The sequence below is a fragment of the Podarcis tiliguerta genome (assembly GCF_965153285.1).
Source record: "Podarcis tiliguerta genome assembly, chromosome: 1".
NCBI classification, from domain to species: domain Eukaryota; kingdom Metazoa; phylum Chordata; class Lepidosauria; order Squamata; family Lacertidae; genus Podarcis; species Podarcis tiliguerta.
The window spans coordinates 54838403-54980436 of record NC_139534.1 but is presented as its reverse complement, the minus strand read 5'-3'; the positions used below and the strand labels follow the sequence as shown (position 1 = coordinate 54980436).

At 45.1% G+C, this 142034-nt stretch overlaps 4 protein-coding genes across 42 annotated transcripts; 3 read left to right on the top strand and 1 right to left on the bottom strand.

Moving 5' to 3' along the window:
• Positions 1–6146: 6146 nt before the first annotated feature.
• On the top strand, positions 6147–49587 carry SLC43A3 (solute carrier family 43 member 3). Of its 18 annotated transcripts, none has more exons than XR_014511978.1 (15): positions 7174–7240; positions 8682–8749; positions 29756–29980; positions 31356–31485; positions 34632–34678; positions 36522–36598; positions 36803–36895; positions 40458–40597; positions 42092–42246; positions 43354–43536; positions 45182–45301; positions 45422–45608; positions 47218–47341; positions 48018–48802; positions 48845–49587. XR_014511978.1 is itself a non-coding variant. In XM_083443164.1 (14 exons), exons 3-14 carry the CDS (start codon positions 29797–29799, stop codon positions 48168–48170), a joined length of 1593 nt encoding a protein of 530 aa, XP_083299290.1. In that variant the 5' UTR covers positions 7174–7240; positions 8682–8749; positions 29756–29796; the 3' UTR covers positions 48171–49587. The 18 variants fall into 18 exon arrangements, 12 of the variants coding, with proteins under 12 accessions (XP_083299294.1, XP_083299300.1, XP_083299290.1 ...); XR_014511979.1 differs by lacking the exon at positions 7174–7240 and adding an exon at positions 7413–7636; XR_014511982.1 differs by lacking the exons at positions 7174–7240; positions 8682–8749 and adding exons at positions 22634–22836; positions 24791–24935.
• A 2634-nt stretch (positions 49588–52221) lies between these two features.
• Positions 52222–80941, bottom strand: P2RX3 (purinergic receptor P2X 3). Of its 8 annotated transcripts, none has more exons than XM_083443427.1 (12): positions 80629–80941; positions 69022–69157; positions 61843–61914; positions 61160–61223; positions 60304–60397; positions 59356–59433; positions 58024–58165; positions 56444–56580; positions 55152–55245; positions 53925–53990; positions 53327–53404; positions 52222–52654 (listed from the first exon to the last, which is right to left on the bottom strand). In XM_083443427.1, the coding sequence occupies exons 1-12, from the start codon at positions 80745–80747 to the stop codon at positions 52529–52531; spliced, it is 1206 nt and encodes a 401-aa protein (XP_083299553.1). In that variant the 5' UTR covers positions 80748–80941; the 3' UTR covers positions 52222–52528. The 8 variants fall into 8 exon arrangements, with proteins under 8 accessions (XP_083299553.1, XP_083299556.1, XP_083299554.1 ...); XM_083443430.1 differs by lacking the exon at positions 80629–80941 and adding an exon at positions 70592–70675; XM_083443428.1 differs by lacking the exon at positions 80629–80941 and adding an exon at positions 69409–69529.
• Positions 80942–83669: 2728 nt separating this feature from the next.
• SSRP1 (structure specific recognition protein 1) lies at positions 83670–99824 on the top strand. 5 transcript variants are annotated; one of them, XM_083443081.1, is made up of 17 exons: positions 83670–85293; positions 85742–86025; positions 87443–87628; positions 88129–88234; positions 88413–88603; positions 88688–88918; positions 90617–90720; positions 91405–91533; positions 91661–91882; positions 92389–92461; positions 93047–93188; positions 94566–94611; positions 96145–96265; positions 97110–97280; positions 97932–98023; positions 98153–98333; positions 99307–99824. In XM_083443081.1, the coding sequence occupies exons 2-17, from the start codon at positions 85972–85974 to the stop codon at positions 99373–99375; spliced, it is 2118 nt and encodes a 705-aa protein (XP_083299207.1). In that variant the 5' UTR covers positions 83670–85293; positions 85742–85971; the 3' UTR covers positions 99376–99824. The 5 variants fall into 5 exon arrangements, with proteins under 5 accessions (XP_083299207.1, XP_083299209.1, XP_083299208.1 ...); XM_083443083.1 differs by having other exon boundaries at positions 85177–85349; XM_083443082.1 differs by having other exon boundaries at positions 85177–85358.
• Positions 99825–110957: 11133 nt separating this feature from the next.
• On the top strand, positions 110958–139023 carry TNKS1BP1 (tankyrase 1 binding protein 1). 11 transcript variants are annotated; one of them, XM_083429408.1, is made up of 12 exons: positions 110958–111175; positions 117651–117792; positions 118657–119422; positions 120228–120300; positions 121525–122973; positions 124707–126496; positions 131040–131445; positions 132840–132981; positions 133551–133684; positions 134619–134770; positions 136746–136821; positions 138531–139023. In XM_083429408.1, exons 1-11 carry the CDS (start codon positions 111149–111151, stop codon positions 136804–136806), a joined length of 5142 nt encoding a protein of 1713 aa, XP_083285534.1. In that variant the 5' UTR covers positions 110958–111148; the 3' UTR covers positions 136807–136821; positions 138531–139023. The 11 variants fall into 11 exon arrangements, with proteins under 11 accessions (XP_083285534.1, XP_083285536.1, XP_083285535.1 ...); XM_083429410.1 differs by having other exon boundaries at positions 111065–111175; positions 120231–120300; XM_083429409.1 differs by having other exon boundaries at positions 111065–111175; positions 120231–120300; positions 131037–131445.
• The last annotated feature ends 3011 nt before the right edge of the window (positions 139024–142034 follow it).

Sequence of the window (142034 nt, the reverse complement as noted above, 5' to 3'; positions counted from 1 at the left end):
TCTTCTGGGGTTCAGATGGGAGATACCCCAAAACCCTACCTGAAGATGCCTCAGATGGAACCTGGAACCTTCTGCATTTGAAGCAGATGCTCTAGCACTCAGCTATGGCCCTTCTACTGCTAATCAATGATGCAGAGAGCCAGTGTGGTGTAGTGGTTAAGAGCGGTGGACTCATAATCTGGTGAACCGGGTTCGCGTCCCCACTCCTCCACATGCAGCTGCTGGGTGACCTTGGGCTAGTCACACTTCTTTGAAGTCTCTCAGCCTCACTCACCTCACAGAGTGTTTGTTGTGGGGGAGGAAGGGAAAGGAGAATGTTAGCCGCTTTGAGACTCCTTCGGGTAGTGATAAAGCAGGATATCAAATCCAAACTCCTCCTAGAATCATAGAATCATAGAGTTGGAAGAGACCACAAGGGCCATCGAGTCCAACCCCCTCCTCCTCCTCCTCCTCCTCCTCCTCCTCTTCTTCTTCTTCAGAAAATGTACTCTTTATATGTTTCCAGGATTTCTCTTCTCATACCTCACATTTGATCATTAAAACCTGACAGTGAAGACATCAGGGGTCCATCTGAAACTACATCTTTCCTCTGTCCACAGAATCCAGCATAGTCCTTCAATTTGCCTCTGAATTGCTGCACTTTCCCATTTTTAAAAATTCTGATTCGTGTGCAACAAGTGCAATACAATAACTCTAAGCATGTTTACTCAAAGAAAGGCCAACTCATTTCAAAGGGACTTCTATCCATGTAATGGATTATCTGCATATTCTATTTAAATAATTTTATTAATTGTCCACCATCTGAAAACAACTGTGGTGGTGTACAATATTACAATACAGCATAAAAAGAAATAAAAGCTACAGACAAATGAATAACAAATAGGCTTTCTGATATTGCAGATATTTCTTTTTACATACAGCGCACAGAGTACTTTGCACCAACAGGTGGTTCTTTTTTTGGGCACCCACTATGCGTCCAATGAACCATCGATCCATCCCCAGCATTTTCCCCACAATCATTGTTGGATCTGCAAAGAGTTCCTCTGCTGCGCACCAGATCTCAGCTGAAGAACTATGATGTAAATCTTGCTAGTAACACCTCTCAAACTTACCTGTTTTTAGACCTTTCAAGCCCCAAATACATGCTTGCACCCTTCTGCACTTTGCCTGATTATGCATAATGCAGAAGACAGACTAGGTAAAGGGCATGTCAAATTGCAGTGATACATATACATGGGCCTAAGGCCCCCTCTGCTGGCTGCTGGTAAAATTTCAAAACTTGGCAACAACTTCCAGAGGGGTTAGCCAAGTCTATTGGAGAAAAGTCAACATAGTATCTTGTTTCATGTTAAAGGCAAACAGATTTATGATGACATAACATTTATTTGGTCCCTAAATACTTTTTCCATAATAAATCTTTCAGTCTTTAAGGTATCATAAGACTCTTCTTGTTTTCAATACTTGGTGTTTATTCTGGGGCTGCTTCATGCATAACTTCTTTTTCAATATGAAAAAACACCCATGCATCATGGAAAATATGTGCACATAGACATACCCTCTTGAATGAGCTCAGTAGCAGTTTTGCTTCAGTTACAGGATTTTGCAAGCTGTAAGGATGCTTCACACATTGAATCAATGATTTTCATGTAGGAAATAGGATGTGCCAGCAGTACTTCTCTACTATCATGTAGGGAGGAACACATATATGCCTTTTCATTTCAACCACAGTCCTGCTATGTGCTGATGAAGTGAAATAAACATGCATGAACTCTTCACATTTAACAGTGGATATATGTATCTCCTATATAAAAGGGAGATGTGTGAAGCAGCTACAGTCACTCCCAAAGATATGTTATGATTGCAAAACAGGCACATGTGCAATTTTCACCCATGATGGTGTAGGGGACTGCAGAGCATATGCTATTGTTGTATGTCTGGCTCACAGTAGCAAGATCAATGCACTTTGCTACCTTAAGGTGAAGCACAGGGCTGCCCCCACATAAACCCATGGCATGTACAGAAGCCTATTGGTTCAGGACTGGTAGCTGAATCTTATTTCTGCACTAGCAACAGGACAGTGTCCTCTACCACCCATGAGAGAATCAGGCTACCTAAGGGGGTGCAGAGTATTCTTGGCGACAAAGTTCTGCCCTCCAAGTCTTCACTGCCACTTGCTCACTGCTCCAGCACATGCCCCAATGCAACCATAGAGGCCAGCATGCATCATAGGAGCATAGCAATGTAGGCACATGCAGAGTGGCTGCCAGAGTGCATGGGCTGGCCCGGCTCCCTGTCTGCCTGCTTCTGGGTTCAGTGGCTTTTCTGCAGTGATGTATTGGGAGAATGCGACTTGGTGAGACAGATAGCCCAGCTCAGCAGTGGAAGCAGCTGTGGCTTTCAGTCAGAATCTGTCAGGTTTTCAGCACCAGAGCCAGTAAGGAGAGGTTTTTTGCCCATCCATGTTGCTACTGATAACTTAGTGAGTTCCTCTGAGAACCAAAGTGGATATGATGAGGGCATCTGTTTATAGATGTGTCTGTTCTGACCACACACACATATAAAGGGAGAGTGAATTCTGATTTTAACTTCAAGAAGCATGTGGGCGAGGGAAACTGGATCCTCCCAGGCAGTCCCTCTCCTATTGCTACAGACACTTTTCTCTTAGGCTGTGTTGTACACATTATGGTGTACTCTGACTGCACCGCGCTCCCACTGCTGGTGCTTGAAGTTGAGCACACATGATGTTAGCCACAATGCATCTGAATCCTGCAGCTTCTTAAGGAATACTCCTCTTTGATGCACTTCCCTTTAAACCAGCTTCCATTTGATGAGAAAAAAAAGAAAGCTGAGGTTAAACAGAGGGGTATGCATTGCATATATGCAGCAATGCAGTGAGGGGAACGAAACCAGTCATTGTTATCCGGGATAAAGAAACCTCTCCAGTGTACACAGCAATGTAAGAAAGTCAGTTGCAGTGAGGAGGGAAGCTACCTCACTGCTTTTCAAGGTACCAATGTGTACATAGCCATGAGTTGGGCTTCCTTCTGGTATTGGAACTGGAGAGGGGGAGTGCTTAAGGATGGATCACAGCTCTCAACTATATAAAAAAATTAAAATAAGAAAAAATGAATCCTGCAGCAGTGATCACCTGTCCAAGTGAGCCCCAGCATGCTGGCTTAGCTGCTAACATGGGGCAGGTTTGCCCCTGCCACCATAACCTGCCATGCCCTGAGTAGCAATTCCCCCTGCTCCCGGGTCCCTGGATTATGGCCCTGAAATCTAACCCTCACTGCAACACTAGGTCTGGAAACATGGATTGTAAACATGGCTGCCCCTGTCACATTGCATTCAGTCCTCAAACTGGAGTAGTAAAATCCAAACCATGCTGACATCAGTATACATTCTAGATCAGCTGGATTTGTTGTTGTTGTTTAGTCGTTCAGTCGTGTCCGACTCTTCGTGACCCCATGGACCAGAGCACGCCAGGCACTCCTGTCTTCCACTGCCTCCCTCAGTTTGGTCAGACTCATGTTTGTAGCTTTGAGAACACTGTCTAACCATCTCGTCCTCTGTCATCCCCTTCTCCTTGTGCCTCCATCTTTCCCAACATCAGGGTCTTTTCCAGGGAGTCTTCTCTTCTCATGAGGTGGCCAAAGTATTGGAGTCTCAGCTTCACAATCTGTCCTTCCAGTGAGCACTCAGGGCTGATTTCCTTCAGAATGGATAGGCTTGATCTTCTTGCAGTCCATGGGACTCTCAAGAGTCTCCTCCAGCACCATAATTCAAAAGCGTCAATTCTTCGGCGATCAGCCTTCTTTATGGTCCAGCTCTCACTTCCATACATCACTACTGGGAAAACCATAGCTTTTACTCTGCTGGATTAATGCCTTTTATAAGCCTTGCCACATAACACCAACTGCTCTTTGTGTTAAAGGGAGTAGGACAATCCTACTTCTGGATCAGCTGAGAATTCATCCTTTTGTTACCTGCCCCCTCCGCCGGTATTCAAATAGTTCTGGAGGTTATTTACTTATTGATTGATTGCAGGTTTTTTGCTTTTGTTTTAAAACCCACTGGATTCATTTATGCATTATGGACACTACTACTTCAACAGATGTAAAATTGTATATTTCTTTCAGGTTTCCTAACTATAAAAAACCTTGCAGCCTCCACAACCGACTAGTCAAATGGTTTGGCCTTCTCTCCCATCTGCAATAAAGTGTGGTCCTCTTTTTGGTGAATTATTTAAAGGACACAGGTCTCATATTATATACAATAACAAGGCCATTAGCTGCACTGAGGTAGGTAGAAATACAGATGTAACCCACTCTCCAACACACTATCACAGTTTAGTGTGAAACTGAACACAGGATGGGGTTACACAGGTTAAGAATCAGGAATGTGAATATGAAAGGTGGAGATGTGGATATAAGAGCAGGCATAAGGTTTAGCCCCCACTTGATGGAATCCCCTTTTATACACACAGAGCCAGACCTACCATTAGGCAGAATGAGACATCTGCCTCAGGTGGAAGATGTCAGGAGGTAGGTGCACTCCCACCTCCATTCCTGAGTTTCCTAAGCAAGTTAGTCCTGTACCTCCTAAGCTGTGTATGGTGGAAGATGTTGTCCCACCACCAATGTTGAAAGAAGATTCAGCTGGCAGTCCTGTCAGGTTTTTGTATGTGGAATGGGTGCATTACCATTTTGTTCTTTGCCTTAGGCAGCAAAATATTTTTGCCTAGCCCCACTTATATAAGCGAATGCTTGCTAGGCAAAGTGCTGTATTTGATACTATTGTGGTGAGAGCAAAACATACCCTTCACCTTGACATTGGGTGACCTGGCTCTCACTGAAAAGGGTTCCATTAAGGGTTGCAGTGCACTTTCCCAGAGGTCTCCAAATTATACTATCTACAATAGGGATAATGCTTTTGTGTTCATGTCTGGATGTGGTTTTCCAATAGGCTTCTGCTTGTCCAATATGGTAACAGGATACTGGACTTGACAGCCTTTGGTCTGATGCAGCTTGTCTCATGCGATCTATCATCTATCTATCTATCTATCTATCTATCATTCATTCATTCATTCATTCATTCACATATATTTATAGCCACCAATAACAATAGTTCTCTGGCCGGTTAACTCTTAGATTACCTGCCACACACTCTGCCCATCATAACCACGAGCATTTTCTTAGCAATTCAAAACATACTCAGCTTTTCTGCTCAACAAAAACTGCAAGCTCAAGAGGCTGGCTACACATTACACACACCATGCCAATGTGTATACTGGGCTCTGATCATTGCACATTCTGGAGCCTGCCCAAAGAAAGATAGAGAAAATGTGGGCATGTTACAGGCAAACCTACAACAAATCAGGGCCCACTGGTCACTTTTATCTGGCTCTCTTTGGTTTGTCTCTCCTTATCTGCTTTCCTGTGTATTTTCCTGTATAGTTACTTCTAACCTGGGAGAATTCCAACCTGTGTTCTCAGCAGTAACCAGTTTATGTAAAAGCAGATGAATCACAAGGATAGTTCAGTTGGTAGAACATGAGGCTCTTAATCTGAGCGCCATGGGTTCAAGCCCCAAACTGGGCAAAAGAATCCTAGATTGCAGGGGGTTGGACTAGATGACCCTCATGATCCCTTCTAATTGTACAGTTCCATGAGTCTATGAATCGTGGTCCAAGTTTTTCCAGACTGTTCATGAAAAAGATTCAATTAACATGAAAAATGCAGAGTGCCAGGTTAGCAAGTAGTAACAGTATTTCAATACCATATTGACAATCCTGATTTGAGAGCACCCCTGAGGATAAACTGGATCTGAAACATGTTGGGCTCAGTAAAAATTGTGCTCCTATCTCCCTTTGCATAGCTGGATGCTCTTTCCCCTCCTTTCCCAGCAGTTGGTGGCCTGCCAGATGGCCTTTCAAGTGAATTAAAGGGAGGCCTTTTTGTAACAGTTATATGTACTGCAGTTATTGTATCATTGTTTTTTGTGTTGTGAGTCACTTTGGCACATGCGTGTAGGAAATTGGCACACACAGTTATCAAAATAGCAAATTCCCACTTGCTTTTCCTGGGTGGGGTGACAGAAGTATGATCTCTAGATAGTACTGGGTTCTCAGCACATGCAGCAGAACTATATAGTAGGACATTAAACGTGGAGGTGGTAGAATGCTCTGTACGACTTCTGGCAACAGGTATGGGACTCCACTTTTGAATACTTCTCCCTGCCCTCCAGTTTGAGCAAAATCCCTGAAAACAAGAAACTAGCACACCAGAAAAGCAGGACTACAGGCGGAGTGAGGCAGCTGACTCAGGTGGCGGATTTGGCAGGGAAGCAAAGTGTTATTTATTATTGTATTTTTACTAAGGAGGGGGAAATGGCCTCCTTTCTTTTTTGCCTGATGTGTCCAAAATTACTTAGGGGAGAGTTAGAGCGTTTGCCTTTTGACCTGAAGGCTTCAGGCTCAATCTCCACCATCTCCTGGTAGGGCTGAGAGAGATCCTGGTCTGAAATCCTGGAAAGCAGCTACCAGTCAGTGTAGACAATACTGAGCTAGATGGACCCGATGGTATGGCGCAGTAAAAAGCAGCTTCTTATGTCTGCCTCAGAGAGCAAAATGTATTGGATCAAGGTTTCCCAAATTTGGGTCTCCAGCTGGTTGGTTTTTTTGGGGACTACAATTCCCATCATTCCTGACCACTGGTTCTGCTAGCTAGGGATGATGTAGTCCAAAAACAGCTGGAGACCCAAGTTTGAGAAACCCTGTATTGGATCGAGGGCGTCACGAACAGTGGTTCAAAACCAGCACTGTTGTGTTGCTGCTCCGGTCTGTTGTTGTTGTTGATCATCTGAAGTGACCCAATTCATGTTGTCACTCCGGCACGCCGCCACTCCATTTCTGACACGTGTCTGCCCCCTGAGCTAAATCCCCGATAGGGCTGCCGCAGCCTATATACAGGGTTCCAGGAGGGCTAAGGGCGAAAAGCGCGGCCGTTTTGGCGCGCCGAAGGTGGCGAGGAGAACAATCCCTTTCATCTGGCGCGGCCCAGGGGGGGGCGGGGGCTGTCCAATACGCGGCTCCTGAAGAGGCGGCGAGCGGGAGAGGCGTGTCTCCGCGCTGACGTCAGAGCACCCCGCGCTGCCTATGGAGGACACCCGTGGCGCGCGGCCAGGGCTGCACGACCCACCGCTATGACAACAGTCGGCCGGCCGGATTGACGCGGGCAGGGTGAGTCTCTCCGCAGGAGCAAATGCGCGCGGCTTCCTTTCATGTGGGGCTGGGGCGGGCCTGTAGCCGGGAGCCTCGTGCGAGCAGGGGAGGGAGTAGGCAGGGAGAGGCGGCCACCCAATCGGCGAGGGGCCCCAGGGGGGGCAGGGCGGGGGCGGGGCCGGTGACTGACACCTCCGGGCGCGTGGGAAGGGAAGGGGAAAGTACCTGCAGCTGAGGGAGGTTGCCAGCGCGCATATGTGCAGGTGGGAGGAATAGTGGTCTCTTCCAAGGGGGGGGGGGCACGGATAGTGGTCTCTTCCAGAGCAGCCTGTCCTTTGGCCACACGGGGCTAGTCGACGTCCCCCTCTTCGCATTGGACTGAGTGGAAGAGGGGCCCTGAGCCTTAGGAAGGAGGTATGTCTGGAGCGCCAGGTGCCCCCTAAAAGCGCCTATTTGTTGGAGAGATCTTGGAAGTTGGTTGCTCTCGAGCTTGCCTACCTTGAATGCATCCCCGGCGACTTCTGAATAAATGAGCCACGTGTCGGGCCGCTACTGCTGCCGTGAAAATGTGGGGAGGGAAGCAGCCTCGGCGCCTAACTTCATAGGAAGACATCAGAAAGTTTGACTTGTACAGGTGTGTGTGAGCAGCTGGGAGTAGGTTGCTCTCAAAGGTGGTCAAAGAATAGAAGGGAGGTGTTTCTTGCTTTTTGTATCAGAATCGTAGACTTGGGTCATCTAGTCCAAACCCCCTGCAATGCAGGAATCTTTTGCCCAAAGTGGGGCTCGAACCCATGGCCCTGAGGTTGCCTGAGGTTATATGGATACAGGTAGTGACTATTCAGAGATGAGAGGTGGGCTACCCAAATAAATTCTGAGCAGATAACCGGTAGTTGTGAGGAAGTGTTTGTATCCCACGTGCTGTACATTTATTTAGGTTTCTTAATTGTCCTGTCTCCAGGGTAGGTGTCATTACTGAAAACAGATGAATAGGCCAATATAAAATTCTACAGAAAATTAAAATAGCCCCCATATCTGTCTCTGCTCTGAAAAGAAAGCCAAACATGCTCTACTTACAGCACACCTGGAAATTGTTCCGTGTTGTGGTTTTGGGATGCTGAAAGTTAACAGCCTTGACTAGCATAAGTAGATGTGGAATTCATGGCAGGTCTGGCTCTCTAGAGAAAAGCTGGCAGTACTAGCATGTATCCTTTGGAGCAGGTGAGTACCTGGTGGTGCTCTAGATCCTTGGGACAAGGAGGAAGAGTTTTTGTTGTGAAATATTGAGGTAGGAGGATTCTGGGTAAAGACAGGCCTTGCTCAGAAGTGGTCTCTGGAATCCCAAGAGAAGCTCTTTAGTGGGAGACAAGTGATTTGTTTTGCTTGCGTTTCAGAGTTGAAGCTAGAGTATGCCATGGAGTAGGGCATATGCACTCATCCCATTGTTATGTCTGACAAACAGGTTTTGCAGCATTTCGTATTGTTTCAACAACTGTTTGACCAGAGGCAACAGTGGGACAAGAGCAATATGTGAGTACAGTGGGACTTACTCCCTTGTAAGTGTGTGCAGCATTGCAGCCTTATTCCTCTTTTCAAAACCAAAAAAAACACTGCCTCCAGCATTTATCCGAGGTCCTGTCCACTGTTTGTGGTCCTGAAATGGCAGGCAAGGAGATAATGAAAAGAATCAGTCTTTGTCTGATATCTGCAGACTTCTCTCTTGCCTCTTTTTCTTGCTCATAAGCAAGGACACATGATTTTGTGCCCTACTGAGGTCTGCTGAATCATATATTTCGCAAAGTCCTCATTTTATCTTCCACTTGCTCAATTATTACCTAAAAGTTTATACAGGCCCTGCAGTTTGTGCTGCTCAGGAAATGGACAGTGTCGTCTGTGTCTATGCCTCAGGTGGTCAGAAACTGCACAGAACCTTGTCTTTTTATCAATTTAACCAAATATCCAAGCATCTCCCTTTTGTATTGGCAGGAGAACAATTTGCGTCAATTACTACTTTCTCATCTGTTTGCTGGGATGAAAATGGAATGAAATGGGAGTATGGTCTAGGAGTATTAGAGCAGTTGTCAATTCCCCTAGACTTGTGTTTCCTTTAGGTCCTGTCCACTGCTTGTGGACATTTCTGAAGGGACCTTATGCTTCTGAGCATGAGCTAACTTCCCTCTTTGAAAAGGAGAAAGCTCTCTCATGGGATGACCAAGACCTTGAGGAAACCACAGGTATAATTAGGCAGTGTTTGTTTTTCCTTAGATCATATTTTTAAAAACATGTTTCACAGCTACTTGTACATTTATTTGCTTTAGAAAGCCAGAATGCTGTGAAATGTGCCTGGGCCTTCCCTTCACTCCCTCCTTTGCAGAAACAAGGTGCACTTGGATGTGCAGGCATGCATACACAAGAGTGTGGTGCATATTATTTAGGTGTGTGGCTGGCTGTGTAAATGTGTTGGACTGCTGGTGGTACTAAGTGTAGACAAAGACAGTTGTGCATGGAAAAACTCTTCTCCCAAATGAGTGGTCAGCAAGTGGAACCTGCAACAAAATGTTGCAATGTGGTGTGCTGGATGCCAGCAGCTAACCTTTTCCAGGATACTCTGTTCTATTCTCTCTCTCTTTAACAGTAAGTCAGCATCTTGTGCATACTGGCCATGCTCAGTCCTCACTGAACACCGCCCCCCCCCCCCGTCCCCTGTGTGTGTGTTTACTCCTCATCCCTGTAGGCCTTTCCCTCTAAATATTTTTCTTGTACTGCTATAAACCTCGGGTTTTCCCCAAACCTGTTTGTGTGTGAATGTTGCCATTTTGACTATAAAATCAGTTTGCTATTAGTTTATAGGTTACACTGTAAAGACCCGGGAGTACAAAACAGTCACATTGACACTACTGAATTGCAACATATTTTCCCCCATTCTATAAACAGAATGCAAGTGTGGTGAGACAGGGTTGCCATATTTCAAAAAGTAAAAACCAGGATACCCCAAAAGCATTTTTAAAGGAAATCTGCAAAATTGTTCTCCCCCGCCCACCCCCTCTTTTAGGTGAGATGTAAAAGAGGAGAAGGTTTCTGTTGAAAAAGGGGATTTCAGCAAGGGGTGAGAAAAGCTCTTCTGTGAGATAATTAAAGCTGTAGGCCTTCTTCTCTTTTCGATCTGATAGCCATGACAATATGTTGTGAAATCAGAGTTCCTGTGGAAAGTTTTATTCTTGTTGACCCAGGAGATGGGGGGAGTCTGAAGCTTGGAAAATGTCCTTATCCCCACTCCACTGTTTGGAAAGTCAACATAGCAGCTGAAATTAGCAACAAGGATAAAATAAATGAGGCCTGGAGCTAGTCAAGAAGCAAATCCCTAGTGGATTTGACCTTGGCTATCACTGAAGATAAGAGCCATAATAAACTTTTAAGGAGGGTTAGTTAGTTTGTTTTACTGTGTAGGTCTGATCCCACATTTCAGAATCGCTGATTGGGAGGCAGTAAGGCTATTGCCACCTCTTATTAATTTTGGGTGGATAAGATATCTCAATATTGTCACAGAAAAGGGACTTCATAGAGTATCACACAACTACTAAAATGTAATTGGAATGAACAGTGCAATCCTATATATGTCTCCCTGGAAGTGAGTGCCACTGAGTTCAGTGCAGTTTGCTTCCATGTAAGTGGGTGTAGAATTGCTGCCTTTATTAGATACTTTATAGTTTGAATTGACCTTAAGTCAATATAGCCCTGTCTTTAGACTCCAATCCTAAGTGCATTTACTAGGAATTTAGGTTAGGAATTTAGGTATGTAATATACTCACATACCTGGAAGTAGGGCTCATTAAAATCAAGGGTTTACTTCTAGAGGTAGGCATGCATAGGATTTTACTGCAAGTCTCACTGAGCTCAACAGAATACACTTCCAAGTAGGCCTGCATAGGATCCCTCTCTGCAGATAATTTTGATTGTATTGCTGCCTCTATGAGGAGAATTGATATTCTGCAGAGGAAAAGGGTAAGGCTACTTGCTCAGCTGGTTTAAGACAAGATTCTCCCTAACCATAATTATGTCTCCTTAAGGAATTGCTATGTAAATAGAGGTTAGAGAATTCTAACTTTATTTGCAGCACTCTTGCCAAGCTGCAATTCCCAGGGCTATTTTTCAGCAGCCAGACTCACATCCCCATGCCAGTTAAAAGGGTATCAAACATACAAGGAGCTGCCATCCCTGTTTGCTCTGTTTGCCGATATTGTCTACTACCCTTCCCCAACACCTCTTTTTACACCTCAGCCACCTGTCTCCCCACAGCCCACTTCAAGCTCCACACCTGCTTTTTAAAGGAGAGGCACTTCACAGTGTGGCTTGCTAAGTTTGCTGGATTTGAGTTAAATGCTTTGCTGAATCAGAGCCTTTGGTTGTTGCTTAGCAGCATACCTACTGACCAGCAAGGGCATTTTGTTCAATGCATTTCTACTCATGACCTTCGTGTCTCTCTATTCTGTTTTATGTAGTTAATTATTCACAAATTGAAAGTGAATTCTTCCCAAACTCAAATCAATTAATGATCTCTTTTTATGTTACTCTGCATACATATTAATGGTTCTGTTCCTTATATTAGAATGCTTCAAGGCACCAATTTTTAAATTTTATTTTAGTCTTAACATGATCAGCAACTATTTTTGACAATCATGTTCTTCTCGAACACCTGGCAAGCAGAAAGTCTGCCGGTGATTTTTTAAAAACAAACAAGGAGATACAAGTGATGAGAAAAATCTTTATCTACTTATTTGCAACATACCTTTTTAGTGTACTGTACTGTACAAATATAGGGTCAGTAAAAAAAGAAAATGGAGACCTGGAAAGCCAGTGATATGGGCAGATGCATAAGAGGGCTTGTACTTCATGAGGAGGAGGAGCAAGACTGATTTTGGACAGAGAGTCCGTCTCTGTAGCACAGAAGGGAGCTCTGTATGGAATGAGAAGACTATGAAGTGTTTCTGGGAGGGGGAGGTGTGCATTGTAGCACCATGAATAGGCTGTTTATAATCCAAGGAAACCAGTCCCTGGGGTCATATGCTGGACAGCTTTGGTCTGTTCCAGCAGTGTCATGCTTGGCATTTAATGAGCTAGTCTTTTATATCCAAAAGAGATGTGAATTTGGACTGAGGCTGATGGTAGAGAGTTTGCCTTCAGCCCTGGTATGCACCAGGCTGTACCTCATTTCCCCTAAAGAGACCATAAACTGTACTCTCCCAGGGTTGGTTTGTTCTGCTTACAGGTCCAAGATTCTTTTTTGGGGTAAATCTGGGTTGTCTTTTCTCTCTAAATGCAACTTACTATTGTTCTTGTATAAATGATTATCCCCTCATAAACAAACAAGCAAGAGCTTTGTTACGCATAGTATAGGAACATCTGAAGATTTCTGTTAGGGTTGCCAACATTCATACCAGCCCTGTTCCTGACCATTTAACTGCAGTTTAATGAGCAGAAATTTAACAACTTTTCCTGGCAAGGAGGCAAAAGTAATGAGGAAAACTCCACTTGGTAACATAGCCTCCCCCACACACACACCAGGCTGCCCCTACCAAGAAGGGAACAGGGCCCTTAAAAGTTGGCAACCCAGCATTTCAACATGTCTTACTTGCAATGTAAGTTATGAAATGAAATGTATGTCCCTACTACTATTTGATTTGCACAATACAGTACTAACAAAACAGAGAAGTGGAAGAAAATGCTGAAATTATGGTTTGTGGGACACAGCCCAAAAGAAGCATCCCCTCCCCCAAAGATGACCGAGGAACTGATTCGGCTTCCGTTGGGATTGCTGAAATGCAATGCACCTGAGTCGGCATTCCTGGATGACTGTCTCAGGTGCATAAGTAGTGGCCTCAGGGCTTTGTGTGTGCGTGCCTGCGAACGTTTAAAATAGAAACAATCAATCTGTATAATGAGGAGCCTCTACTGTAGCTTTCCCAGATAATTCCAGATAATTTACCGCAAAAGTGTTCTTGTTTTACAGCCCCACTGACTGTTCATAGTTTAAATGACAGAGTACTGTCATCAGCATGTTGCTCTTTATGTCAGACTTCTCTGCTGCTGCTCCTATACCTTGCACACAGATTCTGTTTTACTTTGTGATTAGATTCCTTTCAGTCTTCCTTCCCAGCCGTGCAGCCTTATTACCTCTTCTCTCTTAGGCTTTTTCTGCAAGCAAAACAATCTGGGTGATTATGATGAATGCATTTCAAACACCTTCCTTGTCTCCCTTCCTCCGCCACCTCTCAAAACTAATGGGTGGATCTGGTTAGTTTTTCTTCACTGCTTTATAGCTACAGCCTTTTTGCAACTCAAGACAAAACAGACACCTGCCACATGTATTGGTTAAAATGGTTTGTACACTAGGATGTTTTCCTGTTCCTTTAGCCCAATTAAAAGGGACGTGAGCAGTGATAAAACGTGATTGTGCTGCTATACAACTCCCATGCATTTTAAAGGGCCTTGCACAACAGAGCCTCTCTATCCATTGTGACATAATATGTTGGGAGACGGGGGATCTGTGTATCTCCAGATTTTGTTGGACTCCAGTTGCGTGGTGCGTGCTGTAGTCCAGGAACATCTGGATGGCCTCAGGTTTCCCACCCCTGCTCTAGAGATAGTCTCATGAGAAATTAGTGCTAGAAATTACTTGGTTAACAGCAGGCAGATCCATCAGGTTCCAAACATCTTAGGAAAAGTCATCATTAATGATTCTGTGATATGACATTGGACCTCTCCAAGAGACCATTTTCTTAAGAATTTCTTTTCTGTGCACATTACCTGTTGATAATCCACACATATTGTTTAGCTATCTGTTAACCTGAAAATATATGCACCACAACTGAGATGTTACCCATTCTACAATTTGAACACAGAGTATACACACTACGTGAAAGTTTAGTTAGGGTTGTCATATGTCCAAATTTTCCTGGACATACCCAGAATACTGAAGTTGAAAGCAGTGTCTGTGCAGAAATTGGTGAAATGTCCTGGAAAATCCATATGGCAACCCATGGCGGCAGTGTCATTTTGCTGATTTTTCTTTAAAATAGTTTAAAAACGCAAAAAACACACAACAACTTTTGTGTTTGGATTTTCACCTTTTGAAATGTGGCAACCCTGATTTAGACATCTGCACAGTACAGGAAGGGTGTGCAGCGGAATAAAGAGCTCTCCTCTGAAAAATCAGTAAAAGAGACAGTACATTTCTAAAATACTGGGGCTCCATTATGCTTGGAAGTTACGTTTCCCGTCTGGAGACATTGCCCTCTAAACACGGAAATGTGGTGGTTAGGGTTGCCAACTTCTTTTTGGACCTGGGCTCCTCTGGACATATTTCTAAAGGGCATATGTGCTGCTGCCCAAAAGGGTCTGTTTCTTGTAGCTACCAGCTCTGCCTCTGAGAGTTGTGGCCAGGTTGCACCCGCCCATGAGGTGATAGTATCCCTGGGTGCAGCAGATCCCGATGTCAATCTTTCTTACCCCCTTGTTCCTCATGTATATCTTCACTCACTCCATCTTCCCTGGCAGGGAGGGAGGAGACACAGGTTAGCCTCAGGCTGTCTCTGGTTGTGGCAGGCCAGAAAAGGGGTTTGGGAGACAAATCAAGCACACAAGGCAGTTTATGTTGGAAAAAGTTCTACCAGAGGTATCCTTGTCCAGGACATTGAGGACTGTAAAATAACTAGCACCTTGGATTGTGCCTGGAAACTAACCTGTGGTCCAGACCAGTGCAGTTTTTCTAGCACTGCACAAACTCTGCAGTCCATTCTTGACCACTAACCAAGAAGCTGTGATTCTGGACCAGCTACTGTTTCCCATTTTCAAGGGAGGAACCAAACAGTCTTGCTGTAAGGGTGACCATGGATTTCATACATCCAACTGTTACAGACTTGCACAGTTACTTGTGACCCACTGAGCATTGTTGTTGTTTAGTCGTTTAATCGTGTCCGACTCTTTGTGACCACATGGACCAGAGCACGCCAGGCACTTATATGCCTGTTGTCTTTGTCCATGGAGTTTTCTTAGCAGGGATACTGGAGTGGCTTGCTGGTTCCTGCTCCAGGTGGATCACGCTTGGTCAAAACTCTCCACTATGACCTGTCCATCTTGGGTGGCCCTGCACGGCATAGTCCATAGCTTCTCTGAGTTATTCAAGTCCCTTCGCCACGGCAAGGCAGTGATCCATGAAGGGGAAATGTAGCATACCACTTATTTTTTGTGACTACTAGGTGTTTGACAAGTTCTCTGTATTGTATTTCTGCCCCCCCACCACTCCCAGTGAGTTTCTTACTCCCTCCAGTACTTAGATAACAATAAGTTATCAGCTAACATGGCAATATAAGGTCACCTATGAAGGAAGTACATCTTTTTTGTCCTTCACAGTGGGTTCTGGCAGGATTTACACTACCAAATTATATAAAGACAATAAACTTGAGAAAAAGGTATTTAATAAAAAAAAACTAATTTACTTCAAAACTTCAAATAATATCTGCATATGGCCAGTGCTATTTTTCTAGAAAAAGAGGTTCCAGAACTCACCATGAACACGTCCCTTGTTCTCTTAGAATGACAATGGTGCCCACCTGAGAGGTGTCAGAACTGAGTTCCAGCTGAAAAAAGCCCTGCATATGGTATAAGTGCATAGAATAAAGACCAAAAATACAAAATTGTCATCATTGTAATTAACAAACACATTTTAAAAACTTTTTAAAAAGCCATAATTGAGCATTTCCCCTCTATAAGGAGTCTTGCTCAAAATGATTTTATGTAATTATGAAATCTACATAAATGTGTATGTAAAGAAATTGCATTACATCTTTTAGGACACGCTGCCCTTCTGAGGTGATAAACACTTGAAAATAACAGCAACTGCAGTTTAATCATTAATATTAACATAGTAACTGAAAACTATCAACAGCTAAAAACCTTCAGGCACAGACCATTAATTAATCAAGTGCAGACTGGAATAAAAACATCTTCAGAGATTTCTTTTAAAACATAAATAATGATGCAATAGTACGTGTTTTCATGGAGAGGAAGTTCCCAAGGTGTGGGGCCAAAAGGTCTTATATCTGTTCCCCAGCAATCTAACAGCTCCTAGTGACAGGCTGGAGATCAGGGTGGTCCTTGGATAACCTGATCCCAAACTGTTTAGGGTTTAAAAAGCCAAAGCCAGCACACTGAAATGACTTGGAATCAGTGCAGAATAGGCAGGGCTGGTCCACCCATGAGGCAAGGGGAGGCAACTGCCTCAGGCTGCAGGATCCCACAGGGGCAGCAGATCTGGCTTTCAATGCATAGTCTGCTGCTGCCGCCGCCATCTCAATGACAGCAAAAACTGTGGTGCACTCCTTGGAGGCTGAATCTGTCACCTCCTCAACAGCTCCTCCTATGCTGGCTCTAGAGTGGCCTCTTGGCGAATAGAAGGTGCTGCTGGTCTCCTTCCCCCATTGTTCCCAATGTAAATCTCTCTCTCTCCCCCCCCCCCCCACCTTCCTGGATGTAGAGCTTCACTCGCCCCTTCTTTCCTAGCAGAGTCCCCCCACCATTTTGTGGTTTGCCTTGGGCCTGGTCCTCAGAATAGGTTGAATATGATCTGAATGCCTAGATTAATTTGATGCATAGCAATAGAAAAGAGAAACTCCTGAGTGCAATATTAAAATTGACTGGAAAATGTACTTGCACTATAGCAGTAGACATTATTCCACCCATGCCACCACATTTTTATGCTTCACCTTGATCACTGAGGTCTTCTGATGGGGCGTAGGAGGCCAACCCCAGTTCAGCTGGCCTTCACCACGAACTGAGAATATAGTGTGGCAGACCCTGACCTGCAGAACTCCTTGCCAGTAGAGGTTCAGCAGGAGTCATCTGCTCGCTTTTAGACATCTTCTGAAAAACAGGCTTTTCGAACCTGAGATATTATTTTTTTTGCCAAACAGCTGGTATGCCTGGTGTTTTTCTTGTTTTTATTATAGTATTGTATTTTTAGTTTGTTTGCTGCCTTGCAATATTTTATATGAAAGTGTGCTTATACATATTTAAACAAAATAAATAAAAAGTGTATTCTTTGGTCGGTGTATTTTAATATTGTGCAAGGAGGCACTGTGTTCAGTGGATGAAGTGACTCAGACCAGTCCTTACCTCTCAGCTTAACCTACCTCAGAGGATTAAATTAGAGTGAGGGATGGGGAAGATCTTGTATGCTGCTTTGAATTCTCTGGAGGAAAAGTGGGATATTATTTAATTTATAATGCTCTATTTTCTCTGGTCAAGCAGGTCTTGTCAGGTCTTGAAGCACTGTAAATAAGCACTGTGTTTGTCTGGAGATGCTAATAGGATGTGGGGGGGGGGTAGGATTGTGTATCCCATGCATAGACAGTTTATTATGCCACAGGGGGAGTGTGTGTCCCATTGACACTTTAATCTCAGATATATGTGTCCCTAAATTGTGGTAAATTAAACCACCCTGGACTAAAGTGCAGGCATCACTCTGCCATGCCAGCTACACAGTTGTAAAAAATCCTGATGTGACGGAAAGGTTAACTGAAAAATTACTGAGGGAATCATAATGATTTTAGAAAGTGTGACCTACAAATGCTGGCAAAGTCGGTGTCAATAATGACACACAATCAATGCAGTGGGAAAGGGAAATCCAGGCATATGGAAAGAGTGATAGTTCTGGGCCAAAGTTAATCTTTAGTGCTGGAAAGCAACTCCTTTGGCATAATTAAGTGGACTTTTCACAAGCCCTTGCAATAATGTACCTCCATTAAGGGTCCATTAAGGAAGTTAAATAAACAAGTGTAAGGTGCAAAGTCTCGTTAGGAATTAAAAGGTCTTTCTAACTGTAAGCGGTAGCAGAAGGTGCTTGTCCCTGCTTCTTGCAGCTTGGAGTGGGAGCAGCGCTAATGGCTTGGAAGACACACACATGCCCCCCCCCCCATGAGATTTGCTTAATGGCACACATGTGGGAGTTCAGCTAAGATGGGGAGGGCAAACTTTTTTCAAAGAGGGCCAGATTTGATGAAGTGAACATGTGTGAGGGCCAACCAAAGTAGTTGAGCTTTTTTAAGGATTTTACCCCAGGAAATACACTGCCACAGGGGCTGGGGCTGGATTAAACCGACTGGCGGCCCAGATTAAGCCCCCAAATGGACTTTGGACATGCTGAGCTAAGACATCCAGATGGTGGAATGTGCAGCGCAATGGAAGACACAAAGCAACGTAGGTACATCTCCAGCTTTGAAGAGAGGCTAATGGTCTTCTGAGGTGCATGTAAGTTTTCCCCAGGTTTAGGTCAATTGGCATGTTACAACTGTAATTCTTACTGTGTACTAGGAGAGTGATGTGGTTTTGTACAGAAAAGCTCGAAGTGCAGCCAAAGTGGGCTGTCTTCTGTCCCTCATTTCCATGACAAAACTGTTAAGTCTAAACATACTGTTGGTTGGTAAACTGATGCACGTGTACTGTTTTCTGTAGGGGTCTTAAGGCAGAAGGGATTGCACCACCTGTGTAGTAATCAGGAAAATGCAAATATCCTGGAATTGTTGGTGTGGAGATATGGGTGGAGAAGTAGAGTGGGCATCTTGCTGCATATTTATTTAGTGGAAGATATATGCATTAAGTTCTAAGTTGCAGATATGAAGCAGCCTAACCCCCTTGACTTTTTGTTATCTAGTTTGTGATGCTTGCAGTCTGGGTTATATTGCGAGCCCACGTACTAAACCCTGTCCCTGGAGCCTACCTGACATGACAACAATGTAGGGGCTTAAATTAGGCCACAACTTTATCGAATTTCAGGTGTAGGAACCTTGGCTTAGGCCTTGGAAGGTATCCCTCTCATAGGCTTAGGATGTGCAGGGCAGTCAGGTGTTGTGGGTGAGGACTGTAAAGCGTGAACTTACACAGTGTGCCCTCCCACTTTGCCGAAGCTGGGAGTTTGACTGTATGCTGCCACTCCAGCGCCAGTGACTCCTGCAAGCAACCCTTTCATGGATCCTGCTGCCGCATGGGGATGCATGCAGATGCTACCCCCATCTCAAAGATAGACTATAGAATACCGACCAAGGCCTAAAACCGCCAAAGTTGTGACAAATTGCTATGGGGAAGGCAAAACCTGCCAATGCAGGGAAATTCCTTCCCGGTTCTGAACACAGCAACCATCTTACAACTATAGCAGCGCCTGCTGACCTAGGAAGCAAGAGGTTAGCCTGCAAAAGAAGACCGTGTTATATTTTAGGGAGGGTTGGGTGGGTGAACTTGGAAAGAAAACAAAGTGAGCCTGGGCCTAAGAGCATCGGCCTTTTTCCGACCCTCGCCCCACCCCCAGCCTGCAGCCCATTGACCCGCTGAGATGGGGACGGGGAGGTGGCAACCCTGTAGCCAAGGTGGGTGGCACCCTGGTCCCAGGAACTGCTGCATGGTGTCGCAAACCCTGCCCCCCTCTTGGAGGGGGGTGAACAGTAATTGTGTTCTGTGAGGGCAAAAGAGAATATATGGAGAATTTTCATGACTGGGTTGCAACAAAGTGGCCTTGATGGTAGCTGTCACTCCTTTTAAGTAGGTCTGTGTGACAACGAAGAGCAGATCATGGAAAATAAATGGTGAGCTGGATCTCACAGGCACAAAAGATTATTAACTTCACTATATAGCGTAGACGTGGTGAACCTTTGGTCTGCTAGGAGTTGCTGAAGTACAACTCCCATTATCCCTGTCCATTGGCCATGCTTGGGAGTTGTAGCTTAGCAATGTCTAGAGGGCCAAAGATTACTCACACTTGCCTTACAGAGTGAAGGGTTGCATTGTTCCCTCCTCCACACATCCACACTATATAGTCTCCGTTACAATAGTTCACAGTAAAGCACTAAAGATTGTGTACACAAATTCAGTGTTTTTTAATTCATTACCTTTGTAGATAGACTTAAAACTATATTTGGTCATCATTATGTCTCCTTTGGAAACTCCTCTGTAAGAGAGTTAGGATGCCATACAGTCCTACTTCTTGAAGTCCCAGTGCTGTGAACAGTCAATATAGCATGTAGTTTCTGTGGAAAAGGCAGAGTTTGCAGATCTTCATCTCTGAGATACCTGGACCACTTTGGAATCCAAAATAGCTTGGATCCAAAGCAGTCTAGGGTGTAGCTGCCTAGCTCCGAAGCTCTGGAACAGTGTTAGAATCTTGGGAAGTCTCCTAAGGTGTTCTTAAAATATATATTTTGTAACCTTGTCCTTTGTTGTTGTTGTTTAGTTGTTTAGTCGTGTCCGACTCTTCGTGACCCCATGGACCAGAGCACGCCAGGCACTTCTGTCTTCCACTGCCTCCCGCAGTTTGGTCAGACTCATGTTTGTAGCTTCGAAGACACTATCCAACCATCTCGTCCTCTGTCGTCCCCTTCTCCTTGTGCCCTCCATCTTTCCCAACATCAGGGTCTTTTCCAGGGAGTCTTCTCTTCTCATGAGGTGGCCAAAGTATTGGAGCCTCAGCTTCACGATCTGTCCTTCCAGTGAGCACTCAGGGCTGATTTCCTTAAGAATGGATAGGTTTGATCTTCTTGCAGTCCATGGGACTCTCAAGAGTCTCCTCCAGCACCATAATTCAAAAGCATCAATTCTTCAGCGATCAGCCTTCTTTATGGTCCAGCTCTCACTTCCATACATCACTACTGGGAAAACCATAGCTTTTACTATGTGGACCTTTGTTGGCAAGGTGATGTCTCTGCTTTTAAAGATGCTGTCTAGGTTTGTCATTGCTTTCCTCCCAAGAAGCAGGCGTCTCTTAATTTCATGGCTGCTGTCACCATCTGCAGTGATCATGGAGCCCAAGAAGGTAAAATCTCTCACTGCCTCCATTTCCTCCCCTTCTATTTGCCAGGAGGTGATGGGACCAGTGGCCATGATCTTCGGTTTTTTTGATGTTGAGCTTCAGACCATATTTTGCACCTGTCCTCTTTCACCCTCAATAAAAGGTTTTTTAATTCCTCCTCACTTTCTGCCATCGAGGTTGTGTCATCTGCATATCTGAGGTTGTTATTTCTTCCAGCAATCTTAATTCCAGCTAGGGATTCATCCAGCCCAGCCTTTCGCATGATGAATTCTGCATATAAGTTAAATAGGCAGAGAGACAAAATACAGCCTTGTCGTACTCCTTTCCCAATTTTGAACCAATCAGTTGTTCCATATCCAGTTCTAACTGTAGCTTCTTGTCCCACATAGAGATTTCTCAGGAGACAGATGAGGTGAGGTGATCAGGCACTCCCATTTCTTTAAGAACCTTGTCCTACTTCTTTATTAACTGAAAATATCAGACAGAAAAGAGTCAGGAAGTAGGGGAGGGATTCTGTGACTTGCAGTTCTAGCTGCCAGTCAAGGTATGAATTTTACCAGGTCTCTCCTTTCACTTCCAATTGCACTGCTTTTGGGAGGAACTCATCCACCTAAATCCTAACCAATTTTTTGCTTTGTGACTTTAGGGCAAATTGAACAGTAAAGAATCTAGGACTTTGTAAAGCCTCAAAGACTTGTTTTGTTCATTCCTTCAGTTTTGATTTTACATTATATTTGAAAATCAATTAAAAATGCAAAAAATATACTGGTTTTATTCAAAATTCACTAACCTCTGTATCTATCCTTCTGCAAATGTTTCAGGGAATGTACCTTAAGGGCACATTGTGTGACATGTTTCTACAAAGTACCCACAAAACCATAGGGTAGGGCATCAAACCTTTTTAAATTATTTCAAACTTGTCATCTAATGGAGGTGAATTCATGTAGTACTGACTAGCAGATGTACAAGGGCACAGCTATAATTCTTTTGTCTATGGGAAAATATATGTAGCTGTGCCCTTGTGCATCTGCTACGCGGAGAGCTGAGCCCTCCAACCCATTTGAGCTTGACATCTCATTTTAATTTAAACAATCCCAAGAGAAATAGCAGGAAGCTAAAGGGGTGCATCCAGCAGTAATTCATTGGTGACCTCTAAGGCAAATGCTATTAAGATCATAGCCTTGTAAATGAAACTGGAGGAATTTCTGCAAGAAGTTCTCTTCTGCCTGTGGGATCTTTTGTGGGCCACAGTGTCAGGCCAAGGCATTTTGCTGCCTGAGGCAGAGTGGCAAAACAGCACCCCTCTCCCAAGTCCAGATGCCTAGTATTCAAGGTTGGTTGAGTTATTTTGGCACCTGCAGCAGAAAATCCCACAAGTACTTCTCCCTGCCCCACTCCCTGGCACTAAAAAAATTACCATAATAAATTAAGTAACTAATTTGTTGCCCATTTATGATTCTCTGTCAAGTGCTGGGGCTGGCCCAGCCCATCATTACATAACGGGTTGCTAGCCTAGTCAAGTGGCTGAGATAAGGAGCAGAGGGATTGCAGACTTCTGGGTCTGGGTAGATAGGAACGGAGAATTTGTCTACTCCACATATTGTAGTCCTAAGGGAAGGGTGTGGAGAAGCAGCAAAGCCAGGGGAAAGTTTTGGCAGTTGTTAGATTTGCGGGGCGTTAGCTCTGTTGAGCATAAGGCATTCTGAGCCTGCTCAGAGCACCTCTGCATACATGCCAACTGCCCCTCCTTCTGTTCTAGCCCCTGGTAAGTGCCTATTTTTGTTTTGTTGGGGAAATGCCTTATTTGAACTTTGTTAGGGGGAGTTCCTAGCTATGCCATCCTTTTGAGTTTCAGCTGCCTACTCCAGGTCTGCAGAAATGGGGGAGGAGGGGGGACGCATCTTGCCACTAGCATGCATTCATGTAAATTAGGGTGGTGAATCCTTTTATAAAAAATCTGTTGAGGGTCCACATTCAGTGGGGGGAGGCTCTGCAAACCAATGGTGGGTGGGTTAGTATTTAAATCTGTGTGAAGCTGGAGCTGCCCCTTTTCTTTCTTTCTGCCACTCCTTTCTCTTTCCCTCCTTTCCCCTCATTTTCCTCCTCCTTGCCACCTGCATGGTGCTTATGCCAAGAGCCACAAGTTGCCCTCCGCTGATGTCAAAGCATACATGTGTGCACCAAGGTCTTGTGCTATTTTACGTACACACACTGCAGCTGCTTAAGGTACATTTTTGAACTGTTGATACCATATTGCAGGACATTTTTAACCAAACAATCCAACACCCTGCTTATTTTTGGTAGAGTTGGTGTAATTTCATCTGTAAAATGTTGCCCCTAGCAACTCTAGAGTTCTACAGTTGTGCCATATAATCGCCAACCATTGCAGAATCAAGCTCCTGTTCAAATTAAGCCCAGGGTTCAGGGTTTTTCAATTTTCTGAGAAAAAGGTCAGCATTTGGGGGAACAAGATATTGAGCCATAAGCTTTAAGGAAGGTGTTACATTTGTAAGCTAGAGGTTTTGGCACCCCTTTCACACAGTTTGAGCACCAAATGCTGGGTCACACTTAAGAAGACCTGCACTACAGGAAGGTCTTCTGGGGCCGTTTTATGTGGTGAAATATTCTTTTGCAGAGATAAATTCCAGCGTAGATCAAAATGTGCATTTCATCACTTGTGAAGTGCACCACATGTATTTAATTTATTTTATGGGTGAGGACGTTGCTGTGTACCTCAGCTTCCCATGAAGTGTCCTGGTATCTCACAGGAAAAAGCCAATGCTGTGTGAAATATCTGGGTAGAAACTGAGTAAGGGAGAGATCTGGGGCAGCAGCCTATGCATGAATGTGACAGTACTGGTGAATATGTGTCAGTGTACCCATCACAAGTGCCATCGTTTGTCTGACTGAGACTTCTTCCACCAGAGGATCTCCTCTTTCAACATTTGTTTCCTTCCTCTAGGGAAGGAGGGAGGAGACATAAGGGAGGAGAGAGACTCTGGGCATTCTCTTAAGTTGCATGTGGTCCCAGTCCAGTGTCTGCTTCCTGTTGTTCATTATTCTGCTGACTGGACCTGCCTTCATTGGCAAAGGTCTCACTCTCTGGAGGCAGCTGTGTGTCTTTCGGGTCTTGTCTGAGAGTGGCTTGTGGAAAACCATGTCACTTCTGAGACATGAGGCGCATACGCAGGTCAGCAGCATCTCTTGCCCCTCTTCACTCTCTGGCAGGTGTCCAGCCCATGAGAGCTTAGCCAAGGGTAAGATGTTTATGGGGAAAATATGAGGAAGTTTTGAAAATAGCTGAATGATTCTAAGGGGAACCAGATGCTGCTGTGAGGCATGAAGGAACAGAGATACGTGTTTGGGAGATTGAGAATGACTCAGGAAAGTGAGGGGAGGTGATCAGAGAGTAAAAAGAGTCCTTGCTGGATAGACTTGAGTGGGTAATAAATATAACTGAGGGGATGCAAAGAGATATCGAGGTGTGTGGTGTCATGGTAGTGGAAGAAATGAGATTAAGCAAGAATCTGGAGTGGGAGGAGGAGGAGGAGGAGGAGGAGGAGCAAGGAGTGGGAGAAAGGCAGCAAGTCCAAATAAAAACATTTCTTCCTATCCCCATCCTCAAAGAGTCTGTAGTGTGTCCACTCTTTAAAAAGCCAACCTTGGACCCAATGGAATGCAACAGCCATTGGCCAGTTGCTAGCCCTGCATTTTTCTAGATGGTGGCGAGGGCAGTGGTGGAGCCGCTACAGCTGCTTCTGGAGGAGACAAATGATCTAGATTCATTTCAGTCTGGTTTCACATCTGAGTTTGGGACTGAACCAGCCTTTGTTGCTTTGATGGATGACCTTTATCAGGAAAAAGGTAGGGGACTGCAACCCCACTTCTTTTGCTGCATCTCTCAGCAAGTGATTCTCCTGGCCTGGTTCTGCGCGCTGGTTATTGGGGGCACTGTTCTACAGTGGTTCTGTTCTTACTTGCAGGGTCATGTCCAGAAAGCAGCATGATGGGGAGACTGCTTCTCAGCCCCATGGCAGTATACAGTCCTGGAGGGCACTCTGTTCTCCCCTGTGCTGTCCAACATCTATATGAAGCCATTGGGAATGGTAGTTTTGGGAGCAAGGTCTCATCAGTATGCTGCGGATGCCAAGCTCTGTTTCTCCATTACATCTGACTCAGGAGAGGCTGTGAAAGAGTGGTGGACTTGAATGAGGCCAATAAGATGAGTCTGAACCTTGTGAAGACAGAGACCTTGTGGGAGAACAGTTCTCACATCCAGGCAAAAGGCTAGCTTCCTGTCATGGGTGGGGTTGCACCCCCTCTAAACAAACAGGTCCATACTTTGGGGGTACTTTTTGAGTCAGTATTGTCACTTGAGGTTCAGGTTGCTTCTGTAGCTAGGAGAGCCTTTTATCAACTTTGCCTGGTACGTCAGTTATGGTCATGCCTGGATAGGGATAACCTGATTTCTCTGGCTTATGCACTGGTAGCCTCAATACTTGATTATTGTAACATGCTGTATGTGGGGCTGCCTTAGTGTCTGGTCTGGAAGCTTCAGCTGGTGCAGAATGCTGCAGTCAACAGTAGTTTGGTGGCAGGAACAGACTACTGCCAACACATGACGCTGGTGTTAAAAAGACCCACCCTGGCTTCCTGTCTGCAACTGGGTCAAATTAAACAGGGTTCTTGTACTAGTCTACAAATAGCTGAATAACTTCGGTCCAAGGTACCTTAAGGCCCACCTTACCCTGCATACCCAAGTTGGTCACTGAGGTCATTGTGTGTGGGGAGCACTATTAGTGGTTCCCTATGGGCCAGAAGCATGACATGCCAATGAAGAGCCATGCCTTCAGTGTTGTGGGCCCAACTCTATGGCACTCCCTCCCACATCTGGGGCACTGCCCCTGCTGAGTTTGGACTCCTGGTCAAAACTCTCTAATTTTTGTTTATCGGAGGTTTAATTATGTTTTTAATGTTGTACATTGTATATTTTATTATAAGCCACTTTGAGACCCATGTGGTGAAAAGTGGCACATAGTTTTAACAATAAATAAATGAATAAATATTGCCCTACTTTGGCTTTTCGAGTCCAACTGCTGAGTGGTGTGAGAAGAAAACAAGACAAATACAGGGCAGGCATGTGTAAGATGTTTTGATTTGGGTTGATGAACTGACAAGTGAAAGGAAGTGATGCTTACTAGCTTTCTACTAGTCTGTTTACTATATGTTTCCAGTAGAATAATTCATCCTTGGGTTTTTATTTAGCTTTTGACAATATCCTCCTGACTTGAGACACCCTATAGTGAGATCAGTATCCCAAAGGGAGTCTGTTGCTCTGGTACTCCTCCCTCACATCCTACTCAGCATGGTCCCAATGTTTATAGTAGAAGAAGCCTGAGTCTCTATTTGAGCAGAGAGTACCTGGATCAAACTAGGTCTAGCCCTGTGGAGCTGGGTCCCAGTTCTCTTCTAAGTGATTGAGATGTGATGTAGTTTATTTACCAGCCATTAAAGCTCAGCTTGGGTAGTTAATTTAGGTGGAACATGTTGATAGGGCTTGGATTGAACGGGCCCCAGAAATGTGGAACATTATTTTTAACATTTACCACCACCCACAGCTGAGAGGGAACAGGCTTTTATTAAAAGAATGTGTGATTAATGATTCACAGACAAAGCTGCAGCTATGAAGGTTATACAATGCAACATGCCCCACATCCACACACACACAAACACACACACTTTCTCTCTCCATATGCAACCCACCACAATAACCAAAGACCAAACCTATCTCTCTGCTTATTATACAGCACTGAAGAAATACCATGGTGATGAGCTTGCCAGCAAAAGCTAGGAGGATGGTAGAAATATAGATAAGTGAGGGGATAACTGGTGGCATAGGCACATGTCAAGCAGGAGGATAGGTGATTGACAGAAAGTTGGGTGTCTTAAGTTAAACAGATGGCAGGATGTGAATCTGTGAATGTTGGAGGGAGTTTGAGAGGGTGCATTCCTGTTTAGCAATGATCATATGTGCAATCAATCATCACGTGTAACTGCACAAGCTCATCTTTCATGCCTTCTTACCCTTGTCACACTTTTCCATCTCTCTGTAATCTCTCCTGCTGCCAGTAGTCTAAATGTAAACTGTGAGCTTCTCAGGGCAGGGGTCTCTCTCTGTTAAGTGAAGAATACCCTGATGGCACTATAAAAATGCATTATTATTATTTTGTTAACAATGACTTGTCTTTGCTTACTTGAACTGTACAGGGTGCGGATTCAAAACTCAAAAGCGTATTCCATATCAGATACCATTAGAAAAGTGTGGCTGTGTTGTCCAATGTTGAATTCATTGTTTTGTATTAAGGACTTGTGTGTGTAGGAGAAAGTGTGACGCTTGGATGTACATCGTTGCAGACAGTGATTGTATACATGTTTATTTTGCTTCATGTATAAGTACTGTGAAGCTGTGTGTGGACAGGCAGTGAAATGTGTCTGTGCAATAGTCACATGTGATGTCAACACATAGATTTCATGCTTTTTCCGACATGCAGGTTCTTACAGTGTAAGGGTAATGCACGAAGCGGCTTTTAGGGTGCGTGCCTGCTGCTGTTCTATCATGAAATTTAGCAAGGATATAATGCAACGTTTATTTATAATTGGAACCATGGTGTGGAGGGAGACTTGAAGCTTACCCCCCACACTGTGACCCTGATCTGATCAGAGCAGGGCCAGATTTAGGGTGCTGCAGGTGGTTTTCTCTACATGGGGTGCCAAGCCAGGGTGTGTGTGCAAACATTATGGGTACAGTAACCAAAAGAAATTATTGTGAAAATAAGGCATATTTGGGTGGGGTGGGGTGGGATCTTGTCCTTGCCCAGGGTCCCATATTACCAATGTCTGCCCTTGATCAGAGGCCCTTGGTGCTAACTTCTTCCCACTGTAAATATTCAAGGAGGAAGATTGTGATTACGGTGAGGCAAAGGATCAAACCCCTACCCCCTTGATACCTTGGTGCCAATTTCACTCAGCCCCCATGTGCTGGCCATTTTTCTTTTTAAAAAATACTTCCATGGCAGGGCCTATCTTGTTTGACTCTGAAAAACAACGGGGTTGCCTAAGGCAAAGAAGTACCATATTTTTCGCTCTATAAGACACACCAGACCACAAGACGCACCTAGTTTTTGGAGGAGGAATACAAGAAGAAAAATATTCTGAATCTCAGAAGCCAGAACAGCAAGAGGGATCGCTGCGCAGCGAAAGCAGCGATCCCTCTTGCTGTTCTGGCTTCTGGGATAGCTGCGCAGCCTGCATTCGCTCCATAAGACGCACACACATTTCCCCTTACTTTTTAGGAGGGAAAAAGTGAGTCTTATAGAGCAAAAAATACGGTACTTTCTTGGCCACGGAGAGATTTGATCAAGGACTTCCCACCTCACCCTGTTAATCACTCACCAGCTTTCCTTTCTGCAGAAAAGTGTGTGAGAGACACATTTTGGTGGAATCTGTAGTAAAAGAAAAAAAACAAGCAGATTCCACCCCACCCCTCCCAGATACAGCTTTGTTGACCTTTTCTATGAAAGCCAAGCTATCATATTTTTTTTTGTTTAAATGAAATGTAACATTTATTAAAACATTGTTGTTAACTAGTGTACTTCAAGCCAATGTAGCAGCAGCAGCTCAGTCTTGTTGCAATAGCACAGAGGGCTTTCCCTACCACCACAAACCAGAGACCTGGAGAAATCCTGCAGCAAAGTCATTGCCGCAAGAGGGCTTGTATGGCATGGTGTGGTGTAGGGTTGCTTGAGTGTTTGATGTGGGAAGTAGGGTATAAACCCTACCCCCTTGAAGGTCACTGGGTAGGCCACTGTCGGAGTGAATTGTCCCACTGCAAGGTAAAGGAGAACAAAGTTACATAAAGGAGAACCCTATAATGACATGGAGTACGCTCCAGAGATTTTACCCAACTCCACTGCAATATAGTTACACTGAAGAGAGGCAATGAGTTCAAAGGAACTGGGTGCACTCAGCAACATGCACCAGTCCCAAGTCACCAGATTCTTCCAATATTAGCGCATGAAATCCTGTAAGTTTAGCTATCTTTATCCTCTGACTTGCTAGGCGAGTTTGGTCTCGTTTCTGTGCTCCTGAGGTGCAGCTAGGGCTTTCTCACAACAGATCAATAGAGAAGGGCAGTGCCAAGTTGTTCTGCATCTGCCCATAAGCTAGTTGTCCTTGGAAGCTTCATAACTGAACTCCCCAACTGTTTTTTGTAAGCAGCCTGAGCTTTAAATTCTCTTTATTATTGCAAGCACTCCATTTAAAAATAGAGTGCTTTGCCAAAACCCAAGGATCACTGTAGCTATTCACAAACCTATTCTGTGTCCATTTTACACATTCTTATATTGTCTCTCTTTCTCTTCTTATGATTGTTTCCTTGTGTTGTAGATGTAGAGAGCTTGCTTGGTCCTTGCTCATGGTCTTATGATATTACCACTAATCTGCTTCCTCATTTCCCCCTTTGCCTCTCTACTAGGTCCAGCATCTTCAGCCAGCCTCCCCTTATAAACTCATGCATGCTGTTACACATTTCACTGCAGAAGCAGCTGCTTGCTACTGAGCAACTTGGATACTCCCTGCTTAGTTTTCCACATATTTCACTGACTACATTTTCTCTTTGGTTGCAGGATCAGAAAAGGAATTTCCTCAGGATCAACAGGGACGCGCCATGGAGCTTCGGGGCTCAAGCACGGCCAAACGTCTGGCCACGCTACTCTCAGGTCTAGTGGAATGCATGTGCTTTGCGGGTGTCATTTTTGGATGGGCATCCCTGGTGTACGTCCTCAAGGATATGCGCTACTTTGAGGATCTGTGTATGTCTGCAGCTGCCAATCAAACAAGCAATGTCACAGGTAAGATCAGATGGTGGGGGTCTGCTTCTAAGGGGAAGCTGAGTTTATACACATACTGGGCTAGTTGGGAGTCACAAACAGCTGTATGGGCAGGACTGCACAACTTGTAATCCTACCAAGCCAAATGCAGACGGTTGTTCATGTATTGTGAACTGCCAGATGCTTGATAACCCTGCTTTTGCAGGCAGCAGAAATCAATGAGTTTTACCAAGCCTGCGGCAGATAACCATGCATAGCTGGTGGTCTGCATTCAGCTTGGTGGGTCACATGTTGAGCAGGTCTGACATAGGGAGTTAGTTTGGAACTGCACAGAGAGTGGGTGTGAGAGTGTATGAATTATGGCAGAGGTGAGGTGCTCCAGAAGTTGTTGGACTCCTCACTCCCATCAGTCCCAGACACCATGGCCAATGGAGAGGGATGATGGGAGCTGGAGTCCACAAAATGTCACAGGTTCCCTGCCCCTGGACTCATGAATGTGTTGAGACATTCATGCTGGTTCAGAAGTACCATTGGAGACTGGCTGGTGTGGTCCATACATCATCCCGAGTGATGCCCCTGTGAGTACAGCACTCATTTTATAGGTTTTCTCACTGTGATGTGAGCACCTCATTGCAAGGATACAAACTTTCCTACCGTGCTCCTCTCATGCAGGCTTTGTGGCTTGGAATGGCAGGTTTGGTTCATCTGAAAAAAGGAATTCAATCTAACATACTGAGTGGCAGCTGGAGCCCATTCTGCCTTAACAGATGTGCTCCTTAGCAAGCACTCCACCCCGCAGGCTGGTACACTTGCTTGTAAATAATTCTTGCGTTACATTTTGTGAATGGGTAGACTGCAAAAAGTTCAAGGAACAGAACAAGGAGCATTTCGGGATGTGGAGGGAAAGTTGCTGTTTCCATGTCCTGAACTGAAGGCTGGAAGGGGAGCACTGATGTAGGTTCAGTCTAATGCAACACCAAATGCTCCCCAGGACATGCCAGGCTTTCAGTGCCAGGGCTCAACCATAGTAATAAAGTGAGTATTTTTAAGTACCCGCAGGGTGCCCTTTCAAAACATTTAAGTAACTGCAACCATTGCCAGCACTTAAGGAATCTGAGGTTAAGGGCTGTCAAATGAGAAGCTGTGAAACTTTCATCAGGAGGGTTTGATCCTGGCTCCTCTCCTTTTGGAAACTGGGTACTGGCTATGAACAATATGGTGCTAGGGGTTTGCTTTGCATGTGGGACAGGGTGTGTTAGGCTGGGAGACATACAGTAGATAAAAATCTAAAGTATGTTGAGTCTGAGCTCTGCACACAGTAAATATGGGCTTGGGGGTTTATACATAGGACTGAATTGCATTAGGGACCATATCTGAATTCTCTGTCCCTTTGCAGACTGCAGTGCTCAGGATGAGCAGTTTTCCCTCATCTTCACCATTGGCTCCTTCATGAACAACTTCATGACCTTCCCAACAGGCTACATCTTTGACCGCTTTGGTACCACAGCAGCACGTCTGCTTGCCATGTAAGTGTTGGGGCACAACCTGTTCTCATTTTCCCTGCTTTGAGCTCTCTGCCTTTTCTGTGGAACTGAAGCAGGATTGCCAGCGCCTGCCATTAAAGAGCTCCCCTGCCTTTAATAGTCATGTAGTGGGGAGAAACTGGGCAGCAGCGAACTCTTCCACCACCACAGCCCTAAGAAGATGTGAGAAGTGGAACCTGCTGAATTCCACCCTGCAATGCAACACTTAAAATCCTTTATAGATTAAGAGTGAGTAATCCTAGACTGAAGTAAGTTCACTCTCTGAAACTTGATTCAGGGACTGAAGTATTCTGGAGGGTGGGTCCTAGGGTGACTACTCACATTGCATCACCAAAAGAGGAGCAAAGCAGACACAAATCTGCACAAAATTTCCCCAACATTTATTTATCATCTAAAACGTGATGCCTACCTATAGGCTGAAGTGGTTCAGGCCACTCTTACTGTCTATTCTTCCAGTCCCTTTTTTAGGTGGGATGGGTGGAGTCCCAAACACTTGGCATATGCTGGGCAGACAGGAACTGTGATGGTCAGAAATTCACTTCTATGCACATTTCTATCCCTCCCTCCTTCCTGATTCTTTCCTTATCTTCCACCCATGCTCTTGTGCATGCTGTCAGACAGCTAGAATGATAAAATGCCTGTTATCTTTAACAGCCCAGACTGCCTCCATATGAGTACTGCGAAGTTTCTCTTGATTTAGTACTAATCTTCACATAACTCTAATAAACAGCTTGCTGCTCCTGTCAAGGGAGGGAGGTTATACCCAAGGGAGGAAGGTCAGAAACTTTTGCTAGTTTTTGCATGAGGCCTCTGCAGACTGCTGCATACAAAACATCAGCCTCCCTCTTATGTAATAAATGAACAGGATATGTAACTGAGTACACATGCATGCACATTTTTAGTTTGCATTGACATGTTCAGTTTCTGAAAGACAGTTCCTTCGTCTCCTCAAATTTAAAAAAGTTTGACCGAAGCAGTGAAGGGGAGAGCAGGCTGACTGGGGATAGATAGGGTCTCACAGGATGAGCAGGAAGTATTAGAAAAGTAACTAGCAGCTGTCCATGGCTTGGAGGGCCTATTCGTAAGACTCCTTGAGACTGTGGCAGCTGCAGTTTTTCATCTGACAACTCTGACTTCTATTTGGGCTGTGTACAGAACTAGCTGCATAGCAAGTGTGCAGGCATGTGCTGGACACAGATTGGCTAGGCTGTGGGCAACAGGTATAACGAGCTCCTGGACTTTATTTTAAGATGGAAATTGGAAACTTTTGACATTTTTTTACCTAGCTGCATTTGAAGTTGTAGCAGTTTTCACACTGAAACCATTGAGCCTTCTAATGGTCAGGGCTTCAAAACCAATCTTATTTTTCCACCTTGGGGGTGGGGAATAGAAGTGATGTGCTTCTGGAGTCAATATTACCTGAAATAAAATCTGAAATGCCTGTATTCTTCACTTGTGTGGGGAACCTGGTGCATCCATGAAATGCACACAGCTCACCCTTCACAAACAAGGGCCTGAGCCGATGTTTCTAAATTCCCTATCAGTTGATAGTGACAGGAGAACAGGGAGACAATGACGCTTCCCCCTCTCTTTCACCATAAAATAACTGGGTGTGGTGTAGTTATCAATGGAAATGACTGGCAGGTGATTTAGGGCAGACAAAATAAAATGGTTCTTCACACGGCACATAATTCATATATGAAACTCACTGCAAAACATGCTGATTATATACAGCACTTCTGCCCAAGTACATTTTAGCTGTGAATCAAACCAATCTGTGTTCCCCTGGTGATCATGCCAAATTGTGGCGAGGGCAGTTTCTGGGATGGGAGGTTAGTGAGCCTACAGCAGTGAGGTGTCAATGTTCAATCTTGCCCTGTTATCTGATACAGATTTTATTTATGATCAGCTGCAAACAGGGAGCCCTTTGCAGTGCCTGTTCTTTGAGCTGGATACCCAAGTGAAGCAATGTTTATGCCAGCCTATGAGGCAGGAAGTCCAAGGGTTCCTATGACCACACGCAGGAAGCTAGTATTTGCTGTGGCTGCAGTTTGTGAGGTTCCTTAACTGGCTGGGCGTATTAATGGAGTGGGCAAAGTCATGCGGCTCATGTGAGTGAACTGATCAACCATGTGGGCAGGAGAGTAGTGCTGAGGTGGCTCTTTTGGGTTCTTGCCCTCTTTCATCGCAGGGCACGTGGCCAACTAAGCAGAGCTGTGGAAATGTTTTCCTAACCTGGTGTTATCTGCTGGGTGTTACCTAGTACAAAAAGAATGTTAATGGGTGCAGCATTCCAAAAACATCAGAAGACTCCCCAAGGAATCAGCAGGGGAGGATATGGTTAAAATTGTTTCTCCACAGCTGCTTAAGTTCCAATAATTATCACCCACCCAGTGCCATTTGCCTTTTTTAAAAAAAGAACCTGTATATTAGAGACAGAAGACAAGCAATAACTTTCATGTAGTTTGTCTATCAGTATCTGAACTGAAACTAAACTAGAGTTAATGTTCATTCACATTCTCATGTGGGTGGGTATAAGTAATAAATCATCATCATCATCATCATCATTCTTTCTCATAATCCTAAACAAAAATGGAGGACAATTTTTAACAATCCAACCAGAGGCAGATCTGGGGGTCTCAAATTTCAGTGGCATCCTGTGTGACACCAAAATTCGATGCCTCTTGCACTCCATTGTAAATCCTAGCTGTGGTGTCCTTGGCAGCGCCCCTAAAACTCCACACCCGGTACAACAGAACTAGTCACACTCCCCTAAACCTGCCCCTGGTCCAACTCCCTCCAGGCTGTGCCTTTGCCTGAGTCTCTCTTCTTTTCTAATTTCAGTTTCTATTCTGTTCCTCAGCATGGTTTCCTTCATCTTTTCCCCACCAGTCTATTTCTATTTTCAAATGATCTCTCAATTCCAATCTCCATCTTACTGATTCCTCTTTCTTCCTCCGATGCCCATGGCTCCCACAGCTGCCTGCCTATCTACCAAAAGGATGGGAAGCTGATGGATGCTCACTGTGTCTGATGGGGGATGAAGGGAGGAAGTAGTTCACCTTGCTGCCCACGTGTCCACAGCCCAGTGCCCATTTGGTAGCTCAGGGCATCTCTTTGTCTTCCAGATCTGCCTACACCACTGGTACTCTCCTCATTGCATTCTCCTCAGCAGGTGAGTGTTCCTGGATGAAGAGCTGGGCTTATCTAGGTAGATTTGTAGGGGTACAAATTCTGGACACAATAGTTCCAGTGTTAGGCTTGAAACTGTTGGGAACTGTTGCTGTTGTCCTTCAGAACAATCAAAGACGTGATACTATGTTATGTTGCAAGCTGGGTCAGCTTGATGCAGAGTTGTATATGTGAAAACACCCATCCAGTGCATCTGGTGGGGTAGAAATGATTTTAACATATACCTAATTAAATACATTTTGTATGGCTTTGTGTGGAGGAGCAAAAGATGACTGGGTGGGTCTTCATATTGGGAAGGTAGGTGTGTGTGTGTGTGTGTGTGTGTGTGTGTAGTGCAGACATGAGTTTTAGAAGTGTGCCTTAGCATCACCTATAATCAAGGGATGGCTGTAAATGTGGAAGAGAAAGGGTGTGTGTGTGTTAAGTACACATGTATGATGTGATGTACAAGAGTTTCAATGTCTATATCAATGGCTGCAGGGAGAGAGAAACCATGCTGCTATAGCTCTCCATCTTGAGAGACGTTCAGTCTTTGTGTGTTGCTAGATAGCTGTCAGTCCAATATTATTATTATTATTGCTTGTGTAGGTCTCCCAAAATTATGCTGGATCCTCCAAATATTTCTAAAGATTGGAAAGGGGAATCATATGAGGTGGGATCTTAACTACAATCTGCATTTGTAGTAAGTTCCTGTTTTGCCTCTTTCCACACACTCCTGGCATGTTGTGCTAGTCTTTCTCAAATGCTAAACACCAAAAAGCAAGTGAACTGGATTCATCCTTCCCATTGCTGCATTCTGAGCCCCCTGAGCTGGCATAGAAATTTAGAATAGCACAGTGTGCTGCCCTGTATTAATATGTTGACTGGAGAATTGTAGCAAGAGATGGCTTGAGGAGTACAAGTTCCTTTTATTGCACTGGAACGTCTCATTTTTCAGTACTGAGCTGCTTCTGTGTGCACACACCAGCAAGATTGTAAGAAGAAAAAGAAATTTAGGATCAAAAGTAGAGGAGAATGCAGCATTAGGACTTCTGTTTCATTTGTCAGGATAACTAATATTCTCTCCTTACTCTGGCAAATTAACAAGGTGATAACAAGGCTTTCAGACATTTTGGGGCCAGATAAACAAAGAAGGAAAAAGAGGGAACCAGTAAAGCAGAGGCTGGGTACTTCTTTCCTTTCCTTGGATGGGGTTCCTACTTCATGCTAGATAATACTTAATTGCAAGTTTCTTTGTATTTCTAATTTAATAGCTAAAGGCTGATTGGGGATGCGAACCTAGGTCTCCACAGCCAAAGTTCAACATGCTAATCAATATAACTTTGCTGACTCACTTTTCTATTATTGCCAGCTGGTCCTAATAATTTGGGCATTGTGCTATGTACTGCTGCACTGTGTGTGTGTGTGTGTGTGTGTGTGTGTGTGTAATATATCTAGGGGGATGTTGCTATAGGGCAGGGGTGGCCAACTCCCAAGGGACTGCAATCTACTCAGAGTTAAAAACTGGCAGTGATCTACCCCCCTTTTTGGGGTTCAGGTTGAAGTTGCTGAGCTTTTTTTAGGGAGGATGAAGGTCCGTTTTCAGGGGTTGTTGATCTTCTTTGGGGGGAGCCAGTTATCTACCAGTGATCTACCACAGACATCCAGTGATCACCATCTACCTGTTGGACATGCCTGCTATAGGGGTTGTTATGAGTTCCTGCAGTTCAAAGTTTGCAGTGGCACCACTGCTTAGAGTGATGTGATGCCCAGCTGTGTCTTGTTTTATGAGCATGGTAGGCCTATGTTGCTGATATGCCCTTCCATCAATTTTTCTTCCGGTACAGCCACTGCGCTGATGCTGTTCCCAGCAGTGACGTTTCTCTCTGTCGGTGGGATCCTCTTTATCCTCACCAACATGCAGGTTTGATGCTCTTCCCTCACACATCCTAATGGGGAGGGAGCTGGGAGAGGAAATTCTTTACAGGAGAACCTTTGGGGCACCCTGTCCCTGCCTCCATACTCTAACATATTAAAGTTCACCGGCAACTAGGCCCTTTGGCTGTGATCTGCTGACCCCCTCCAGGAAAGTAGTCAATTTGCTTTGACATATTATTTGTCTCTCCAGGTTGGGAATCTGTTTGGAAAACACCGCTCAACCATCATTACCCTCTACAATGGGGCCTTTGACTCTTCCTCTGCAGTTTTTCTTGTCATCAAGGTTAGTGACTGTTTCCTAAAAATTGCCACACTTAGGAAAAACAAGCACCAGAATCCTGTGTTGTGGGCTTTCCTCCTAAGAAATGATGTGTGTTATGACAGTGCTTCTTCTTCCTCTAAGATGTTGAGTCAGCAGCCTAGTCATAGAACCCTCAGAAATTTCACAGGAAAGGGAAGTTTGGACTCTAGCATCGCCACCTTTTTGTCCCACCTAACTTAATAGCATTGATTGAGCCACTGGCTAGCTCTTGAATGGCCTGAACTGGCAACTGGTTTGGACACTGAAAGAAAGAAACAAACAGTCCAGGATGGGAGATGATGGGGGGAAGGGAGGAGGAAAGATAGTGATTTAAGTGGGTGGAGGGAGAAGAATGAGGAAAAATAGGAAGACAGGAAAACAGGTGGATGGAGAAAGATTTTGAGATTCCAAAAGGTCCCAACTCCAGTAGATACATTTTCAACCTCTCTGGTCAGAAAAATTCTACAACTCTCTGACATCATGTGATATGTCTTTCTTATTGAATATCTGGGTGTCTGCATGGATAGAATTGGCAAGTGCTAGGTATCTTATTCCTCTAATCTTTGGGGGCTTCTAAACTGGATTAACTCTCAACACTTAATAGCAAGAACATATGCAACACATTTGTCTCTTCATCCCCACCTGATTAATTTTCCACTTACATAATGATAAAAAACACTTCCTTTAGAAGCTGTTGTATTATGCTTGTACCGTAGATAAGCTAACCCATGCCTTTTCAAGAGCATTAGAGTAGCAAACTGTTGGTCACTTTGCTGCAGGACATTGGAGAATTAAGTAGGCTGCTTGTAGTGACCCTGAGACAATTCGAGACTATTAATCCGATAAGCAGCTAAATTGTATGTGAAGGGTCATCCTTGCGCTTTCAGCTAATTCCTAGTTAGGTCATAGCTGAAGGTCAAGGCCAAATAATAAGATATGGCACAGTCACCTGTCTTGTTATTCCAACACTCTTTGTCTTCCCTGTGAAAACCAGCACGGGGCAGCTGTGAGCTAGACTCAGTACACACCATACATTGAAAGCACAATCAAATCAGATTTCCCCCCTCCTAAAGAACACTGGGGGCTGTAGTTTAACCCTCAAAGAGCTATAATTCGCAGCATCTTTAACAAACTACAGTTCTCGGGATTCTTGGGGAATCCACTTGGAGTGTGCTTGAATTGCAAGAAGATCAAACCTATCCATTCTGAAGGAAATCAGCCCTGAGTGTTCACTGGAAAGACAGATCCTGAAGCTGAGGCTCCAATATTTTGGCCACCTCATGAGAAGAGAAGACTCCCTGGAAAAGACCCTGATGTTGGGAAAGATTGAGGGCACAAGGAGAAGGGGACGACAGAGCAGGAGATGGTTGGATAGTGTTCTCAAAGCTACCAACATGAGTTTGACCAAACTGCAGGAGGCAGTGGAAGGCAGGAGGGCCTGGCGTGCTCTGGTCCATGGGGTCGGACACGACTAAACAACTAGACAACAACAACAACAACAATGCCGCCTTGATAATAATGGGAGAGAGGCTGTTCAACCTTTTTTTTTTTTCTTACTGGCATTTGTCTACTCCAAATATCCTCCAGCCGCTATTCTCCTGCAGAGGAACACTCTTTCCTTCATAGGTGGGAGGACTGCTGGATGGGGCAGCAATTTTGAGTGGGCAAGCAGGAAGAAGGAAAAAGGTTAAACACCCTCTTCCATTCATCCTCTTAAACTCATAATGATCTGGACTATTTTTCAGTAAAGATAACAAATACACCATGGGGGGGGGGGGGAATGCATCTGCTTGATGCATCTTGTTTGGCTCTGAGTCCTGTGTCTTCAGCTAGTCAGGGACTCAGCAACTCAATTTCAATGTGTGATCACAACATTTCACCCAGGGATAGCCAGTGTGCTTTTCAGAGGTCATTAGACTGCGGCTCCCATCCGCATCAAGCACCATGGCCCAATGCTCAGGGATAGGGGGAGTTGTAGGGTAAATAAGGATATCCTAGATGTTTTTGAACCATGGTGGATATCCTCATTTACCATTTGCCTTCGACTTATTGGCCAAATTTGATTTTCTCAATTGGGTCTTTCTGTAGAATCTCATATAGCCCAAAGCTTCCTGACTGGATTCCTGGAGATACTGTATGTGCAATACTTAACATCAACATCATAGGCTCCCTACACCTGGTGGAAGACAGTCTCTGTGCTGTTAGTATTAACAGTCGCCTCTTTTCACCAGTTTCATTAAGACTGTTCAGATATGCATTGAGCTAAGGGATCACCATTCTCTGTAGAGAGAGCACATGAGCCACCACACAGAAAGCAGCAGGCAGCACTCCTGATGACACAAACCAAAATCCAGCCACACGAGGACAGAGAATATGGGGATGTAGTGAAAGCAGAGGAAGGGTGCAGTATCCTAAGCGTGATTTCAGCTAAGAGGAAGCAGGGCTATAGTTAGCGTGGAAGACGTCAGCTCACAAGGGTTCTATTTCCAGCATTGTTCAGCATTGTATATGCATGTGACCATGTTGCTTCTCAGGACGCAGGTGGCGCTATGGTCTAAACCACAGAGCCTAGGGCTTGCTGATCAGAAGGTTCGAATCCCTGCGATGGGGTGAGCTCCCGTTGCTCGGTCCCTGCTCCTGCCCACCTAGCAGTTCGAAAGCACATCAAAGTGCAAGTAGATAAATAGGTACCACTCCAGCGGGAAGGTAAACGGCATTTCCGTGCACTGCTCTGGTTCACCAGAAGCGGCTTAGTCATGCTTGCCACATGACCTGGAAGCTGTATGCCGGCTCCCTTGGCCAATAAAGCGAGATGAGCACTGCAACCCCAGAGTCGTCCACGACTGGACCTAATGGACAGGGGTCCCTTTACCTTTATGTTGCTACTCAAATCCATGTTTCTGAGAGCATGGTCATGGCAAAACTGTGCTCTAAGAAGGGAATGTGAGGCATGATTTGCTGGCGGTGGTTTATGGTACTTAGGCACGGTGTCTGGAAGCACTGGGCTATCTATTGTTATGAGGAAGTAAGGTTTTTCAAGAAGTACATTTTTATTGTGTTTTCCCCCTATTAAACACTACACACTAAATGCAGACACATTTTGATATCGCATATAATTTGGCTCTATTGTGACGACATGCATAAGCTGCTTAGAAACAGTAGCTGGGCCTGGGGAATTCTATAAAAAAAGATCAAATCAAATTGAGTGACCAGATAAATCTGTTATGCAAATGAAAGAATGAGCCTGAGAGCTAGTGACTGGTCCAAGGCATTTTGGTGTCTCAGGTGGAGATTCATCATAATTAAAAATAGAGCACAGTCCACCAGTACGTTTTCCTGTTCAAATGAATGGGAATTGCAGAAGACATGCAGTAGTGCTGCTTATATTGAATTGTACACTGTGGGTTGGATCTGTCTCCCACTGTTAAAAGACAGGCAGATAATCTGCTACATGAGCCCAAAGCCAAGCAAGCAATCTGTGCACCACACAGATTACAGTCAACGCAGAGCTTCGCTAACTCAGGTTTGTGCTATTTGTCTACAGCTGCTGTATGAACAAGGCCTCTCGCTGAGAACCATGTTCCTCTTCATGTCTGCTTGCAGTGCCTGGCACTTGATCCGTACTTTCTTTCTGATGCCCCGCAGCCATATTCCATATCCACTGCCCCCAGGATATACATATGGGTAAGCTGCACTTGCCTGTACTTCAGTCTGATACACAGCTCTCTCCCCTGTGTGCCCTCGCTAAGATCCTGAGCCCCTTTCTATCTCCTTCCATTCCTTTCTTCCTTCCTACTTCAAACTCGCAAAGTGCTGCCTAAAACCCTGGTGGTGGTAGAAGAAAGAAGCTGTCCCCAGTGGGTTCCATCCACTGTTATTTTTAAAAGACAGTTCTGCTTTCTGAATGCTTCTCCAGGCAGGCACAGTGCTCTGGGATTCGTATAGGGTTGCCAGCTCTTCAGGGACCACTGTAACCATACTGCTTGATTGGCAGGTGATGTTTATATCCATGATGAGAAAAGCTTCATCTGCAGGCTTTCTTCACGTGCTGCTATTAAAGATAAAAGAGCAGCTTAACAACTTCTTCTGCCCAATCGATAAAGATAGGATTCACACCCTGCACAGTTTTTACTGTGGCTGTCTCCCAACATCACCATCCCAAGCTCCATTGGGGGGGAAAACACCAGTTTGGAGAGCAGCTCAGGTGCCATTTTGTAGCATCTTCAGAAAAGCCCTAATTAAACAGCATTTGCATGGCCTTCATTGAAAGGATGCAGGAAATATAGTCCAAAGTGAACCCATTGTTTCAGGATGCCTGCAGTTGAGGCAGGTATCCCTAAGACCCCAGACCTCTGCATGCTTAGTTGGAAATTTACATTGACATAAGGGCCAAACTACACAGCAAGCAAATACATGTTGACTACAGCCCTTTTTGAAGCAGTAAAGCCTGGGGGGGGGGGGTGGTAGAGAAGCATCTGATGGGAAGATGCTCAGCCTTTTTCCCACCTGCCCTTTTTCTGCCCCAAATTACCCCCTGGAGCAAATTGCCTCCCCTGTAGGATTTTAAACACATATCCCCTCCCTCTTACCATTTCTATGCTCCTGATTGTTCTCCCTGAAAGCAGCATTGCCGCTTCGAAAAGGTTCACTGGGCTATGTTAAACCTGTTTGCGTGCAATGTGTCGTTTAGCCTTAAATCTCAGAGTTCTATGGAACTCACTCCCAAGTAAGTTTGTAGAGGACTCCCAGCCTAAACTGGTGAGCAGTGAACTGGTTTGGAATGAAACTTCCCATTTCTCACCACTATCAAATAAGAAATCTGAAGGAATGAAGAGAGAAGGGAATGTTGTTGGCTCAAACACATGGTGAACGTATTTGCTGCAATAGAGATAAACTAATCTGAGGCTGAGTTCTCAGTTTCCTGTACTCCTTTTCTCTTATATGTTGAATCATCCATTTATAGTTTATGCATTTAATGGCAATTTCTATTTACTTGGCGTTATGATCAATGCCATTGTGATTTTGTACCTTTCTGTCATGGTGCATCATCTGAAAGAACAAATAAATTGTATTTGTACCGCCCTGTCTTTCTCACTTTGCACATGTGGAACTTGGGTTTTCATTCTTTGTATGGGAAATAAGTCCCCAGGATACCAGTCATATTAATTGTGTCTGCAGAGTGAGCTGTCACAAGAGGTCCAGTTCGTATCGCACCTATGAGGAGCAACGTAGCCCCAAAGTCCTGGATGAGAATGATGCAGAGGACTCGGATAATCTGCATGCTGACCCAGCACTCGAAGAAAATTCCACCAACAAAGGGCTTGTTGGCATAGGTAGGGACTGAGACCAGTTCCAAGGTTGGTGGTTAGAGATTCTAGCTGGGCCTTAATATTGGATGGGAATGTTGCATTTGGGAAAATATGTTTAAAAATAGAGTAAATCTGCTGCAAAGTAAGTGCAGTTTATGGGGGCTTGAGGGTGTCAGATATACCTTTCACTTGGCATTTGTTCCAAGAAGAGGTTATGTGTTTCTGTAGTCAGGCTCATATACCTCATTTCTTACCCTCAAATGTCTGAAAGTGCTGTGTTTAGCAGAGCCAGTGAGCAAGCGGGGATTCAATACCAGGGACCTCAAGAGTCAAGTCAGTTCCTTTAACCCTTCTTAATCCTACCCAGTGCCGGATTTACTAAACAAGCTATAGTTTAGGGCCCCACCCTCTTGGGGCCCCCCAAAAAATTAAAGGAAAAAACCCTGGATGTACATTTCCAAAATATAATATAAAAAACAAATAAAATAAAACCTACATACAGCAACAGTGTTTTGTGTTGTGTAGGCTCCTATGATGTAAATAATGGGCCCCACCTGCTATATAAAGGGCCCCATTACCTTCAGTAGCTTAGGGCCTCATCAAACCTAAATCCGGCCCTGATCCTACGCACCCACCCCTGCGCTACTAGTAATTCACAGGCAGTCATCTATGCTCATCATTCCTGCTAGAGAATAAGACCTCAAGTCTTCTGAAGCATCACAGTCAGCTATTCCTTTTTGGGTGGGCAGGCAAGTAGGAAGAGTTAACTCATTTGTTTGCTCTTAGTGGTTTTCCCCAGGGCATGTGAATTAATGACTGGAAGATTTCAGCCATACTTAATCATGTTTATCCATAGCATCACTACTGACAAAATGTAAGTCCTATACCAGAACCAACTTTGCATGCCCATTTTTCACCCCTGGGTGAGAGATTCTCTAGGCCTCTGCATGGGGAGATAATTGCTTAGAAGCCCTCATAAAAAACCAATGGATGTGCATTTGATTTGTGCCTAGAAAGGGCTCTCACTTTGGTATGACTGTCAGCAGTGAAATAGTAGCAAGGTACTGTGTGACATAAAGATCATTTCAGATTTTACACATGCCTCCTGTCCCCTCTTTTTGATTTATTTAGGAGATGCTGAGACTGCAGCAAACCTCAAGGCTCCAGCTGTTGTTTCCTTCTGGAGCTGTGTCTTCTCCAAACTGTTTTTTTGGCATCTGGTGTGGCTGTCGGTGATGCAGCTGCGCCACTATCTCTTCATTGGCACCCTCAACCCCATGCTGACACAGCTGGCTGAGGGAGACGCCACCCTTGGTAAGGAGAGTATTGGGAAAGGGGCAGGGAACCATCGGGTGGGGATTAAGAGGTTCTCTTGCTTGCAGATTAATCTCCCTCCCTTTGCTGTCACCCTCAGTATAAACATTCAGGAGGAATTTTAAAACATTTCTGTCCACCCACACATTTGATAGCTGAAAAATACTGTTCTTGGGAAACTTTATTTTAATTTTTGACATTTTATTATGTTTTTATATGTGTTGGAAGCTGTCCAGAGTGGCTGGGGCAACCCAGCCAGATGGACGGGGTATAAATAATAAAATTATTGTTGTTGTTATTGAGATTATTAGCTGTGAGGCTATGTGTCTATGTTTTTAAGTGTTTTTATTACTTTATTTTAAACTATGTTGTATTGATGCTGTTTCTTGCCTCCCTGGGCTCTTTTGGGAAAATTTAGCCCCAAATTTATGATATGTAAGAAACAAACAAAAATATGTGTGTGGAGATGGATAAGAGTTATTGGGTGAGATCCAACTAAGCCATAGCCATAGTAGACCCAGGGAAATCAGTGGACCTCAATCTCTTGTTTGCAATGTGTTTATTCTAATTATGGCTAACATTGGGTCTTGCCCTTTGTCTTGGGGCAGGTAGACTAGAAGGGAAAAAACACACTATGGGAGATGTTTTGTAATTGGGATTAATAAATTGAATTATTGTGCACCTAAGGAAGGTTTCCATCGAAACCTGTGGGGCTTTTCTCTGTTCCATCAAAGTTCCATATACAGTATAGCCAACTTAAGTTCTGTCAGACCCTCCAAATATCCATATTTTCCAGGGACGTCACTGATTTAGAGAAGACGTCCCAGTTCCTGATTTGATCCCAGAATGCCCCACTTTTCCTTGGGATGTTCCTCTATTCATTGGAGAAATGTTGGAGAGTATGGAGTTACCTGACCCCCACAAGTTATCTGAAGGCAATCCTGTACGGAGAAGTTTTTTTAATGTTTATTTTTTATATGTTGGAAGCTGCCCAGAGTGGCTGGGGCAACCCAGTAAGAAGTGTGGGGTATAAATATTAAAATTACCAGTATGGAATGGGATGTCCCTATTTTCATCGGAGAAATGTTGGAAGGGTATGTTATGTTTAAAGTAGAGCTCTTGAAATGAATGGACCTAAATTAGTTGTACTCATTCATTGCAATGAGTCTACGCTAAATATGACTTAATGGTGGATACAGCCCACATAATTTCAGTACAATTTTGAGGCATGCCTCTATTTTCAGTCTCTTGTATTTGGTGCTGCTGACTCCCTTTTCTCTCACCATGAGAGGAAGGCCATCTTGTCTCAGCAGTGCTCTTGACCTCAGGGAAAAGTTGCTGAAATAGAATTAAAATGGTGTTGTAATGACTTAGCTAAATAGCTGTGCCAGGAGACTGCCCTGGTCTAGGAGTTGAGGGGAAGCCCCTCCTGATGGTGATAGTCTTCCTATTGAGAAAGAAGAGGTAGTTCTTCAAAATATTTTGCTTGGAACTACTGGAGAACTAAGGGCTCCTGACTTTTGATTCCTCCTAGTCTCTTGCCATCATCTAATAATGGCTTACATGTATGAAAATCTTGGCACATATTTGTGCTGACGGGAAGAGGGTTTTGTCATCCTTTTGTCTTAATTCTTTCTGTCAACAGTGAGCAGCTACACCAATGCTTTTGCCTTCACCCAGTTCTGTGGAGTCCTCTGTGCCCCCTGGAATGGGCTTATCCTGGACCGTCACAAACGTGGACATAAAAAGGAAGGGAGTTCGCAAGGTACGTCCCGTTGTGTGTGTGTGTGTTTTGCTTTCCTCATGAGACTGCCCATCAAGGATATTTGATGCCCCGAGGTCTCCTTTGGTCCTGCTCACCTCTGTCTGTATTCTCTGTTTCCAGGGGTGCCAGATTCCCTTGCGGACCTGCGCTCCTGTGTGCTGTCACTGGTCATCACAGTGCTGCAGTGCGTGGCCTTCTCAATTTGTGCCTCTATTCCGGTGCTGCCTGTGCAGTACGCCACGTTTATCCTGCAAGTTCTGAGCCGCTCCTTCCTCTACGGGGGCAATGCTGCCTTCTTAGCCATTGCGTAAGTAACTGGCCTCTCCGTGAAAAGAGGAAAGTGTGGTTTGGGAGGGAGGGATTAGGGGCGGGGGAAAGAGAAAGGGAAGGATGAAAGCAGAAGGAAGTTTTGATACTCAGTGAATGGTACTTGGAGCCACTGAGAGGAACTGGTAGTAGTGCAGAATAACAATCAATTACAGAAAATTGTTCACTGAAATCCTTTTCCCCTCTCTACCGACTCCTCTGGTTTTGAATTTTTTAGCAGAAACAGAGGCTGTTCAAGATTCTCCCCACACGCAAGAGGGCTAAAAATATCAATTTATACTAATAATAAATGGCTGCAGTTCTCAGAATCTTGCTTTAGGAGCAGCTTCCACAGTTCATAGCACAATTTATGTCTTCTGGGTTTGTAGACCCCTGCTGAGATACCTTTCTAGAGCTTGTCTCTGTCAGACGCAAGAGACTGGACAAGATGAACTATTTATCTGGCATTTTAATGTTTTGCAGTTATGCTATGATGGCAGTGTATGAGAAGTGACTGTTGCACTTGGCTTAAAATACTAAAGAAAGCAGATATGAGGAAAGGGCTTAGTATGAGTGCTAAATCTGCTGGATGTTTTCATTTTAAGCTAGTCATTGAGGAGGCAGGCCACATGTTAGCATGGAATTTTCCTTCAATAGATTTAATGAAAAGCCCTTTGTTGCAGTGTGGGTGCAGACCCTCCAAGTGTCCCTATTTTCCAGGGATGTCCCTGATTTAGAGAAGCCATCCCAGTTTCTGATTTGAAACTGGAATGTCCCACTTTTCCTTACGATTTCCCTTTTTTAATTGGAGAAATGTTGGAGGGTATGGCGTTATCTGCTCCCTGAGACGTCTGAAGCCAATCCTGTATAGGGACACTTTTTTAATGTTTAATGTTTTATTATGTCTTTACATATGTTGGAAGCAGGGGCATAGGAAGGGGGTGGGTGGGAGCGGACCACCCCGGGTGCCCTCACTGGGGGGGTTGGCATTTGGTGTGCTGCCCGCAACTCCCAAGCCTACCTTGAGTCATCGGGGTAAGCGGAGGGAGCTGCGCCGCTTTGCCAGTGGCATTCCCCCCTTCCCCCTTCGTTTTGACAGCTTGGGGGAGGCTTGGGAGTCGCAGACGGGTGGCACGCCAAATGTCCGTCATGAGTGGCTCACTCCACCCCCTTTGAGGGCACCATCCGCACCATGCACCCCTCGGGAGCACGCTCTGCTGCTGGTTGGAAGCTGCCTAGAGTGGCTGGGGCAACCCAGTTAGATGTGTGGGGTATAAAATTATCATTATAGAATGAGACATCCCTATTTTCATTGGAGAAATGTTGGAGGGTATGTGGGTGCCATGAAATAGTGATGCAGACACTGTAAACAAATGTCCTGCCCTGTTCCTTGACCATATGAGGGATGCAGGTCTGCTGTCCTTCCTCCTGATGAGGAAGGAAAGGAACACGGAAGTCAAAAAGAAAAGAAATAAAAATATAGAAGGATGGGAGGTGGAGAAGCAGCACATAGTGACAAGTCACTGTGAGGAGGATAGTCCGCTTAGACATGCCATGTCACAATTTCCATGTCCTTCTTCCTCCCCCTCCCCCACTCTGTGTCTTGGCAGCTTCCCCTTGGAACACTTTGGGAAACTCTACGGCCTGGTGATGGGGCTCTCAGCCGTGGTTTCTCTCCTGCAATACCCCTGCTTCTCGCTCATCAGGGGCCCACTCAATGGGGATCCCTTTTATGTGAGTGTTTTGTGCCCTAATGAGTCTGTTTCACCACGGGACAGTCAGTACTCCAAATGTGGATCTCTACTTCTTTGAGGAACAGACGGTAGTGAACATGGAGCTAGGAGACCTGACATACTACTCTGTTGACCAGGCAAAAGGCCAGGCCCCATGTATTGTAATATACCGATATATCTGGGCCTGAGTGTGTCCTGCTCTTCAGGGCGAAGTCTATTAGCCCAAATCGAGTTTAAATGGGCAGGGGACCTGGACAGCAAATTCAGCATACAGGGCACCTGGTCTGTTGTCCCAAGTAGGACTAGATATATTGCATTTTTTATTTGAAATAGAGTCATTTTTTGAACTTGCACATATAGTTATAAATTAGCATATGGAAATATGCAAGTCTCTGTCCTCATTTGTCCTTTGGGCGGGGAGTGGTGCTGAAGCATTTCCTCTTTTTTGGTGCTGCATAAGTGGCTGCCATAGGCCTGGCTGATTCAAAGCCTTCATTCCGCCTGCCACTTGCATACACCTGTTCCCTTCTGCCTCTATGCAGAGCAGGCATAGAGACCCAGGTAGCTCTCTAGGCTAGGTGCTAGCCTCAGACACTTCACATTTCCTAGAGCCCCCCAGAAAGGAACATTTTTAGAAGCTGCCGCCTGCATATTAATAGTGCATCTCTTTTTTCCAGGTGAATATTGGTCTTGTAGTCCTAATGTTTCTGGCTTTGGTCAACCCAGTGATGGTGTGGTTGGAGTGCAAGCGGCGGCAGAATGAACAGCACATCGCAGGCTCCCCAGCCTTAACTGCAGGCAAGAAGGAAGGCCTGGAGTCTTCTATCTGAGCCCTTCGCTGTGTAGACTTTGCGAACCTCTCCTATCAAAAGGGAACCTTAAGAAGATTTGAAAAGGGAACTGAGGAATAAGCCTCCTCTCTCTCTGAGCTTCATTCCCAGCAAAATCTGGTCACAGTCCAACACAGTCAGGTGTGCTTAAGTCCCTTGAAAGAAATGGACTTAAACATATCTGTGTTGCCAAACCACAGTTTATTGCTCCCTCTCTCTAGAGTGTTATTTTTCTAGGAATCAGACCTATATTGTATCCTCCTAGTGTGGGAATTTAGGTTGTATTTCACTTACATTTATTTTGTTTAATAACAGAGCTATATTTTTGTGAATCATACAAACAAGCCAGTATTATAGCAGGTACCAAGTTAGGATGTTTAATATGTCAGAAAATGCAACTCTTTAAAGTGGAAGTCTTAACATTTTTGTCTCCCATTAAGTTTTTGAATTAGTTGAAAAACAGTCTACCCTCATTGTTTTGAATTATTAAATAGATATATTTGATATTGGTTTTCAAGAACCAAAGTCCATTACACATCTTGGGAGATATTCCTTCAAAAAAAATTTTTTTTTGGAATGAAAAATGGAATGAAAAAAACCAACACCCTATGCCATTTGAATACTTCAATAAAGCTTGTCTTTTATATATATATATATAAATCAATTGTGGAAAGATGCACTAGTTTCAGGCATTGTGTGGCAGTCAAGAAGTCCAATATTAAATTAAATTCAGAAGGGAACCCAACTGTAATGAAAGTTCATAAATACTGTAGAATAGCAGAAGAATAAGAAATCTGATGTTCAGCATCAATTTCTCTCTCTCTCTCTCTCTCTCTCTCTCTCTCTCTCTCACACACACACACACACACACACACACACACTGGTGCACAGCTCTTCCCATCACAGATAAACTCTCCTTTCAAGGTACAACAAGAAAGTGTAGTGACTTGTTGGGTACTATAATTGTATCAATTATAGCATTGACTACAACAGCAGGTTTTGTTGTGTTGCCAGACCATCCCTTGGGGGTGGGGTCATTTCACTAACCAACCTTAGAAGGCGCTCTAGCCTCCTCCTTTCTTTGTGGTTCCTGACAGGATGCCTAGGAACCACATGTTCCTCGCCTTGGGTTCCATGGCAGAAAAAAGATGAGATGCAAATTGAAAGGACTAAACAGATGACCAGTGCTGTCTCAAAATAAGTAAGAGACCTGTTTAGGGAGGCTTGTGGCAGGAGGGGGAATCTGAATCCAAGACAGGGCAGGAGATGGATGGGGCTGGTGGACCTGTAGGATTATGGGTCTGGAAGCTTATCCTTTTACCACACATTCATACTGTGTTCTTCTGACTTGAATAGCTTCAATGAGACACAAAGCCAATGGTTTGTTGTTGTTTTTTAAAAAGTTTAGCTTGCTGAGGCGGCTTATATGCTGCTGGTTCTTTCTGTCAAACACATACTGACGGCTATGTTTATATTCAAAGTTTACTGAAGTTGAAGGCTGCATGAAATAGTGATGCTCTTACTCCCTGCTGAAGAGAGATTTCCAAAGTAGTCTTTCATGCAGCAGTTTTAACACTTCTAGAAGCTTTTGCAAAACAAGAACATTTCCTCAAAAGCCCAGGACTTATCAATTCTGCCCGTCATAGATGCTGGATGGGGGGGGGGGGGCTGGGTGCTCAAGCCCCCACAACATTCCCCATGAAGGGGCCGGGCACCCACAAATTTCTGCACCGGAGCCACGCACCACAGGGGAGCATGTGTCTGATGTCAGCATGCCCGCCGTGGCACAGGCTCCCTTGGGCCTACCTGCAGCCGTGCCGGGTCCTGTCAGGCCCTCCAGAGTGTGCGACAGGCCCCATCAGGCCTCCTCCTGCCACATGACATCTTCCACATGCGCCAGACCCCCACAAATTGGGGCAGAATCCGGGGCGTCTGCTGCCAATAGCAGTTTCTTATGACTGCCCGGAAAGAGATTTCTGTTAACTGTAGAACTGTGGCTTTGCTACTGCAGGCAGGTTGTGTTTCTGGCTCAAGCCCCAGCTTCACGAATATTCTCAGTCATTATTCTCTGAGCTGATGCTTGTCTTCTGCAAGCTCATCTACGTATAAGCTTGCAGCAGCAACATGGGAAAGTATGCATCATCTCCTCTGTCATCATGTTGTGCCCTAAGTTAAGGGGACCATTTGTGCCATCTGAAGTCACTGCCTGTGTTCCTGCCTCTCATAAAGATACAAGCCTAGTGCCTGTGAGTCAGGCAGCCTGAAGGATTCTAGAATACAAAAGAAAGTGCTGATTCCAGCAGGGCCTGCCCCTCTCAAATAGGTGATTAGCAGAGTCAAAGGAGACAGCACCCCACTGACCATTTTTCCATCGCTCTATGTGACAGTCCAATCTGGTACTGAGAGTTGCATGCACAGCCTTGATTATGACATTCAGTGATCAAATGCGAACGACAGTGCATGCATGACAGTTTCCAATCCAGCAGAAGGACACGCATATTGCTCTCACTTGATCAAGCTATGAACCTTCCAAAAGAATTTACATCATAAATCCATGTTACACCTGCCGGATGACCATCCTTTCCTGGGCGGAGTGTTTGCTACCAGTATGAGAAGATGAGCGGATGTTTCCTGGGGGAGGCAAACAGTTGGGGGATGTTCTTTCTGAAAGGGTAGATCACCTGCGATTGGGGTCAGTGCTTGGCAACAGCGAGGCTGGAGTGGTGGGGAAGCACTTGCCAGTTTTGAATGTGGGGTAGATCGAGCTACAAGTTTAGTGGGCTGAAAGCAGCAGGAGAGGCTCCAGTGGTCCAAGCTGTTGCTTTGGGGAAGTGTCTTAGCTCTATCATAGAGCATCTGATTTGCACATCGAAGGTTCAATTTCCAGGTAGGGCGGGGAGAGATTCACGTCTGAAAAAATTCAGAAAGCTACTGCAAAGCAATGAAGACAGTAATGGACTACATTGACCCCAGTGATCTAGCTGGGTATAAGGCAGCTTTTAATGGTCCTTTGGGGGACCTGATGTAGGATTAGGAGCTGTGGTGTCTGCTGCAGGGGCCGACTTTCTTCCACTGGACCCTGCTTCTACATTTGAAAATGGAACCAATATTAGACATCGTAAGTCTCTGGCTCTCTCTCGTCCAAAGGCTGCATTGTCTCCACTGCTCTTGGAGTAGGGAGTACCTATCAGCGTTGTCACAGAATGAAAAACAAACAAACCCACCACTATTTACAGCACACCCATGTTTTCTTGCCTCATAGATTACGCATGCATATTTATTTTTATTCAGAAACTTCCATAACTTTGGCCTGGCCATTTGGTAGGCAAAGGAGTGGTCAAAGCTCCATAACCACACCCTCTCACGTGACCTTTGTGTTGATCCATGTGACAGTGTTTTAAACTTCTCCATCTCTGCATAAAATACTGTCACATGGATCAACACAAAGGTCATGTGAGAAAAGTTCTCCGTCTCTCATAAATACTAGAACTCAGCCATCCAGTAAGTTAAATATTGGAAAATTTGGGAGAAACTAAAGGAAGAACTTCTCCATTCTGCACAGTTGAAGTATGACATTTGGTCTCACTAGATGTAATGATGGTACCAAGCTGAATGGCTTTAAAAGAGGGTGAGTGTTACCAGTGGCTGCTAGCCATCATGGCTCTATCCAGCCTCCCCTGGCTGCCCCTGTATTCCTGTTGGTGGACTTCTCAAGTGCGGAGAGGACTGCTGCACTCAAGTCCTGCATGTGTGCTTCCCACAGGCATCTGTCTGGCCACTGTGAGACTAGGATGCTGGTCTAGTTGGGACTTTAGGTGTTCTTATGTAATGTCACCACATGGTACAGCTCAGCTCACGAGGTGGAGATTTGATGCTGCTGTCGTGCCACCCCATAGTGAATCTGAGATTCATGGGTTCAGTGTGAAAAGCAGTTTTCCACTGATACATTTTCCAGTTCTACTGGAACTCTTAAGAGTTTTTTTGGATGATCATCCCACACCCACTTTTAATGCACTGGTGTTGGTGACCCAGGAATCTCCTTTTCTTTAAGTAACACTTTTTGTTGTGGCTATTTTCTCAAGGAAGAGGTGAGAGGGGATATGAGTCTCTGACAAGTTAAGACTCACAAGCTTCTCTGGGAGAGGTGAGCCATGATGTGAAACTGAGAAAAAAACAGAGACGGGGAGAGAGAGAATTGGGAAGCACACAGTAAACTGAAACCAACCAACCAGTTCCCTCAACCCCAGTGGTGCGATGTGACAGAAGGATCCAAATTGAAGGGCTGTTATGTGGGGCAGCACCCATGACAGCAGAGCAATGTAGGAAATTTGTTAATGTCCTCTTCACATGTCTGTCTGTTAGAGTCCAATTGAGAAGGTGCCTGAATCAGTTGACTGTTTCTCCTCACAACGACGTCCCAGGGTCTGGTTGTTCTGGTAAATGGGGCTTCCAGAAGTGTCTGGATGCAACACTTTCTCTGACACCTGGGTGCGGAGAGAGACAGAAAGCTGTTACCTTTGTAGAGGAATCATTATTATTCCTATTTATTACCTCTATATCATACTTTTCCTCTAAGGAGCTCAAGGTGGCATACATGGCTCTCCCCACAACAACCCAGAGAGTTTAAGTTAGGCCAAGACACAGTAACTTGCCCAAAGTTACCTAAGGAGCTTCATTGCCAAGTGGGGATTTGATCCTGCGTCTCCTAGGGCCCAGCCCAACACTCTAACCCCTGCCCCACACTAGCTTGCACAATTCTGAATATTTCTTCTCATGCTCTATTCTGCAGACTATGACTTAGCTCCTTGTGACAGGGCAAGAGCAGGGAAGAAGTGAAGAGGCTGCAGTGTTCTAACTGTGCACCAGCACACTTGCTCATTTACACTGAGTCATGGTTTGGTTCAGTGTTACGTGTGAACAAGGCTGGGGGTGGAGCTAAAAAGTTGAGTAGAGGGGAGTTTTAGCGAGCAGAGTTTACTATAATGGATCTTCAGCTGGTGGGCCAAGGTGCACTGCTAGGTCATCATTTGACATAAGATGGGTTACAACAGCAGCACTGCAACCATAAGAGGCTCCTGGTCTGAAAAGGCTGAGGTCTACTGGAACGGGGGTACTTTTGCTGGCAATGAACTTAACTGTGTACTGTAGAGACCCACCTCTTCAAATTTCTTGGCCTTGTACTGATCTGCTCCCTTCAGGAAGTTGAGGAGAATAATGTCACACAAGACTGTCCCCTGAAGTGAGAAGAGAACAGGTGAGATGGCCTCTCACAGGAGAAGTGGCCAGGCAAAATGGTACAGCAGAAGAAGCAACTCTGGGCATAACTGACTGACTGGTGCATTAATCAACATTTTCAGATTAGAAAAAGCTTCCTGACCAAGAGGAAGCTCAAATCCTTGATCCTCCGGAGCTTCCTAAAACCCAGCACTTTCCAATCTCCTCCCCAGTTGGAGAATCCATACGGACATAAAGAGAGGCTGGTGGATCAGGCCAATGGCCAATCTAGTCCAATATCCTGTTCTCACAGTGGCCAGCCAAATGCCTGTGGGAAGTTTGGACAAGAGCACTCTGGCTGTCCAGAAGCAAATGTAGTTCTTGGGCTGAAAAAGTGTCCACTAGAGAACCTTGTCCTAATCAGGTGTGTGAAGTTCTGGGAACTAAAACCCATGAATGTTGAAATCCAAACAGTTCTTTGGACTAAACAATGAAAGGAGAGAAGACATGACAAAACCTTGGGCAATCCAAAATGCTTACCACCCCAACAGATGTGAAGGCTGCCACTGTGTTGATGAGGGTTGGGATGATGTTGAATTTCCCAGCCTGAGGGAACACAAGGCAAAGTTAGCATACCAAAACTGGTTCTCCTTGAAGAATCAGAGGATTGGAGTAAATGTCAGCGAACTAGGACACCACCAAAATGGCTCCCCCTCCAGTTGTGAAAGGCGTTCTTGGGCTATTCATGAAAGGACCTCTACCTTAGCTTGCAGCTCTCTGTAGAAGGGCCACAGTCGTGGATGCCACTGTCATCTTAATCATTCCAGCTTACCGTCTTTGGCATGGCCACTGGTGTCACTTTGATGGTCAAGAATCCAGAGTTCCACAATAATAATTCAATATGGAATTATTGATTAATTAACATACTACAGAAGAATGGGTAACTAGCAGAATCTGAACACATTTGTGAAAAGATGGGTTTTATTTGTGATGTTTTGAAGGAATAATTTTTGAATGTATGCATATCCTTCGAGATCCTAACGTTGCCACTTCTTATTTACTTTAGAGATTCTTTTCTGTTAGCACTGTTTTACTTTATGTTTCGTTGATATAGAATTCATTAAAAATGCCCCCCCCCAAAGCTGCTCTTCTGATTTCAACTGACTTGGGCTGTGATCCTAACCACACTTAAGGTAAAGGGACCCCTGACCATTAGGACCAGTCGTGGATGACTCTGGGGTTGCTGCACTCATCGCGCTTTATTGGCTGAGGGAGCCGGCGTACAGCTTCTGGGTTACATGCCCAGAATGACTAAGCTGCTTCTGGCGAACCAGAGCAGCACGTGGAAATGTCGTTTACCTTCCCGCCAGAGCGGTACCTATTTATCTACTTGCACTTTGACGTGCTTTCAAACTGCTAGTAAATCCCACTGAATTCAATAGTGTTTACTTCTGAATAGACATGGTCAGGACTGCAGCCTCAGTCTGGATCAACCTGATTCCTTTCATTAAAATACTGTAGCTGAAATCCTACAATTGGACAACTGGAAGTATGTTCCCTTGAATTTCATGAGGCTCATGAGGATAGACATGTATAGGATTGTGCTACAAGTACCCCTTGTAAGACATATTGCCTTTGTAAATGCATAAGGACCTGGGCTTTGAACTCTCTGGGCATTAGTTAAGATTTAACTCTTTCCCACCATATCCCATCAGGCCTCTGCCTAGCCATTGCTTTCTGTTCACGCAGTTGCCCTGTGCCACTCACATTCCCGTATACCAGAACATCAAAGCGAATGCCAAAGGCTTTCATGAGGGTGCGGAACTCTGTGCCGTTCTCTTGCTTGTAGTATTTGGCATATCTGTGGGCGAGAGAAAGGGACACACACAAGTCCATGGGTCTGTTTAGGCCGACAGCAAACACATGATTGCATGCACGTACACATCCATGCAAGGTAAACATAATGGTGAGGTGCCATTAGATGGTTGTAACAGTAGAAGAGGAGAGTCAGAAGGCTGTGAACCTGCAATAGAATGCTTGCCAGCTAGCAGCTGGAAGGCACTAAGGCTGTTACTTGCAAACTGTGGGTTGTGTCCAACAGAGCCATCCTGTTCACACAAGGACTTCCCTTCCCTCTCCACTTCCCATGCGCTCTAGAAGGTTAAGGGGACAGAACGGGTGGGTGTACAGGGAGAGGGAGGAGAAGTTCTGCTGCACAAGCAAAAGTCTTTGGGGAAATGGGCAACTTCGTTGGGTAGAACCCTGAGTGCCTCAATACACCAGTACATAGTTACAAAACTTCCTATCACACCATGAGAAATAAATGAAACAATTAAAGGTGCTGGGACCCCAAAATATACAGGAAGCTGTTTCAAAATGAGCTAGACCAATAATTCGCTAGCTCAATACCTTCTACTCCATTGGTCTGCTGTGGGTGTGTCAGGAAACACTGCTATCTCACAGCCTGATCTAAGATGGGCTGCAACAGTGGCACAACTATCATACAGAATATGTGGTAAAAAGGATACGAAATGGGTGGCAAATGCAAGTCTGAGTTAAAGGTGGGTCCCAGGTCTCAAAATATTGATGACTGTTAGTCTATTCTGACTGACAGAAGCGCTTCAAATTCTCAAATAGATTTTTCTTTCTTTCACCTATCTGATAATTCACCTAGAAATAGCAAGGGTTGAACCAGGCACCTTCTGCATGCAAATTGTGCCCTCTGCTACTGAACTGCCATTCTTCCCCTTTGTTCTCTGTGTGTGGCTGGCAGAGTAAGGACACTTGCATTTATGTACAGAGCAGATGTGTCTTATGTGCGAGACGAGTTCTGCAGCTGAAAAGTCATATATAATGAGGGCTGCCTCTGGTGTATCTGCACAGGGGGAAAAGCAGGTGGAAGATGTGTGGGTGGGCGCGAAAGTGCACAGGACAGCATGTTCATAAGCCACAGCAAGGGTGAGAATGTGGGGAGGAATCTTAAATTACAAAGTCATTGCAACAGGGGAAGGGATTCCGAGTATTGGTTTTGATTGAGGACTGAAAAGCTCCGCACTTACCTGAAATTGTATCCATTAGAGACTTTGTTCTTTTCAGAGACACCATCAAGCCGGTTGAATGAATAGCTGGGGACGCAGCGATCCCAAGAATGGTCCAGGTCACACACCCATCCGATCTTGATCCCTATTATCCCACCCTGTGCGGAAAAACACACCCTCAGGCAAAATCTCCCTACAAGCTGAGCAGGGAGTTTGTGGCCACTAAGCAGGGACAAGGAAGTTCACAGACACAGAGCCAGTTCTAAAGGCATGTGGCCCAAGATCACATCATACTAATTAAATTATGCTTTGTGGTCTTTAATTATTTTATTGTGCAATTTAGGGTCACTAAAATACAGTGGTACATCGGTTTCTGAACGTCTTTGTTGACAAACATTTCGGTTTTTGAATGCACCTTGGAAGTTGAACATGCCACGCGGCTTCTGTACTGAGTTTTCCATATTGTGTTTTCTGTATTGAGTTTTTGGTTTTCAAATGTTTCAGAATTCGAATAGCGTTCCGGAACGTATTACGTTTGAAAACCAAGGTACCACTGTATAGTACAAGGATGGGTTTTCCCCACAACCATCTTTTTAATTCATGCTTACACATGGTGTGAGGGGTTCTAATCCTGACTACTGATGGATTGTGAATAAATGGTAGCTAATCTGGATCCATTAGAATGATAGGAATCTGCTTTACACACAGACAGAGACCATCAGTAATGGAACTGAGACAGCTTGTAACTGTAAGTGTGCGGGTTTGCCTGTTATGGTCACACACAGACCCTTGCTGAGGAAAAGTAGCAGATGATTTTATTATGGGAAGCACATAACTTGGGTAGGGTAGAAGTTCCAGTTTTAAGCTAACTAGGCTGGAGAAATAATATGCTTGCTTCTTTTGTTGACCTCTCATCTCAAGGTCCAAAAGAGGAGAGGGAGAGGGAGGCGAAAGTTAGAGAGGATGCAGCTTAAGGATATCAGTCTTAATACCAAAAGATAGAAAAGTCAGCGTAGAGATCAAAGGTACAGAGCTAGAGTAAGCAACCTCCACATTCCTACACTATCTGTTCAAACTCCCTCTTTCTGTAAGCTGAGTTGCACCCAAGCTTCCAGAAAGTGGTCCATCAAGTTCAATATTGTCTGCACTGAGTGGCAGCAGCTCTCCAGGATTTCAGAGCTCTATTTAGAGGGGCTGAGGAGTAGCATTTCCAAAGTACAGGGGTGTAATCTTATGAACATCACCATAAAGTTATCTACCCTAACCCCATGCCTGTGGCCCCTGCAATCTCTGTTTGCAAATGCTTTCATCCTGGTACCACTATTGCACCATTTATTTCAATGGTTCTGATGTACATTTATATCCCTGCTCTGATCTCTAAGGAGATCAGAGCTGTACTTTAGAATTCCAGCAGCCTTGCAAGGTAGGACAGACTGTGTATTAGTGAGTTCCCAAGACCACTGAGAAAGCATCACAGCTGAGGGGGAGGTTCAGGTCAGAAACTAGGCTTCCAAAGCTCAAAACTGCAATCCTGGCCACTACCCCACAGCAGCCACAGCGCACCCATTCCACTGCTTCATATTGGCAGCAGTAATACTCACTGTGTCAGCCAATTGGGCAAAGTCTTGCCCAGCAAATTTCACTATATCCCCAAGGCGCAGGATGGGGCAGAATGGTTGCTCCACCGGGTTGAAGCGGCATCTCTTGATATCTTCAGCTGTGAGGTTGGGTAGGAGGTTTCCCCTGGGAAGGAGGCAAAACAAGTCAGACTAAGATGAGAACTGCTGAGCCCCAAATGAAGAGAGTGAGGAAAGTCAGAGGCAAGAAAAGTCAGGGCTTGGTGGCGCAATGCAACTCGGTCTGAGGAGCCTGCCCTACTGCTCCCTTCACCTAGAAGTAATTGGAGGCGACACTAGAGCCACAGCCATCACAGGGTGAAAGAGACCGGCCAGAAGAACTGCAAGGTTTGCTAGGGGATGTGTGAGCTGCTCGCTGAACCTTCCCAGTCTACTTCTGCGGCACAACTTGCTTGACAATGAAACAGCAAGCCCTGACTCTCCCCAGTGGCCAACGGGAATGCAGAGTCAATATGGATTGCTTTGAGGTTTCACCTTACAATCAATAAATGCTAAATATATAAATTTTATGAAATAAAATAAATAAAAATAACTTTCTTGGAAACATTATGAGGGAGAGAGGTCATTATAGGTCTCTCTCTCTCTCTCTCTCTCTCTCTCTCTCTCTCTCTCCACACAGATGCTTGCTGGCACAATTCACATTCTTACTGTTCGCAAAAAACCCAAAAACCCCAAACATGAATCTCTAGGGAGGAAAGAATAATATTGGTGTGGAAGAGCCTGCTTTGCTGACATGCAACCTGCACCCACTGCACTGCACATTAGCCATGCCCTCCAGGTGTTCCAGACTACAATTCCCATCACCTGGTGGCCACCAGATTTGGGAAGGCTAGTGTAGACAAGCTGCATCAGAGTGTGCTTGACAGAGACGACATACTCAAATGCCATCGAGTGGCTATGCCTATGCTGGAGATAGGGAACTGGTGTTGTTGGGATACAGTTCCCATCATTTCTGATGGCATGACTGGCATGCTGGCTGGGACTGATGGGAACTAGAGTCCAGGAGTATTGGTGGGGGGAGAGCCACATGGTCCCCTGTCTCTGCCCTATGCTGCAGACTGGTTTGATGGCCCAGGAGGCCTGTTGCAGCCCAGCCACTGTCAGTCTGTGCCACCACTTCCCACTCTTTGCATGGAGCCCTCCTGCAACTGCCAGAGAACACAATTCCAGCGGGATGAGGAAAACCTCTGGCCAAGGGAAATTTCCAGAGGGCAGCTTTCAGACCAAGTGTATCGGGAGCCACATTCCTGAATGCCATCCCCACTCAGGTTTATAGGCCGGAGCCCATTTACTCACTTTTCAAAATTGAACAGGGGGAAACGGATGCTGTTCTTAATGAAGAGGGTGAAGTTTTCTGCTTCTAGCATGACAGGTCTGCAGGGAGAAAAGTAAAGGAAATTGATCATTTGGAACAGGGCGGAGTACTGCAGGGCTGGCCCAGCCATTAGGCAAAGTGAGGGGACTGCCTCAAGTGGCAAATGTCTCCTGGCTATTCCTCCCAAGCCCTGCTAGCCATTTCCCTCTGTGCTTTCGGTGGGGCATATCTTGACCTCTTGAAGAAGATTGCTGACTCAGATGTGGTGAAGGATATGACCACATCACCACCTTTTAATCAAATGAAATAATCAGGTGAAATAAGATGAAATAACTCCTTCCTTGGAGGTTTTTAAGCAGAGATTGGGTGGCCAGCTGTCACGGATGCTTGAGCTGAGTTTCCCCGCATTGCAGGGGGTGGACTAGATGACCCTTGGGACTCCTTCCAAATCTACAAGTCTATGATTCAATGATCTCTGATAGTGGCAATATAGTTCATGTTGAGGTTTCAGGTTTCCGTGCAAGATTATTATTTTTTTAATTGCCGTATATGGGGGATTTCCTCATTTTAAATCAGGAACAAGCCTATACTTGTCTGTGAGGCACTAAGACATTTCATGCACCCACCAGTTGGGGCCTGGTTATGATGCTCAAGTCACCTGAAGCTGGAAGTCTTAAGAAGGCACTGGATCAGTACTGGGATAACTGTCGAAGAACCATCCTGTACTTCCAGGTCAGATTAAAATGAATGGAAAAGCTAAGCCACCACCTACGCAAGGACATCAAGAAATATTTGACTACAGGCAAGAGTTGGCGGGTCTGCTGAGCATTATTTGACTAGTCAGTTGACTAGGGCGCCAGCTCTGATTGAAGGTTCACAGTGGGGTCAATGTTCCTTCTCTTTGAAATAATAATGGTCCAAGCACTTACACGTTTACATTGTCCACCTCTGCGGGGCACCAACCCTGGATCTGACAGGTCTGGAAAGTGGAATTGTAATTAACACATCGGCCCGTCAGGATCCCTGCAGAAGGAAACACTCCATCAGGAAAATGTCATGGTAAAAAAAAGCAAAGCTCAGCATGTCAGGAAGCCATGCCTTCATTTAAAGACTACTTGAGAATTTGTAGTTCACCTCAAGTAGCAAAACTGGATGGAACTCTCCAGCTCATTATAAGGGTCCATTGCAGTCTCCACACTCTCCTCAGCCGCCACCCAACCACCCGCCTTTTGATCAAGCACATCCAATCCACTGTGGGGCAATCCATGACTGCCTCAACCTGGCTGAACCCCAGGGCAAATAGGGTCTGATTTGGTCTGAAGTGGCCTGATTTGGTTTGGGAGCTGATTCAGCTAGAGCCTGCGGACAGTCTTAATCAAAATCATCTCTAAAGCCACATTATTCTTTTTAAGCCACAATTTTTCCTGTGCTGGATGCCTGTCTTGTTTCAACACAACTCAAGAACGTATGGTGGGAAAAATAAGTTCCACACATTCCAACTATTTATCCTTCCCGTCATCCCAGAAATTGTTCTAAAAATAAAATTCTGTACAGAGCAATCCAAGTACCAACCAGCCCCTGCTTGGCTCCCCCCCCCCCCCGGTCTGTCACAGCATCATTCATGTGCCCTCAGATCATTGGGTATGAAAAAAAGTAGGTCAATGGTGTATAGAGCATTCTGCCAACGATGAGCCAAAGCCAATGCATTTCACAGTGACAATGAAAGGTAAAGACAAGCCTTTCATTTATACATTGTTCCTTCCTTGTCTGTTGTCCGTTGCTTACCTGCTCCTGTGGCGGTGGGGACGGGCTTCTTGCAGTCTTTGTCCCCCTTGCACTTGTACCCCGGCTATTTATGAAACAAGAAAGAGAAGAGATGGGCAGAGAGAAGAAACCTCTAATGTTTCCAATATTAGTTCCCAGTTACCTTGTCCCCCTGTGCTGAGATGCTCAGAATATCTTAGCTGCCGATCCTCACCCTGTCTCATTCACAATCAGTCCTTAAATTTCTTTTTTGGAGGGAAGGAGCCCATTAATAAAATCCATGAACTCCACCCCGCCCCTTTCTCTGCCACCAATGTAGCCAATTAGTGTGAGCAGTTCTGAGCTAGACGGTGAAGGCAGCTTTTTATACTCCAAAATGAACAGGCCAGTGCGGAACGTCAGAGCTGCCACCAGCAAGAACACCGGACTGGCTGTGCCCCCGTTGCTGCCACTGTGCCCCAGCACACCCGCTTCAAGCAAGCTACGTGGCGTCAGGAGGGCGGCTCTGCAGCTCTGTCCCTCCACACTGACAGCTCCTGCTGCAAAGCTTCCTCTGCTGGCAGGATAGTCTTCTCAAAGGAATAGCTAAGGAGGGAAGCACCAAAGGCTAAGCCCCTTTTTGTCTAGAGCACGGAAGACATGGCAGGAGAAACCACAGCCCCAGGCCACCTCCCTTCTCCCTCCCTCTTGCCTGACCTGCTTACATCAGGGCAGACGCCTTGGAACTGGTTCTTCGTCACAATGAGTTTGGTGATGATCACAAAGACCGACGTTCCCTAGGAGCAGGTGGGAGCAGGGTGGGAAAGGAGGGGAAAGTTCACGTTGTCACGAGGAAGGGCATAGAGACAGAAGAATGGTGAACAAATGAGTTGCCACAGTCACAGACCAAGAAAATAAAATGCAAAATTAAACCCAAACGACAAGTTGAAGAAGAGTATGCCAAGTGAAGCAATGGGTGGGAAAGAATCAGAGAACACCCAGGCAAGGATCAAAGCACAGACTAAGAGACGGGGACAAGCAAACATTTCTTTATGAGCCTGCATGTCCACATCGACCAATGTTAGTCAGCTGCAACCAACTCTCAATAAGGTTGCAAAAATTCACCATACCAGACCTGTGACTATTTTTGCAATGGATTAGAATTTTAAAAATAAGACCCTGAGGCAACGAATTGGAAAGGAGATGCAATTGTGCATATTTTTTTTTAAAACAACAACACTTTTCTTTTTCTTTTTTTAAAAAACCCTCCCTCTCCCTCCCTTGAGCACTCACTCAAGCTTTTCCATCACTGGGGAGGAAAAGGTTTGGGGGGGGTACCCTTCCTTATTAGGGGGAAAAGTTGCTGGGGACGATTTTTTTCATCAGAAAGGGTTAAGCTTTAATGCTGTATTGTTTTTAACACTTGATTGGAAGCCGCCCGGAGTGGCTGGGGAAGCTCAGCCAGATGGGCGGGGTATAAATAAATAAAATATTGTTATTGTTATTGTTATTATTAACATTAAGCCCCTCCCTTTTCTCTGGCTGTTCTTCTGCAGCTACTCAGCCATATGCAGAGTCACTTTTGCATTTAATATTTGAAAGGGAACTTGTGCAGAGAAGCTGCATCCTGGACAACAGTGGTTTTCAACCAGAGTGCCGTGGCACCCTGGGGTGCCTTGAATGATGGCCAGGGGTGCTGCAAGCATCCCTGGCCTCCGTCCCACTTTTCTTCCCTCCCTCCTCTGACGCCCTTCTGCATCTCTGCCTCCCAAAGGCTTACACAGCCGTTTACTGCACCAGCCCTGGCCACAAGCTCCCCAGGCGAATGGGGCCTCTGGGGCCAGCCAGAGGGTGCTGGTTGCCAGGAGCAAAGGCTGCCTCAGAGTAAGCAGGCAAGAAGGTGTGGGAGCCAAGCCAGCCAGCCCACCAGCCCTTGTTACTGGGAATAGACAAACAAGTACAAATGTAGACTTGCCAAGGGCAAAATTAACAATATTTAGAAATCATCTTTATAAACACAGTATGAGGTTAAGTTTAGGATAAGTACAATCTTTTTTTTCACAGGTGTATTTTAACAATTGTTATTCTTTTCATTTGTAATTTTATACTGGGTACAAAAATCCTTTTTATTTTTCAATAAAGAATAACTTTTTTTAAAGCTGTGTAATTTCAATATAATCTAAGGATCTGTATGGCGCACTTGTAAAATGTTCCACACCTAGGGGCGCCTAAATACCTAAAGGTGTTCACACGATTAAAAAAACTGAATGCTTGCAGCTGCATTTTTCACATAGGCACTAGGAACTGAGATTGACCCTGGCTCCTCACAATGCTTACATAGATGGACAAACAAAAGTAAGAGAGGCAATGTGGTGAGTGTATTAGAGTATTGGCATGAAACTGGGGAGATGCGAGTTCAAATCTCCCCCTCTCCCTTACCTGGAATCTCTGGTTCATAAAATGAAGTAACTAAATTTCCATGTAAAGTGATCCTGAAACAAGGTCCCACTTTGAAACAAACAGCACAGAGCAGCCCTTATGTTCTGGAATGTCAAGTCTGGAAATAAGAAGCCACAACTCTTAGGAGAAAACGAGTTTCCCTTTTTCAAGCATCTGCCTCGGGACTGGGCAGGAAAACAAAAACAGAGCTGGTTTCTGTGCTTGGAATTACTCTGAATTTTCCAATAAGTTAAGAAGGAAAGTTCTCTTCTGCACCACAACTTTCCCACGTCTGCCAATGAAAAAAGGTTACTCGGAGTTTCCAAAACATTTTATGGCAGTTCCTCTCCCCTGTTGCAGTTTTCGGCAAGCAAAATTGAAACATGTGGCTTAGAACTTGAGCTCCTATGAGCAGAGTTCCACTGTTGGGGTGTTTCTGCTGAAGGAAGGGGGAAAGCATTTTTTGCTGATTCTTCCTCCCCCTTGCAGCTCTCTGAAAAGCTGCTCGGCTCTGGCTGATGCTGGAGTTTGGAGGTGTCCCCTCCATGTCTGAGCCTTCGCTGAACCGCACATTCCCTTTACTCCGTTTAGAGTGCACTCCCACTGCTGGTTTGAAAAGCAGGATACACACATTAGCCACAATCCATATTTATCTTGTATCAGTCCTGCCGTTCTTTACTAAATCTTGAGTTTTGATGTATTTTACCCAGCTTCGAATCCAAAATGAGAAAAGAACTGTGTACATGTTACCAGCTTAAAAAGCAGCAAGGTTGTCCTTTGTTGGATCGATATTGGATCAAAGTTGATTTGGGAGGAAATACATCAAAACACACTATTTTTTGGGGGGGGGAGATAGGGTGCAGGAAAGATATGGATTGCGGCTAATGCTGTGTGCACACTGTGTTTGGAACACCAGTGGGAGCGCAGTGGATGTTTCCACAGCCAAAAAATGACCTAGCTGCATTTTAAACAAGTGATGTTGTGTACACCATCTCCGTCCTTTATGCCTTTATGAATACAGTGGTACCTTGGCTCTCAAATGGCTTAGTTGTCGAACAAATTGGCTCCTGAACACTGAAAACCCATAAGTAAGTGTTCCGATTTGCAAACATTTTTCGGAAGCCAAACGTCCAGTGCGGCTTCCCCTCAAGTGCAGGAAGCTTCTGCAGCCAATTGGAAGCTGCGCCTTGGTTTTCAAACAGTTTTGGGAGTCGAATGGACTCCTGGAACAGATTAAGTTCGAGAACCAAGGTACCACTGTAGCTGTAAAGACATTAGCAGATTATTATGCTTATCTCCAGGACATAAAAGGTTTCATTTCCTGATCTCTGCTGAGTAAGATGCTGTTAAAAGGCACAGCAGCAAGCCAGGATGATTTTCTACCCTGTTCAGGTGCCGTCTTTTTTTTAAAAAAACACACAAAATTAATTTAATGTATCAAATATATGTGTTACCCCTTTGTGGGGGGCGGGGTGCAGGGAAACTGAACCATAAGACAAACAGCAAAGCATACTATAATCCATTAATGATGTTCAAATACAACAACTTGCATGCTGGTGTATTTCACCTTAACCCCCCCCTCCTCATCTTTACCTTGGTGACAGATGCTGGGGTGTAACATGACACAATGCTCTAGCTGGCAAGCACTGCCTGTGGCTGGGAGCCACCATTTAAATCCCCCCCCCCCAAATTCCCCAATAGAAACTGGGCGGGGAGTTGAAATGTTGGCTGCAGCTGCTTCAGAATCAGGAGCACAGGCCCCTGGAGATGGGCGGCCCCTTCACAGCCACCCAACATTCCTGACCCATGACCTGCCACGCAGAACAGGAAATGCCTTCAGATAATTTTCTAAAAATGCTTAAGGATGAAGGAATGCAAACTGCTCAGTCTAGGCAAACTAAGGCCCGGGGGCTGGATCCGGCCCAATCGCCTTCTAAATCCAGCCTGCATATGGTCCAGGAATCAGCGTGTTTTTACATGAGTAGAATGTGTGCTTTTATTTAAAATGCATCTCTGGGTCATTTGTGGGGCATAGGAATTTGTTCATTCCCCCTCCCCCCCAAAAAATATAGTCTGGCCCCCCACAAGGTCTGAGGGACAATGGACCAGCCCCCTGCTGAAAAAGTTTGCTGACCCCGGGTCTACCACTAAGCAAAAGGGGGGGGGGGACAGTTGATTCCCACCCCTAATTGAGGAAGGTGTGTGCTAGGAGATTACACATTTGCTGCTTCCCTGAGTGGTAAAGAGCTTCAGGGGCTGTGCTGCCGGGATGAGTTCTCCCTGTGTACAAAAGCAACTGAGTTCTGGTTTTCTTTGCAATATTTGTCCCCCTCCCACTTCAAATAGGCAAGCAGTCTGGAGGCAAACAGACATCCCACACGTAGGTAGCAGCTGCTGAACACCCCAGTTCCAGTTCCAGCTAACTTCAGCCAACCACAAGAGTCTGACTTTCTCCCCATCCTGCCAGTCTGTTTTTGTTGCCTATTTAAATTGCCAGTGCTGTTTCTCATGTACACAACTGCTGAGAACCGTCCCATATTCCAGCCCTGCTGGCAAACTGCCCATTCAGGAGACCATAAAAAGTCATTAAGAAATACGGATGGGTCCTGGTGCATACTTTTAAGGCCATAAAACAGCACAGGACCCATTTGACATGGCAATCCCCCCCCCCGTCCCCCAAAAGCTGGGCTTTACAATTTATTTGATGCCAGTTTAAGACTGTGGTATTTGCATATATTTGTTGAAAAATACTGGATTGTATTTATGTCAAAATCCTATTGGAAAAAATTGGAAAATAATTTTTAAAAAAAGAGTGTGTGGTATTTGCAGGGATTTGGGTGGGGTGTAACAGAGAATGGGTGTGTGTATCTTTATTATGATGAATTCTGTTTTGATTCTATTGTATTGTTATGAGTTGGCTGGTGGTGGGAAGGCGGGGAGTAGGCTGTATGCTGAAACTCTTCTGTCCCCTGTCCAGCAAGTGTAATATAAGATGGGATTAAAATTCCTAGAAGAGTCAGGCTAGCTTCCTGGTGAGGTGATAGCCTAGGTTATGGGGACATTAAGAGAACAAAGGAAGTGGATCTGTGCCAGATACCAAACTTGCTGGTAGTTAGAAAGACAAAGGTGAGAGCGAAGAATTGAAGGGTGTGAGCTAGAAGCTGGGAAAATGCTGCATGCTGGGAAGCCAGAAAGTCAGAGTGATGTTTGATTTGTGTGTGAATGCAAGGCTGTGGCTATGGGATAAACAAGGCCCTCTTGGAGTGTTAATGCTGTGAAAACCTCCATCGTAGGCTCAGGTTGTATATATGTGTAAATAAGCCATATATCATAACAACACCACAATCTCCGCTGTCCCTCTTTCCAAAGGAAGCACAAACCTTGGGTAAACCTTGGAACCTCACACCAATTGGATCTTGGGGTGGCACACAACAGTATATTGTTCTTATTCTACACCACCCAAGGATTTGTCTGGACAAAGGGCAGTTTAAAGATTTTAAAATCAAATAAATGAACATGAACGCCCCATGAAAACTCAGTTTGTGGTGACCAAGTCAAACAAATTGACAATCCTATCCTGTTGTCCCCAACTCCCCGACTGAGATCCACATTCAGCTGCCTGGGTTCAGTCCACTTGCAAATGCTGGCAGAGACCTCAGGACGCCATATCCTTCACTAAGCCTTACTCTTGGATTCCACCCCATCCATCAGTTTCACTGCAACATGCAGCAAAAATCAGAAACAACTGGGATGAAGTTGGTGGCTCCAGAATTCGGAGCAGTTGTTCCTATCATCTTTGGGGGTGGGGAGTGGGAACAGCTCATATTCTTACCCGCAATGTTTTCTATTCATGGAACTCTTCTTCTGCATTCTTTGTATTCCTAATGGGCCTGAGCATGTTTTGGGAATTTCCTGCTCAGTTGGGGAACATGAGAGCAACGTTAGAACTCTGTTACAGTTCCAATGGGGTTGGGGGGGGGACAGCATAGAAGGGTTATCTGCGGTCCTGAGAAGTACAGTGTATATATATTTAGAACACAAATTGCTTGTGCTCACTGACCTGTCTCAGATTTGATGCTGAAGGTACAATGAAATCTGAACACATATCCATAGAATATTCTGACTCAAGACTCCAATAAACTTTTATCTACAGTTCTGCTGATGCCAGTTACTTGCTGCCTTAGATCCACAAGAAAGGCTCTTCATACCTTCATCTGTACTGTATTGCTACCAACAATCTTCCTTTATGGCACCGTTTGCCGTGGCAAGTGAGCAAGCATGAAATCATTAAGACACTTATTTTCCAAGAAGGCATTTAGAAGTGCTTAAAACAAGGTTTGCACTCAGGTGTGATTCCCCAGGGCAAGAAATACTCACAACTGAGCATCTGAAATTGTGCAGCCACGTTTGTTCTTTTAAAATACAGACACCATAGGCCCTGATCCTTTTCCATTTACTGTTTGTGTGCAATGGCTCATTTGCACCATTAAATTGCACCATGTATATCTGGTTCATGCCTGCACATTTATCACTTGATGGCTGCAACATCAGGGGGTGATTCGTATGACTGAATGGCAGGGGCAGCGTGTCCTGTTTTGCCTCCTGAGATGAAATGGGAACGTGTCGCCATGCTGCCCATACCTGGGAAGCTGAAGGACAGTCACTGGTGGAGAAGTGATGCCAGTGCCAGTGCCACTTCTCCATTGGTGGCACGGCAGGGGGCACCCATGGGGGCACTGTCTTTTCAACTTCCACCACCTGAGGCAGCTACTTCAACCAGCCTCATGGGCATGCCGGCCATGCTGAATGGGTCATTCTAGAACAGTGGTTCCCAACCTTTTTTATTCAAAAAGTGAGCTCATAGTCACGTGGAGGAAGCCTAAAAGGCCATTCACTGTTAATAACTCATTCTCGAATTGCCCCCCCCCAAATCAAATTGCCCCCCTGTGGGGCGTGTGCCCCATTTTGGGAACCATGGTTCTAGAACATTATTATCACTTCACAAGCAATGTTATTACATGGAGTCAGTCAGCATATGCATTCCCTTGCTAGTAATCAGGTATATAGTAATCTTTGTTACAAAAAGTGATGCACAGTCATGCACAAACTATAACAGGGAATATTTTCCTGAGAGGGGAGCCACATTACCTCCCTGCCCCAAGTTATTGCTGAAGCCAAACTCTGCTGCTGAAGGGTTTGCTGCTGCTTTATTGGGTCTGTGCTATGGGTTATTGTATAGCTTGTATTGCTTTTTTCTGATTTTATATTATACTTTATGCTCTCAAGTAACTTAGAGACTCCTTACATAGCAAGCAACTATTAAACTGAAATCATGACGACAAAAATAAAAATGATTTATTTATTCAGACATCAACAAACCAAACAGCCTGCCCACCTTTCAGCCTCGGGAGAGCTCCATACCCTTTCAACCCAACTCCCTCCCTGAGAACTTCATGAAGGCTTACCTGTGGAGGTGTAACATAGTCAGCCGTGTCCATCACCTGGTTACTGTACTTGCCAAAGCCTTTCACCTTGGTCACCACAGAGGACTCAATGGAGGTGTCTCTTATTTGGTAGGCTTTCTCGTGCAAGAACACCCACCTGTGGAATTGGGGGGGGGGAGGGGGGAATAAACCAGTTAGCAAGTCCTCTAGGGCTAGGCATGCCTTGTATGAAATGACAAGACACAGAAAATAATGGCGGACTAATTTACATGAGCAAAAACCACCCTGATCTTTTACTGCAGGGTTAGCTAACTTACTGGGCTCCCACTGTTGTTGGGCTCCAACTGCCATCAGCATGGCCGATGGTCAGAGATAATGGGAGCTGGAGTCCAGCACACTGCTGCTTACCCCTGTTTTGGTGTCCTAAGCATTAGCACTGTTAACGGAATATCTCCCTATGACTACTAGATCTTGGGGCCAAGTAGTTTCTCCTCATGCTTCTGCATAGCCCTGTGGTAGCGAGGTCACATCTTCCCAGTGGCGTAGCGTGGGGGGTGCAGGGGGTTCCGGCCGCACCGGGCGCAACATATGGGGGTTAGGGTTAGGGGCGCAAATCCACGGGTTAGGGGGCGCAAATTACTTGCCTTGCCCCGGGTGCTGACAACCCACGCTACGCCACTGCATCTTCCACATTCTCTCAGCTGTTGCCAGCCAGTTATCTCATTTTGGGGTCTCCAGCTCCCTCCCTGTGGGCGTAATCCATTTCTATTGCAGTCAGTTACAGATGTTACGAATTTGTTTGGCATTTCAAAAGCCTCTTCTGGTTGCCTTGTTATGAGAATTGGGGGGTTGGGGGCTTTCTTCAGAGAAGGAGTGATGAGGTGATCTGCTGGAGCGCAAGGGTAATTGACAGCTTCTGCTTGCTCTGGCAAGCAAAGGAAGTGATGATGTGAGGCTTTCAGGTCCTTTTAAAACGAAGTTTGAACCATAAATATACTATTTTCCAGTTCAGCCGTTGTCCTATCTATACCATTAGCCCCCTGCCCCATAATAGTAGATCCCTCCCAGTTATTGCTTCCAAAAAAAATTATGTTTCCCACAACAGGCCTCCCTGCTAAGCAATAAATGACGATAAGCCCTGTAGGAGGGCGTTTAAAAGAATGTTTTTGTCCAAACCAAATTGTAAGGCAATTTTTACTTCGCATCTCATTTTTTGTTGGGTGCTGCCCTCTAGCGCTCAGATTTATATTTATTTATCACAGCGATAGATAGAAACGCTATCCATGTATGCAGCTGATGGCTCTGACAACGGTGACTTTACCAAGAACGAGGCCAGGCAGCATATCAGCACTGGCCAAATGGAAAAATGTCACCTGAACACATTTGCTCAGCAGCACACCCCACTGATTTCAATTAAGCCTGCTCCCCAATAAGAGCATGTGCTTAGGAATGCAATCTGTAATGCAATTTGTCTAATTTGGGTTTCAGTGAATCACAGATTGTAAAGGGCCTGTCTGTCATCAGTCTGATTTCCGTCATACAGCAGGGTGCATATATTATCCCTCCAGTAATTCTTAGATAGTGTCTGTACCTTTTATGGGATATCAGACATCTAGCGCTGAATCAAGCACCATCCATTGGCAAACTGTTCCAACTGCCAATTATCTTCCCGGCTAAATGTTTGCAGCTAATTTCCAGTCTGAGGGATTCAGTCTCCCTGCTGGATCCCTCTTTGGTTGCCTAGAGATTAAAAAATGGCCTCCGCTATGAGACATCACTTCCTTGTTCATCCCTTCCCTTGCTCAAGAAGACCATGTGAGCCAGGCACAGCTGATGCCATCCCATCCATACCAGAATGACAGCCTTTGAACATCACAAAGGAGAACAAAAAAATAAAAAAAATAAAAACCAACCCTCATGAAGTATCAGATGCCAACATTCAAGGTTGGAAGCCACTAATGGATCAAATTAAATTAGATATCTCCCCCCTTCCATACCCACTTAGAACTTGGTAAAATGCTAACAACATTAAGCACACGGTCATTTGAAATGAAGCAGTTAAATGGTCCATTTATTTCCCTCTGTTTGATCAACTCAGAAGAAGTAGAAGGGTTTATCTTATCTTACATCACTCCTTTCCTACTGCCTTTGCCAAAAACTGGAGTTTTGCTGTTTTAGGCAACATATGCACAGGATCCAGTCCCCTCCTCTTGAGGAAGAGCTTTTATTGAAGGGATGCTACACATTTCCCCAGCACTCAGACCATCCCAGTTTTGTCACTGGGAAAAATGCCCTGTCCCTCCAGCAAGGATGCTGATATTTGCAAGTATTGTGTGGAATGGACTTTGCCAGCATGAGGCTCAGAAATGGTGACAACAACTTCTCTGCTGTGTCAACACTGTTTTATATTGACTACTTGGTAGTTCCAAACTAGGGAGGCTAAGAACAACCCCAGCACATCACTCCAGTGTGGCAGCAGGCAAGAGAGAGTCAGACACTAGATGGGTTATACCAGCATGGCCCCCATCAAAAGTTCTGGGCTACAACTCCCATCAGCCTATGCTTGCTAGAGCTCATGGGAGTTTTAGTCCAAAACATTTGGGGGGCAGACTGGTAAAAGCTCGGTATATACCATCACCCTGCAATAATAATCTTGCCATTTTATGAACCTTTCATTTTAGGGAAGGCCATGTAATTTCCCTCACCCTGGCATCTGAACCATACCATACTCATCCTGTGAATGTAGCCAATGGCTATCCCTTCTATGGCAATGCATCCTGTCTCCATTAGGTGGTGATGGGATATCCTCCTACTGCTGTAGGATGACGGCCAACATGAGGATAGTGCTTTCAAGTGCGTGCATACCTAAACTCTCTGTTTGGAGGTGGTGGTCTCCTGATTTATGCCATGGTGCATCTGCAGCAGCACAACCAACCAGATGCCTTCATCTGCCTCAGCTGCAACAAAACATGTCTCTCCCACATCATTCTCCACAGCCACAGCAGGCATTGCAACCTTCCAGCAGTTTGACTTCACCCCCAAAGGCGCACTCCTCCATTGTCTCCTGAGACAGACAGACACCAACAAGGTGTGGGATAAGGGCTAACAAGAGCATAGTGCTTTCAAGTGTCTACCTACTTAAACTCTCCATTTGGGGGGGCTTCTGATTTAAATATTTAGCATGGGGGGGGGAATGATTTGATCCCCTTTCCTTGGGATGGGATTGATCTGTTTGCATGGGGAAAAGTTCAGTAGCTGGATCTGAGAAGTCCCCCTCCCCAAATACTTACCCAGCCCCCCTTTTCTTTTTTCTTGCCCTAATTTAGAATATAAGCATGGAGTTTTCCCCACAATCACGAGTTACAAAACTGCCTCTTAGTAAAATGGAAGTTCCTGAAGGTTCCTCAGAAGCTAATGGAATCCATGACCACAAACATATTTCATGGTACGATCAATGTCATGCCAATTCTTAGACTCCATGTGCCAACTTTGAGCAGCATGTCCATTACACAGACTACAAATGCTTCGCTAGGCTGTGAGCCAAATGAAACCCTGTGAAGGGGGGGTTAGCAGTACCTGCATCGTGTGACACAAGAGCCTTTTCAATCCACATTTACTATGTAAGAACATAAGACGGTAAGAAGAGACACCCCTCTGGGTCAGGTCAAAGGTACATCTTGTCCTGCATCCTGTTTTCTCAGTGACCAACCAGATGCCCATGGAAAGCCCCCAAAAGCAGGACCGGAATGAAAACAGCACTCTCCCCACTTGGTATTCAGAGGAATGCTGTCTCCGATGGTGGAGGAAGTGCACAGCCAACAACACGGCTGCTACGCACGGACAGCCTTATCCTCCATGAATATGTCGAATCCTCTTTTAAAGGCCTTCCATGCTAAGTGAGTAAAGGATTGCTGTGACATGCAGCATCCCCAATCTACATGTGTTAACTTGAGAGCCTGCATAGACCCTGCAACTAATTGTGGTTTGTACAGGAGTATCATGTATCCTTTCGATCTGTGCAGAATCTAATAAGGCATCACAGGCAGCTAAAGGCTGAAGTGCGGGAGCTCGTCGTGATGGCTCACACAGCAATACCTGCAGGAGGTTCACAACCAAACCCTCAAGTGGAGCCCAAAAATGTAGGCAAACAGAAACTCAGCAGAAGAACATTTAATCCAATAGGCCCAGTCCTATTTTTCTAGAAAAAGAGGTGCTGGAACTCACAATGAACTCCTCCCTTGTTCTCACCTGACAGGTGCCGGAACTGAGTTCTGGTGAGTTCCAGCCACTGCTTTTTTTCTTTAAAAATGTTTGTGGATACTCTCATTTTCCTACTCATATTGAAATACTGCCCCTCAAAGAGGTCAAAATTAGATTCACAACATGTTTAGGGGTATGTGTCCCCCCCGAAAAATAATCACTGGTTCCAGCTGGGGAAAAACACCCTGAATAGGTCATCAACCAGCTGTCAGATGCCTGGCAGAAGAGATATGCTTTAACCAGGGGTGAAAGAAAAGAAATGCAAACATTATTGCAAAGAAGTTCAAACCACTAGCATGAAGTTGGCATCCTTCAGAGAAAAGGAAAGGAGTATCTGTTCTTTGCTGATTTCCCTCATTCTCTGACTTCTGTTATTCTGCCACAAGCAAACTGGAAAACCTCACTGTCATCTCAGTCACTTGCCAAAATAAGGAAAGTCTGTCAATTACTCTGGCACCTGATAGCCCTCACAATACTCAGAATAAATATCATGGAACTGTGCTCCCCTGAGTTCCCCTTCCACTGCGCTGCTGATCCTGGGGGCTGATGAAGAACTACACATAACCAGATGTGCAATACTCCTTCCACAGAGGTAAGATATATAACCAACTGGTTAGAGTGTTGGAATAGGACCTGGAAGACCAGGGTTCAAATCCCTACACAGTCAGGAAGTTCACTGAGTGACCTCGGGCCAGTTGTTATCTTTCGGCCTAACCTACCCCACAGGATTGTTGTGAGGAGAAAATGTGAAGGTAGAGAACCATGTATACCACTCTTAAGTTCCTTGGAGGAAAGCTGAGATTTAAATGCAACAAACAAACAAACAAATAAATAAACATACATTCTATTTATCATTTTTGGATAGCAAGACAGCAATTACCTATTGCTAAACATCCCAAGTAGGCTAGTGATATGGTTAACCTTTTATTTTGCATGGGATGCAACAGAATTCTGAGACAGCGCTAAGTGAGACTGCTACCACACTGCACTTTATTCTTGTGGCCAAGGGTGTATCTGTTCTGTACATTAATTAGGCAAAGATTAGCCAAAGGCAGCATCACTTTTGAGTTTGTGTTGCTGATGCGTTCTTCTTCCAGTAAGGAAGCAATGCTCTTGAGCGTTCCGGCTCAGAAGGCAGAACAATGTGGATAAGCTGAACACCCGTTTAAAAGGCCAGGCCAGCTACAAGTGTAGTGAGAAGCCTCAAAGAAGGTGGTGCCAGGAAGTAGATCAGGCATATCAAAGTGTCAAGAACAAGGAACTTTGCAGTACAATACAAAACCCTCCCAAACCCATTTCTAGCTGTGAAAGTGTGATGAGAATCTCATCGCAAGCAGCAACTTATCTTTCAGACTACCCTCAACTCTCTGGGAAACACCACTGCAAATCACCCATGCTCATAGCATCACACAGAAATGAAACAGGATGGTTATTTCACTTGCCGGTTGAGAGATTTCATGTGCTATCTAACAAGTCCCACAATTGCACTGTGTGCGCGCGCAGGTGCGGGGAATTTTTACCAGTGACAACATACTGCAGTTTAAGTATGTGAAATATGGACTACCTTGAGGACCCCACACATCAGATGGGTAAAACACTGTAGTCCTGATCTAGCTACAGTGTGTGGTGACTAACAGCCCATTCCTATGTGTGTTTATTGGAAGTAAATCATACTAAGTTCAAGGGGGCTTACTCCCAAGGAGGTCTCCATAGCATTGTAGCATGAGGCCCATTGAAACTACTATAAGAACAACTTGTACTGAGGTCAGATTGCATTCAATAAGATGGATGGCCCAATCTTATGCATATTTACGCAGAAGTACCGTACTTTCCCGTGTATAAGATGAGGATTTTTTACGGATGGCTGCGTTGAAGTTAAATCCTTTGAAGACAGAGGTCCTCTGGCTGGGTCGGGACGACATGGGGTTGGGTGGGGCAACTCCCATCTTTTGCGGAAGCTCAATTAGTGCCAGCACCTTCTATCAAGAGCTTGGGTGTAACCTTCGACGCCTCCCTTTCCATCGAGGCGCAGGTTTCAGCCACAGCAAAGCTGGCATTTTCCCATCTCCGCCGTATCAAGCCGTTGGTCCCTTACCTTTCTCGCCCTGATCTGGCCACAGTTATCCATGTGACGGTCACCTCCAGGCTTGATTATTGTAACTTGCTCTACGCAGGGCTGCCCTTGAAGCTGACCCAGAAACTCCAGTGGGTGCAGAATGCCACAGTGAGGCTCCCTACGGGGTCCTTGCCATGGGATCACATTCATCCAGTGCTTTACCAGTTACACTGGCTCCCAGTGGAGTACAGGGTCAGGTTTAAGATGCTGATTTTGACCTTTAAAGCCCTATGTGGCCTAGGACCCTCATACCCACGGGGCCACCTCTCTTGGTATGCCCCGCGGAGGACCTTAAGGTCCACGCATAACAACACTTTGGAGGTCCTGAGCCACAAGGTTTCAACTAGGGCCAGGGCCTTTTCAGTACTGGCCCCAACTTGGTGGAATGCTCTGTCACAAGAGACCAGGTCCCTGCAGGATTTGACATCTTTCAGCAGGGCCTGCAAGATGGAGCTGTTCTACCTGGCCTTTGGTTTGGACTCAGTCTGACCCTTATGTTTCCCTCCCCTTATGGTTTTGATTTATGGGCTACTACTAAAATGAAGCTGCATTTTAAATTGTATTTTAACCCGTATTTTAATTAACTGTTTTTTCTTTAATGTTTTATTGTAGTTTTATTGGTGTTAGCCGCCCTGAGCCCTGTTCTGGCCAGGGAGGGAGGGGTATAAATAAATTATTATTATTATTATTATTATTATTATTATTATTTATTATGTTAAAGTAATGTTGAAAAATTGGGCTCGTCTTATACATGGGTAGTGCAGAGGGGTGATCGGGGATTGGTTGCCGCCGGGAGCTGGAGATTGTCTTCGGTGATATTGTGCGTGATTGTTGGCTGTGGCAAGGGCTTTTTAAAATTGGCTGCTGCAGCGACAATTCAGTTGGGCAGGCGATAGGCAGCTGCTTGCGGCTTGCGGTCAGATGTTTGGTGGCTTTTGCGTCGTCTGCAATAGGAAGCTTTGCTCAGGTGGGCAAGGGAATTTCGGCAATCTCCCCACAAAAGCTGAACGGCCCTGGGCAACCCCCCCCCCTCAAAAGAGCTCCACAACTCTGGGCAATCTCCGCCTATTTTCTTAATTTTGGGTCCCCCAAAATAGGGGACGTCTTATACACGGGAGCGCGTTATACACAGAAAAATACGGTAAGTTGCACTATGCTTTGACAAAACAAAATTTAAAAATTCATTCCAGTAGCACCTTAAAGACCAACTTTGTTATTGGTATGAGCTTTCGTGTGCATGCACACTTCTTCAGATACTTCAGATTCTTCAGGTATCTGAAGATGTGTGCATGCACACGAAAGCTCATACCAATAACAAACTTACTTGGTCTCTAAGGTGCTACTGGAAGGAATTTTTTATTTTGTTTTGACTACGGCAGACCAACACGGCTCCCTACCTGTAACTAGTATGTTTTGACGGTTTTCACTCCCTAGTAAGTGTGCTTAGGACTGCAGCCTTAATCATAGGGAACGAATGCTAGATTAGAGCCTGTGTATTTATTGCACTGCTAAATAATTGTCTCAAGAAGAACAATGTTCTTTAGTCTGTTAGACCCCTGGGAGTGGAGAGGGAAGACAGGATTTACAGCCGAGTTTCCCCCAGCAATACAGTAGCGGATAAGAAATTGTGTTTCCCCCGGAAGAGGGGAGTATGCATAGGGGAGAGAGAAAGTAATGGGCAAGGCCCAAGCGGCTATCCATGCTAATGGAACTCTGGTTAACAACATCAGGCTTGGGGTGGGGAACAATTCTGTCCAAGCACTCAAGCAAAGATGGCGGGGGGGGGGGGGGGGCTTGGCCTCCACCTATTTCCTGCCATCAGCCCCTCCGTTCATATTCCTCTGGAAGGATGCCCAGGAAACAAGTCTGTGCCTCATCAAGCAAATGAACTCCCACCAATCTTCTGGCACTGAGCGCCTGCAGGCTATCTATTTTCAGGTGGGATTCAATCATACACCAGCAAATTCAGGTTGTGCAATTAAAGTGGATTTGGTGTCCTGCATGACAAATCCACTCCCACTTTTTGAGATAAGGAAAGTGACCGGGAAAATGCACTGGATGGTATGCTTGATGCAATGGTCGTCTTAAGGTCCTGATAAACAAATCAAAGTGAATACCCAATGAACAGACATCACCTAATCTTCCTACAAACAATTCAGGTTCAATGCTCATCTGGAAGTGTCCACTGTTGCAACTCCCATATACTACTACCACCTCTTCATATAACCAGGACACTTGCTAATATAGATGCCCTCTCTAACCACCCCTTTCACAACCCAGAATAGAGCTCGTAATTATTATTTCATATTGTACTTTTATAGCCTCTTCCCAACACTGTTTATATAGGGATAGTCCCACTTATCTCCATGGGACTTCCTGGAAATTAGACAACACTAATATGCTTTGCAGACTTTGTAGAGTTTATCCTCACAAGCAACCCATCATTCCATTTAACAGATAAGGGACTGAGGTCTGCAGTCAGGGACCTATGTGGGGCCAGACTAGAAGTCTTGAACCCCAAAGCTCCAAATTCAAGGCCCTCCGTTCCACTGCTTGACTCACAGCAGCGGTGTTTTGTTTTTGTTTTTAGCTGAATCCTGCCCCTCTTACCTGCAAATATTTATTTTACAAAAAAAATTTTTTAAAAAAATGTACTGCTTGTTTGTAACGAAACTAAGGGGTTTACAAGATATGTTCATTCTCTGTAAAAAATAGTTAAGAACAAGTAGTTAAAAACATTTTTTAAAAAACAATTAGAATCGGGGCTAAGCTAAAAAGAAATTAAAGCATATTGACATCTACCTGTTTGGATCTTGCTTACAGAAAAAATACAGTGAAGGTGCCTGCCTGATGTGAATTGGCGGGAAGCTCCAAAGTATAGGTGCTGCCTTTTCACAACAATATCAGTTTCTAAAGTGCTTATTCTGTTACAGCATACACAGGCACACATCTCACAACAGCCCCCACCCCTTGCCTGGGGAAACTGAGGCTTTATCGTCTTCCCCTCATTCCGCTGGCTTTCCCGTCCTGCTCATTCCAGAAAGCTCTCTGTTAACTAGAAGAAACCATCTCCTAACAATTATCTCCCATAAAGAGACCTTCACGGGCCATTAGGAGACATTAACATTCTTTCGCATGTAAGGCAAAACCATATCATGGACCTATTTAACTGTAATCAATAATAGTAAGCCCAGGGCACTAGGATACCCAGCAGTGATTCCCCCCACCCCCCCCTCTACATCTCTCTGTGTGCAGCAAAAGCTGTTTCCATATTACGTCTTTTTGTTGCCACCAGATGGCCTTCACAGTCACTGTTCCCTAGGTAGCTGCTGGCTTCCACAATTTCCAACTACTCATAACCTCTACCCCTATATAGTAGTTGTCTCCTGCAGCTATGATCTCCATGTGCACAATCTCTCTCTCTCTCTCTCACACACACACACCCCCCACACACCCCCACACCCCCACACCCTTCCTGCTGAAGTAGTTCAAAGTTGGTCAGCCTGCTCACAATCCACTAATGTACCTTCTTATAGAGTTACCATCCCATGCAGTCATCCCCCAAAAGGTTTCCCCTCCTTTACCCCACCCCCCAATATATATTTTTCTCCCAGAAACAACTTTAAGATGTCAGTGAGACTACTCCGGTATAAACAGTCTCAGGAAAAACAGAACACAGAACCCGTCCCAAAGCAGTTAAGTGAACTGTTAATCGCCTCCTTCCCAAACCGTCCCAGCTCCCCTGAGAACTGTGGGAAGCTGCTTCTACCAGGCCAGACCTTTTGGCTATCAAGCCCAGCATTGCCCACTCTGACTGACAGTGGCTCTCCAGCGTCTCAAGCTGAGCTCTTTCACATCACCTGCTCCCTAATCCTTTCCCCTGAAGATGTGGAGAGATGGAGCAGGGGGCTTTCTGCAGTCAAATCATGTGCTGTCTGCCACTAACCTATGAATCACGTCCCTGCTTCAGTTATTCATACAGATCTCCCACATTCAGCACACAGATAGATTTACTTTTCCAGGAACGACACGCAGCTCCCCCATCTCTGTCTGTTCAAACGTGCATGTGTCCCTCTTCTTTGCTCACATTCAAATGAACACCCAACCCATAAAAGCCACGAGTAGAATGAATTAAAACAACTACCAGGAGCCTCTTGCCATCTGGTAAAGCAAATTTTATCATGGCATGTGGTAAAGTCAGCCTCTCTGTGGGGCTGGATGCTCTGGCTCGGGTGGCAAGTTTGCAATGGCACAACATGGTGCAAAGAGTTATCAGAATCCTTCTTTTGATGGAAGAAATGACTATACAGTATGTGTGGACAAGCTTGCCTACATAATCACACGTCCAAACAAAGTTTCTAAAGGGACAACATGAATTCGGCTACTTGGTCTCAGGTAAACACATGGCACAATAGGCAAATAATTGTGAAGCACTTCTTTAGTTAAAAAGCAGCAGCAACAGCAGCTCCTTTTTCTCTATGATTTCCTTGGGGCTATCTAAGGGCAGAAGCCCCTGAATTTGTACAACATCCCTTTGGGATGATGAAACAGGGTTTTAACAAATAAAATTTGCTGTGGCCCTGAATCCAAGTCTCCTGGCTCTCCAAACAGCTCCTCAATCCAGACTTGTGAGAGATGGTAATCATTTTCTATCCGCTACCCACAAGCCAGAGACAACACTGTCTGCAGCCTTGTGGGACCATAAGCTTTCCTGCCACCTGCAACTGCATGTTCCTTTTCCAGAGCTGACAGGCATGCCTATGTGAGTTATTATTTCCTTAGAGATCTTTGCAAGTTTGGAGAATCCAAGTGAAAATCTCTATGTATTTCAAGTCTCCCTTACAGGAACAAGTTACATTTAGAACCATTCACTTGGCACAGTGCTATTTTTCTAGAAAAAGAAATACCAGAACTCACCATGAACACCTTCCGTGTTCTCTCTTACAGTGGCAATGGTACCCACCTGAGAGGTGCTGGAACTGCGTTTTGGTGAGTTTCAGCTGAAAAAAAGCCCTGACTTAGCAGCCTTATCTACCTGGCTTCTCACACCCATCAAAAATAAGCTGTTCTCAGTTACTTCCCCAACACCTTCCTTGTTCTACTGTCCTCTACCAACACCTTTGTGTAAAAAGTTGTCACCTCTTGAGTGATGATGATTTGTGGGGTGTAAGCCCTTACCTTGTTTCTCCTACAGCCACCCTCCCCCCCCCCAAGTGAGAATATATTTCCCCCATTCACATGCCATCCCTCACCCAATGAAGTAGGAAATGATCAGCAGCTGGACGGCCCGGTTGATCACGCCGATGGTCCAACTTTTTACCACCACCGATTTGGTGGTTTCATAGGTGAAGAAGTTTGCCACACAGTTCATGCCGAAGGAAAGCCTGGGCAAAGCCGAGGAGCAAATCCAAGATGTTCTGCAGAGCGGACTGGAATGTCAAGGGTGTTGTGATGGGTCTATGAGTGGTGGACACGGAGGTGTAATCTGCGCAGGGAGAAGATTCAGAAGCTTTTTGAAAGGAAGAAGTTCTGCTGGCTCCCTCCTGCTGTTGTCTCCTGCTACTCTGGGCATGCTTGAGACGCTGGGACCCCCTTTTATAAGATCTCTTTCCCCACCCCCACCCCTACCCAACACCCGGTGATGCAGTCAGAGAAAGGTGGGGCTTTCCAGCTCATCAATTACAAATTGGATTCTAGCGAGTGCCTAGATGGAAGAGATCTGAGCATTAAATAATGAATCTGCAATTGCTGCATTTCCTCTGAGTGGTGTTCCAGCTCTACAGATAGTGCCCCTGCTGTTTCAGACCTTCGCAACATCAGTCAAAGGGGAAGGAAGGAAAGGGGGAGGAGAAAGCTGAATAATATTCCCCTCTGGAGACGACATTGGAAAATGGGAAATTATTCTGACAAGATGCTGCCTGCATTGGAAACAGTGGGATCCTAGTCCCAAATCAGTGACAGTGTGAGCAACCGCAAAAGGAAGTTCCTGGTTATTCCTTTGGGCTATCTGTCTCAAGACGCACAATTCAAGTTCACTTACCAAAGCTCAGTAGCCGAAAAAAAGGAAGCATATTAGGCTAGGCCCAGGGGTCCAGTTTACAGCATTTGTTTTGTGGGACAGTAGGGATAGTAGGAGAATTTGCCTGAGACAGTGTGAAGCAGTTTGAAGAAGAAAAATTGGAACTGGTCTCAACTAGGGCCAGGGCCTTTTCAGTACTGGCCCCAACTTGGTGGAAAGCTCTGTCACAAGAGACTAGGGCTCTGTGGGACTTGACGTCTTTCCGCAGGGCCTGCAAGACAGAGCTGTTCCGCCTGGCCTTTGGTGTGGATTCAGTCTGACCATTATGTTTCCCTCCCCGTATGGTTTTGATCTATGGGCTACTTTTAAAATGAGGCTACATTTTAAATTGTATTTTAATCTGTATTTTAAATCCCCCCCCCCATTATGTTTTCATTGTAATTTTACAATGTTTTTACTGTAATTTTAGCTGCCCTGAGCCCGGCTCTGGCCGGGGAGGGTGGGGTATAAATACATTTATTATTATTATTACTATTAACAGTTTTTGAAAGACTGTAGAACTTTGAAAGCAACTGGACTAAGGACTTGGCTGTGGACTTTAACACAGCAAGGACTTTGAAGCAAAGACCCCTCTCTGGGCTCAGAGATATAGAGAGAAGACTACTTGTAACATCTGTAAATTGTGTGTGTGTGTGTGTTGGCGTTGGACCGGTAAAGACAAGTCTGCTAAAGAACTGCTTTCTGTGGTGAGCTTAACTCTTGACTGAGCTTCCATGGCATATACATGGCCCAACACTCCCATCATCCCTTACCATTGGCCATACTGGCTGCGGCGGATGTGAGTTGGCCTCCAACAACATCACTTGACTATTGTGATTTGTTCTTAAGAGTGAACAAAATAAGCATGGCACCCCCTAAACCCCCCCCCCCCCCGGTTTCTACACAAGTTAGTGTTCTGGATGTGACCTCCCCAGTAGGAAGACAGCAAGTCCAGAGCACTGACTTGTACAGCCTTTAATTGTCTGCTTCTCACAGCACACTCCCATTGCTCTTGTGGCACACAGTATGGGAATTTTGCCTGAGAGGAAAGAAGAAAGGTGATATATACAGTTTTTAAAAACTAAAACCAGAACTCAAGTTGCAGGCTGAGATTAAAAGGTAGGTTCAGGGTCAGAAAAGGTTAAAAGCAACTATTACTGAGCTACAGAAAGACTTTGAATGGAGCCTTATATGCAAAAAGTCTTGTACAGTTTCAGCTCTTCAAATTATTTATTGTCTGTTACATTGCTTAAGTGATATTCTGCAATTCTATGATTCTATGAATCAAGAGTTGGAAGGGTTCCCAAGGGTCATCTAGTCCAACCCCCTGCAGTGCAGGATTCTTAACTAAACCACCCATGACAAATAGCCATCAACCTCATCTTAAAAATCTCCACGGAAGAAGATTCCACCACCTTCCCAGGGGGTCCATTCCACTGTCAAACAGCTCTTAACATCACAAAATTCTTCCTGGTGTTTAATAGGAATTTCCTTTCTTGTAACTTGAAACCTGTGCTTTTTTTCTGGGATGGAGGTGTACGCATACCCCTAAACATTTTGTGTATCTAAGTTTGGCCCCATTGAGGGGCAGTATTTCAAATATGAGTAGGAAAATGAGAGTACCCCTAAACATTTTTTTAGGAAAAAAGCACTGCTTGAAACCATTGGTTTGCCTTCGGAGGAGAAAATAAGCTTGCACCATCGTCCATTTTCTCATCCCCAGTTACACTTTGTGAGTTCCGGGTGTGTGTGATATATGACCATAGACAGGACAGGCCCTCCAGTGAGGCAAGGTGAGACAGTTGTCTCAGCGTGGCAGGCTCTGGACAGCTTGGAGAGGTGGCAGATTTGGCCTCCAAGAAGCATGCCCCTTGCTTGCCCCTCCTTTGCACACATGTTCCTCTCTGGCCTCCTTTTACTCCCCCCACCCCAGGACAGTGGCATGTGTGAGTGGTGTGTGGCAGGCGTGCAGCAGAGGCTGGGCTGTGGATGAGGGACGGGATTTTGCTTTGTCTCTAGCAGCAAAATGTCCTTGGCCCACTGTGACCAAAGGGGTATAGCCCCATGTGACACACCCTTTCATCTGAGTGATGGGACTCAGCTAGACAGGTAAAGAAAAAGTGATTTATATGTTAAAGAAAGTGTTCAATGGGTTAATTGCACATGAGTTGGAAATGCTGAGTCATTCCCCACAATGCGAGTGTTTGGTGACCATCTCATCTTTGTTGCTGGGAGGAATTTTTAGGTAGCTCCCGTGTGGATAAAGAGCAAAAGCTATAGCGTTCAGTGCTGGCCAGAAAAGTGTGGGAGATCTAAGCAGCAGAGACTGATTAGAATTGTGTAGAATTGTGGAAGGAAGTAGAACACTTTGTGAAGAGCTGCAAGGACTTTAGAAGCTGCTGGACTCAGGACTTGCTGTGAACTTTGGAACAGCAAGAATTTATGAAGCAAATAACTCTTACTGGGATCAGAGAAGACTGGGATCTGTCTTCACCCAAAAAGGAAAGCAGTGCCCAATCTGGTGCTAACAGAATAAATAATGCAACGAAGGAGCTGCAGCCCAAGACAGGTGGTAAGGGAACACACCTAGCTACTTTAAATGAATTCAAATCTCCAGGGCCCAATGAGCTGCACCCAAGGGTACTAAAAGAGCTTGTGGATGTAATCTCAGAGCCTGAGTCTATGTTTGGGAATTCTTGGAGAACAGGTGAGGTTCCCACAGACTGGAGGTAGGGAAATGTTGTCCCCATCTTCAGAAAATGGAAAAAAGAAGATCCAGGTCAGCTTGAAGTCAATACCGTACAGTGGTACCTCTGGTTGCAAACAGGATCCATTTCAGTGCCCCGTTTTCAACATGAGCAGAACGCAACCCGCAGCAGCGCGTCTGCGCATGCGTGGGTTGCGATTCGCAGCTTATGTGCATGCACGTGACGTCATTTTGCGCGTCTGCGGGACGCAACCTGAAAAAATGTATCATGAAGGAAACATAACACGAGGTATGACTGTACCAGGAAAACTCCTAGAACAGATAATTTAACAGTCTGTGAGCACTTAGTAAAGGATGCTGTGAATACTAACACCCAGCATGGGTTTCTCAAAAACAAATCATGCAATCTCCTTTCTTTTTGGATAGTTACAAGCAGGGTGGATCAGGGAAGGCTGTGGATGTAGCGTACCTTGATTTCAGTGAGGCTTTTGACAAAGTCCCCCCCCCCCGCATTTTTGTGGAGAATCTGGTAAAATGTGGGCTGGACGAGGTAACTGTTAGGTGGGTATGTAGCTGGTTGCCTGACTGAACCCAGAGTGGCCCCTAATGGTTCCTCATCATCCTGGAAAAAAGCGAAGTGCCACAGGGTTCTGTCCTGGCCCTGCTGTTCAATGCCTTTATAAACGACTTGGATTAAGGAATCAAGAGGAGGCAAAAGCAATACTGAACAGGCAGCCCCACACCCCCGCTCCAGAGTCACATCCTACTCCCGCGTTAACCAATCAAGAGAGTCACACTGCCGCCGCTCACGGGAGCCGCGCTTCGCTCCCAGGATGGGAAGCCCATAGAGACGGGGTGGGAGGGAGGAAAGACCGGCCCTTTCCCCACGCCGACAAAAGAACTCCTCCAGGCTGAAAATGCAAACGTCTCCTCAAATAAGATTCCCCCGTGAGCACTTCCGGTCTACAACGGAGCGCGTTTCCGGCACGCTCTTCAGACGTCCCACCATAGAGGCGCTGCGCGATAGAGCGGCGTCCCACGGTTTCCGTAGAGAGCCGTGCCGCCTTCTTCCATTTTCTTTCTTTTTCAAACCGGAGAGGCAAGAGAGCACTAAGTGACCGAAAGCCAACGGCCCCGGAAGGAGGAAGTGAGGTGAGCTTTCTAGAGAGGAGGGGAGAGGATGTGACTCGTGTTGCGCAGGCGGGAAAGTGCGTCTGGTGAGGGGGGGATTCAAAGCCGGGCGTGCGAGGGCGGGGGGCAATTGTCTTCGGTTTAAACGCGGTTGGTATGGGAAACTGCAGTAGTAGTAGTAGCAGCAGCAGGAGTAGGCGGCTGGTGTGCGCTGTTGCTGCTCCGTAAAGAGGCGAGTTTTGGCTCCCGCAAATAGACAACGTGTGTGTTTCGCTGTGGCGGCACTGAGCATCTTGTGGGTCGGGGGCTCCTGGGTGCGGGGTTTGGTGTGTGTGCCCTTCTTAGTAGGCATTGTGAGGCAGGGGTGGTTTTTAGCCGAGTTGGGTGAATAGCAAGGCAGCTTTCTAGAAGTCGTCGTCTTCTTCCCGTCTCCCATGTATAAACAAAACATTTTCTGCTTTCTCCCCAGGTTTCGCCTCCCCCCAAGTGTTTTCTAGTCCTCTGTGTCTTCGTGTTCCCTTTGCTTCTGTTAGTACTAGATGGAGAAGATCCCACGTTCCAGGAAGGACTAAGACATCTTGTCTTCTCCCTGCCTGGGTCCGTTTGCAAAACTTTTCCCCAAGAACAGCTCGGCACGTTTTGCTGGTGTGGCCTCAACCCCTGCCATAGTGGGGTGAGGGGGGTGGAGGTGCTGTCAACATGGCGGATACATTGGAATTCAATGAAATATACCAGGAGGTGAAGGGATCGATGGTGAGTTAATGGGGTGGTAGCCTGAAAGGAGGAAAGTAACGTATGGTGCTATGTGAGGAACAAGCAGTATGTTTGGAGGAAGGTTGACCTGTTGGATGGGATGCCACCTTGCCACTTTAGAAACCTAGTGCTTTGCCACAAGTTTGTTGTATGATCTGTCGTGTTCTGGTATGCCATCTTTTAAAGGGGAGTAAGAAATAATATTGCTCTGCCCCTTAAGGGTTCAGTGAGGTTAATACTTTAAACATAATGGCAGGAGGGCCTATGAGAATACATTATTTAGGACTGTGAACAAATGTTTCAAGAGTGATGAAGCCCACATTTGCTTTGGACTCCTGAGGATTGTGGAGAAATAACTTTTTTGGGTGGCAAATTCTTTACTCACTAAAATGCATCTTGAGACTTCAGCTGGGTATGAAACGTGCCTTAAAGCCTTTTTATTATTCAGCATTGTTAATGCCACTGGGGGGATTACTTGGCAGGCTGGTTGTATATCACTTGGGATTATTTCTGGATGCAAAACAACAAAGACTCTTGTGGCAAACTGAAAGACTAACAAATATATTATGGTGTAAGATTTTGTGAGCTAGAGTCTATAGATCTATATAAATGTGATTCCTAGCCACAAATATTTGCTTAATTTAAAACTGAATATGAAGCAAGGTTCTGAGGCTGACTTCTAAGGAAGTAACACCTACTTAAATAAATAGGGCTTTACTTCTTAGCAAATATGGTTAGGTTTGTGCTGTAAACATTGTCTTTTTTAAGAAAACAGATGTCTGGACACTTTACTGTAGAAGCAGAAAACTAGATCTGGCCACTAGGTTGGCTCCATATTCCTCTCGCTGCCAAAGCAAAGTTTGACAGATGGGGGGGGGGGGATACCCACCTGTCAGTCACTTGACATCACAGCAACATCAAGTCACTGGTGTTTCCCTATATGGTTAGAAATCGACTGTGGGCCAAGGCAAATCACTTAGCAAAGTGCTTAGAAAGCACACTGCAACCCCACTTTTGGACCAGCCACATTTTGACCTTCTCTATCCCTGATAGCATATATAGCACATCAGGTGTAAGACAGGTGGGTGTGGCTTGCAGGCAAAATGGGGAGGTCTGGTAACCTAATTAGGTCTGTGGGTTGGAGGTTTCCCACTGTTGCTTTACTGAGTGGTTTGAGTCCCATTCCAAATGTTTGGGGAGAAAACAATTATAGTGGAAGGAATTATTGTAGTTGTTGGATAGTTGCCATAAACACCACATCATATGTCTTGTCCAACTTGTTCTAAATAGTATTTTAAAAGGAGATTTGGTGGCAGTTTGAGGAATAAATGGAGTTGTTTTAGGAGAAGAGCCTATCAAGCTTTTGAGAGGCCACGGAGCTAAAGCACCTGCTAACCTTCTGTCTCTTGTGGGTCAGAATGATGGCCGCCTGCGACTGAACCGTCAAGGTGTGATTTTCAAGAACAGTAAAACAGGAAAAGTGGACAATATTCAGGCATCAGAGTTGGCAGAGGGCATCTGGCGACGAGTGGCACTAGGACATGGTCTCAAACTCCTGACAAAGAATGGTCACGTCTACAAATATGATGGGTTCAGAGAGACGGTAAGGTTCTTTTTGGAATGAGTTTGCTTCTGAGCATGATACAGTACAGCCCTCAGCAGGTCTTCAGGACTTGGTGGGGTGAGCATTTTTTTGTATTATGGATCAAGACAGGTTGATATTGTGCAGCATCTGCCATTGGGTGTTTATTTTTGCCTGAAATTCCACCAGTTTGCATATCCAGTTTGGTCTTGCAAAAGTGCCTTTTCCCTCTAGCCTTATGGTTGTGTGTTGCCTTGGTTGCAGGCTGTTATAAAGGAGATGTCGGTTCTACAATGGGATTTCTAGTTCCATGCATCTCTTGTAGCATGCAATTCTTAACTCTTAGCTTATATAAAAAATACTTCTTAGTATTGACATAATTTTGCTCTGGCCTCTGATATGTAGCTTATTTTAATTTCCAAGGTGCAGAAAGCTATTCAAGGCAAATGGCTACTCTGTATACTGCTGCCTTACTAGTGCATTAACTGACTGTTCCCTGATTATGCATTTTCCTTCCATAGGAATTTGACAAACTCTCAGATTTCTTCAAGACACACTTTCACTTAGACCTTGCTGAAAAAGACTTGTGTGTGAAGGGGTGGAACTGGGGGACAGTGAAGTTTGGAGGTATGTTTGGGTGTGGTGGGTGGTACCCCGACCCCAAGGGAAATTGGCACACTGTGTCTCGAAGACAGAGCTAAGAGAAAAGAATGGAGAAGGTTGTTTTTGTTTTACTTTGGGTTGGAGAGTGACTGAGAATGTATTATTATTTTCTCTTGGAAGATACCTTGTTGGTCTTTTGCAGGGCAGCTTCTCTCTTTTGACATTGGTGAGCAGCCAGTTTTTGAGATCCCACTCAGTAATGTCTCCCAGTGTACAACTGGCAAGAATGAAGTGACGTTGGAGTTCCACCAGAACGACGACACTGAAGTGTCGCTTATGGAGGTGCGCTTCTACGTGCCACCCACTCAGGAGGATGGCGTGGATCCCGTGGAGGTGAGTGAGAACTGAGTAGAGATGATGTTGGGGTGGGAGAGAGAGCATTAGTTGATAAAAACTTCATTCCACTCTTTACTGCAGGCATTTGCCCAGAATGTATTATCCAAGGCAGACGTCATCCAGGCCACCGGAGATGCCATCTGCATCTTCCGAGAGCTGCAGTGCTTGACACCTCGTGGTCGATATGACATCCGCATCTACCCTACCTTCCTGCACCTCCATGGCAAGACATTTGACTACAAGATCCCCTACACCACTGTTCTGCGGCTTTTTCTGCTGCCCCATAAAGACCAGCGCCAGATGTTCTTCGTGGTGAGCAGCAGTGGAATTGGGGGGAAGGGGTTGCCTGCCAGGAGGAAGAATGATGGTTACTTCATGCAGTAGACTCCATTCATAGGTTCTCTTCCTTCTCCCCTTTGTGCTTTACGAAAGAGGCCAGGGCCTTTCATCCCTTGAAAACTTGGGACCAGTTAACATAAGAGATTTATTTACCCCCACATGCACCCACTCAACTGCTTTGATCGGTGGAATTGGCACTACTGCGGGGGCCACATAATACCTGTTCCAGATTTGTAAGAACTTGATTGTTTAGTGTGGCAACACCTGCGCTTCTGAACTTCATGCCTATTGAGATTAAACAGGCACCTTCTTTTTTGGGCACCTGCTAAAAGCATTCTTGCTTACACAAACCTCTCCTGGTGCTTTGAAAGTTAGTATTTTAAGTTTTTTAAAAATATGGTTGTGATTTTTTTCTTGATTTTCTTGTTTTATCTTTTTGTAAATCACTTGGAGGTATTTTGCAATCAAATGATGTATACCTTTTATGAAATAAAAATAAATAAGTTCTTGTTACTAATTAAAAAATCAGAAACAAAGCAAATTATCAGTCTTATGTTGCACTTTGGGGAGAAGAATCCAGGTGTCTTTCTACTCAGTACACAGTCAGTGTCTCAGATAAAATTTCAGGGATTGTTATGTATCCTTCCTATTATTCTGCTCTGCCTTGGTTCCCTCCCTGCAAGCGTTCCGGGCATAAGGGGAGCTGGTCTGTTGTTTCAGCACTGTGTTAAGGTGTCGGGCCTTAGGGCTCTCTCGTTCCTTCTAACTGCAGCAGGTGTGGCTAGAGATGCAAGAGCTAATCCCTCAGCTAACTTGCACATAATAATCTCTTCCTATCATATGGAGATAAAGCACATATTTTTTTCTTAGAAAGCAGCAAGGTGGTCTTGTGCCACCTGCTATGCCAGACTGCACATCCGGCGAAGTTATTTGTTGCTTAGAAGGCCATTGGCCTTAATGTCTCAACAAATGAAACTGATTTGTAAAAATGTTACATGGGAAAAAAAATACGATAGAGAGACAGTGCACACACTTTTGTAAATCAACAAAATCTTTAATAAACAAATAAAAGTACAAAAAAGAGAAGGCCATTGACCTTTAAGGCAGAAGGAAGTCAGAGCTTGCATGCCCAGTCTGGCATGGCATTGCCAATGTCTGACATGTTATTGCGAGCAGAGCAACTGCATATACAGCCTGGGGAGGTTTGGCCCTTGTCTGCTTACCTGTGAGCATCTGCAGTTCTAGGGGAGTGGTCATGTCTAAAGCTAGACCATGCTATTTTGGAGAAGGCTACATAGTGACATTCTGCATGGTTGTGTTTTTTTTTTTTAAAATAAAAAAGACTATAATGTCTCTTAACATTTCTCAAAGGGTGTGTGTGAGAAATATACTCAGTTTGATGCAGCAGTCTGAACCTGAAGATTCCTGAAAAGAAGTGCAATTTTTTATTCTCCTAGTTGACTCTGTAGAGGCTGCTGCTGTCTAGGATTAAATTTGGATTTCTGTTGCTGTCTTAAATCAAGGGGAAAGGGCTTTGTAATGGGAAGGTTGTCTCTATGAAAGGGAGATGCATGTGATATCAGCGTGGTGTGTGGGGGTTAGGTTGCATGGGAATGGTGCTTTTGGATCAGGGCTCCTGTGAAGGTGAAGATTATCTCTGCTTCCTTCCAGATCAGCTTAGATCCTCCTATAAAGCAAGGCCAAACACGTTACCACTTTCTTATCCTACTCTTCTCAAAGGATGAGGACATCTCCTTGACCCTCAACATGAATGAGTGCGTACCATTCACAATATTGTATTCCTTACAGTCTATCTGTGTTTGCTTCCCCTAGATGCTTTCTAAGCTTGACTCTACCTGTCATGCCCAAGTGTTTTTTTGTCCCAGTTGCACAGACTGCTGCAATTAATTGGTGTTGTAGTAATCTTTGGAGTCTCTTGCATTTCCATTTCTGTCAAACTTGTTCTGTATGTTTGTATGGAGAGGGAGAGAACGAGAACGAGAACGAGACTGGCTTGCACAAGGAGACCTTGGAGTTTCCAGTACAACATTCTAACTTTAAGACTGCTAGTTCTAGTCTCCACCTGCTCCCTATTATTACCTTTCTCAACCCCTACCCCCATGTGTACATATATGCCTGTGCACACCCACACACAGGCGACTCTCTGCTTATGTGGGAGCTACGTCCAGGGAAGGTAGAAACTATAAAAGGCACAGTGCAGCATTTACTGCAGACTGTCCCTGGACCTCAGAATTCTCTCTCAAGAGTGAATGCAATGGCAGGTGGAATTGCTGACTGCTTTTTCAGCATAAAGCTGTGATCCCTCAAGTTAAATGTGCATAAGTTGTGAGTCAACTGTACGTACATAAGCATGCACACTTAGTATTTAAAACATCTTTCAACAGCCCCTTGAGTCTGGCACTTTCTTAACTTCTATTCTGTCTCTCTCTCTCTAACAGGGATGAGGTAGAGAAGCGCTTTGAGGGTCGGCTCACCAAGAATATGTCTGGCTCCCTGTATGAGATGGTCAGTCGTGTCATGAAAGCTCTTGTCAACCGGAAGATCACCGTGCCTGGCAACTTCCAGGGGTGAGAAATGCCTCCATGCTGGGTTAGAGGAATTGTGAACCATTCATTGGCTGTCATTGATTTGACCGGGGTATGAATGAGAAAGGTATGGCCAAAATTGAGCATGGCTCTTATTTCCCTATTACAGGCATTCCGGGGCACAGTGCATCACTTGTTCCTATAAGGCTAGTTCGGGCCTCCTGTACCCTTTAGAGCGTGGCTTCATCTACGTGCACAAGCCACCCGTTCATGTTCGCTTTGACGAGATTTCTTTTGTGAACTTTGCCCGTGGGACCACAACCACACGCTCCTTCGACTTCGAAATAGAAACCAAGCAGGGAATGCAATACACTTTCAGCAGCATAGAGAGGTGAGTGAATGGATTGTAGCAGAACCATAGAGACACAAGGGTGCTCACCAGCTTTTGATCTCAGCCACCTCTATAGCTGTATAATATTTTCCATTGTGGTGCAAAGGGGCAGAATTGCCACTGCCCTTGAGCCCTTCCCATTCTGAAAGACAGTTCTTTATGCTGCTTGCATATGTGTGACCTATAATTTTCAGATGTTTTCATTTTAATAGCTGTATCATGCATATATTCTTATTTATTAATTTGTTACCTGCCTTTCACTCTTAAGGTCCCAGGGCAGGTTACAGTGTTAAAAACAATATTCAAAACAATTTAAAGCCATAAAACTAAGGTAGGTCCTAAAAACACAATATTCCGTTCTCCAGTTCCCCTCTGTGCCCTCACAATATAGGATCTATTTTCCCTGGCAGCAACTGATTCACTGCTGTTCTGTGAAGTTTTGTCACAGGCAAGTGAGTATTAGTCTTGTGCGAGATGATTGCATCTATGGCTTCTCTTCCTTGCAGAGAAGAATATGGCAAACTATTTGACTTTGTGAATACCAAGAAGTTGAACATCAAGAACCGAGGACTGAAGGAGGTACCTGTTACAAGAGGGTGGGCAAGAGAGAGGACAGGGAAAGGCAACTACTGTCTGGTCCTGATCCTGATCTACTGGGGAAGGGTGGGGGTTCTCTGTCTCTCCGGAGCTTTCTCCCTTCTCAATTTCTGTTCTCTCCTTGTAGAAGAAAAAGGTCTGTGCGATTGTCCCCTCCTCTTCCTCCTCCTCTTGGTTCAGGTTTCCTCTGCATGGCTGTGGTGAACATTCCTAATCACCATAGTATAACCTTGCATGAACCACAGGCAAGGGGCAGCAGCCTGCTCTGCTCAAGAAGTGGCTTCCACCTAATCCACCTTACTAGCATGGTTCTTCCCTTCCTCTGAGGAGAGAAGGTGTGTTCTAGCAGACCCAGGAGACAGCATGCATTCAGTTCTTGAGGAATCTGCTGTGTGTGTGTGTTTAAAACAGAAGCCTTTTCTATACAGTATGTGTGCGCAAAAGCATGCTGGGAGTTGTGGTTTTAGAATCTCTGCATGTTTTGGGTGTGGAAAGTGTTGAGAGAGACTGTCTGCTCAAATACTGGAGTTGGGAAGCTTCCATGGAATGCTTTGTTTATGTTTCTAGGGCATGAAGAGTGTGCCCTATGATGATTATGCTGGTTCGGATGAGGACTCACATGATGCTTACTTGGAGCGTATGAAGGAGGAGGGCAAAATTCGTGAGGAGCATGCAAATGACAGCAGTGAAGACTCTGGGGAGGAGACGGGTAAGCCATTTTTTGAAAATTTCTTTTGGGTTTGGTTTTTTTAATAATTGAACAGTATATAACTTTTTAAAAATATGTTTATATTTATTTTTCATGGCACCGAAGATACATTTTGAGAAAACCGTTGTTACAACAGTAAACAACAAATAACTTGTACTGATCATATTTCAAACTTTTGTCATGTTATATAATAAAGTTGTCTTTGATTACGCTAAAAGATCATGCCACATTTCCCCATGAATGTTTGGTGGATTTCTGCCACGGTCTCAACAATTTATGTTTTCAAGAAGCATTTGCCATACATTATAAAAGGAATGTAGATAGTGTCTGCACTTTGCCGCTTCGACTTGACATGTCAATATCTAAGCCAATGCTATGGACTATACTTGTTAAGCCCAACACCAGTTTTCCGGCATCTGACTATCTCCATACAGGCAGCTGTCAATAGAAAGGCTAAGAGATCAACATTAGGGTAATTTTGAGTGGGTGGGATCATAAGCCAAATACTGTTAGTGCAGGAGACATTTCACTTGTTTTGTTGTATGTCAAGCTTATTTCTATATATGCCCATGGTTTGCTCTTTTGACTGTTCATCAATGGCATCAAATGTTTTAGTTGAAAGGCTTTGTTAGAAGTTTGGAGGTGTGGGATTCCAAATCTGCTGCTTTGAACACTTCCATACATAGTTCTGGAGCCTAGTTGCACTTTTCCCCTTCGTGTATGAACTTGTTCATTGAGCACTGCCAAATTTTAAATTGTTTGGGTGTAATCATAATTATCAGCACTTGAAAGAGTAACAAAAATTTCAGAAGGATAGCTGCTGTAAAGATGGTTATGTGTCCTGAGCACGCTAAATGTAAGTTTTTCCAAGATCTAAGATCCCATCGTACTTGTAAAAGTAATGGTGTAAAGTTTGCTTTCTTTAGAGCTGACAGGTTTTTTGTTACCTAGGCTCCCAAATATTTTACTTCCTTATAGCAGATTTAAAAACCTATCTGTTTTTGAATGATTGATTGGTCAGATGGAGAAATGTCCATTTACGTTATTTCTGATTTGGATTTGCTGATTTTGAATCCAGACACTTTAGCATAATTGCTTAGTTTTTTCATTTCAGTAATATGAGCATTGCAACTTTTGGATTCAATAGCATAATTGATACAATGTCTGCAAAAAGGCTTATTTTATGCATTTCTTTTGTTAGCTATTTAAATGTTATGAAATAAGTAAATGAATAAATAGCTTTTCTGCATCCTGGAGATACAGAGATTGGCCTATTCTGTCTTTGGTTTGTGGCCAAATCCATTCCTTTTTGCCTTTTCATGCCTTACATTTCGTTCTCATCAGTGTGGTTTAAAAAGAGAGATTTTCTTTTTCCAGATGAATCATTCAATCCTATGGAGGAGGAAGAGGATGTGGCAGAAGAGTAAGTAAAATGCTTCGGCTTGCTGGAGATAGTGTTGTTGAATGCTGCATTGCAGGCTCTGTTAGGAATCAAAAGGCATGATATTAATATTTTAATAAATACTGGGGGAAGCTGTGTGCTTGGAAGGGACCAGTGTATCACTGAAGGATGCAATAACATCTGGAACTGTGACCAGGTCTCTGCGGGTCTTCAATATGACTGTATGGGGGCAGGCAAATCACATGATTAGGAGACTTCTAACAGAAGAAAGTTGGATCATCTGTATTGGAGTGATGACAATAGTAGGGTGACATGGGAAGAAGAACATCTTGTTATAACGTTGTGAGGATCCATTTGGGGAGTAGGAAATGGGGGTTGTAGTTCATGCTGCATGAGCAGGTTTCCACCTTTGCAGGGGTGGTGGGCTTCCTTTTCTCTGTCTCCTGTCAGCCCACCCAGATCTGCTCAGGATGGTCTCCAAAGCCTCTTGCGCAATTGTGACGGTGTGCAGTCAGAGCTGCAAGGAGGAGGGGAAGTTCCACTGCATTAGTGGAGGCCTGTTCCACTCGTATAGCAGCATTACTGGGTGCAACCACTGGTTATCAAAATGAATGGGGAAATCTGAGTCCTAAATTTAAGGCAACACTTTGCGACTCACTTTGACAGTCTTGTGCTTTTTATCTTCGTCTGTGAAATATGCTGTCCTTTCATCAGTCTAAAATTGTACACAGGGTTGAATATTCAAGAAAACGTTGGGAGCTAGTAATCTGGGCGTGCTTTCACTTAAGCTGCTGGAGAGCATCTTGCAGGGTGGGCAGTCATGACAATGGACCCATTCTATTTCAAATGCTTTAAGAATGTCAGCTTACTTAAAAGGCTTGTCTGGATGGTCTTTGAAGTATGAACATTGGGGCAGGTTAGACAGATGGCAATTGTTTTTGATGTTTGCATGCAATGGCTAACAGTCAGTTGATACCTGCTGCTTTGTACACTCTTGCTAGAATAGTTTCTGACAAGTCTATACAGCGGCTTATTGAAATCCTATATTGTATGTCTAACAATTTTTAGCAATCGTGGTAGGGCTTCCAACATATAAATTTTATATGTTGTTTATTCTAATTGGGCTATATAGACCTATCTGTTTATGATATTTGTTACTGATTTTAATGATCCTGCGGCATCCTAGTCATTCTTGGGACTTATTAATTTATTTGCTGCATTTATTTCCCAGTTTTTCTGTAAGGAGGTGGAGATGGTGTTTAATATGGTTCTCCCCCTCCTTATTTAATCCCCACAGTAACCCTGTTAGGTAGGCTAGGCTGAGTGGGGAATTGAACCCTAGTTACCCTATTTCTAGTCCTGCACTCTAACCACTACACCGCACTGATGTAGTGTAGCTGACACATGAGAGTTAAGCACAAAAAAAGTTAGGGTGAGGATATTGTTGCTCAAGCTTGAGTGTGTGCTCTCATTTTAAAAGTGACTGGGATTTATTTGTGGGTTTAGGAAGCTGTGAACCCACCTCTTTCTGTGGGTGTCTTTTCCTTGTGACAGGTTTGACAGTAATGCCTCAGCCAGCTCGTCTAGTAACGAAGGAGACAGTGACGAGAAGAAGAAACCTGCCAAAAAAGCCAAAATTGTCAAAGAACGCAAGCCTCGCAAGAAGCCATCTGAGGTGAGAGCAACCAGGATGTGGAGATTGTTGAATTCAAGGCTGCTCTCTTCCTGGCTTTCTTTGAGTGCTTCCTGTCAGAGCTGGAAGTGCCTGTGAGAAAGCAAACAAGTGCACAGTTACAAATCAGCAGCCTTGCACTGGGCATTATTTGGGAGTTCCTAAGAAACTAAACAAATCAGTGCAGTTTTGAAAGGTGCACTCTGTCATCCTGATTCAAAAGGGCATCCAAACCCAAACACCTAGCAAGCAAACAAATCAGCAGTTGATATATTGACAAGGGACCATATTTTGAACTGAAACGGGACCAGCAGTGTTAACTTGCACCTGTGTTAGCTGAGACCGGAATAAGAACTGTTTTAAAAAGCTTGAACACATTCAAACATTAATCGACTTAAGTAAAGCTATTGAGGGTACCTAAGGAGAGTGCACTGCCGAAATCTCTCCTTGCATAGAGAGGTTAACAGGCCTTTTCCCTGTGAATCTGCTCGCGTAGGGGAGAGCTGCGGCGGGGTGGGCTTTGAAATTGAGGGATGGCACTGGGGGCCAAGTTGGTCCATGCTTATTAGTGGTGCAGTGAATATGAAAACCGGTCTTGGGAATATAAGGGGGAAAGGGGGCAGTAGAAGAGGATTTGGAGCAAAAACTATGTTGCAATTTTGCAGAGCCGCAGATTGCTGGAACGGCAGTTGGCTACAGTCAAAAGTCAAGTTAGAGGTCTTTATGCAGGTGGCTTTGGTAGACAGGGAGGGATTTTTCCGGAATCTGTGGAATAGGCAGGGCTTCCCTTTACCTGGAGGTGAAGTGTTGTGCTTTTTCTCTCTTCTCACCCTCCCTTTTCCCACAGAGTAAGAAAGGGAAAGACCCCAATGCCCCAAAGAGACCTTTGTCTGCTTACATGCTCTGGCTCAATGCTAACCGTGACAAGATCAGGGCAGATAGTCCTGGCATGAGTGTCACTGATGTGTCCAAGAAGGCCGGAGAACTCTGGAAAGGAATGTCCAAAGAGAAGAAAGAGGTGGGTGATGAGTTGATAATGATAACATTTTGTGGATGCGGAAGTGTAACTTTTGGGAGTTGTTTGTGATTTGTTCATCTGAATGCCAGTTGCTGGGGGTGGGGGGGAGGCAAACATTGGGAGAGGGCTGTTGCTTTCTGGAGGTTTCTCTGAAGTGTCTTGGAAGAGTGGTAGTTCAGTGGTGGACCACATGTTTTCCATGTAGAAGGTCAGAGGTTCAATCCCTGTTGTGTCAGGCTAGGATTGGAAAGGATTCCTGCCTCAAACCCTGGGACATTAGGGAATTCCTGCTGTGAGAAATGGTTGCTAAACCAAATTGACTCTTGGTCTGATCCAGCAGGAATTCCCTAATGTCCCGAGACAGTTAAATCCTGTTTTATCCTGATGATTATGCATTTCTACTTGGTCACTAAATCCAGCTCTGGGTTTTTGAACCTCAGTTGAATCCATTTCGGCCTTGACCCCCAGGCACAAGGAAAAGAACAATGGGCTTAAAATAAAACTCCAGGACTCTGCATTCCTTGAGTTTTTGAATTTCAGTTTCTATTGCGTGGGATACACATGCTCCTGGTGTTAGCAGAAATGGTGCATGAGTTGTTCCTTTTGTGGGTTACGTGAGTAGTGAGTAAAATGTTCTCTTTTTGGATGCAGGAATGGGATCGCAAAGCTGAAGATGCCAAGAGGGACTACGAGAAGGCAATGAAGGACTACACTGAAGGAGGGAAGTCGGACAGCTCCAAGAAGTGAGTAGCTGCGTCCCTGCCCAAGAACACAGACTCCCATCCTCATTTCTCCATAGTGCTTCTGTTGCCCCAAAGGGATTCTGCCAATTCTGCCATTACAGCACACTATCTCTTTCTTCACATGAACAGGGAAAAACCCAAGAAGAAGAAAAAGCCAGAGAAGCCAGGGAAAGGCAAGCCAGAGAAGAAGGCACCTGCATCTGCAAAATCGTCTGTGAGCAAGAGCCCTTCCAAACAACTTGGAGAGAGTTTCAAGAGCAAGGAGTTTGTCTCCAGTGATGATAGCTCCTCAGGCGAGGACAAGAAGGAGGTGAGAGGCAATGCACTCTGTGGTGGCAATGCAGTGCCACTGCCAGTGAGCTAGGGAGGAGGGGAATGAAAACATGCTCCATTCAGGTCAGAATCCTGTTGCCAGTTCTTGCTACAGAACAGCAACCAATTCCCCCCCATGATATTTTCATCACAAGTTACAGGATGGCCACTAGAAATGGAAGAGTGCCTCTAACCGTGAACATGGCAACCCATAATCTTCCTACTTTCATTAGTCTCCACACTTGAGACATTGCATTGCTTCATGTGTTTTAATTTGCCGAATAAATATTTCTGGAATTTGTATTTCAGAGCTAAGAACCTTTTTCACGGTCTGTAGTCTTATAGGACAGTGTCAGGAGGAAAGGACATCAGGAAAGATATTGAGGCAGGGAAGATAGGTGGAGAGCCATTGGAAGAACACAGATGTCTGGTGTTGGTAAAAGGCACACCACATCAAAGACCTGCTTAAAGCCCCCTTGGTTTCTAAGTGTTTGCTTTACTATGCTCTGCAACCATGAAAACTAGAAATTTACTATTTTTAAGAATACCAAGCCAGATTTGTAGAAGTACTCAAGCTGGAGAAAAATATTGGCTTTAATAATATATCATATGATTTCTATTTTTCCCCTGGTTTCTCCATGTTTTCCTGTCCTTTTACTGCTATTTGCTGAACCATATTCATTCCCGTTACATTCTACACACTCCTGTGTTTCTAGCATAGTAAATAAAAGCACATTGCAGGCTTTTCTAGATTTCCCCATCTTCATGCAGCTTAAACATCCTGTTTGCTCCATTTATTGTATGCTTTTACTGCAGTTGGCTGTTCAGCTGAAGCTTAATTGATCTGGTCCCAGTGGTACCCAGCAGCTCCCCTTTCCGGCGCTGATTCTGTTGGCTTAGACTCTAAGGCACGCAGCTAATCTTGAATCTCTCCCTTCTCTTAACAATACCTGTGCCTCTTTCTTTTCTAGGATTCTGATGAGGAGGAGATCGCCAGCACCCCACCCAGCTCAGCAGAATCTGCATCTGGTTCAGATTAGCAAGAGACACCCACACAAACACCCCAATTCCCCACCCTTTTTACAGGTGTTGTGGTGGTTCTATTTGTGGAGGTGAGGCCAAGAGGACGTTGTTCCAGGCAGGATGGATGGAGAGCTGGCACCACTACAATGCTTCAGTTGTTCCCCCTCCCAGTATTGCAGGTTGTAGTCAGGGCCAGTTGTCCCGTCCAGAGAGAATGGATTGTGCTAAAAGAGGACAGAGAAAGCCCATCACCCCTGCCCCTTTTCTGCCTTCATGTTGCCATAGATGCACTGTGACCTGTTCGATGGCGGGCTCAGTGGTATGTGGCATACAGCTGGAAGATGGGGGCACTGTGTTGCTTCCCTGGTCAGATTCAGTTGATGTCTTTTGGTTTTTCTTTTTTAAGGTTCTCTTTGCATTTTTGTTTATCGTGGCTAACTGATTTAATAAAAATCAAGTGAATTTGGACGAGACTTGTTCTTGTGTGACACCCCACCCTGCAACAGCCTGGACAAATGAAAAGCATCTTCCAGCATGGAGGTGTATGTCAAAGCAAATCAAACCATTTCTTCTGCAACAGCAGGGAAATACCTATGTATATTTGCGCAACCTGCGCCAGTGATCTTTATGTAGAGTTTTGTACAGGAGCTGCATCTTAATGCTTTGGGCCAAGGGGCTTAACTGTAGTACCTTCCATTAGCAGCTGCTGCACTAATTGTATTTAAAGGGCCATTGCGTGCTGATGGGATGTGGCTAATGTAGGCAAGCAGTCAATAGAGATGAAACCTGGCAGGGCCTGAGATTCCATCAGCAATAACAGCATCCTTGAACCTCGCCAACATTAACACTTGGGACAGCGTCTGGTCCCAATGGATAACTGCTGGCACTCTTTAAAGCAATGTGAGAGCTTCTGTGCTTTGCTTTTCCTTAAAGACAAAATAAGCTTACAGGCAGCTTCCTCCCCCTCCCTCCTCTATTGGATCATCTTATATCAACCAGTATGGAGACATGTATCCATGTGAGTGTGTGTACAGAAGGAATAGAGGTGGACTTCAGCTGGCCTTGGATGGATTGCCAATGGCTGTTTCCTTGGCAGGGATGTTGCTTGGCAAGTGGCTCTCTGGGAATTCAGGAACAGTATTAAAATGATAAGGGGCTAATTAAAATCAAATTGGACCTAATAACTCAACCCATGGAAGTCATCAGCCTCTTTTGAGTATAACTGGCGTGCTGGGCCAAAACAAAGGGGCATTGTGCCCCTTAGACAGAGTGGGAGCCCTTTGGGAAACATAAAAGCAGGGCATGGTGATCAAATCCATCACGTTTAATCTTTTGCATCCTGTATTGTTATTAGTCATGAGAGTTGCTGCTTTGGCTAATGTTTTTATTTCTCTTTAGAAAGCCATTTATGTTGTTGGCCATCACGGTATCCCCTGGCAGTAGGTTTCATATTTTAATTATGCATTCTTTTGATTACTTTTATTTATCTTAAAACCAGCTATATATCCTTTCCAATGAAGAGCTGTGGACTCTTGTTTTTTTAGAGTGGGCAACTTTTCAAAATTCCTTACCCAGTACTTCTCATAACCTTACGTGCCAGTCTTGTCCCACCTCAACACTTCCCACTCACACAAATCTAAAATCCTCAAATGATTGACACTTTCTTTGTAAGGTAGGTGGGCTCCCCGTGATCATTTTATTCATGTTTTTTTCTTTCGACAGCTGTAGGGCTTTGTATTGAGGTTCCCAGAACTGCACACACATTACTAAATGTGCGCACATACCATAGGTTTTTATATGATGGTGCTATGATGGAAGCTGTGTTTTCCAGCTTTCCTTATAACATTTAGTAAATATTATATTTGGTGCTCATGCTGAGATTCTGACCAATTTAGACATTCTGTAGTTATGTATACTTAAAATCATCATAACCCACAGTGAGAAAAACAGGCCTTACCAGGGGTCAGACTAGATGTGATGGTAGCAGTTCAATGTATTTAACCAAAGAATCCCCCCCCCCCCAGTTTTGCCTAAGGAATGTGTCTGATTTTAACCCCGAAAGGCATACGTGGGTAAGGACTGCAGAATGCTCCTACACCAATCACTCAGCCTATTGTGGCTTCTCTCTGTGACTGCTTTTCTCTGACATTGGAAGTGATCTTGGCTGCATGAAAGCACTTTTTGGGAGGGGTAGTGGTGGAGAAGAAAGATTGGCTACAGACAGGGTAAGCCACGGTTTAGTGGGGAAAAAGGATTTCCAGCTCCTCTCATGCACATGCTTCTTTTGCTTTTCAAATAGTCCCATGGCCTGTACATGATTAAGGAGAATGCCATATCAAGCATGACACACCTGCCACAGCCATATCTAGTTGAGCTCTCAACCTATCATTTTCACTGGTTTGATCATTTGGAGCACTATGTGATTTCAATCCTTCCCAAACTGTGTAGATATGGAATAGCTCTTGCCCGCTTCTCACTAAAAAGTCGAGCTTTTACTTTCCCACTTCACTACTCTAGTTCTCTCTAACCCATCAGCTTTTGCAAATTTAACTGCTAGGTGGCAATTAGTAGCAAGGTGGATTTTCTATCTAGCTCCATTACTGTTAAAGCAGCCTGAAGTTCTTTTTCCTGAAAGGACAGTTAATTTGAGCTAGGGGACTGAACCATGATCCAATTAGTGTGGATTACCGGTCCTCTGCCATCCATTAAAATGGCTGTGGGAACCTTTTTGAGAGCTGTCTTGCAATCACCTGTGAGTCAGACAGCATTTTCTGCTTTGGGATAATTGAATAAGCACTGAATTGTTTTACTGAGACCTGGTACGGAAGAATCTATCTCCTGCTTGTGCTAGGAATTGAGCGCAGGAGTGCTCCAAAGGGTTTGTAAGTAAGTTTGCAATTAAAGCCAGCAGCAAATTCCTATTTGCACACTTGGAACCAACACAAAATGTAAAATTCCTGAGGTCCTTGTGTTTGCTTTGGCCAAGCTTATACAAGTCATTTACTGGAAATGTGCATAGGCTGCCAAGAATAAATGGGGGGCCGCTTTCATCTACCTGTAGGCTACCCTGCAGCCTTAATAATCTTGCCTCATGCTGCTCTTTTGACTGAACAGCTGAGGTTGGCAAGCAAATGGCCAGCCTCCTATTCTGTGGTCCTAGCAGCCCTTTTATCAGTTGGTCTTCCTGTTTTCTGTGTATTTGCTGGACAGCAGCTTCCATGGAAGTAGTTAACTAGTTTACCTTGCTTTGTGAGTGTTGGCTAATTAGGCATTGACCAGATGAAACAAAGGATAGGGCTCTGGTATTTCTAATACTTCCCAGGCAAATAGGAATGAGAGATTTTAGGGAGGTGGTATATATGTGGGAGAAGGGACGCATGTAGCGCTGAGAGTTAAACCACAGAGCCTAGGACTTGCCGGTCAGAAAGTCGGCGGTTCGAATCCCCACGATGGAGTGAGCACCTGTTGCTCGGTCCCTGCTCCTGCCAACCTAGCAGTTCAAAAGCACGTCAAAGTGCAAGTAGATAAATAGGTACTGTTCCGGCAGGAAGGTAAATGGCGTTTCTGTGCACTGCTCTGATTTCGCCAGAAATCATGCTTAATCATGCTGGCCACATACCCCGGAAGCTGTACGCTGGCTCCCTTGGCCAATAAAGCGAGATGAGCGCCGCAACCCCAGAGTCGGTCACGACTGGACCTAATGTTCAGGGGTCCCTTTACCTATATATGTGGGAAGGGAGGTTGAATGATCTAGCTAGAGACAGTTGTAGACATAAATTCCTGAGCTGAGGTTATAGTGGACAATATACCATGGCAATATTTGCAAGGCAGTAATGCAGTCCTGTAAGGGACGCGGGTGGCGCTGTGGGTTAAAGCCTCAGCGCCTAGGGCTTGCCGATCGAAAGGTCGGCGGTTCGAATCCCCGCGGCGGGGTGCGCTCCCGTTGTTCGGTCCCAGCGCCTGCCAGCCTAGCAGTTCGAAAGCACTCTCGGGTGCAAGTAGATAAATAGGGACCGCTTACTAGCGGGAAGGTAAACGGCGTTTCTGTGTGCGGCTCTGGCTCGCCAGAGCAGCAATGTCACGCTGGCCACGTGACCCGGAAGTGTCTTCGGACAGCGCTGGCCCCCGGCCTCTTTGAGTGAGATGGGCGCACAACCCTAGAGTCTGTCAAGACTGGCCCGTACAGGCAGGGGTACCTTTACCTTTACCTTAATGCAGTCCTGTAGTCCTGTACTTGCAAATAAGTTGTGGTTTTCAATGGAATTACTGTCCTAGCTAAATTGTGTAAGAATAAAAGATAGTGGGGTGGGGGTGGGGAATGGATGGCTTATGGGTGAAGTAGATTGTTGTGCATAGAAGCTCATGACACAATTTTTTGGGTGCTGCTTTGGCCACCGCACAGCTGTTCTTCTGGGGATTTGTCTGTTTTTTTGTGAGAGTCTCAGTCTATTCATTCCCAAGAAGCATTGTAAGGTCGTATCTCATTTATAAACCCAAAACCCTGGGGGAAAGAGGATGCACAGGACAGATAATGCTTCACTTCTAGGTCTACTAGGTATTATCATTAAAAAACGGGATACCCATTCCAGCCTTAATAACGTGGGCCTGTTTCTGAAGGGGCATGTAAATTGATTAGTCCTACCCTAACCTTGAGATGATTGATGGTTATCTAGAGGTGAGGTAGCTTTCATGCACTTTGAGCATGAGAGAATTGACTGCTGATTTCGAATACAGCTGTGCCTGCTTCCAAAAGAGAGAATTCAAATACTCTGTTTAAGATAAAAACTTGGGTGTCAGAAGATCATCCACCTTTCTTCCTGATACCTCAGCGTCTTTCCACATTTGCAGCAATGACTGTGAATGGTTTAGAATCTCTAACTATTTTAAGGGAAAGACTGTCTTTCAGACCTATATATGGCTCCAAAATATGTCCTTTCTGTTCCTCATTAACTTTCCATGCCGTGGGAGTGTGAGAGAATGAATAAATAACTAAAAGACCCAGCCAGCAAGAGTGCTGAGGATTCCTAATTGCTAATAGCTTAATATTCTAGATGAGTGTGACTATTACCTGTCTTAAGTCCCCATCTAGTGGCCAAAATAATAATTTTAAAGCTTACCCAATAAAATAACCTATGCAGGAGATCTAAGCACATACACTCTGGAGTGGGAAATATAATTTTCCACTGATAATTCCCTGTTATCTTTGTATTCAAACTGATTTAAAGCATGTTTTATGGTTAATGTTGCTGCTAAGGATTGTGAAATATCGGTGGCAATGCAACTTTCAGCCATGAAGGAGTCACTTAAGGAAGTCTGCATGTTCAAAAAAATATAATCCCAAATAGATCTGCAGTTGAATAAGCAGAAGATTTCCATATAGATATCATGTGCTCATCTGGCCAGTTGGGAAACTTCAAAGATGTGATACAGTCCCAAATGAGGTTTCCAGTGCCCCATCAAGTAGTGTTTGTGTGATCGGTTCCAGTTTTGGCAGCCTGATGTTGTTGGGAAGGTGCTTGCAAGTATGCATCCAGTTGTGTCCTCTTGGCCCTTGCCCCTCATGGCTGACTAAAGCTAGCTGGGTGGGTTCAGGCCAAGATGAATGTGTTTCTGGCCGAGGTGCTGGCTGCCTTGAAGGAGGTGATAGTGTGACCCAGGGGTTGGCAACCTAAGGCCCATGGGGGTCGTTTAACCGGACCACGAGCCACCCCCAAACCGAGCCACCCACTTGGCGAGTCCTCACGCACTGCGCTAAACCGGCACAGCATGGCGTGGGGACTTGCTTCCGCAGTGCCGGAAATTGCGGGCATGTGTGCTCACGATCCGGCCCAAGGAGGGATCTCAGCTGAAGTGAACCGGCCCAGGCGGGGTAAACCTTGCTGACCCCTGGCACTGTGACCATTTCTGGGGGGAGGGGGGACCCCAAAGGAAGTAGGCTGAATGCAGGACTCTTCCAATTCCTGGACCCAGCAAGGATTCAATTGCTGGAATAGCCAGGCCTGCCTGGCAATGGCCTGATAAGGGAACAAAGGAGTGGCTCTGTGCCAGAGGACAAAGGGGTGGACTCCCTGGCTAGTTACAAAGACAAAAGGCCAGAGTTGAGAGCTGAGTGAAATGAGCTAGATGCTGGATGGCAGAGCGTGAGGCTGGAAAGGCAGAGAGAGGAAGAGGGAAGACAAAGAGAGAGCTCCAGGCTTGATGTCTGCTGGAATCCAAGGCTGCGGCTATGGAGGAAGCAGGAGGATGCTTTGGGGTGTTAATGCTGTGTGCTTCTCCATCGCAGACTCAGGTTGTATGCATGTGTAAATAAACCACATATCATAAGGACACCACAGTCTCTGCTGTGCCTCCTTCCAAAAGGGAACGCCAACTCTGCACAAGTGCCTGGAACCCCTGGAATCTTGCACTGCTCAGAGATTAGGGTAGCAGGCAACAGTAATTACTCCCCTCTTACATTTACCCGCTTTGGGGCAAGGTACCTAAGAAGGGACACAGCTGCAGACATTCCTGGAGGAAACTGATTGTTTAGACCAGTGGTTCCCAATTAGCTAAGTGCTGCAGACTCCCTGTTTCTTTTGGACTTGTTTCTTTTGAAAATGTTCATATCTCTATGGTAGTTTTTATTATGAGAATGGTGCTACAGACCTCTTGAGTGGGTTAAGTGGACACCCGCCCCCTACGGTCTGCTAACCACCAAATGGGAACCACTGATGCAGACCCATTCTAATCTGGGTTCAGACCAAGGTTTGGGACTGAATCTGCCTTGGTCACCCTGATGGATGACCTCCAAGGGGAGAGTTGTAGATCACCAAGGATTGGAGAACATCATGTTGGCCGCCTAGGTTCATGGTTGTGACTGAGCCCAAGGATCCTTTTCTGTCTTTTGAGACTGACAATAAAGGATTTGGTCCTTTCCCCTCATCAGGGGCCATACTGTGGCACTGTCAACACGTCAGTAAGTTGGGGATGTTTGGGCAGCATGTACTGGTATGTGATCTACTAAAAAGGAAATGCTCACCCCACCATCCTGCTTGAACTGGGGCTGACCCATGAAATACAATGAACCAGTAATAAAGACATGTCTCTGTGGTGTGTTTGGTTTCCTAAGAGCTCTGCTGTATCAGAGCCAAGGGTACGCAGGTTCTAGCGGGCTGTTTGATGCACTGGCCAGCCACATGCTTCTGAGAAGCCCACAAGCAGACCCTGAAAGTAATAGCCAATCCCTGCTGTCTGTCCCATACCACTTAACCTTCAAAAGTATACTGCATATGAGCATAGAGGTTCCATTTAACTGTTGTGCCTACTAATTAACCAATCTACCCACAGATTTACTGGATCCCCTTTTAAAGCCATCTAAGGTTTTGGCTATCACCCCATCCTGCGGCAGCAACTGCCATAAAATTAATTATGCATTCTGGGACGAAGTATTCTTTTGCTTTCCTGACTCTGTGGTTGTGCTTTTGAGTGGCCCCAAGTTCCAGAGAGGAATATTGTGATATTAATTTATTATGTTTGACTTTGGTATGGAAATTTGTTCCTATATGTTTGGATGTAGATCTCTTTTTACTTTATGTCATTATACAGTGGTACCTCAGGTTAAGAACTTAATTCATTCTGGTGGTCCGTTCTTAAGCTGAAACTGTTCTTAACCTGAGGTACCACTTTAGCTAATGGGGCCTCCCGCTGCCACCCCGCCGCCACTGCACGATTTCTGTTCTCATCCTGAAGCAAAGTTCTTAACCCAAGGTACTATTTCCGGGTTAGTGGAGTCTGTAACCTGAAGCATATGTAACCCATGTGTTTTTTGTTTGTTTGTCTTTCTTGTTGTATAAATAAAAAACTTTAAAAAAAAGCATATGTAACCCGAGGTACCACTGTAATTTGTTATGTTATAAATAAATATACATAAATAAATAAACAAAAATCACAGAACTGCAGAGTTGGAAGGGACCATGAGGGTCATTTAGTCCAACCCCCTGCAATGCAGGAATCTTCTGCCCAATGTAGGACTTGAACCCACAACCCAGAGATTAAGAATTTCATGTCCTACTAACTGAGCTACCCCAGAAAAAAGGAAACTGAATATTTCTACCCACTTTCTACAAGCCAAGCTTAATTGTTTCAGATAGATCTCTGTCTTGTCCCTTTTCTTATTTCTAAACCAAAAATACCCATTTACCCTTTCCACCTAGGGAAGGCACCACAGCAGCCATTTGCCCCGTTATCATCTGTATTAGCCTTTTCTTTTTCCAGCTACAGGCTCTGATTTTGCAGATGGGATAATCACAACTGTAAACAGTATCCCAAAGGCACCTTTGCCATGAATTTGTTGATTTATTTTAGAAAATTTCTGCACAGATAGTCTGTAAAGTGGCTTCTAGTTTTAATACAAAACTACCATAAAATAATGACATAAATAATATTTTTTTATTATACTTGTTAACATGCTTGTTACATAAATGTATTTGGGTGACTTACGACACAGTTAAGAACAAACATGAATACATTACTATGCCATTAACAAATCCGTAAACTGATAAATCCAGAAAAAAACTACAATTCACAGGTAAGTCTTTAGTTGGTGCCAAAATGATGTCTGAGAAGGTGCCAAGTGGACCTTGCTAGGGAGAACATTTTACAGGTGGAGAGCCACAACTGCAAAGGCCCTTTTCATTGTCACCACCCTCTCAGGCTCCTTCAGAGTGGGAATCTGGAAAATATTAAAGCAGCAGCATTAGAGGGGCAAAACAGGGAGGTAGGGTGGCAGTGGCTCAGGGCCCTGGATCTTCTGCTCCTCTTAAAAAAATTTTTAAACATTGCTTTCAGGGTAGTTGGACCCATTGCAAAGTGCAGTGCTGGGGAGACCCCAGCAACTTTCCATCTTATTTTGCAGAGTACTATACAGTGTACTAGGCCCATAAAATCTTGTTGGTACCTCACTAACTCACAGTAAACCTGGGGACCAAGAGCCAGAGGTCTTCCACCATCACCTCTGAAAATCACCCCAAATTTGCATGCATAAACATACAAATGTGTGCCACCATTCTGTGCCCCAGTCATTTATGTACTGTACCTAACAAATCCCTGGGCCACAAACAAGAAGCTAAACATAAAGAAAGACCACAAGCTTAACATGAGTGAATGGTGTGATACAGCAGCAAAAAAACCCTAGGCTGTATCAACAGAAGTATAGTGTCCAGTTCAAAGGAAGTAATAGACAGGAGAAGAAGAAGAAGAGTTTGGATTTGATATCCCACCTTTCACTCCCCTTCAGGAGTCTCAAAGCGGCTAACATTCTCCTTTCCCTTCCTCCCCCACAAAAAACACTCTGTGAGGTGAGTGGGGCTGAGAGACTTCAGAGAAGTGTGACTGGCCCAAGGTCACCCAGCAGCTGCATGTGGAGGAGCGGAGACGCGAACCCGGTTCCCCAGATTACGAGACAACAGCTCTTAACCACTGGCGGGCGAGTGTGGAGGACTCCCTGGTCCTGAATGGGGTAACTGTGCCCTTGAAGACCAGGTGCGCAGCCTGGGAGTCATTTTGGACTCACAGCTGTCCATGGAGGCACAGGTCAAACCTGTGTCCAGGGCAGCTGTTTACCAGCTCCATCTGGTACGCAGGCTGAGACCCTATCTGCCTGCAGACTGCCTTGCCAGAGTAGTGCATGCTCTGGTTATCTCCCACTTGGACTACTGCAATGCGCTCTATGTAGGGCTACCTTTGAAGGTGACCCGGAAACTACAACTAATCCAGAATGCAGCAGCTAGACTGGTGACTGGGAGCGGCCGCCAAGACCACATAACACCAGTCTTGAAAGACCTACATTGGCTCCCAGTACGTTTCCGAGCACAATTCAAAGTGTTGGTGCTTTAAAGCCCTAAATGGCCTCGGTCCAGTATATCTGAAGGAGCATCTCCACCTCAATCGTTCTACCTGGACACTGAGGTCCAGCGCCGAGGGCCTTCTGGCGGTTCCCTCACTGCGAGAAGCCAAATTACAGGGAACGAGGCAGAAGGCCTTCTCAGTAGTGGCGCCCGCCCTGTGGAACGCCCTCCCACCAGATGTCAGAGAAAAATAACTACCAAACTTTTAGAAGACATCTGAAGGCAGCCCTGTTTAGGGAAGCTTTTAATGTTTGATGTATTACTGTATTTTAATATTTGGTTGGAAGCCGCCCAGAGTGGCTGGGGAAACCCAGCCAGATGGGCAGGGTATAAATAATAATAATGATAATGATAATAATAATGATAATAATGATAATAATGATATTCTATCTTGGTCAGACCACACCAGAAGACCAGGAGTACTGTGTCCAGTTCTGGACACTACAATTTAGGAAGGATGTTGACAAGCTGGAATGTGTGCAGAGGAGGCCACCAAGAGGATCAAGGATCTGTAAACCAAGCTTCATGAGAAATGGTTGAGGGAGCTGGGTATGTTTAGCCTGGAGAAGAGAAGACTGAGAGGTGATATGATAGCCACCTTCAAAGATCTGACTGGCTGTCACATGGAAGATGCAGCCAGCTTGTTTCTGCTGCTCCAGAGGGTAGGATGTGAGTCAATGGATCCAGATTAAAAGGAAGGAGATTCCACCTAAATAAGATGTTTCTGGTGGTAAGGGGAACACAGTATCTTGGGAAGAGATAGACTATCCTTCATTGATGTTTATTAAACAGAGGTTGGATGGCCATCTGTCAGGACTTCTTTAGCTGTGACCCCTGCATTGCAGGGGGTTGGAACTAGACGAAATTCCGCACAACTCTATAGTTCCAGGATTCTAAGTGGGTCAGTTTAAAAATACATCGCTCGCAGCTCAGTCCTATCTATGTCTAGTCAGAAGAAAGCCCCCACTTCCATGGGGGTTAAGTGTAGGATTGCAGCCTCAAGACGAGGAGGAATAAAAAAAAAAAAAAGGAAGAAAAAGTGCCACAAGAGCGGGGGGGCGGACTTCACCTTTTGCAGGAGGGAGTTCCGTAATCTGGTTGCCATAATCTGATCTAGCAGTATCTCCCTAGTAAGAAGGCGTGATGATACTGCTGATCGTTTTATGTGTAACACAGCAGCCGCGCGGCTCAGCCCTTCCCTGCAAAGCTTCCCTCGGGGTGGGGCTTCAGTTTCGGAGTACATTACAGGCACAGGGGTCGAGAGGTTCACCTCGACTCCGGAGTTGTTTGTTGTTTAGTCGTTTACTCGTGTCCGACTCTTCGTGACCGGAGTAGTGCTGTTAATTAGCCCATCACTTGCAACCCGTGGGAAAAGCGGGAGAAAGTTAAGGGAGGTGCGGATCCCGCGCCTGCAGGGACCTCTTTAAAGTTTTGATCCTCGGCCAAACCCAAAACAAAGGAAACCAACAACAAGAATGAAAAGCAATTGTTTATTGTGTGTACATAAAAACCACATGACTCCACGCTCCTTGTGAGTCCGGGATGGGTTGCAGAAAAAAAAAAAAAATTAACAATGGAGAAATATTTCACATGCCAGTGGGGGGGGGGCTGTGAGCTGGAGAGTGGGGTGGGGTTTCTCCAAAGCCCCGCCCTTTGGCCGTGCTCGTAAACCTCCTTTTTTCCCCTTAAAAAGGCGGAGGCAGCGAGGTTCTCATAAAATGTGTAAGCCGAAGCTTCCTTGCAAGCCCAGCCTCGTTGGAGTCCCTGCAAGTCTCGGGAATGTGACACGTGGGGGTGGGTGGCTCTGTATTTGCATGCCTCATGAATATGCATCGAAGTGGGCGGGGCGAGCCTGGCCTTGATTCGAACGTCATGAATATGCACAGTGCGAAGATCTGCTGCGCCTATGTCGGGCCGTAGATCGCCGAGCTTGGTAAGGGAGCCTACGCAGAAGCCCCCGCCAGCGGGGAGGACTGTGCATTTTCGCCCACATCCCGAGGTGGGGCTGGCAGGAGATCCTCCTGGGGGTCGCTGGTGGGGGGGGGGAGATGCGTGCGGGGGGAGGCGTGCGAAGGGAACGGACCGCGAGGATAAGGAGATGGCGTCGGAGGGCCCTGGGGAAAGAGCTTAGGGGGAGGAGGGCCAGGTGCCCCCCCTCGCCCCCCAAATCGGCAGATCGGGGGAGCTGTGGATCCGCGTGCGGGTGGGTCGTCTTCGGCTCAGCCCCTTGCCCGGGATTGAGTCGAGGCGAGTCATGGTGGCCGGGGCAGCAATTGTTCTTTGTAGCCCCTTCGCTGCTGCAGGGATTGTGGAAGGCCTGGCCTGGAGACCCGACTGCAGGATGGTCTAAGGAGCGGGGATGGCGGATTGGTCGTAGAGGGAAGGCCAATTAGGACCATATGGTATGCCCATATGCTCTTAAAGGTAGCTTGTATGCCTTCTCTGTTGTAAGCGGGGCTGTCATTTACACTGGCCAGGGGTAACTGTCCTCGGGTCGTCTCCCTGTTTCCTCGCTTCTGCTAACTGGCACCCCTGCTCGCCTTCTTTGTATGCTTTCTGCTTAATGCGTCCTGAAGCTGCTCTCCACCCCCTTTTGGCTGGAGTTTCCCGCAGTTCTGCCTCTTACCACTCCCTCCCTTTCTTGGCTGTGATTCCAAGAACACCCAATTTAGAAATACTTAGCTCCCTTTAAATCTTGCTGAAAACCAGTTACTGCACACAGGCTCTATGAACCTGAAGTACACCCTGTGACCTCTCCTTGTACCCATTTCTGCACCAACACAAAACACTGCCTCATGCTTGCTGAACTCCCATCTTCTTTCATGATATTTCCTTGTTGCTTGTGAGAATAATGGTCTGAACTGGGCTATGAGGATTCTCTAAACTGGCTTTTAAAATTCTGTCATTTGTGAGTGTTGATTGTTGCTTATTGTTTACAATGAAACTTATTATTCACTTTTGGGAGAAATCCACCACTCTCTTGTGCTTTAATCATGTGTCAACATTCTCTCACATGCCTTCTGTTTCCTGTATTTCCACACAATTCTTTCCCTTAATAGAATTATGAGTTTCTTTGACCATTAACTACTAATCTAGTGGCCCCCTTTCTAATTGCTGTGATAACCTCTTTCCTATCTGCCCTGGTTTCTATTTAGGATTCTTTCTTTGATCTTCTCTGTTTGGAAATAGGAAGCAATACATTTTTAGAATAAATTCATAATTTGTGCCTTGTAATAAGCCAGTTTTGTTTCACAAAGGACCAAGTTTACCTAAATACATCTCTTCCTGGTGCCGTTCTTTTCTACCGCTGCTCCTTGAGGAAGAGCCTCCTTTTTATTATCCTTCTGTGACTGTTTCCTATCCATTATTTTTAATTAACATGGTATGTGTGCATTCTATGGACATGCTGAGATTAATGTCCCCTTCATATGTGGACTGTGCAGACATAAAGTGGCAGACAATGATTGCTGCAAGGGTCTTACAGGCAGAAAAGGCAGGGTGGCATGGGAAACAATAGCCCAAAGATGGGAAGGGATTTGTCTGGATGCATTTAGTAGATCACTATGGCAGCTGGGATCCCTTGAATTACACTGTAGTAAGCGTGTGCTGTCTTTTTACTTTACTTATTCATTCCTTTGACTGCAAACTATCAGAATGCAAGTGCTGATGAAAAGCTGTGCAAGTAGTAGTCTGATTCAGTGCTAATTGCATAATAGGTAGTCCCTGCACACTGCAGCACCTTCAGAAGAGAGCGCGGGTGGGGAAAGTTGCACCCATATTACTCTCCACCCCCACTAGAGCACCTACCATTGCTTCTTAGATACCTTTACTTGCTCAGCTCTTTTCCCATAAGAGCTCCCTTGACACCATTGTTTCTCATGTTCTATGGCGGAAGAAAGCAGTTTAACTGATTTTTGTTGTTGTTGCTGCCAAGTTTCACCTTCTTGTAAATGCAATTCAAAGGCTTTACCATCTTCACCTCCGCAGTCCTATTGCATCAGTGCTGGGAATCTGGTTATCCATATGAGGAAATAGTGCTACTTCAACTGAAACATGAAATATTTGTGCTTACAGTTGAAGTTGTTGAAGCTTTAAAAAATGACTACAAACCAGCATTTTAAGAAAGTATGATCCTGGCATGGGCTGGGAATGGGAATGCAGCCATTTGGGAGACTTGCTGTCTGGATTCTAAAGAACAAATGAGTAAGCAACTTGTATTTATACTGGGTAGAGGTGCTAATGTAGAGATGAATCTTATTGAGGTCCCAGATCTAAACCCACCTGTGGCATTAGAGACTCTTTTGTTCATGATGCACAGTTCTAGAGGAACAAAGTTATAGCCCAACTTGATTTTGAATTCATAGTATGTTGGGAGAGTAGTCATTGATGCATAGTCCAGCCATGCAGTGTTAGAAACTGAAATATGAAAGTTAGGAGCTAAATGGCATCTTAAACCTAGGTTATGGGTGCAACAACAGAATGTCTAGGCACTTTTTTATAACAAGAATACAAAGCTGAAAATGAATGAACTGCAGCTAAAATATTATGTTCATTTTTTACATGGTCTAGTCCTTCCCCTGCCCACCCCCCTAATATTCTTAAGAGGGTCTCTTATCCAGTCTTCAGAGAGTAGCTGGAAGTGGGGAGGCAGAAAAAGGTCCTCCTTTCCTTCCACTCTGCAGTTTTAATGTGAAATCTTAGGCACAGTACTGTGCCCAGAACTCAGAAACCGCTCGCCCTAATGAAATTCCCTGTCGCAAAAGGCGCCTAGAACAATGGGAGTTTTGAACATTGCAGCCATGGTGTGAGTTGTATAGTTTCCTCTTCTTCATATACCTTATTCTGGAAAAGTTTTGTATAATGTCTTGAAGGTATAAATGCTTCACAAGAAGAGCCTCTGTAGATATCAAGCCATCCCCTTTAGGTATTTTCTCAGTTCTACTTTCTTGGCTCAGCATTTGTACTTTCTTTTTACCTACACCTATTGATGCCTTCGATTCTAAGATCTTTTCCTCCCACATTGTATCTGCTGTTTGTTCATCCCCTGGTTTTACCTTAACCAAATCCCTATTATAGTCTTTCTGAGTGGTTTCCTTCCTGTAGCATTCCAGTTGAAAATCTCTGGGTTCCAGCAGGAGTGGATTCTGTTGCAAGCCTGCTTGTACGCATTTAGAAGTCTGTGCCTTCTTCATCCTATGTCATAGAGCTGTGGAGGTGCAACTATATACATGACAAAAACAACTATTTTGCTTTAGATATTCCTTTCTATTCTTTACACTCTGAACTTGCCTGTCTTCTCTGCCTTCTATTGCCTCACTCCTGATCTTTAAGAATTGCCTTTCTACATATCTCTATTTCATCATGGTAGCCCAAAGCTCAGCTGTAATATTATGTGCTTCCTTCTTCCTAAGCGGTTTCTAATTCTGATCTCTCTGTTCCTTTCTTGAAACAATTATGGATTGTCTTTAATAATGCATCACTATTAAAGTTAAAGTCTGGTTGGCATCGGTCTGTCTCAGGAAACAATGGAGGAGTGTGCCTCTGGGGGTGAGATCAAGTTGTTGGAAGGTTGCATTGCCTGCTGTGGCTGTGGAGACCCATGTGGGAGAGATATGTTTTGTTGCAGCTGGGGCAGAAAGTACCATTTGGGTATATATGCCCTTTTTTGTTAGTGGTAGTAGTAGCAGTAGTAGTAGTAGTAGTAGTAATAATAATAATAATAATAATAAATTTATTATTTATACCCCACCCATCTGGCTGAGTAGAAAGTTCAGGCACTGAAACTAGATTTTGCAACTATCTGGAAAGATCATAAATGGAATGCCACTTTATCTTATGGGTCTTGCAAGTTATTTTTTTTTTATCAAGTGTGAAAAAATTCTCTCCTCAGGAGTCTCTCATAACATGAGATACACTCTTCGGAAAATAGAAATTGTACTGTGATAATTTCCATTTCAAGACTGAGGCTGCAATCTGACACCTGTTTACCTGAGAGTGAGCCCCATTCAACTCTAGGAGTTGCTTCTGAGTAGACATGTATATAGGATGGGTTGTCAGTCAGTGTCTAAATATAAAACAGTTTTTTCATTATATTCCTCCCCCCCCCCCCTTTAGAAGCCAAAAGTAACCACCCTCACTTAACTTTCTTTTTGTTTTTTGTTTACTAGCTTATTGTGTGTATGCATATGTGTTTTACCAAGGCACTTCCTCTTTGAAGGCTGCTTTACTCTTGATGATTTTCCTGCATTGACATTGTTGTTTTTTTTAGTACAGGAACAAGCATATACCATCTAATCTGACAAATGTTTCTTTATATGTACCCATGGCAAAATGGCCATGCATTCATTTTCCCAGATAGAAATGTTTGCGTAGATAACAAAACAACATGTTGGGCAGTTTTAATTGCTTGATGAAATATAGTTTGTGTACTTCCTTGTATTTTATAGAAAGGACTTGTCGGTTTCAGGAGCCTCTTTGCCTGACAGGTTAAAAACCATAGTTCATCTATGAAGAGAGAGCTGAGGAAATAGGATTGGACTGTTTCTCTGCCTTTTTTAAATTCTACCTTTATTTAGTTTTACTAGCTCTGAATTTGGAGAGAGACTCATCTTGTCTTGCATATTTTGTTGTGTGTCAGGTATTCACTGCCTTAATAGATTTTGGATGGGGTTCCGGGTACCTTAATGTGTTGCTGGTTTTCAATGTCCACTCAGGTTTCATAGGCTCTCCTTCAGCTATCTTCTCCACTAAATGAAACTCTTTCCCCCTTGCAGGGGATTCTGTATTCAGAAGCAATAGTTCACTCAGGAAGTTCTTGCTGAGTAGGATAAACAGAATGGGTACCTCAGACACAGGGGTGTGCAAAGTTGCAATAAAGATTTAAGTTAAGGCAAATGAATATGAGGGGAGAGAGGTTATATGAACAAGTAGCTTAGGCAAAAATAAGGTCTGGGGCTTTGCAAATGTTGGGCTTAGGTGCTACCAGGCTAGAAGTAGGGGATGGGACTAAGGCGCTGTATGCTTGTAGAAATGAGACAGGGCCTTTTTGTGGCAGCAGCCTGTCTGTAGAGAGACTAGTCCCATTCTGACGACATTTCGACTGGCAGGGGAAACATTCTTATTCTGCATGGCTTTTAATGGTTTTCAGTATATGATTGAAGCTTTTAGCTCTGTTCCTTTTAAGTTTTCAGGTTTTGTTTGGCATGTTCTTTTATGTAAACTGCCTCAGGGGACCTTGTTAGGGCTGAAAAATGATGTTAAAAACATATTTTATAAATCAAGATTAAACTAGTCAAAGGAGGGGCCTAAGCAGAAAGAGCAGAGGCGGCTGAACTGCCTTCCCTCATCTGAGGCACTGTGCCTTTAAATCACCCTCGCTTTGGAAGGAGAGGCTTGATGGTCCTATTTTGGCATAATGTATAGATGGAGGCTGAGGAGGAGGCTGTTTACAATCTTGTGGCTATGCCTTAAATTCATCTGTCTGCCTGTTGTTCCAGCTCTTTCTGTCATACTGAGGGAGGGGGGAGTTATTGGTAGGCTCCCCCCTCCTCCTGCCTCATTATGGGGATCAGTTCTGTTAGAACAATCTCTTGAGGCACACACTCCTTGTAACCAAGATGCTGGCTTTTCTTTTCTTTTTTAGCCAGGGTTTGGCCCTCTCCTGAAATCTAGCGGGAGGCCGTTGCCGTAGTGACAGGAGCAGGCCCCAGCTTTACCTCATTGAATTCCAGGGGCTGTGCCAAACGATTGAGAAATCTGGAGAGGGGGGTGGGAGGGGGAAGTACTCCAGATGTTTGCTCCCTGCTCAGTATATCCGGGTTGGGAGTGTATACAGCTGGGATTGGGTTGAGCAGAAACTCGGCTTTGCTGCGAAGGGGTGGGAGCAGAAAGGGACTGGGGAAGAGAAAGGGAGATTCTGACTGGAAAAGCAGCCAAATGTTCTGGCAAAGTGACTGGACCTGGCAAGAGAAAGGCAGGGAAGGAGTGATAGCGAGTTGGCTGGGAAGGACAGGGCGTGGCAGAAAGGTAGAGCAGGGGTGGCCCTGTGGAGAGTGGAGCAAGTCAGCTAGAAAGCCAAAGTTTTATAAGTTTGAGATTCCCATCCTTCAGCGTGACTCATAGCCTGGATATTTGTGGGAGACTTGCTTCCTTCACCCTTGTTCCAGCCTGCCCTGGGAGTGGCATAACATGATACATTCTCTCTTTCTGTGTGTGTGTGTGTGTGTGTGTGTGTGAGAGAGAGAGAGAGAGAGAGAGAGAGAGAGAAATTCCTCTCTCAAAGGAACAAAGGAGGATATTGGAAAACTTGCATTCTGGGAGGAAGCATCTATGGTCTGATGTTGCATTGAAGGTCTTTGCTATCTTTACAAGTTTTGCAGACTGCCTAAACTCCTTTTCCTGTATCCTAGGGGCTGACATTTATGCTGAGTTCTGAGTCCCAGCCCGGTGATGTGATGGACTCTAATCCTCAGTCGCTGTGCTCCCCATTTCCCTGTACTGCTGCTAATGGCCGGAGAGGACCCAAACAACTAGCAAGCAGTCCGGAGATAGGTATGCCTTGCATTGTGAGCCTTCAGCTCAGCAGAACTGAGTTGATTGTTTGAGAGAGCTAAATATGGGAGATGGTGTGCCAAGTTGCTAGGTATTAAAATTTTTCTGTTTATGTTGGGTGGTGGTGCACCAGAGAATGGAGAACGGAGTTAAATAGCAAGCAGAAGAATCACTTAATGCAGCTCTTGAGGGATTGTAGCTCTTCATTCTGAAAGTAGGGGACGACATATTTGAATGTGTGAAAAACAAAACATGGAAGCTATTGTGTGCAGAAAGACTAACCTAGAACCTTTTTTCCTGGCATGCTTGTTTTCTGTGTGCATGGGGGATTCCTCTTTGCCCCAGGAGGCAGCCCTGCACCTATAATTGAAGTGGTGTCATCTCTAAAAGTTGCACCACACGGTTCTGCTAATCACATAAAGGCTCTGATCCCATTGCCTGACCTGAGAACAACAGGTGGTATGCAACTAAGAGCAGAGCTATTGAAAGTAATAGAGTTAACTTAGTAATGTTATTACTTTCAGTGGGTCTACTCTGAATACTACCATTTGCAATTTAAATGCATTCCAAAAGCATTTTCATGGCTTCTGCTGGTAATCTTTATTACCACTATTTCTGGTTTAATGGACTAGAAGATCCTCTAGCCTGACCTTTGTCCAAAGCTGCATGCAGTTTTAGTAGCTTCTCTGTTTCCTGCAAAATAGTTTGGAAATTTAGCAAGGATTATTAGTAGAGCTCATTTTATTTTTATTTTTTGTGTACTTAGGCAATGGATTATCATTTTGATCCATATAATTTAGTTGCCCTGTGTTCTGGTTGAGCTCTGTATAAAATGCATCTTTCCCCACATCCTTTTTTCCTCAGGGGATGCCCGTCCAAAGCCACCCGTGAAACCCAAGCCCTGTGTGTTGCCAAAGCCAGCCATGCCAGTGAAGCCTGTTCCTGGACAGCGTCAGGCTCTCTCTGAGGTGCCCTCTGCTGAAAAGATCAACTTGTTGGCTGGGCCCAAGCCATATAGTGGTGGGGCTGGCAATGCTGTTAAGCGTCTTTCTTTTGGTCTAAAGACCTCTCCAAGAGAAGCTACCAATGGGAAGGAGGTTTTGTATCCATTTTCCACCACAGCCAAACCAGCTGGAGATGGAGAAGGAACTGGGCCTTCAAATAAATCAAGTGCTGTGGAGGGAGCATCCGGAGAGGAGTGTGGAGAGTCCCCCAGTGTTCGCAAGGGTGCTGCTCCCTTCAAAGTAATGCCGGTGCCAGTAGCAGCCAAACCAGAGCGTTTTCCTGGGACCACAGTGGAGGAGATTTTGGCCAAGATGGAGAAGCCCAACAAAGAAGGAGCAAGCAGCCCTGACAGGCCTCGGCTGGTACGCTCCTTCTTCAGCCAGGATGGTAGCACAGCTGTCCACCTGGGGCCTAAGGGTTATGCTGCATTCCGGAGATGTTCCAGTGGAGAAGGGGGTGAAACAGAGTCGGAGAGTCCTGCTTGCAGAGCCTCTTGTGAAGCTGAGGACAGCATATTGTCAAGGAACAAGGAGGAAATCACAAGCTCAAATGGTCAGCATCTGCCTGAATCTGAGCTACCAGCAAGAGCAACGGAGAGAAACTTAGATTTACTCTCTAAGGACAGGTGAGGTTCAGATTCATTCCACATAATCTTAGAAGATCAGCTTTGCAATACATCACAGAGTGCCCTCTGTCAAGGACTGAGGTGGGATGCAGGTCAGCAACTATAGAACAGTGCTAGGAAAATGAAAGCAATACAGTAAATGGGTCTAGAAGGTGACCTGCTGGCAGTTCTTTCTTTGTTCTTTCACATTTGGCTCTAGCAGAGGTAAATTATTCTGAGGGTTGGCACAACTGAAGGCTACATTCCTGGGCATTACATACATGGCAATAAATACCATTGAATTAATCACAACTTGAATTCAATGGCTAGAATTGGGCATGCTTCTCCCAACTATAGTTTCTGTGAAATCTCAGTAATCTTAAATCCTACGATGATGTCATGAGTAGTAGCAACTCTTGGGATTTATTTGTAGGTGAGCGGTTGATCAGGCACAGGTAACTGATTTTAGAAGAACTCTGATGATGCTTGGAGCATTTCTACATTGTGGGGGTTGGATTAGATGATCCTTGGGGTTCCCCATCTCCCGTTTGTTATGTGATACCTAGTGTCAGGCAGAAAACCCTTTTGTGACAAAAGTAGCACACAATTCTGTTGAGCAGGCTTTGGGGAAACTGGATCTTCAGATGTTGTTGGACTTGCAGCTCCAATCAACAACTAGCTAACGTGGCTAATGGTTGGATATTATAGGATTTGTAGCCCAGCAACATCTGGAGGGCCACAGGTTTTCCATCCTTGCCTTAGAAATACATTTTTTTCCATCAGTAATCAGGCTTGTTTCCTGATGGTGATGCAATCTTTCTCTCAGCAGCTCCAGTCAACCTAGCATGAGCTGTGATGGAGGCCAACCTGGATATAGCAGTCTACTGTCTCCTCCTGGCGTGAGTTATCTGCAGCACGGCAATTCCTCCGCTGGGCTCTCTCCTTCCTGGCTCTCCTCTGTCTCAGGGGTATCTGCCACCTCTCTCCTTCCGGGCTCCCTCTCTGTAGGGTGCGTGTCTCCTTTCTCTACTAATGCTTCTCTTCAAGAAGAGATTGGTAGCCCAAGCAAACAATGCACTATCTTGCACTGCTATGGGGTTTCCCAGGCCATATTTGTTGCTTTTCAGTAACTGGGTATGCCCTTGTCAAAATCCCATGGGCTGGCTTACGTAGGTGCCTGCAGTTTGAAAGATTCAGCCCCTAACCTCATGTGCAAGACATGGTGACATCGACTCTGAGGAAGTCTTCATTTTTCTACCTTGCATGGTACAGTTTTGAAAAATCCACAGCATAATCTTGGCATTTGGTGTAGCACATAGCGCTCCCACTAACAGTCCCAATACTGCCTTATGCTTTTAGAAGAGTTAGAAAATAAATGAGAAAAATGGATCTGTGACCCTTCAGCTCTTTAGAGAGCAAACTCTGGCCTAGGCTAGCTAGCCTGAGCCTAGCCCAGGCAAAGTGTGGAAACCTAATGCAGAATACCAGGCCCTTAGCTGGAGGGAAGGGAGCAGCTGTGACTCAGTGAATACAATTTGGTGACCTACAAGGTATGTATGAAGCAGATCCCAGCAGCTGGGCCTGTGGCCAAATAATCTAGCAGTGAAAGCACTATAACCTCTTGCTGCTTGTTCAGGGATGGGTGATGGTAATGATTAACTCCTTTTGCCTCTCCCAGAGGAGGAGGAGGAGGAGGGGGGGGGAAGGAAGGTCATCAGCCTATTGTGTGATCTACTTAGCTTAGTTCTTCACTTTTCTGAAGGCCTAGTTGGAGAGGAGGCAAGGTCCTGGGGTGGGGCATACAGCCTTGTTACTGCAACACTTTGAATGATTTCTTCAGCCTCTCTTTTCCCCTTCCTCCATTCTTTGAATTTCCTTTCCTTCTGGCTTCCTTCGGGCAGAAATATTGTTGGGGAGGGTCTCGTGGGGTCTTGTAGTGAAACCAGAACTTCCAAGACATGAAGGAGAATCTCTAAGGTCTAGAAAAAGAGGGAAGAGGTTAGGATTGGAGGAGACATCCTGTATTCTTTGGGGCTGGAGGGGACAGATTAGGATGCTCGGGAAGGTTCCAGGGAGGGAGGAATCATATTTTTAAAACCCATTCTTCCCTTGTTTCTCTCCAGGTCTCTCTCCCCAAGACGTATCAACTCCTCACGAAGCTTTCTTCTCGAGTCACTCCTGGGTCCCCTGATGCCCCTGCTGAATCAGCCCAGTCCCCAGAGAGCCCACATTTTCCAGCAGATGTCCCACGTGCTGAAGCTCAGCTTCCCCCAGGCTCTCCTGATGTACCTACTGAACCCCTCAGATCTCCTGTTAAGGTCTCCCTTGGTCATGCCCAGGCTCCAGGTTCCCCTCTTGCCCTATCTGATCCCTGCCCCCCAGGATCCCCCAGTGGTTTCCTAGGACACTCCTTGTCTTCAGGTCTTGGGGACCTTTCTGCAAGATGTGCTGGGCCATCTGCCAGTTTGACTCATCCTCCTGCTGAGCACAGCCTGGCACCCCCCTGTGGTCTCCATGGAGTGTCAGAGTCCCCTGGCTCCCCAAGCACTCCTTCTGAGTACCTTGCTAGTTCTGATAAACCTCCTGGCTCTCCCTCTCATGCACAAGCCTCCCCCTTACTCTCCAGGGATAAGGATTCCCTCGACAATCAAGCACCAACATTACCATTTGAGGGTAAAGACCCCCAGTTAACTCAACTGGTTCTACGGCGTGCCTCAGAAGGGGTGTTGCAACCACGGGGTAAAAAAATGGACAAGGAGGAGCTGGGAGGGTCTTTGGCTGTCTTGCCAAGAGGAGGGGACCCAGCTTTAGAGCAGGCTGCAGGGGGAGAGTCCAACTGGAGCTTGTCACAGTCCTTTGAATGGTCGTTCCCTAACCGGGCTCTTGAGTTTGGTGGAAGGAGACTGGGGTCTCCTCCAAGGTCTCCCATTGCGGAGGCTGATGATACTGGTCTCTTGGAGGCAGAATTGGATAGAGAGAGCCTCAGCCCCAAAGGGTCTTATAAGGAAAGAGGTTCAGAGGGCCAGAGAGGAGAGGAGACTGAGGCTTATGGGAGCTTGTTCTGCCACAGCAATTCCAGGAGTTCCCCAGGGGTCAGGAGAAAGGCTGAGGACCAGCTGGAGTCCCCTTCAGCCCTTGAGATATCAGCACCTGGAGGTCCCTCAACTCTGAGGGAGCCTATTAGCCCCAAGCTCAAGGGCCCTATAGCAGCAGCAGAGGTTGGTTGTCAAGAGGAGCACGATGGTTTCTTACCCATTGTCCCAACCCCTGAGGAAGGGGCTTTAAGGGCAATGGAGCCATTGCCAAGTGTAGAGCAGGCTGCCCCTCCTGCAGAGCCTTGCATCTTATTCTCTGAAGATGTCCAGGTGCGGACAGCTGCTTCCTGCCAAGAAGATGATGGTGCTGTAGGTCTGGCACGTGAAGGCAAGTTGGGGGTTGCTGACCCCGAAAGGAGGGCTGACCCTGATCCAGGCTCACACTGGCTTGATGAACTGCTGGCATCTCCTCCGCCTAGTGCTGATGACATAAAGAAGAGAAGTACGCCCAAGTCAGAAGACCCTACAGGACCGGAGGTAAAGGAACTGTATTTAGTGCGGGGATGGGTGGTTGGCTGAAGACCACAAAATGGGTTGCAAGGAGACAGTTCTACTGGCTTCCTATTTCTAGTGCTTTTAGAACCTGGTAAGAAGGCATTAAATGGGCACAAGCATGGCTAGGTGAATGTGCATTCCTGCCCAGTTAAATAACAGAGACTGAACTTGTCTTTGGGAAGGGCGGGTCTTGGTTTTTAAGTAAGCCGCAAAAGTGGCTGAACAGGTTAGATGGCTGCAGAGCGTGCAAAAGAGGAGGCTGAGCCAAAAGGTGCTGCTGCGTGGGTAATCCTCCAGTCATCTTGGGTGGAGCAGCTTCCCTCACCTCCCTGAATCCAGCCTGCCCATACACATCAAAGTTACTTTTGTCTGTTTGGTTGGCCCTCTTTGCCACCAAGAAATTGTGCCTTGAGCTCCAGCAGACTCAGCCTAAGAATGAATTGGTGCTCCTTAGTTTTGTAGGGCTCCATAGCTATGTAGCTACAAGGCACATCACTTAATGTACTGGGTTGTATACCAAAACTAATGTGCATACCTTGGTAGGCTCACGTGCTCTAGCGAACAAGAATTAACTGTTCATTAGGTGGTTATAATAGGGGGTGCTTCTGAAAGCCCAAAAGTCTCACCGTCTGATCAGGCTTGCGAGGGGGTTCTTTGCCAGTGAACAATTCAGTACCAGTGGCTACTAGTTTATTTTCCTGGCCATATAAGTACCTCTTTAATCTTCCTTGCATTCTACCAATATGGAACTTGCCAAAATTCCAAATTATTTTTGAAAACTAATTTTTAACAGGCACGTTTCAAGCTATAATTTCCTTACGTAGAAAACACTTCTATGTAGGAAACTGAGCAAGCATGAAAGACCAAAGAAAGAATTGCCACCAGGTCCCCCTCCATACACATTTATGTAAATAATTGTTTCTATACTAAATATATGTAACTTGTTTCATCTACACATGAGTGGATGATTACCAAGTGCAGGCTTATCACTCTATGTATGGTCAATTTTTTTAAAAATTGTATATAGCCAAAGGCCTTTACAATGGATGACAGAATAAAAGGAAAACTTTCCTCTAAAATCATACATGTGGGTTTGATATATTTTTCCATTTGGAGGAACTTTCTAAATGGAAGATTGCAGTGTTAGGAACATAGGAATCTGCCTTAGACTGAACCAAGACCATTGATCCCTCTAGTTCATGTCTAGTTTAGACCTGGGACCCATTTTTAGTTCAAACATGCTTTTGGGCATAAGCATCTTAATTTTTTACTACATATTTATAAGGTTGTGATGTAGTTGTTGTGCCCACCTTAAGTCATGTTGATCTGGTAGTAGATCTGGCCCATTTTTGAAGATATAATGGTCTACACTGACCAGCTGCTCTCCAAGGTTTTGGACAGGGATCTTTACCAGCCCAGTCTGTGGATGGCAGGGATTGAACCTGGCACTTTTACATGCAAAACGTGCTGCTACCCAGTAATGGCCCTTTCCTAAATTGTGCATGTTAAGTGAAATATATTCAAACTGGTTTAAAAAAATAAATACAGGAAGGGCTTAGTGAATTTACATTTTCAGTTTCTGTCTCTTTAATGTATTTCTCATATTGGACTGTTGGGAGAAGGGACGTCTTTACTAGATCAGATCCCCACTAAGTTTGGCTCACTGTCCCATGCCTTTCTAATGTTGCTTTATTTTCCTCGCCTTTCTTTATTAGGATCTTCTGGGATGGTCAAGGAAGGATCTTCACAGCGAGTTTGGCTTTGTAGAAGTTGATCGGTCTGCTACCTTTGGCATGGGTTGGGCTGCTGGTGTTGGCAAGGTAGTTTGGCCTGGTGAGACAGAGCAGGATCGAGAATTTGGCACTGGCCCACAGGAGTGGCTGAGCTCATACAGTGATGCCAAAAGGCAGGATATGGAATTTGGTTCCAGCCAGAAAGTCTGGACCAGAGGTACACCATTGCAGGACAGTTCTAATCCAGGGCAAGAAGATTGGATCACTGCCTATGGCAGCAGCTGTGGTGACCAGAAGATTGAGGAGCCAGATTGGAGCAGCACATATAGCATCAGCACTGCTGAGTGTCAGGACCGAGAGCCATACGTGAGAAAACCAGGCTGGCCCAGACTCTGCAGTAATGAAGATGATCAGGAGAGCAGCAGGTCTGCTGCTGAGAAAATGGGTTGGAGCAGCCCCTATCACGTTGGTGCTACTGAAAGAACTGACTGGCCCAATAAATACAGTGAAGAAAAGGATAGCTGTCCAGAATTGGAGGTTAACACAAAATCATCAGATGCGTTTAGCAAATACAGTACTCACAGCCACCAGGATGCAGAGCTCAGTGCCAGGCATTTAGAGGGGCCCAGTGATCACAGTGCTGTCAATGTTGGCTCTCAGGATGCCACATCCAGTGCCAGCCAGTCAGGCTGGCCTAGTGATTCCAATGTTGACAGCAGGGCTAGCCCAGTGCAGTCAGAGTCCCATGCCAACCAGGTGGAGCAACCTAGTGAATATAGTGCCAATCATCCAGAATCCCAGGTTAGCATCCAACAGCGACTACGACCCAATACATATGGCTTTGATGATGGCAGCTGTCAGGAGTCTGAACTGAGTGTCAAACAGTCTGATTGGCCCAGCAGATATGTCATGGGTATTCCCCAAAGCCATGATGGTGTGTTCAGTGCTGAAAAACCAGATGGAGCCAGTGAATATGATGATAATCAAACACGCTGGGAAAGAGAACTCAGTATTGCAAGCAGAAGCAGCACCACTGAATTTGAGGCTGGTGATCTGGAGTACTGTGCCCGGAAGCCAGTCTGGGCTGATGATTACAACCTTAGGGAATCTGATCTACAAGATAGTGATTTCCCCATTGCCACAAGAGAATGGGTCAGAGACACTGATGTCTCGGCAACTAAACAAAATAACCAGTTAGGTGCTATAGGGAAGGACCGAGCTGGTAGTTTTGGTCCAATAGAGTTACCAAGTCTAAGTGTGACCGTGGATTTGGAGGATACAGCTGGCAGCCTGGTAGGTCAGTCTGGAGACTTAATAGCAGTTGCTATGGATGAGCCTAGAGGAGTTGGAGAGGGGCAGCCTGAGTGGACTCAAGATCTTGGCCTCAGAGGCATGGATCTCTCAAAAGACTTGAAAGTTGGGAGCCCAGATGCATCTGAAAAACCTACAGAGAAGCAGCTTCATTGGTTTCCTTCCTTGGGTCTGGAAACCTTGTCTGCTTCATCAGATGTAAGGACTGTGAATCCAGAGGAGACCAGAGAACCTGGTGTGGGACAAGCAGATTTGGCCTACAGATCTGGCACTGAAAGCATGGAAGTGTCTGATTTGAGGCCCAAGGCTTTGGATGGGGCTGAGGAAGTAGATCTAATACAGATGGACTGGACTGGCGCAACTGGGATAAAGCATAAGGACAGCAGCTATCAGTTTGGAGCGACACCTTTGGATGGTGATGAGATGGAGCATCCAAGAGCAGCTGGAGTCTCTGGAGAAAGGTAAAGGCTGTATCCTAATGTATTATAAAAAGGTTCAGATGTTTTCATGCTTCAGTTCACTTGGCCTCCAACAGGTGATGCTGTGCAGTGCGGTGCAGTGTGACAACAGACCTATGAGAGCTATCACAGTGGTATTGGAGGAGGAGGAGCAGATGAAGGCAGGTGGGTAGGTTGCCCAGGCGATCCACAAAGGAATTGCCAGGACATCTTCCCAGCAGCTGTCCTGCTGCTGCCGCCACATCCATTGCTATTCACCTCACACCAGTGATGCCATTTCTGCCTCAGCAGTGTCAGACAACAAGGGAAGTGAAGCAGGTGACCTGCCCAAGTGAGTCATAGAGAAACAGTCGGGACCCCTTGAGCAGCTCCCCAGCATCTGTTGTGCTCTATGCTTCCCCTCCCTCTTGTTTTGTACCACTGAGGCTTATACTGCATCATTAATGTGGGTCAGACGGGGGGTGGTGGTGGTGGTGAGTGAAGCAAGTGATGGCACAGCCCCATGTCTCTTAAGAAAGTTAGAATGGAAGTGGAAGGCTAAATGAATACAAGTGGACAATGGAATTGAAGTACTGATTTTGTTTTTGTATTCATTTCCTTTTGTAAATTCCTTTTGTAAAGTCAAAAGCACAGTTGCACACTTTTAATCGGTTTGCAACCATTCCCTTTCATCCCTCCATGTTACCCATTGTTGGTACAGCCAGTACCACATATTACTTTGTGTCTATGGTGCACAGCTGCTGAGGTAGGCCTTACAGCTACCTCTTGAAGCCAGAAATCTTTGTGGGAACCAGGATAGGCAACTTCTACGGTGCTGCAGTGTAGAAACACTGCCCAGGCAATGGAACTTCTTTCCCTCACTCTGTGTGTGGCCCCTAAATCTACTATGGGTTTCCCCCCAGTTCTCCATAGCAGATTTGGGGATGGCATGGGTCACATTTGGTGGTATGGGAGAGGGAAGAAGAGAGGGAGAAGGTTCCATCCAACAAATAAAATCCTTGTGGTGATGGAACTTTAGCTCAACATATTAGTTGAATATGGCCCTGAGGTTTAGAAGCAACAATCATAGTGTGTAACTCTTGTTTCTTTGGTGAGAAAATCCAGTGATGCTCCACTGCTACCCTCCATCTGGTCATGACAGCAACTGCACACCCAGTAGCCATGATGTGCACTGTTTTGTTTTCCTAACTCTGGAAACACAGTAGAGTACTGTGGCTGTTGCAGAATGAAATCAGGAAGGTGGGGGGGGGGGCTGCAGCAGGTTACCTGGAGGTATATTTTTACTCTCCTTAGCTGACCAGACAAATGCCTAATGATGCAGCTGCTGTTCTGCAAGAGCTGTCACCTTTGCTGTTGTATGATCAGTTCCACTGTCTTGTCTTGGGTTGGTGCCATGTTCAGCAGGAATGAGCAGAAGAGGACGGATTCTTTTATGAATTGCTTCTAGTGTTTGGCTTTCAATTAGCTGTCTTGCTTCAGCAACATCCTGTACCAGCAGGTCCCATGTCTTATGCACATAATTAGCACTCTCATTCAGTATGCTCTGAAGTCACGACCTCTTTGTTATGGGTGAAAATGAGTGACAGTATCTATAATTCTCTTTCCTATATTGTATTCTGTAAACATCTCTCTTCGTCATCACTTGTTTCTCTTCAGCCTTGGATTTGCTGACTAGTATTTTTTTAAAAATGTTTCACTTCCCTCTGTGCCCCCCATGCCTCTTGCTGTGGTCCCTCATTTACGCAGTTTTCTCCTGTGGCCCCCTTGGAATATCCTGGGCCCCAGCATATGGCCCCTGGTTGTGAAACACTGCTCTAAACTGGAGTAGGAGTGCTTTGTCAGGATGTGAGGTGGCATTGCTCCCTCCTTTGAACATGTGCTTTTGAGCACTTCTTTTTTGGCAATACATTCTCCACAACTAGGTGCTTGAGAGACCAGCAGTATGGCTTAAGGATTGTGCTGATGTGGAAGTGGCACACTATTTCAGAGGTAGGAACAGGTCCCATAACTGAAGTAGGTCAGAAATGGGTTGGACCAGGCCCTTGTGGCCTCTTCCTGGAATGAAGTGGTAGCTATTTCCCCCCCCCCCCCAGCCCTCAAATACAGGATCCATACCTGTATTGCTTTCATTGGGGAAATAACATTTTTGATGACTGTCCAGCATTTTTGAAATGCAAAACAGAGTAGCAGTAGCAGACCGCACAAACCCCTGTCACCTTTCTCCCACTTTCCTAAATGTGAAACAATTTTATTTTTATACAGCTAATGCTGTTGTCATGTTTCTGTCACTTTCTGTGGGTTATAACCAGCATCTTTCTGTTCTATCATTTGAGGAACTCATGTCACTGCTTGGAATAAGACTTCCAGATTGTGAGCTCTTTTAAATGCGAAGTCATCAAATTGGATTGTGATTATGGAAAGCAAAAGGGACAAGAAAGATAGTTTGCAGTGCTGCACTTTTTAAGCTAACCATGAAACAGGGGCAAACTATTATTTATTAGTCACCATTATGCTGGAGCCCCAAGTGGCCAACAGTGAAAATTAAATATATTAAATTTAATCAAGTACAGCAGCAAAAATGAACCATAGCAAACAAACAGTCTAAATGCTAAACTCCTCTTGAGCATAAGCCTCATTGTCATCAAGTTTATCAAAACAAAACAAAATAATGTTAAAAGCACTGATTGGTAACATATGTTGAAAATGTTGAAAGGCCTGGGGAAAGAACTGAAGTCTTCTCATCGTACCCTTCATATATATGTAGAAATTGGGAAGAATTGGGTCAGTTTTAATCTCAAATTACTGATTGTCGTCATCTCGTCCTTGTAACCTAATGAAAATGGATAGTTATAGAGATGGCCTTGGCAACTGTAGAGAGAATTCAAGGAGAACAACAAGGTGTGACTTTCAATGTCATGCACACAGCCATTTTAAAAGGTGCAGGTTTCACTCAAGGACTCTTCTTAGCTAAATGATGTGCCTTCTGATTTGGCTAAAATGGGGGATGGAGAGAGTAGACGGTACAGCCAAGGTCACCCAGTGAACATCATGGCTGAGCATGGATATTAATTTGGGGCTCCCTAGTCCAAGCCTAGCATGCTGCCTTTCTCTGATGTGGAATCCTTCTCATGTGCATGCCTAGTCATACTCTTTGTTTTGAAGCTGCCTCTGCCTGTTTTGGTTGCTGCGTAACTTCCAAACAAAGGCTTTCTTGTATATTGGGTAATTTTGTACACTTGACACCCTTAAGCCATGCAAGGAGTGATTGAATCTCTCTGCTAATCCCTGCAACTCAAAATGAGAAACCAGGAAGTATCACCATCCAAACCAGTGTAAATTGAATGAAAATTAATTAATGTGTCGTGTCTTGGGTACTCCCCCTCTTCATACTTACATTCTTCAGGCCACAGAGGGAACAGAATGCAGCGGTGCCTAGCAGCTCACGAAAGTTGATTAAGGCTATAATCCTATTGTCCAGTTTGCATGTAGCAGCCATGCTCTGAAATGAACTATAGCTTATCTTAAACAAGCAGTATACTTGTACATGGTGGTCGGATTGTGACCTCTGTGTTTGTCCTTTTTCAGAAGCAAATCATTGCTGGCTTAGCATTGCATGCAAACCGGCACTCATGGTTTGTTTCCCACTAAACAAACCACAAGTGGCAAACCAAAGACAGACCTTGATTTCTTACTCATGGTTTGTTTGAAAACGCTCCAAAAACATGGGGTCATGGTAAACCGTAATTTTAGGTTATGGTTTACCATTACATGCTAACCAGGACTATGTGTGTTATGTGAGAGTAAGCCTCATTGAACAGAATGGGACTTAATTCTCAGTAAGCATGCATAGGATTGTTCTTTTAGAGTTGCCCTTAAGGGAATGTAAAACCAAGGAGGTTGTCAAGCCAGGGTTTTTGCAGGCTGTGGGTTGTAAATTGGGCAGACATGTCATAACGGCAGCCTTGGGCCTGAGGAATCTGTAGTCTGTGGGGTAGCTACAGTTACATATCCCACACTCCTCATTACAGTCCAGCCTTTTGAAATGGTCATATAGTATAGCCTGTATTTATTTTGGCAGTCGGGAAATGTGCAGGTTTATCTTTCCTCCTGTCTTCTCTAATGCAAACTGTTGCTGCCTTGGATCACATGAGCTTCCACCTGCGTTGTGAAGTGGATATCCCTACGATGATTGTACCATGTGGCTTAAGTGCAGGGTCATGATTTGAGTTCTCTTTGAGGTATTTGTACTCTTTGACCATTGGCAATTGTAGGTTTGAATCCTCTGTGGTGGGTTTGTCCATCTCTGATGCCTCCTTAGGCCTGCATCATGTTTGTAAGGTATTCATTCTCCCTTTGGATGTCGAGTCCTGACCTTCACTACCATCATTTCTTTTGTACAGTGAGGAGAAAAACGGCTTTGGGATGATTAGGAGATATGGGGATGCTTGGAGTTGGGGAGGGGGAATTTTGCTAGGATAGTGAGTACCCTGTTGATAAGAATTAAGAAGAACCTTACCCTAACGTTCATTATCTGACATCCAAGCAGAAAATTCCGTAGTGAGCGACTCTCCAGCCCCAGCTGCCTGCAGGAAGACATGGTTTCCAATAGTGCTGTCAAAGAGGTGGCCCAGCAGAAGAGACCTGCCTCCTTCCACAGCTGCCATTCAGAAGAAGAGAGGATACTGCGCAGCTTGCGTAATAACCAGGGGGCTCTTGCTGAAAGGGCTGAAGGACTGCCTTTCTCAGCAAAGGAGGATGGAAAAGCTTTGTCTGCTGCAGATGGCGGGGACAGCCAGTTAGACAGTGGAAATGGGAGTCAGCTACCCGTGGACCTGAGAGTGTTGAATCATCCAGAGCAAAATGGAAGTCAAGCTGCACAGCCCATATCACAGAAGGCTCCGGCTTCAGAGGGAGCTATTGCTCCTGAAGGGGAGAACTTCATCTTCTTAGAGGTAAGTAGTACTTAAGATGTTTCTGAGGTACCTGCTTGACTCCTGAGTCTTCTCTGCAAGATAAGGGTTTATACGTGCACAGCAATTCTAAGGTTTGAGGGGCTTTTACATTACATTTAAATGCGTAGCTGATATAGAAACATGGGTTCCTAATGCTTTCTTTCAGGCAAATGCTCCATTTCAGACCTGCTTTACAAAGGGTTTTGTCATCCTCTACAATTGCTTCTGGATTGAGAGGGATTGCTAAGTCAGTAGAGTGTGAGGCTGTTTATCTCAGGGCCATGGGTTTGAGCCCCACGTTGGGCAAAACATGTTGCATTGCAGGGGGTTGGACTAGATGAGCACCCTCATGGTCCCTTCCAATGACAATTCCATGATTCTGTGATTCTATGTATAAAGAATAGCTCATAACCTTGCCTTTTTTGGCTGTATTTTGGTGGCTGACTCCAGATAATATTTCAGGCTTCACAAGTTGACTCATGAGTCATGAGTCCTCCAACAAACAGCTTATGTCTTGCTGCTGAAGTAGAAATAAGCTGGAAGACCTAGAGAGTGAGAAGAGAAATCTAAATCCTTTTTCTAATATTGCCATTTCAGTTGGGCAACCTTGAACCAAAGTTATTTTTGTCCCTTGATTTTCATGCAAGCTGTAAATCATTTGTAGGAAAGGTTTCAGCCAACCACCCATGCCAGTCTGCCCAGAAGCCTTCCCACACAGCCTGGTGATGCCCTTGTGCTGTGCTACATGGACAGAGCTAGTGTGTCCAGGCTTTTGGTAAGCAGCCTCATCCCACACTTTAGACTTGAGTGACATCCCAGGACGATGTAAGCAGCCTGATGCAGTGCAATCTGGTTGGAAAAATTCATAAGCTGTTCTCCCTGCCTTCCTCTACTCATAGCTGTTAGTCGTTCACCTAAAATTTAGAAGGTGAGCCAACCATGGAAGAGTATTTGGGTCAGGAAATAGAAGAAAACCGACACATATTAACAGTTTTTAATGAAAGAGGTAGTAAAGGTAAAGGTACCTCTGCCCGTACGGGCCAGTCGTGTCCGACTCTAGGGTTGTGCGCTCATCTCACTCTAGAGGCCGGGGGCCAGCACTGTCCGCAGACACTTCCGGGTCACGTGGCCAGCTTGACGAAGCTGCTCTGGCGAACCGGCACCAGAGCAGCACACGGAAATGCCGTTTACCTTCCCGTGGATGCTTTGCTAGCTGTGGTCCTGCAAGCTGTGCATGTCGCTGGAAAGTGTATGAAGTACTCTTCAGTTTCTGCTCCTTGGAGGAACTGAAGTTGAGAAGGATCTATGGGGACACTCTGGGTGTTGCTGTGCATTCATTGAGGGAGAAATGTGTTTCTCTGATCCCTTTGTTCTCCTCTTCTGTATGCTTTCAGGATACAGAGGTTCTTGACAACACTGTGTATCGCGACCGTGTTAATTTGGGCCGTAAGCGAGGTCATCGTGCACCAGCCACCCGGTCTGGAGGGGCTCTTTCCGAGAACGACGGAGACAATTGGATGTTCAGAGATTCCACAGGTAGCACAGAGCGTTGCATGCTGGGCCTGGCATGTAGCCTTCATTGGTGTATTCCCAACACCTGTTACTGAAGAGATTTTGGATGTGTTATCTCTTTGTGTCTTTCTTGGTTATGTCATTTTGTGCGTGGCTTATTTTGTTAACTTACATTCTTGCCTTTCTTCACAAAAAGCTCTAGGCAGCTTGCATATGATTCCCAGGCAGCGTTCACTACAGATGCACTGATTAGGGTTAGGCCATCTTAAGGTAGTTTATATTATGCTACAATCTAGAGCCTGCAGTCCAGAATTTGACAGAGTGAAGAGGGGATAACCAAAGCAGCAGTATGTGGTTGCTTCAGTTACATGTGCTTAGGCTTTGTTAATAGGCTTAGCAGATGTGCCACATACAGCATGACTTGGTGTGACAAAGGTTTCCAACAGGAGTTGCCTGTCATTGCTGCTTTCTAGGCACTGCACTTTAGATTATGTCATTTTTTCCCTCCTGTTGGGGCATGGATTAAAATGCGTCACATGGTGTCAGCATGGGTTCTTCTGCATTATGGTATTGCCATTTTCTTCCCTGTTTAGAGCCTCGAATAGTTTCTGCGGTCTCTGATGAAGAAGCCCCAGAGGAACCAAGGAGCAGGAAGTCACGAACATCTCCACTGTCAAAGGGGGTAAAGGTCCCTCTCTTCCCAGGGCTGAACCCATCGGCATTGAAGGTAGTACCTGGAAAGGGGTTGGGGACAGGATAAAGAACGACACAATGTTAACAAATATGGGTTGGCTCTTAGAAACTGAGTGGCCTTTGCTATCAGATAGTGGAATGTTCTATGTTAGAATTCCAAGCTGAAATCAAAAGTACTGAATGAAAGGAGGGGGGAGAAAAACTCATGGAGACTGAGACAGTCAATGCTTCCAAGTCATGGTGGATAAACATTACTTCCATCATGCCACTGAACATCATTTGCTGAGGATCACTAATGGTAGAATGCTATTGCACTCATATTTGATAGGCATCTGGTTAGCTACTATGATAAACCAGGATGCTGGACTAAATAGCTGATAAACCTCTGGCCTATAGGCGGCCAGGGGTTTCAGGGGTTCAGGAAGGGGTTTGCATTGAAATCCTACTAAAATGGTGTGTGGGGGGGAATTGTTTTAGCAGGAGTTTCAATGTGAACCCATTATGATAAGGAAGGGAAGTGTATGCATTGAAACCCCTGCTAAAATGAAAGGACGAAAAACCTTTGCTTTAGCAGTAGGTTCAATGCAAATCTCCTGTTATAAAAAGGTGTTGGCATTGAAAGCCCTGCTAAAACAAAACGTTTTTTACTGTTTTAGTGAGGTGATTGACAAAGGGGTGGCCTTGCAAGGCTTGTTTTGGCCCACAGGGTTAGTTGTGTCCAGTTTGGCTTGCAAGGCAATCCTGGCCCATGGAGCCAAAAACTTCCACAGACTTGAGATAGGTCTTTGCTTTGTCAGAGGAGATTACTATCTAACCTCCAGCCCCTGATGGTAAAGGAAGTGCAAGGGGCAGTTATGAGAAAAAGCAGAAAATTGCCAATGAAAGATCAGGGAGTAGGACAACTCTAAGCAAATGTTAGGTGTTTTGCTAAATGCCTGTTTTTGTAAATCTGTTGTCCTCAATCCTAGGCCAAGTTGCGAGGCCGAAACCGTTCTGCTGAGGAAGGGGATCCACAAAGTGAGGCCAAGGAAACCCATGTTCAGCGCTCTAAATCGTGCAAGATTGCCAACATCACTGGGAAGCCTCTGGTGCTGCCACCCAAACCAGAGAAATCCTCAGGGTAGGTGTGTGGTGGTGGAAAATAACATGTGTTGGTATGTCGGTGGTGGTTATCCTGCTTGCTGCAGAACGCGAGTGTGCTGCAGCTCTTTCTGGCAACTATAGCAGAAGAAAGGCAGCAGCCAACAATACACAGGAAATTAGGATAAAATCATATATACTATCAGTGTTCTCAGTTCTCCAAGTGCCATTGCTTATGTAGTCAGAACATCACCACCCATGCACAAGAGGCAGCACCCCAGGTTTGCAGAAGTACAAAAAATCATGAAGGAAGAAACCTTTTTGAGGGGAATGCCTCCTTCCCCAAAAAACATCCCATTGAGAACTAAGTGTGCTTAATGAGTACAGAATGTTCCTTGACTAGAGAAAACCAGGGATGGGGAAGAATGAAATGGAACAGCTGGAATCCCAAATGAAGGGCATTTGTTCAATCTTATGGACTTTGCTGGCCTATTGTTGGTCAGTTACAGGTGTCTGTATACCATGTGCCCCTCTAAGTCATGGGTGGGCAATTATGGTCCTCTGTATGTTATCAGACTGAAACTCCCATTGTCCCTGACCGCTGGTCATGCTGGCTGGGGATGAGGAGAGTTGCAGTCCATCCACATCTGGAGGACCACAAGTTCTACTCCCCTGCCCCACATTCTCTGCTCTGAACAATGCATAGTCATTCTTAGTTGGTGGAATGTTTTGTCTTTTTAGTGCTGGCATCGAATGAGACTCTGGCATGCCAACTAGTCAAGACCTCTTAGCGGTTGGCATTCAGCTAGAGGGGAAGGGAGAAAGGCATTTTGGGTTAAGACTCTTACCTGATGCAGACTCATGGCCTTTCCTTCCTCTTCTCTCTCTCCCCACTGTTGCTTTTTGAACATCCAGCCTGATAAAGAGTTCTGGGCAACTTGAAAGCTTGTCTGCTGTTTTGTGACATTTTTGGTTGGCCTAATAAAAGTATTGTCCTAAAACAGATTTTGGAGTTCAGTGATGTGTTCCCAGCAAATGACCTCATGGGATTTTCTCGTTTTTAAAGTAAACTTTGCAGTTGTCTGCTCCCTCTTTGAGCATTCAAAAACTAATGTTACAAAAAGTTTGAAACTGGATGTACTCTTACTTTTGGAATTGCCTTCTCCCATGAGAACCTGCGCAGGAATGCTGTTCCGCTACAGAGGCCCTCTACTATATTCACTTGCTGTTAGAGATACAACTAACGGGCTGATGTCTGTGTGTGTGCATGTGTTTGTGTGTGTGTGTGTGTGTGTGTGAAAGTGAGAGAGAGAGCGAGCGAGAGAGAGAGACAGAAAGAGAGAGAGAGAAAGCCTTCTCTGTTGTGGTGTCCACATTAAGGAACAGCCTGCCTAGGGAGATGCACTTGACTTCCTCATTGCTTGCCCTTCAGCAAGCAGTGAAGAACATCTTATTCCAGCAGGTGCTCACTTAACCTGGCCTCTCTCCATGATGTTTTAATTGTTGTTTTCAACTGTTGTCTTACTGGTTTGTATTTATGATTTGTATTTTATGACTGTAGCCGTGGTCTTGTTGTAAGCTGCCTTAGTCCACTTCTGTGAGCAAAGGCAGGTAGAAGTAACTGAAATAAATAAGAAACATAATAAATATATAATTTTGGGGCAAACTTTGTTACTTAGTGTTGTGATTTTGGGTTCTGCCATGGGTCACAGCGCTACCTGGTCCTTCAGGCTTCCTGCCCACAACTCATGAGACATATTAGATTGGGGGGGGGGGTTAGTGGTGCAGGGCTCTTAGATCCTGTTCTCTGCACTCTGCCTCCTTGCCTGTATAGTGTTGGAGGGGTTGGAAAATTGTATACCGTGGCATGTCTGTGTGGCTGCATGCTGAGCGTTGGTATTCAAACTATATCTTAGCATCCAGGTCCATCATTTTGCCTCTGGAATGTGGGTAACCCATTTTTTCCCCTATCGTAGTTCCACCTTTTGGTTTTAACCATTTCCTGACTCCCCTAGGTCAGAAACATCCTCACCCAATTGGCTGCAAGTCCTGAAGTTGAAAAAGAAGAAGTCTTGAAATAAAAACATTCAGGCAAGTTTCTCTTCTCAGATGCAGGGCTTAAGTCTAGCTTTCCAAATGGGCATCTGATCCCTAATATTTGTGCAAGTGGGATCATCATTGCTTTCCAAGTGCACTACATTCAGCACAGCTGGCCATTTTTGTTCTGCAGCTGCAAGAAAAGTTTGTTGGAATTTTGGCAGTTTGTCAAGCATGCTCACAGAAAAATGTCTGTGGCTGTTGTACATCAAGCATTAAGACCTCTGAATTGTTATCTGAGAGAAGAGGATGAGGCATTTAGGCCTCCTGGAAGTTGAAGCACTCTTCCTAGTAGATGTCAGTTGGACAGAGTTATAAGAGTGGCCATTAAATCTCTTCCCTGCTAGTATCCATATACCCCAAATTCTCTTCTGTGAGCTCTCACTGAAGTCTTGTCCAGATTGCACTCAGCAGCTTCAGGCTGCTTGTGTTAGCACATAAGTGTGATTTCAAATACAATGCTTTTCAGTACACATTTATTTTTGTTGTGTTTGTGTGGGTGGGGATAGGGAGCTTGGGGAATCCTGTCCTTTTTGACGTTTCCATTTACCACTCTGGTAATGTATACTGGGTTAATCCTGGTACTATAAAGACAAAGCTATAGTTAGTAGAACTGCATGAGCCCAGAAGGCTGCACTAGTGGATTACCTGTGCTTGCATTGTGGTAATTGGCACTCTGGAATCCTACATATGTGAATTATCATGCATGTTCATGATAATCATGCTCTTGCCTAGCTGTTTGTAATCCCAAAGCCAGCTGCAGTAAAGGAGCCTAAAACATTTGCCATCTGTCAGAGGTCCATTGCAGTTAATGTAAAGTGACATGACCATCACAGGATGATTCATGTGCTTTGATTCCTGTGTAAATGGTATGTGCATATTGTAGGTGAGGAAACTAGCTGCCAGGCTGAAGAAGTGTGACTGGTATAGAGCAATTCCCAATGAGTGCTGCACTGGTTGACCTGGGAATTGTTGCAAAAACAACAGTCTTTCGTCACCTTCAAGACTTACATGTTTATCAAGGCACAAACGTTTGTAGACTAGACTCCATTTCGTCAGATGCATGACATATTGTCCTGAGTAGGTGCATGCACGCAATATATGCACATGTGCGCTTTTGGGCTGCGTGGGTGTATGAGGATAGAAGCAAATGAAATGCAAAAAGGACAGGTCGTGTCATAGCACTTCCATGTATTTCACAGAATGAATGCTAGTCTACAAAAGTTTAGGTCATAATACATTTGTTACTCTTTGGGCTGTCTTTGCTGCACCAGACTACCATTATTCCAGGGACTAGAGTAGCATTCCAGCAGCTGGAACCGCATGTGGTGGGAAACATCCTGTGTCTGCAACTTGCAGGCTATTCTAGGAACTTTTTGCCACCTAGTGGGCAATGCTGCACATGACTTTCCATTTATTTTGGTTGGGGAAATGGAAGATTGGTTCCTTGGGAATTCTAACTGAAAGAGAACTGAAGAGGGAATTTGGCATACTAAATAACTATGCAGTTACAAAAGGTCACCTTGATTTGAACGTGCTGCTCCAAAGGGTGTGTAGGCTTGTGTGGGAGACTAAGCCTTTAACGTGTTTTGCCCATGAGCCAAAGTTGGGCGGTGATGCATAAATCTGTAGGTGGGATTCCTGCACTGTAGCAAATAAGCCTGCCAAGCTTTGTAATTCCTGTCATATTCTTTTTGTTGCAGGTGTTGCTCTCCTGCTACTGGGGCCCTGACAGCTGAAGTTCCAGTGAGCTGTCCACGGGTGGGAGGCAGCATGTTGGGTCTGGAGCCAGAATCCCCACCTAACAACTTAGAGGGATTGGGGTGGGGTGGGGGGAGGTGGGAGGTGGGGAGGGGAGAGGGAGGACGAGGCACATTTATGCACTTTGTATCACATTCAGTCACTCATGCATATGGCGGTCAGATGCTCTCTGCCGCTGTCCTGGCTGTTTTCTCCTTTTTTCCCTCCTTCTTATACCACATACATTTTTATAAAGTATCTTTATTCTTTTTTTGTAACCAGTCAAGGAGCTTTGTGCTGGTCCCCTTTTCTTTCACCCCAAGGTAGGGAGGGAAGACAAAGAGGTGAGGCTTCTGCTTTCTCGGCTGCCATATAATGCATTTCAGACAAAAGAAGAATGGATTTCTCCCCCTTTGGCCACTTGAAACAAATAAAGGTTTTATGGTTAAGGAGGCACTGTGGTTCCCGCGTGCTTGTGTGTGATCCTCTGAGCTGTATCCTGAGCCAGCCTTGTTACTTGGCAACCTATTCTTTGAGAGGGGCAGACAAGCAGGGGTTATAATAAAATGCTGGTGGTGAAATAATGTTTTGCTTTTTAGTGGATAAAAACAGGGCGCTTGTTCAATATAGTTTTACCTTTTTTTTAAATTGATTTTCAGTTTTTACTACTCATTGGCTTAGTCCTGTTGGGAATTGTAGGATGAGTGTAAATATTAGAATATGAAACTTGGTTCATTAGCTAGTTTCAATATGAATCAATGTGGAGAATTTTAGTTCTGGGGAGAAACCCAACCGTACCTCTTGGTGGGTATCTTAAGGCTGAAGATGTGCACGAAAAGATTCTGAGCTCTGAAAGTACATTCACCAGTCTTCTTGTCCTGTCCTATGTACGAGTAGTGAGCTCATTCTTGGTGTATTGATCATTGTGTATCTAAACTACACCACACATATACGGGAACCACAAGCACAAAAAACCCTTAGAAAAAAACTCAGAGTGCAAGTCCCAAAATAGTCCAGTTAGAACTGAGTATCTTCAGTGTGCTCAGGATGCTGGTTAGTGGGTGGGTGTGGGGAGGAAAACCAGAAAGGGAGATGGAATGGAGTACATTTTAAGAGGGCAACTCAGGCTGAGCTGGACCCCTGAGCAGGAGCACTCCATCCACAATGCAACTTTTTTTGTTGCAAGTCCCACTTGTACATACGTAATCCTCTCCAGGACTGAGGTAGCAAATAAACTCTTGGAGTGCTTAGATGTACAAGTGACGGTTTTAAAAATATATATTTTTAAAAAGTCAGATAGCTTACATTACCCACGGCAGGAGGGGCAAGATCTGTGGCTGATTCAGTCATGTAATCCCTAGTAAGAATGTGTGCTGAGGGCACTGTAGGGGGAGATGAATCCAGGTTTGCTCTGCAGGGGGGAAAGCTTACACCAGATCTTCCCAACTCCCTCTTTTATATACATCAGCACACATCCTCACTCCTCTTTAACTGGCTTTCTCTTGTACCTCCCCAAAGAGCAGTTGGGGTGGAGGGAATCTCCAACCTGTGAGTAGGCCTGTGAGGTTGTTTTAGGTGATCCTCTCCCACCTGTCCAACTCCTGACACCATTGTTCCTTTGCAGCCACAGCTTGAATTCAACACCATCTCAATTAGGTGTCTTTCACCTGTTTTGCTACTTATGCTGGAGGTTGAAAGCACTTGCTCACTGCAGCTATATCAGAGCTATGATGAAAGTAGCGCTATGGGGAAATATGCCGTGTTCAGACATCGCCAGATTCAAGCCACAGCTGCAAAGGCACAATTGAGAACTCGCTCGAAGGCTTACAGTATTCTAATGGTTCTTTTGTAGGCGTGGCTTTACCTTTCCTCTGCCTGATGTCTGGTGATGGGCAGGTGGGTGTGGCTTGCCCACTTCCACCTTTGGAACAACAAATTTGACCCTTGAGCCAAAAGTGGTTCCCCAGCCCTGATTCAGAACAGGTATAAGTCAGGTCACAGTCACGATGCAGCATGGGGTATTTAATGCAGTTAATTTCATTAGGAAGTACAACAACCCCATTTTACACCTGGCACTGTCACACAGAGTCTTTTCACATGTTGCCTGTGCCAGAAGTGGATTGGCCACTCTCCACTTTCATAGTAGCCTCAGTTATGCAAGACAAGTATTTCTCAATCTTAAATGAGTCTGGGGTTCCTTTTGGACACATACTAGCTGGCCTTAACATGTAGTTGTGCAAACATCCTCCTCTTCCTCCTAGATGACAGCTATGCAGGTGTGCTTACAGCCAGTCTTCAAATTTAAATTGGTACCCCCCTTCTCAGAACTCTTGTGTGTCCCCCCCCCCCCGTGGGATCTGCAAGCAACGAGGTGAGAATGACAGAAGCCATTCTTGAAGCAGGGGTCCTATAGTTTTCTTCTGGTCTGGCTGTTGCACCATTGCTCACTATAGCCTGCAAATCAGCCAGCTTTACTAGTGGAACAGAGTATTGAACTTGAGCCCACAGTAGATTAGCAGCTTAGCTACAATATTTTCTGAAAAGAGGATTTATTCATTCTTGGACACAGGTTTACCAGGGAGGCACACTTTTGATTTTATACACCTCGATTTAACTACAGCACAATCTTGAAGTGCCTTTAACTTGATCCCATTTTCAAATGTTATAGTGTAATTATTATTATTTTGCTTTTCAAACATGCCATTGCACATGCGGGATTTGCCTAAAACTATTGTGCCTTGCACCCACCAGAGGGCACTGTGGCACCTTGTAAACTGGCAGCAGACACGTCTTGTTGCTTTGTGCATTCGGTTGCTACAGATGGACAGGAGAAGCAAAGGCAGTAAGAAACAGCAAGAGTAAAAGCAGTTCTACCACAGATGGAAAAATATAATCTCACCACATGCATCCTGAACTGGGTTAAAATTGAGTGTGGCTACCAACATAATTCCATCTGTATGCAGAGTGGTCAAGCTCTATCCATGTGCACACTTGAATATGGTCAAAACACGATAACTTGCATTGGAAACCAAAGTGGAAAAAGAAGAATTACAGTACTGAAGTGCCAGTAAGGAAAACAGTAAGATTGGGCTCTCTTGGCCTCTACAAGATTTATGGCTGAAGAGAATGAGATGTTTGGTCACTTCGAAATCTACATCATTTTTATTGAAGTATTTGGGGGGAAAGCACAAGCGATGTTTGCAAAAATTCAAATTTATATAAGTTTCCAGTATTCTTGCTTATGGATATGGTTAGTTGCAAGGGTTTCAGAAAAATGAGAGCGTTAAGTCTTAAATTGCCGTATTTTTAAATGAATGTTATTGCCTTAATAAAGCTTGAAAAATATTTTAAATACTTCACTTTCTTCCCCCTTGCCATCTTTTGAACAGACCTGGGTAAGCATGAAAATGCCTGAGAATGTTCCCCTGCTTTCCCCATCTACTACAGATGTTGCAGATGCTCCTAAA

Excerpts from the sequence above, each read along its gene's own strand:
- SLC43A3 (XM_083443163.1), top strand. The coding sequence starts at position 24,229 with ATGTCACTTCTGAGACATGAGGCGCATACGCAG. Across the intron at positions 29,981-31,355 it reads TCAAACAAGCAATGTCACAG|ACTGCAGTGCTCAGGATGAG; the intron begins GTAAGATCAGAT and ends GTCCCTTTGCAG. Across the intron at positions 45,609-47,217 it reads GCTGCCTTCTTAGCCATTGC|CTTCCCCTTGGAACACTTTG; the intron begins GTAAGTAACTGG and ends GTGTCTTGGCAG.
- P2RX3 (XM_083443426.1), bottom strand. The coding sequence starts at position 69,357 with ATGCTGATGGCAGTTGGAGCCCAACAACAGTGGGAGCCCAGTAAGTTA. Across the intron at positions 58,166-59,355 it reads CCCCTGTTCAATTTTGAAAA|GGGAAACCTCCTACCCAACC; the intron begins GTGAGTAAATGG and ends CCTCCTTCCCAG. Across the intron at positions 53,405-53,924 it reads CCTTCACATCTGTTGGGGTG|GGGACAGTCTTGTGTGACAT; the intron begins GTAAGCATTTTG and ends TTCTCACTTCAG.
- SSRP1 (XM_083443081.1), top strand. The coding sequence starts at position 85,972 with ATGGCGGATACATTGGAATTCAATGAAATATACCAGGAGGTGAAGGGA. Across the intron at positions 91,883-92,388 it reads ACTTTCAGCAGCATAGAGAG|AGAAGAATATGGCAAACTAT; the intron begins GTGAGTGAATGG and ends TCTTCCTTGCAG. Across the intron at positions 92,462-93,046 it reads AGAACCGAGGACTGAAGGAG|GGCATGAAGAGTGTGCCCTA; the intron begins GTACCTGTTACA and ends TTATGTTTCTAG.
- TNKS1BP1 (XM_083429401.1), top strand. The coding sequence starts at position 111,149 with ATGTCGGGCCGTAGATCGCCGAGCTTGGTAAGGGAGCCTACGCAGAAG. Across the intron at positions 122,974-124,706 it reads AAGACCCTACAGGACCGGAG|GATCTTCTGGGATGGTCAAG; the intron begins GTAAAGGAACTG and ends TTTCTTTATTAG. Across the intron at positions 133,685-134,618 it reads TGAACCCATCGGCATTGAAG|GCCAAGTTGCGAGGCCGAAA; the intron begins GTAGTACCTGGA and ends CCTCAATCCTAG.